Below are 144179 nucleotides of genomic sequence, written 5' to 3'. Positions count from 1 at the left end.
AGTTTAAATGCAAAAGATTTTTTTTTAAAATTAAATTAGTTTGCATTTCTGTCACAGTAAAAAACGTTGAAATTGCAGACATTTTCTTGTCATACCGTTCCTAAGGTATATGTTTTTTATTTGCTTTTTTATGCTTCTTATATATTAAGGTCAAGGTTTTTTTTACAGGAGATTTTGTGAATCTGTCTTTTTCACTCCATGTTATTCAAATTATATTGAATTAAATGTTGTATATAATCAGTCAAATTGTGTGTGAATATATCCATGTAAAAACCTTTAGAAATACAGACATGAATACACCTGAAGTGAAGATTTTACGACTCCGTGCTGAAGAAAATACTCATTTTGATTAAACAGCTTTTTAAAATCTGTAGAACTGAAATGTTCTGACACAAATGGGTGAAATATGATAAAAGACAGACGTGAAAGAGTAGTTTTGAGGTTTTCTTTTCATTAAACTGAAATTAAACACTTTATGAAAGTCAAAAATCAAACAGTTTTTGCCTGCAGTGTCTTTCCTTAACAAGCCTCAGATCTGACAGATCCTCCTTAACTTTACTAGCAGCATGTGTCTTTTGTTGGTTTACTACTTCATGCTTTTGAGTGGTTCTCTATCAGAGGTGGTAATTGATCCTGTTGACTCCTCCTCCAGTTTTTCCAGTCCTGTTTTTTTACCCTCACTAAACCGACTCGCTTGCTTTGCCTTGCTGTCTTTCTGGCTTTGCATCCCATTTGCTTTTTTTGTGGGTTTTACCTTGACTTTTTTTTTTTCTACATCTGTCTCTCTCTGGGTTTGTCTGTCTGTATTTTGGCTGTGTCTCGCTTTCTGGCTCTCGTCTACTTTATTTCTCCTTACTCACCATGCAGCCTCTAAAGTCAAGGTTGCCGTGGCAACCGCAAGAGATCTGCAGCTGCAGAAATGTGGAGGAGCTTGGCTCTCATGCCCTTGTGTGTGCGTATATATAGGTTATTCAACAAGTTTGATTCTGCGACCTCTCAAGCTTACCATACTTAGTGAATACATTTTGATGTAATAATAATAATCCTTGTTTTTTTTATAATACACACACACACACACACACGCACTCACACACATATCTATGTTTATAATTCTGATTATTTATTTTGAAATTATACATTTAACTTGAAATAAATGATTAAAGTTATAATAATTATTTTATTACTACATTAATATATTATTATTAATTAATAATAAATAAATATTTAAATAATAAATCTAAAGTTATTTGATGTTACTTATTATATTTTAGATATCACTGAATGCGTTTGGGGTGGCACGGTGGCTCAGTGGTTAGCACTGTCACTTCACAGCAAAAAGGTCGCTGGTTCGAGCCCCTGCTGGGTCAGTTGGCATTTCTGTGTGGAGTTTGCATGTGCTCTTCGTGTTCGCGTGCAGTGCAGGTGAGTTGGGTAAGCTAAATTGTCCATAGTGTATGTGTGTGACTGTGAGAGTGTATGGGTGTTTCCCAGTGATGGGTTGCAGCTGGAAGGACATCTTCTGTGTAAAACATATGCTGAATAAGTTGGCGGTTCATTCCGCTGTGGCAACCCCTGATGAATAAAGAGATTAAGCCAAAGGAAATTGAATGAATGAATGTATTTGTATGCTTTTTTACAAGTAATAATTTAAGATAAGAGTATACGAGTTGTGTAATGTCTGTTGCAAGTGCTGTTCTCTGGGTAAAGTTATTACATGCCAATATCAAGGAAATCAGTACAATAAAATCAAATATTAAAAACATTTTTAAAGGTATGTATTTATTTATTTAACATTATTTATATGATTATATTACATATGCTATATATGTTTTATTTGTTTATTTTTTAATAATTTTGGGATAAATATTTTAGAGGTGCAAAGTCGATTGTTGATCAACTTTAAAACGTTGGCATATTGAATTTAGTATTAAAAAGATGTCATAAGTTCATTAATGAAGACAAAGTGTCTGTTGCATAATCTGACATTGATCTTAATGTAAAATAATTAAATACATGCCAAGATAAAATCTCTATATTAAATTAAATAAATAAAAATGGTTGCTAGATTAATGTTAAATTGTTGTTAAAATCAATAAGAAAAAACGATTTGATTAACAAATTCAAAACAGTTATCAACAGTTTTTAATGATACACTAGGCCTGTCACAATAATCAATACATCGACTTATCGTGCAATACTTAGACATGACCTCAATAATATTTGGTATTACTTTAAACATTTTCTAATTCACATATATTCATTCATTTATTTTTTATTTTTTGGCTTAGTCCCTTTATTAATCTGAAGTCGCCACAGCGGAATGATCCACCCACTTATCCAGCTTATGTTTTACACAGCAGATTCCCTTCCAGCTGCAACCCATCACCGAGAAACATCCACACACACGCATTCACACGCACACACTACAGACAATTTAGCTTACCTAATTCACCCATACCCATGGACTGTGGGGGAAACCATGAGCACCCAGAGGAAACCCACGCTAACATGAGGAGAACATGCAAACTCCACACAGAAATGCCAACTGACCAAGCCGGGGCTCGAACCAGCGACTTTCTTGCTGTGAAGCGATTGTGCTACCCACTGCGCCACCGTGCTGCCCTTCACAAATATTATTAAAGCCATTTTACAATTACATTTACATTCTACCACATCTGTGTCAAGGTTTCTAATAGGATATTTAATAGTGTATATATAATAGGGCATTTCAACCTTTTAACATGCCTTTAACACTCGCATACATTTTGAAAATCAAATCACAGAATCTAAATTATTTTAATAATAGAAAGTCTTTGTCTCTTGAAAGTGTTTATGGCTATTTACATTACTCTTTTATTATATAATCAGTGGCATGAAATGATCTCAGTAATATCGCTTATCGCAACAATTTCTGTGACAATATATCACACAAAATAAATCCTTCATCATGACAGGCCTATGATACACTTCAAGTTAGTTATTAACAAAAATCAGTACCAGAATACTGCTGTAATTGTTATTCAAGAGGTGTGCGTGTGACCTTATCTTCCCCACGCTTCCATTACGCCTCACCTGTAACTCTCAAAAAAGGCGCAACTTCACAAAAACATGCACAAAGGTGTGAAGTGTGCAGGTCGGAGCATGTTTCATTTCTAATAGGCACATTACAACCACTTGAGTCCCAGTATCCCGTAATGACAGAAGGACGTCATTTTCAATAATCACAGTCAGGAGCTGAAACAAAACATGATCCACTGTAGCTTTCAAATCAGTATGCAAAGCAGGGGAGGATTGTGGGAGAATCTTCTCTGTTCAGACGAATCATTCCACTGAGGAAATTCAGCTGACAGTTCATCTTAATTAAATTCAGCTCCGTGTCCAAGCTCCTGAAATGAGAATGCGCTAGTCAAACTTTGCATTTTGGACCTAGTTCATGCACGCGTTGCCTTATTTGCACGTGAAAGCTGTAACATTGGACGCTGACGTGTTCATTTTGTGCTACTGACTCTTTTCTCATTCCTCTTGGCGATCACGTTTTCTTTAATAGTTACGTATCAATGATTTATGTGCTCCACATTGATATAACCCAGATACATAATCAGCATCATGTCCTCTCAACAGCCAAAATACAGTCCCCAAAAACCTCACCGTCAAAAGATGTGCCCCAGATCCAAACATATTTGACACATTTCTGTTCCTTTTTGCGCACATCACACCGTCTAATTTAATATGCTGTTTTTTCACTGAGCTGTTTTCGGCTGTTGGCTGCTAACGTTCAGACGTCTGTTGTATGTTTGCACTGCAGCCTCTGGGAGTGTCTGTGGTCCAAAATGGGCCAGAAAGCATCATGATTTATTCTACCCACAAACTAACTGTCCTTGAGATGAGTTAGCAGAGGTGAAGGCTGGTGTCATCAGGTTCAACTGTTTCTGGTGGCACGTACTCTTACAGAGAGGCTGTTTGCAACCTGCCGAACAAGAACAGCTGTGACAGAGTCTGCAAGAAAGACAATTTCACAACATTCCTTCTCTTTCATTAGTGCCGGAATTCTCAAGGGCCAGACTCCTGATCATACATGAACACACAAAAACGGTTTAACTGCTTGTTCAAACTACTTATTTAAAATGAGGCGGAAACTTTAAAATGTTGAATTTGTTTTGGGACAACTTAATTGTTTTATGTTCAATCCACTTAAATTTGTTGAAGAGCCCCTATTATGGGTTTTTGAATATGACCTTTCATGCAGTCTGCAACGCCACACTAAGTGAATGAAAACATCCAGCTGAGGGTTAAATCTGAAAGTGCATGGTGATTCAAACTATTGATTCTTTAGTGAAATAGTCGACTCAGAGTCGAATAAATGAATCATGTTGGGTTCGGATGTTTTGCTTGGACGTGTGGATGTCGATACGGTACATCACCAAATATGTAGTACTGGATCTAGTAAAACATCAACATGCCTTTCCCTTTAGACACTTGCGGAGCGTGGGGGATCACAAAACTGATCATGATGCGAATAGATGACCATCACTGACAAATGGAGATTCGGCTGTGAGGAATAAAGGGTTAAAGTAAATTTTCACAACAATACCACAGTATAGCCCAAACTAGTGCCGTCTTTGTTTTTGTCATTTTTTTATTTTTGATACCATAACCTAACGCTGCAGTGCGGGATTCGCTGACCATTTGCTACTAAAGGAAGGAGTATGGGACTTAGACAGGGGCTTTGTCAGTAACTGTTACAGTTCATATGGACCAGTTTCTTCTTCCTCTGAATCATAACATCTAAGTGTAATTGTAGTTGTAGTCGTTCTCTGTAGTTAGCAAAAAGTGTATTTAATTGTGTGTTGTCACTTGTAATCGCTCTACGTAGCTTGTAATCACTTATCTATTATAGATCAGTGCTTGTACTGTATCTGTCAGGTTAAATCTTTATGGGGCTATTCATATATTGCGTCCAAACCACGTTGAAAACTCGACGGGATTTAAATGTGTTTCTGAACTCGCGATCCTCTGCTGTTTGTTTTTGCTATGGCCACTATCAGCTGTTCATCACACGCGTGAGTAGATTGAGTAGAGATGTCAAATACCTCTTCACTATGAAACAAAAAGTTCTGCAGCTGATTGAATACAGAAAGTCCCTTTTCACACATTAGACCGCTGTGTTTTGCACCATGTTACTTTTGACCTACCTTGTTTTTTGTTCATAGAAATGAAGCGACACTTGTCATTTTGCCACTTTTGCACTCGTTACTCATTCATTCACTCATTCATTCACTCATTCATTCATTCATTCATTTTCCTTTGGCTTAGTCCCTTTATTCATCAAGAGTTGCCACAGCGGAATGAAGCGCCAACTTATCCAGCATATGTTTTACACAGCGGATGACCTTCCAGCTGCAACCCAGTACTGGGAAACATCCATACACACTCATTCACACGCATACCTTAAGGCCAATTTAGTTTATTCAATCCACCTAAACTACATGTCTTTGGACTGTGGGGGAACCGGAGTACCCGGAGGAAACCCACGCAAACACGAGGGGAGAACTGTGCAAACTCCCCACAGAAATGCCAGTTGGCCAGCTGGGACCTTCTTGCTTTGAGGCGACAGTGCTAACCATTGAGTCACCGTGTTGCCCACTCTTAAAAAGTTTTGTTACTGTATAACCAATTTATTATTTTTTTGCCAGAGCTTTGACTTTGATGAAAACTGCTTTTAAATTGAGACTTTGAGAGGTCTTTCATCAGTGTGTCCTCTTCGTGTCAATCAGTCATTTTGTTCAGACAAACACGAACATTTCGTTCAGTTGTGACGTCACTAATGAGTGTGTGTTCTTCTCTTTGTGTCTTTGCAGAAATACTCCTGGATGACTTCATGCTAACACACCCAATCTTCTTGGCTCCAGACAAGTTCCAGCAGGTCTTGCTTCAGCAGTATCCTTTCCCCTCGCCAAAAACACAAGCATCAGCCTCTTAACTTCTGGAAATCTTAAATGGACGACCATAAAACTATCTTGAAGTGATTTACCCAAGTAAAACATGTGTAACAGTCTTTATCCTGGGGCAATAGTTATATTAAGCAGTCAGTTTTAGGGCTCAGTCTGGGATTGTTGTCCCATCAACCTATTTTGTTTAACATTAATATTAGGGAGAAAGATTAGTCAAGTGTTTATGATGGAAATGTTGTTTTAGGACCAACTCAGGCCTGCAGAAACCCTCACTTTTGATGCAAGAAATTGTGTAGATTGTGATATTTAATTTAAAATAATACGTAACTTTTATTAAATCATTTAATGCACAATTGTATTAATTTAGGAATGTACTGTTTGTTCTTTGTTTTTGGTTATTTATTAAAGCAGAAGCTAGATTGAAGCCCAGAAGGGACATGATGGTAAGAAAAGAAAATAATTAAGTAGAAAAACTTTGTTCGAAAAACTTTTCAAAAGAGACTTTGAGTATTTGCTAAAATGTTTATTTGAGGCAGAAAAAAGCATGCTTCAATACTTTATAACACTATATGAACATTTTCTGGAAAGAGAATGCAAAATGTGTCATTTTTTTATAGCAGAGCTAGTGTAAACATCCACATCTCTATTATCAGTTGCTTAACTTCTAGTTTCTCACTGCTGTATTTTTTTATTGCTACACGGTAAAACCCAACAGACAACTTTAGTGGAGTAAGTTCATAGTACTCATATAGATTAGTTTTTTTTTCTTTTTAACTCAAATGGTTTGTAGCAACCGGTTTCCTCAAACAGTTTGAGTTGCCTTAACTTATTGGGTTTTTCAGTACTCAGTTGATTTTAGTTCTCTTCATTTACTATGCTCAAATTGCTTTGTGTACTCAAATGGATTAAGTTCACAGTACGCATTAGGATTAGTTTTTGAACTTAAATGGTTTGTTGCAATTGGTTTCCTCAAACGGTTTCAGTTTTGGGTTTCACAGTGTATGTCTGTAGTTGAAAACTTGCTTCAGATTTACATATTTATAAAAATAGCATTCTCACGTTTATGGATGGCTTGAGAATGCATTTGGAAATCATTTTTACCCCAAAAGAAAGAACTGAAAAAGAACTTTGCTGTGATTATTTTGAGATCATAATTGTCTGTCTGCTGAAAATACCTATATACCTAACAATTTAGTTTTTACTTAAACTTTATTTTAAGTTATTGTTGTTGGGTGCTCCAGTCAATTTGTTGGTTTGGAAAGTATGTTATGGATAGCATTGTCAGTAAACAAAACTATTGGGGCTGATGTTTTAAACCTTTACTATATTTTGCTCATACAGTACAGTTGAAGTTAGAATAATTATCTCTGTTTGAATTGTTTTTTCTTTTTTAAATATTTCCCAAATGATGTTGAACAGAGCAAGAAAATTTTCACAGTATGTCTGATAATATTTTTTCTTCTGGAGAAAGTGTTGCTTGTTTTATTTTAGCTAGAATAAAAGCAGTTTTTTATTTTAAAAAAACATTTAAGGTCAAAATTATTAGCCTCTTTAAGCTATATTTTTTCAATTGTCTACAGAACAAACCATCTTTATACAATAACTTGCCTAATTACCCTAACCTGCCTAGTTAACCTAATTAACGTAGTTAAGCCTTTAAATGTCACTTTAAGCTGTATAGAAGTGTCTTGAAAAACATCTAGTCAAATATTATATACTGTCATCATGGCAAAGATAAAATAAATCAGTTTTAAAGATTAGTTATTAATTATGTTTAGAAATGTGTTGAAAAAAATCTTCTCTCTGTTAAACAGAAATTGGGGAAAAAATAAACAGGGGGGCTAATAATTCTGACTTCAACTGTTTTTGAAATTTCATTACTGTTCCCAACATATTCGCCAGTCAGATTTACTCTGTAAGACTTCAGAAAAAGCTCTAAATGATCAAACCAAACACAGTTCAGTCTTCAAAACGCTCCCAAAATGAGTGGAATTATCTCCCAAAAACAGCCAACACACATAGCCGAAGAGTCTAAGAGTCCCAAGGGGAGAGGAGCACTCACACATGCTGTTTAAAATTTGGGTCAAAATGATTTACCAATTAGCTGCAATTCTAACCCACTCCGCGGGCCCATCCCCTCCATCCCTCGGGGGTCTATCGGGGTTGCCGAAATTCAGATAAGAAGTGTGCAATGTGCGGAATGTGTTTGTTTTGCTGGCTTTAGGCATTGTGCCGGAGTGTGTATGAGTGTGTGCAGAGGACACCCCTCTCTCTTTCGGTGACCTACATTCCTTCTGTGAGTGCCATAGCCCCCCCGCCCCTCTATCCAAACCATAATGGCGTCTGAGGGGCTTGTCTGCGGACTTTAAGCACAAAGGTATTCCTGGGGAGGCCCGTCTGCGTGCCTCAGCACTCCTAATGTAGCGTGTCTGCTGCGGATCTCTTACAGAACAGACCCCCCCTCCTAAATGTCTGCGGCAATCAGTGACCCTCGCTAATCTCGCCCAACTGCCGTCACCACCTCGCCTCATGATCCACTTCTCTCTTTCTCTTTCCTGTCCCTCCTCCGGAGCCGTTTATCTTTCCACTTTCCACACCTTTTTTCCTGGTCTTTGACTTGACCTAATCCAGGCCTAATCAGATCTTTTTTTTGTTGTGGCAACATGTCTGCTTCCTACTGGGAAAAGACTCCGTCTCCTACCCTTCCCACTTTGTCAGGGCTCATTTAAGGGGTTTAATAAAAGCATGAATCCTTTTCATTTGGGACTGACAGTGCTTTTAGCTCTTCACATCAAGGTTATTTTAGTAAACGAAAGACTAAAACTATTAGTCACTAAGATTAAAAACATTTTTGCATTCACAATTAAGTAAAAACTAAAACTGAGCTAACAAAACAAATAAAATAAAATAAGAAATAGCGAAAATTATTGTTTTCAAAATGAACTAGAACCTAAAGTTTGTTGATGAACTTTAATGTTGGCTTGAGAAAGCCAACGTGACTACACCAGGACTAGGAATGGCAGTTGGCAGGAAGCACAGTGGTTGCTCAGTTGTTGCTAGGCAGTTGCTAAAATGTTTATGGCATTGCTAGGTGGTTGCTAAGCAGTTGCTAAATGGAAGCACTTGTGTAGATGTTTGATCAAATGCTAATACTTAGTAGGCATTTCTAGCATATGTTATTGCACTTAGATAATCATTAAAAGCATGTATAGCTAATCGTTATTAGCACTTGGCTTATCATTGTTACCATGGATAGTACACAGAAGGTCCCATTTGCTAGCATGAGTCAAACGAGCCAATACCCAGGTCTGTACGATGTTCTAATGTGGAGATATTGCTGTTTTTAAATGGTTGCTAGGTTAGCCTGTTTTATTGCTATGCGGACACTTGACAGCTTAGTGATGATACATCAAAGCTTCTTGCCCATATTAGTGATATAAATCAGACTCGATGTCTCTGAAAGTGAAAACCTGGACTTGGACATTATGTAAAAATGGTTTGTCATATTTATTGAAAATATAATGCTTAATAAGTTGAAAATGATACATATATGGCTTGCCATTTTAATAAAAATAAACTGGACTTTGTTAAAATGGCTTGAGTAAAATATATGCAGTTTAAGTCATGGAATTTATGGCTTGCCATAGCTTGAGAAAAATAATGCTTAAAAATGATTTATTGAAAAACTATAAGTCTGATAAAACTGAAAAGATATGGCAACATAATGTAATGCAGAACACAGCTTTTGGTCAAATTTGGGGCCAAATTTCTGTATAATTTTTTTATATGCCCGGATCATTAAAGTGTAATATTTAAACAATTTTATTCAATAATGATAAGTCTGATTGGCATGAGGAGATATAGCAACAATTTTGAATGCAGAAGGCACATTTTGACTAAATTTGGGCCTTGTAGCATGAACCGCCTAGGAGAAGATATGTTTGGTTTTGAGGACAGAGTGGTATAACAGTATGTTGGCTGTCTCAAGCCAACATAATAAGCACTCATTCTGTTGCAGAAAATCTACCTGCGGATGTTTATAGAAGTAGATGTACATGTACAGATGTACACAGCAGTCCAGTGCGTTATTATGCACAAAAATGTTTCTATATACACAGAAAATGTGTTGATGTACACTACCTGACAAAAGTCTCTTCGCCTATCCAAGTTTTAAGAACAACAAATAATAACTTGACTTCTAGTTGATCATTTGGCATCAGAAGTGGCTTAAATGAGTGGCAAAGGCCCCTAGATTAGGCCTATTGCACCAAAATAAAAAATGATCATGCCTTGATTATTAATTATTTAATTAGGAAAGTAAGGTCTGGCTTTGCTTAGACAGAAGTCTTGTCACTTAACAGAAATAATGTACAGTATAGAATATAAAGTCATGGTGCAGTGGAAAAAGAATTAATATTGTGTATGGCTGAAGAATTCGCCCTCTACTGTGGTTTGTAATGTAATGGGCAGCACAAATGTCTTGATACCTCAGGCTGATGATGGTGTCGACCTTCTGCCACTTTTCCAAATGATCAACTAGAAGTCAAGTTATTATTTGTTGCTCTTACATCTGGCATCATTGACAGGAGTTTTGTCAGGTAGTTTAAGCAGTGTCAACTAAGCTTTGCTTTGGTAAACACTGGATGTGTTCTGTTAACTATACTAAGCTACAATTACTAAAAGTGAAACTAAATATATATAAAAACGAAATAGAAACAAACTAAACTAGAAATAAACAAAACCATTAATGAAACAAACTCAAACTAAACTGAAATGAACTGAATTTTAAAGAATACAAATGTAAAAAATAGTTTCAAAATAAAATCTAATAAAAAAGCACACAAAACTTTAATAACCTCACTTCACCCAGTCCTGATGGAGTCAGTCTGGCCAGACTCCAAACCGCTGCTGAGGCCGTGATCCAGGACTCGTGCAAGGGAACAAAGTTCAGTTTCGCAGCTGCCCAGTGGATCAGACTGCTGCTGTTTTTTTGGCACCCGAGTAGAGGTGACGCTCTGGATATAGATTTACTAGATCTCGCATGCCATTTGCAGAAGCTCCACTTGGGCCTTATTTTGTACAGGAATAGCTGTGTCAATTTTAGATGGGTGTCGGGGACTCTTTAATTATAGAGGCTCAGGGATACTCCACTTTAAATTTAGTCCGCCTTTCAGGTTTCCTGCTCATAGGACTGGCAGGATTGAGGACAGGGAGTCTTTGCAGATTTTAGGTCATTGTATGTGCTGGGAAATGATACGTCTTTCTTAAATGCTTTTGTGTGACTACCAACTTGGCGCATGTGCAAGTACAGAAAAATCCATTGCATGTGTGTGTTTATGTTGTAGCATGTGAGTGTGTGTGTGTGTGTGTGGGTGTGATGGGTGTGTTCCATCGCCCTCAATACTTTTCGAAGGTTGTAATTATTCTGGCTGTCTGGCCACAGAAGCATAGATTTTGTTTTTCCAGTGCGGGATCTGTGTCAGGTGATCGGACAGCGGCTGTCTGAGTATGTGTTTATCCACAGTCACTCATATAAACCCACTCCATACAGTTTATATGCTGAAAAACACCAGCTGTGTGTTGTGTTTTAGGCTACAAAAGGCAGTCTGGTAGTCTATCTATCTATCCGTTTGTTCGTCTGTCTGTCTGTCTGTCTGTCTATCTATCTATCTATCTATCTAACCATCCATCCATCCGTCAGGCCGTCTGCCCTTTCATCTGTCTGCTTATTTATATCCATCTGTCTGTCTGTCTATCCATCTATTCATCTTTCTATGTGTCCGTCCGTCCATTTATATCTATGTCTGTCTGTCTATTTATATCTCTGTCTATCCGTTCGTCTATCCGTTTGTCTGTCTGTCTGTTTATATCTCTATCTATCTATCTATCTATCTATCTATCTATCTATCTATCTATCTATCTATCTATCTATCTATCTGTCTATCCGTCTGTCCGTCTGTCCGTCTGTCCGTCTGTCCGTCTGTCCGTCTGTCCGTCCGTCCGTCCGTCCGTCCCTCCGTCCGTCCGTCCGTCCGTCCGTCCGTCCGTCCGTCCGTCCGTCCCTCCGTCCGTCCCTCCCTCCGTCCGTCCGTTTATATCTCTGTCTATCTGTCTGTCTATCCATCTATCTATCTATATTTCTATCCGTATGTCTGTCTGTCTGCCTGCCTGCCTGCCCACCCGTTCGTCCGTCTAGCTGTCTGTCTTTCTATCTATAATATCTGTCTTTCTGTCTACATATCTGTCTGTCTGTCTGTCTGTCTGTCTGTCTGTCTGTCTGTCTGCCTGTCTGTCTGTCTGTCTGTCTGTTGGTCTGTCGGTCTGTAGGTCTGTGTCTATACAGGTGCAGATGTGTGTATTTATATTCACCTCATATAGCGAGCACAGGTGTGTGTGTTGGCTCGTGAGTGTGTTTTCTTTAACTCCTGGCTCAGATTCAGTTCAGAGGGTAAGCAGGGTGAGGGTTGGCCCGGATGGGATGGAGCAGAGCGGAAACTTGCAGTTCTAACTGTGGCTTTCCGCTATCTGGACACATACAGAGACTTGCTGCAGGAGGAGGGCGATCGCTCCAACACCTTTCCAAAGGTACTGTACACGTGTTTTTTTTTTCAACCTGATAAATAATAAGTAATTATATAAACAATAATAAGAAATATATATATATATATATATATATATATATATATATATATATATATATATATATATATATATATATATATATATATATATATATATATATATATTTAGGATAAGCCGGACGCTTGCTTAGCTCAAACAAGAAAAAAATACATGCATTTTTTTAAATATAATTTATTTATAAATATTTTAGTGATGTTTGCCTGCAAAATTACCTAATACCCCTACACTGTAAACAATGCAGAGTTTCACACAGTTCCTTCATGTTGCATGTTTTTGAGTGTACAGCTGATTTAAATGATTCAAGAAGCAACATGAATCTTATCCAGTTGTCAATTTATTTTCCTTAGCATAAACCTGATTACATTTTTGTGTAAAAAACCTAATAGCATATTTTGTACCATTTGTACAGAATGTGTGTCATGTCTGGTATTTGAACATCATGGTTACTATGGTAACAAAATGTATTGTTGCTGTTTTTGCTTCTTTCAAGTCAGCATTTCTTAATTAAAGACAAACACACCTGCGCTCCTGTCTGTGATATCTTGTTCTGTTTTTTTTGTTCCGTCTGTTTTTTTGTGCAGCTGTTTTAAACTATGTAAGATCATAAACTAGGTCTATAAATCACATCATGTTTCTTCATTTTTTTTTATAATGATCAGTATCTTCTTCTTCTTCATGATGTTCCTCTTAGTCTTAATAATGCATCATGTTGTTTCAGGAGCTGTATTTGTGTGCGGTTGACGAGCTCAACCGCTTTCCTGAACTGGTGGAAGACGTGCTGAAACTGCAGCGCTGGACTGAGATATTACACAGCCCGTAAGCATTAAATCCCTCTTCGTCTGCATAAGCTGCAAATGTTTTTATGGGCTTTAGTGGCTGCAGAAATCATAGAGAAAGAGGAAATCATATAGTGCATGAAGACTCGCAGCCTCTTAGTTTATGAAGTACAGCATGAGTTGTAAAGTATTAAACGAGACACATGTAGTTGCCCATTAAGAGCTTTAGAACCAGATGAAGAATTAATGTAGGGAGATTAACACTTTAATGTGTTGTTCGATTCCGATTGTGCCATTAAAAGCCTCTCAACTGAGCAGCAGTCTTTTTAAAAACTCTCAAACTGTTTTTTCTGTAACCCAGTTTTTTTTGGTTGACATTAAAGGAGGATTGTTTAGTAAAAAATGAAAATAATGTCATCATTTTGGGGTCCTCCTTCTTGTCCATATAATGGCAGTGAACAGTTACGGCATCTTTATTCATCTCTATAGCATTTTTTTTTCAATGTAGATTGTCTCAAAGAAGTTCTAGTAATTTGAAACTGTGTCAGTCCAGTTTTCAGAGTTGAAGTTTCTTCAGAGTTTCCAGTTTATTTCAGTTCAGTGTGGTTTAATTTTCACTGCTGAAAGTCCAAACTCTAAAGAGCAAATCCATCGATGCACAGCTCCACAAGTCCCAAACCATGCTATCCAGTGGCGACAGCGGCAAGTAACAAACTTCACCAATTGATAAAAGTGTAGGGGAAAATCCTTGAGAGAAACCAGGCTCAGTTGGGCATGACCATTTCTCCTCTGGCCAAACTTTTAAGTGCAGAGCTGCATTCTAGGCACTGAAGGCTGAAGAACCCTGGACGTCCATCGTGGAGAAGCTGCAGGTGTGAGAAGGTCACGGTAGCTGTACAGGTTGTACAGAATCATCCGTTGTACAGATTGCCCTGAATCATCTATCACTGGGGTCTTACAAGAATCAGTCTCATGCTCTCCACTCCTCCATTACCACCACAGCAGCTGCTCAGGATACGGTCTGGTCCAGGATTATGGAAACCTCAGGAATAATAAAAACAGACTAACATAAGCGTAGATGCCGTTCAAATTATAATGTCTTTGGGAAGTGTTCCTAGCTCCGGTTGCCCTAAATAATGCAGACTAACAATCCTTTAGAGGGTTTGGATTTCAAAAGCATTTGTGTTTTATGTTTATGCTAATGCGAAGAGATGTGTCTTTAATCTAGTTTTAATCTGACAGAGTGTGTCTGCTTACCGAACTGGGCAAGGAAGGCTGTTCCAGAGTTTAGGTGACAGATATGAGAAAGATCTACCGCCTACAGTTGATTTTGATATTCTGGGAATAATCAATTGTCCAGAATTAATTGAGCACAGTGGACGTGAGGGGCTGTAATACACCAGGAGCTCCCTCCAATACTGGGGAGCTAAGCCTTTCAGGGCTTTGTAGGTTTGTGATGGCAAAAATGTCATAATAGTCCAAGTGATACCCATTTAGAGTGGTCTGATGAATACAATAGGGTTTAGTGGAAACTATATTATATTATTATTAATAAAATGAAGACATTAATCTCTGTGGATGACTACAAATTCATGAGAGACAAACTCCACCATATTTTACTTTAAGATTAATAGAAGTACAGAGCCAAATACTATCCATGTATTTTCTCATAGCAAGTAAATTTGTTTGTGGCAACATGAAGTTTTTGTTTTCACTTGTCAGCTGCCACTTTGACTTTCTTCTGACAATTGTGGAGAGAGATTTCCACTTTTTGGGATCTCTAGGTGTTGGGATTGTTTTAGATGTGTTTATTGATGTTGATTTATAAACAGTGATTGTAGAAATCTGAGTGAACAGTTGTGCTAATACAGTTTGTGCATTTTTTACAGTTTGGGGTCATTTTCACTAGACCTCATCACTTACAGTACCTTTTAGATGTTTTTTTTATATAAATAGCATCAGTCCCTTGAGATCATTCCTTGAAACCTTTTTGCATCACTGCTGTTTCCACTGTCTGGTCATCCTGGACTTTTGCAGTCATAACAAACAATTTAAGGGTCTGCCAATACTGGTCTTCAAATTCCTTGCCCTTGCATAGAGCATTTTTTTCTATCCCTGATGCCATTACTAACTAATTTTAGCTTAATAGTAATCTTCTGGTGACAAATAACTTTAAGCACTCGTATTGCTGCCTGACATATTTTGCCTCCTATCTGGCAGAGCCGAGGAGGACAAGGAAAGTCGTAGGAAGCAAGTTCGCCCACTCTTCCGACACTTCAGACGTATCGACGCCTGCCTGCAGCCCCGAGAGGCTTTCCGTGGCTCAGACGAGAGTACGTATAAACTTGTAATTTAATAGAATGCATAAATACTGTACAGACTGACCGCAGTTTATTACCATTGCATTTGCTTAGCTGTGCAATAATGCCCATGAGGATACCGTTAATGAATCATCTTATTCATCCTTTCCCTTTTTTCCTGTAAAAAGTGCCAGTCTGCTTCTACTTCATTCAGACTAGGATGACAAATCGGGTCACAATGGGAGCGTCTGCCAAGTTTTATAGATGCAATGAGCTCATCTGATGGAATGAGACTCTTTGTCAGGGCAGTGGCTGAAGCCAAGCTAAGTGCGTTCCCAGACCTTAATCAATAGGCAATCTGACAGTACAAAACGCTGCTGACCCCGAAGCTTCCAGTGACCCAGTTTCTGTTTTTGTCTGAGCCGTGACTGGTGAAAGTAGAGGAAGTCAGTACTGTACATGTGCTTTACTATTCAACATTTAATCGAACTTAAAAGGCATTTTGTGAGACCGAAGACTGGAGTAATGACTTCTGGAGTAATTCACAGGAATATTTACATTAAAGCGGGGTAGGCTGGTGGTGCAGTGAGTAGCACGATCGCCTCACAGCAAGAAGGTTGCTGGTTTGAGCCCCAGCTAGGTCAGATGGCATTTCTGTGTGGAGTTTGCATGTTCTCCCAATGTTCGTGTGGGTTTTCTCCAGGTGCATGAGTGTGAATGCAAGAGTGTGTGGGTGTTTCCCAGTGTTGGGTTATGACATGAAGGGCATCCACTGTGTAAAACATATGCTGGATAAGTTGGCGGTTCATTCTGCTGTGGCGACCCCTGATTAATAAAGGGACTAAGCTGAAAAGAAAATGAATGAATGAATTTACATTAAAACATCAAAAAAAGGATGCTCTTCCAGCTGCAACCCAGTACTGGGAAACATCCATACACACACATACACCACTGCCAATTTAGTTTATTCAATTCACCTAAATCGCATGTCTTTAGTCTATGGGGGAAACCAGAGCATTCAGAGGAAACCCACGCAAACACAGAAATGCCAACTGGCCTAGCCGAGTCTCGAACCAGCGACCTTCTTGCTGTGAGGCAACAGTGCTAATGACTGAGCCACTGTGCCGCCCCATAAATATATTGGTTATAAAATGGGAATACAAACAGGTTAAGATCATGTGCACTTCTGCTGTAGCTCATCAAGGTTTAATGTGTGTTCAGACTCAGAGAAGCTTTTCTGCAAAACCTCAGTTGTATCAATTGGTTATTGAGTTACTCAGATGCCTTTCTATGAGCTCAAGCCAGTCTGGGCCTTTTCCTCTGACCTATAGCATCAACAGGGCATACTGCACACAAAACTGACATTCACTGAATATTTTTCTTTTTTGGGCCATTCTCTGTAAGCCAGTGCATGAAAATCTAAGTTTCTGATGTACTCAGACCAGTCCTTCTGGTTCTAGCATCTGCCCCACATTCAAAGCCACTTAAATCACCTTTCATTACCATTTTAATGCTTTGCATTTTAATTGTATTTATCACATCTACATGCCTAATGCTGCGTGCCAGACACAGTCAGAGGTGGGAATTTCAGCAGTGAAATGTCCCACTTTCTACCTCTATGTGTTCCAGTCAATTGCGCAACACAGTCTTACTTTTGCCGTGTGAGATGTGAATATTTCATAACATTTTTTCTTCATAACATGTAATTGTGCCAGTTATGGCTTAAGCAACATGCCAATCTCACTAAAGCAGAACTAGCGAGCACCTGTGAAATGATGTGAAGTGAAGTCAGGATTCTTCAGTCTGCCCGAAGTTCACAGGTTGGATGTCCGACTTTTAAAGCATCGTTCTAAACATTAATTTCATGTAGAAAAATTCCCAATTCTAAGTTGTCTGTAATGTAGCATAAGTGCACTGACATGCGATTAGCAAATTAGAGCTAGCAAGCAGCTGAACTGGTGTGCTAAATCAAGTAGCTTCCTTAAGCTATGTCCAATTCATGTTAAGAATATTCATTCATTCATTTTCTTTTTGGCTTAGTCCCTTTATTAATCAGGGGTCACCACAGCGGAATGAACCGCCAACTTATCCAGCATATGTTTTCTGCAGCAGATGCAGTTCCAGCTGCAACCCAACACTGGGAAACAGCCATACACTCTCATTCACACACATACACTACGGACAATTTAGCTTATTCAATTCACCTACAGTATAGTGCATGTCTTTGGACTGTGGGGGAAACCGGAGGACCCGGAGGAAACCCATGTGAACACATGGAGAAGATGCAAAACTGCACACAGAAATGCCAACTGACCCCACCGAGGCTCGAACCAGCGACCTTCTTGGTGTGAGGCGACAATGCTACCCACTGTTCCACCACGCCACCCATGTTAAGAATATATTTTTTAACATGTGATAGTATTCTCTGAAAGTGTATAGATCACCCGAATCTTAAACATGCAAACTAACTTGTGTTGAATAGAAGCATTAAGTGTTTGGCCCATGTTTAGTCTTCTGCAGGGTTTACACGCCAGATCATTCATACGTGACCATACGAAGCCGTCTTTCATGCCGGGTTGGGGAGATCTTGGCTCTGGTGAAGGAGAAGCTCCAGTACAGCGAGGACCAGCCCACCCAACCTGCCAACCTCATACTGGTTGCTGTCACCTCATCAGGGGGTAAGAGCATTAAAGATCACTCTATGCAACCTACAGGCCAGTTTAACCTGCTATTAAGATGAATTTTGTTGATCTGATCACAAACAGACTGCGCTTAATAATTCACACAAAATAAAAACACTGATAATGTAAAAAAAAAAAATCCAACATTCTTCAAAATATCTTCGTTTTCGGTTCTCTTTAATATAAACTTTAAACAACTTTTTAAACAGTCTAAGGAAACTATTTTTTAGCTTTTACTTTTAACCTCCTAGGGCTTGACAGCACCTTTTAGCTCCTAAGTGGCTATTTAAAATACTTTGAATGTTACATGCAGTATCATCCTGCAACTGTTTTGCAGCATATGAAATGTCCCAAACACTGTTTTTAACTGTCCAAAATGGGAAAAAATGTTGTTTTTTTCTCTCTGATAGTCAAAGCAAGTAAAAAAAAAAATTCTATGTTATATATGCATTAGAAAACATTCAGGAAAAAGTGTTTTATGTAAATTCGGACCACGAGTCCACATACTGTATATGGACATCATTTTTCTCTAAAAGTACATCATATCTAAAGATGATACTTAGGTTTATATTCTAATTAGGTTCCAATGAGCCCAAATAGCAAAGAGAAATAAAAAAATACATGTAAAAAACACCTTGGGCCTTAAGACGTTATTACACTGTAGTTGTGAAATGTTTTGAGCTTTTGACCACTTCCAGAGGCAGTGGAAAACATTTTGATAGGATCGCATGTGTAAAGTAAATGCTCATGTGGCTGAATGCATTTGAACAGCCACTTAAGACCAGCTCTTCTCCATCTACTGACCTAATTCTTAAACATTTCAGGACGTGTTGTTTAAGTATGCTAGCCAAATGGGATTAAACTTTGCTGTTTTGAAACCATAACTTTGGTTTGAAGGTCAAACCGTAAAAGGCCTGATGTTTTCTCACCAGTCCCGATTCTAGCACAAACACAGTGTATTTGTAACAGCTATCAGAGCATAAACAAATGCTGCTCTTTGTATTATTTTCCGTGGTCTTCTTTCATGTTATGTAAAGTCAACAAGCCTATTTCACAATATTGGTTCAGAAAAATCCAACATATACACTCATCCATAGTAAAGAAACTGCTCAAAAGTGGTCACCCGATATAAACGGGAATGTGTCTCTCATTTACATGTGATCCGATCAACCAAAATGCATCTTAATACCAGGTGCAAGCAGAAAATCCTCAAACCCAGCAGACCTTGAGTCAGTGTTTGGGGACACAGTGTTTCCTGCAGCGACAGTAATGTGTGACTGTAATGTAATCTCTGCTGTGTGTTTGTTCAGAGAAGGCTGTGTTCCGTCCGAGCGACGAGGCCGTTTTCACCACTCTCGGTGTGAACACCCACCTGTTCGCCTGTGAGCCGGCGGAGCTCGAGAGCCTGGTGAGAGCTGTGGGCGAGATGCTAGGGTTTGAGGGGAGGAGGGGTGTCGGAGTTGCCATGGAGACCCTCATAAATAGCAACCATAAATGCTTGGTGCTGCACTGCAATTATGACTTATGATTGTTTTATGTGAAACATCAAGAGCTACTGCTGGGTAAATTCAGCAGTGATGCAGATATCTACAAAGTGCAATACTATTCAGCATTAACCTTTTTTAATACACAAAACTTCTTGTGACATTGAAAAATCACAGAAATACTTTTCAAGGTAATTCAAGGCAAGTACAGAATTTACAAATAAAATACAGGAAAATACAGTATTTAAAATATTTTTTATGGTTATTAGACTATTTTTTGTTTTAAGTTAATCTAAGAACCTGTAAGTTTGTTTAATTTGAAATAAATATAATGGAATAATTGACAAGCTGTTGAATTATCAGAAAAATAATACATGCTCAAGATGGTGATGCACCTTCGCTATACATAATTCGTTTATATATCAACAGACCAGATTAACAGAGTTAGATATTCCACTTATACCATGATTTCCACAACTAAAGACACCGTTCAGATGTTGTATTTCAAGACTATTGTTAGATTTCTGTCCTCAAACTACTGCTGTGTGTAGCACACGTGTCTTATGCATGTCATGCAAAGTCTTCTGTGTTTTTGTTTTGTTTAGATTTAAGCATGTTGTAGGATATGAAATGACTGAAACGGTTCAGTGTAGTGATATTGAACTGGAATGCATTCAAAATCTGCCTGAAACTACTTTAAATGTGCATTTATATAAAAATAATTGGACACCTTAAGCCTCGGTCAAGACATGTTTGTATTGTCGGTTATGCAGGTCACTATGTTAGATTATGCGATTTTGTCTTGATTAAATCTTAACTTGTCGTGAGTAATAAATGTGCCAGATTACACGTTCTTTCACTATCAGTCATCCCGTGATGTCTACGATGAGTGTTATTTCCCAAAGCAGTCACAAGTGTTGCTATAACAATATCTTATCTTATTTAATTTCAGTGTTTTTTTTAAACCGTATGTCAATCTCCATAAACACTGACAACTAGGCTACATTATTTAGGGGCGTTTGTTATGACATTGATAGAATCAAACGTATATTTCCTTTTTGATATTAAGATATTTTCTTTGAAATCTAAATGTATATTTTCCAGCCATGGGTTATTAAACACTTCCTCGCTTGAACTTGCTGCGAGTGAGACAGAGAAAATGAAAGCACATCAGCACCAAGGAAAAATTAGATGCTCAAGACAAAAATAATGACATATATAAAAAAAGAGGTTTGTGATACAACAATTACAGTGAAGCAATAATTAAATCCTCATTTTCCACGGAGCAAAACAAATCATCCACCTGCACAGTTTAGTGGACGGGCACAAACAAAAAAATTATTCATATATTTTTATTCGAAAAAATATCTTTTTGACACATTTCATTTGGTATAATCTTAATTTTATTGTAGTTTTTGTTGGTCCGTTATCTACAAGATAAATAAAAATAACATCTGAGCTGAAGTGCTTCAAAATCAGTCCGTTATGTTCAAAAAAGCCAAAGCGCAAACTGCTTTGTTCAATAAAAAAAGCTAGCCTAAATAAAATGAGTGAAATATCAGTTTCAGAGAGACCTGTATTAAATGACAAAATCATTAATTGCTGGTGAGTTTCAATTTAATTAGTTTACTCAAGTAATTTGAATAAGCAAGACAGGCTTTTACAATGTATTCACAGCAATAAACATGTTGCCAGATTACCTCGGAAGAACAAACTCTGTCGGAAGCCTGAGAGAACTCAGAAACTCATTGTGAGAATGAAGACCTCTGCATATTTGTGCCAGTATGTCAGATAAAACTGCTTAAAACACTTTAATATTTTAGAGAAAGTAGTTAAAGTTTACATAACCAATAATTGACCACTCGTGACCCACCCATAAGTATATATGCAGCCTGTTTTTTGATTACCTGACCCGCAGTTTAAAGGCATCACTGTGAATATAGTTGAGAAATTACATGCTCCTATTGCCCAGTGTCACCCACATGACACATTAAAATTGAAGGTGCTAGACTTTCTGAGATGGTGTCGTGAGGCATCGCAGGCATAGTATCGGTTGTCGTGAACTATGCCACATTACAGGAAAAGACACGATTGAATCTTTGTGTCACGACGCCCGTTTGTTGTTTACAAATCCCTACAACACCTAAGGTCAAGAAAATTGTGACAAAATTGTGATCTGACCAGGGCTTTTAGGATGTCCATCAGCCAATCAGATTCAAACAGTTCTTACAGAGTATACGTTTTTCTAAAATGTCTTTTTTTATCATGATAACTGGCTGAATAAAACTATATGTACAAACACACTACTGTTCAAAGCGTTCCTGTGACTCTGAGATTTTGTAGGATTTAGATAATCTTGTTTTATTTAACCACAAACTAAAAGCAGTGTCTCATCACAAGTCAAACAGAGAGAACCAACATTGCTTGACTGAAGAACAGAGTGAGGCTGAACTGCACTCTAAAATTTTACACAAAGCAAATATCGAGGACTTAAGTCTGGAAGTTATTGAAAGGCTTTTATTGTGTGGTGTTGATGGTGCTGTTGGGTTTGTGTGCCAGATCCCTTTGCCTGAGGAGATCCACTGGACACCAGGAGACAGTAAACTGCATGACATGAGCGCGGAGGAAGTGGCCAATCAGCTGGTAGTGTTCGACTGGGAGCTCTTCAGCTGCGTGCATGAGGTCAGCACACACACTTACTGTACTTACATATATATATATATATATACACACTCACAGAGTACAAAACAGCACTGTGCACATAGTAATATCAAAATATTTCATTCATTCATTTTCTTTTTGGCTTAGTTTCTTTATTAATCAGGGGAATGAACTGCCAACTTATCCAGCATATGTTTTACACAGCGGATGCCCTTCCAGCTGCAACCCTTCACTGGGAAACACCCATACACACTCATTTACAATTTAGTTTACACAATTCACCTGCTGTATAGCGCATGTCTTTGGACTGTGGGGGAAACCAGAGCACCAGGAGGAAACCCACACTAACACTGGGAGATCATGCAAACTCCACACAGAAATTCCTACTGACCTATCCGAGGGTCGAATCAGCGACCTTCTTGCTGTGGGGCGACACAGTGCCGCTCCAAAATATTTCAATAATATCAAAATATATTAGGCTATCAGTCTGCTTCTAAATCATATGACAGTAAAAATTCAAGAGATTCCCAGGAGACGTATAATTATTTGTCTCAGCATTAAACTTTATTAGTAGTGTTTATATTTATTGTGCATTCAAGGGGCATTTCATATCATTCTGGGATTAAAACGCATGATATTTTAGTAGCTTGCTACATTTTTGTTAGACTCGAAATAGCTCAAAAATTGGTAACATTTATTTATTTATTCATTTTCTTTACAGCTTAGTAACTTTATTAATCAGGGGTCACCACAGCGGAATGAACCACCAAATTATCCAGCATATGTTTTACACAGAAGATGCCCTTCAAGCTGCAACCCATCTCTGGGAAACACCCATTCACACACATACACTACGGACAATTTACAGTACCTTATTCAATTCATCTATACCATATGTCTTTGGACTGTAGGGGAAACCAGAGCACCTGGAGAAAACCCACAAGAACACGGGGAGAACATTTATATATTTGGTTGGTTTTATTATATATATATATATATATATATATATATATATATATATATATATATATATATATATATATATATATATATATATATATTCAAACATTTTAAATATAGTTATAAATCTATTGAATTAAATGTCATTGACAAGTAAATATGATTTTCAGATTGTAGAGTTTTCTCTATGTACATTTATAAAAATATATTAAATAATGTTGTTGGTACCTGAACTATTAATCAAAAAATAATAAATATGTACATATTGTTTTAACCAAAATGGATTTAGTTTTTAGCTATAATAAACCTAAAGGGAATAATTCTTAGATAACATAAAATATATTATATGATACTGTAAATACCTTGATCAAAATTTTAAAATAGGACAATTATTGATAAGAAAATTCATTGAAATAAAAGAATTTAAAACACAAAAGTTACTAAAAATAAAGTTAATATATATATGTAAATGGATGACATGGTGGCTCAGTGTTTAGCATGGTTACCTCACAGCAGGAAGGTCGCTGGTTCAAGTCCCAGCTGGCATTTTTTGTGTGGAGTTTGCATGTTCTCCCAGTGTTGGCGTGGGTTTCCTCCGGGTACTCCGGTTTCCCTTACAGTTCAAAGACATGCAGTATAGGTGAATTGAATAAACTAAAATGGCCGTAGTGTATGTGTGTGCTTGAGTGTGGGTGTTACCCTCAATCACACACATACAAGGGCATCCGCTGTGTAAAACTTATATTGGATAAGTTGGTGGTTCATTCTGCTGTGGCAACCCCTGATGAATAAAGCGACTAAGTCGAAGGAAAATGAATGAATATATGTAAATATATTATGTAAAATATAGGTATTTCGACTGATATTTTAAGAGACTAAATATTGAAAAGAAGAACAACATTAAATACTTCTCAAATACATTTATTTTAACTTGATGTGCTAAAATGAACAAACAATATGTACATACAATACATACAAATGAATAAACAAATATATTAAAAATAAATAAATACAAACTGCAATAGATTATCAAACCATAAGAAAATAACACATAAAATTACTACAAATGAAAACAAAATCTAGCTCACTATTATACCAACAATAAAAAAAAAAAACACTATCCTAAAAATGATCATCGACATATCTCAAAGACAAACAGATGCTACTGTTCAGCAGTAGTAGTTTTCCATTGCAATCAGTTGTGTGCCTTAGGAAACGGGTTTAAGTTCAAGGCTACTCGCATAGCAAAGTTCATATAAAACAACAGACCTTTACAGGCCGTTATGCAATGTTTCCCTCTGTGCTTTTGTTTGAACAGGTGGAGTTTGTGTGTTACGTGTTTCACGGTGAGCAGGCTCGCTGGCGCCCCCTAAACCTGGAGCTGATCCTGCAGCGCTGCAGTGAAGTCCAGCACTGGGTGGCCACCGAGATCCTGCAGTGCCAGTCACTGCCCAAGAGGATACAACTGCTGCGCAAATTCATCAAGATCGCAGCCTTGTGAGTTTTCTGCACGAGACAGTTATGGGCTTCTCTTTTGGTTTGTGCAACTTACATTCAAATAAACCGAAACAAATCATTTAAGGGATAGTTCACCTAAAAATTTTAATTAGCTCATCATTTACCCGTCCTTCACTTGTTTGAAACATATTTGAGCTGCTTTCTACTGTTGAACACAAAAGAAAATATTTTGAAGAATGCGTGTTGCTGACACCCATTGACTTCCATAGTATTGTTTTTCTTACAATGTAAGTCAATAGGTAACAGCAACCAGCATTCTTCAAAATATCTTCTTTTGTGTTCAGCAGAACAAAGAAACTCACAAAGGTTTAAAACCACATGAGGTTGTTTAAACTCTCCCTTTAAACATGGTTGCACTATAATATCCACACACGTAGTCAGAGGTATATTTGGCTTGTGATTAAAATATATATATATATATATATATATATATATATATATATATATATATATATATATATATATATATATATATATATATATATATATATATATGCTTAGTATTTTATCAAGACATCAGTATCACGAGCCAATTTACTAAAAAATTCAGGATAATTTTAACTTAAATTTGGATTAAATAAGGACAAACCCCAAAATTTGGTTAATTTGGTTAAATCAGTTTAATGAAATAAATGAACTCAGCTGTATGTTTTGTTCATATTTTACCCAAATTTGGATTGGAATTGAAATAACCCAGCATTTATAACCCAGATTATTTTCTTTTTGTATTCCCTATATATTATGTTCAACACGTCAGTAATATTGTTGCAGGATTGTTTCCAGTTTTGGGCTTTATTTAGTCTCCTGAAAGTAATTTGTTAATTCTACTAAATTGCTTTTGTATTCTTGATGGATGAAATGTGTGGAAAGCACCAGTTTGTAAAGGGTACATGTAGAACCAATTCTTGAAGGTGATGAATTATTCAGAAACGGTCCTGGTATTGACGTCAGAAGCGTGAACATGTTAACATATGACCACCCACATACATCAACACCTGTTCAGTATTCAGAAAGCAGGAGTGGGCGGAAATATTCATTTCGCATGACATTAGCCAATCGTCACACAGCTCATTTGCATTTAGTCTTAAAGTACCTCTAGGAAAGAAATGACAGGTGAATTCTAAAGGTCAGAAAGAGAGTGAGAGAGATTCTTTAACTGTTGTTTTTGTTATTTTTAAGGCTCTCCATGCTCATTCACCTTACTTACATTCCATAGTTATTTTAGTGTAATCTTCCATAGTATATATTAAATTAGTGTATAATGTAATATACTATAATAATATTTTTATTAATGCTGTATTTACAATATACAGTGACAAATTAACAATAAGAATCTATTAATGCATCCACCAACATGAACAAACAATGAATACTATATTTACTACACTATGCATTTATCTTGGTTAATGCCAGTTAATGAAAATCAGTGAACTCACAGTGCAGTAACTGATGTTAACAAGCACAACTGTGGATGTTAATGATGATTTAGTAAAGGCTGAACTATGAGTGATAAATGCAAGACTGTTAAGTATTGTTCATTATTAGTTCATATCAGTTAATACATAGCCATATTGTAAAGTGTAACTTAATATACTATTGTTTACTATAGTTTTGCACTGTTATAGCATTTACTGTGTATATATATATATATATGTCTTTTTAACTAGTTTTTATTTGTTTAGTAATAAAATTTTTCTAGTTTAGCTTTTGTTTATTAATTTTAATATTTTATTTTTATTTTACTGTTAAAAGTTTTGTGTTTTGAGCAAGCTGTAATATTTATTAAAGTGTATATGTGTGTGTGTGTGTTTGTGTTTCAGATGTAAGCAGCAGCAGGATCTGCTGTCGTTTCTGGCTCTGGTTCTGGGTCTGGATAACCCTGCCGTGAGCCGCCTGCGTCTGACCTGGGAAGTGAGTGCGTTTGTTTGTCAATCTTTCAGTCTCTCGCACAGCTCTATTCCTGGAAGGAGACTATTAGCAGTCGTCATGGCAACTCAACCAAATTTGCTGGTGCTGTAGGAAATATTTCCACATCCACTTGAAATCAAAGCACCATTTTTTGGGGGTGGGGGGGGGGGGGTGGGAGTGTTCATATGAGCATCAATATGTTAGTCTTAATGCAGTTTTCATTGGGGTGAATTAACTCTGATTTTGCATTGTTGGAGCACATCATGGAGAAGATGAAATGTGGCATGGACCACAAAAGGTTTCGGACCCATCCCATCTGAAAGACACACTGAATGCTGTATTTTAAAGTGGAGAAACAGTTAGACAGACTCAGCATTATAGACGGTGACTGTCATGAGTGAGATGTGCTTTAGCTCAATGAGTCTGAATGGCTAACTAAACTCAACTGGCTGTTTGAATCTAACAAAACTATATTGGCTGTTTTTAAAATAAGGAGGAGCTACGTTGTGTCCACCCTGTATTCTTGTTTCAGTTACATTACATTACATTAAACAAAGCTGCACATTTCAAGGCACTTCAAGGAACCAGAACCTGTTAGATTATACTTTTCTTGTTCCTTTTGATTAAAAACAAACCCTCATTATTTGTGTGCTGTTTTACTTATTCCTTACACAGCTTTATTTGGCATGTGAAGTGTGTCAGTTACTGATTGTGTGTGTGTTTGTGTGTTTTTGTCAGGGTTTGCCAGGAAAGTTCCGGAAGCAGTTTCAGCAGTTTGAGAGCATTGCGGTAAGTGGAAAAAACAAACAGACGAATGCATTGCCTTTTCAGTGATAGTTCACCTAAACATTTAAATGTACTTACCATTTACTCTACCTCAAGGGGTACCTTTTAATAACCCAGTTGTCTAATTAAAGGAAGACATTTTGATTTCTGAGTGATTGTGCTCAGGTTTGCCAAGATCAAATGTTAGAGGTGTCAGTATGGACTATGAAATCCATGATTTATTTTTGTTTGTTTATTTATTATTTTGAAATGTAGTTGCATTTAAAAATCTTATTAATAAATAAAAAAATTATTAATATATTACTTTTAAATGCAATTTTACAATGTTATTACAAATGAAATTTTAACGAACTATATATTCAAATATTTATAAAAATTACGATTTCAATAATATCTTTAACTTTTGAGCGTTACAAATGTGAGCATAGTTTGAGATCTCTTAATCATAACTACTCATACTGTCTACTCAATGCTTATAGAACAAAAGAGATTTATTATTTTCATTTGTCTTTATTTAAAAGTGAATACTTCTGTTTCTTAGTTAAAGATGCAGTATGTAAGCTTGACACTAGGCATGGGCTGGTATAAGATTCTGACGGTATGATAACCTTGGATAAAAATATCACGGTATCATGGTATTGTGATTACTGCTCTAAAATATATTCTTTTTAAATGTCTGGGTAAAAACAAAAAACTTTGAAAACAAAATATTTAATTTTTTGAAAGATTTATAATATTTTGGAATAGTAAACATGTGTCAGGCTAAATAAATCAAATGATTGACTTGTTCTCTCTTCATTAGTTTCAAAAACACAGATTTCTTTACAATTTAAAATGGCATCTTTGGAGATCTTTTTCTGCTGGAGATACTGTTGTCCTAAAAAAAACAACAAAACAATGTAAATAAAAAAACCTTAGGAACAAAACCTTGACTTTTCCAAACCGTGGTATACCTTGAAAACATGCCTACTTGACACCCATTGGTTGAACTAAATATTACATTCCTGGATCAACACAAACACAAGCGCAGTTTGCCAGATTGAGGAGCGAGTCTGATGATCAAGCCTAAAGGCTGATTTAAGCCATGTTCTAAATTAAAATAACGGCACGCGATAGAGGGAATATTTTCCATATTAAGAGGTGTTATGATCCTAGTCAACACCTTAAATTAATATATTAGAAACGGCTTTTATTTCTTACAGCTGAACAACAGGACACACTGACAGTGCTGTTTACCTCAGGTACACCTCATGTGCTTTATTCAGTGTTAAATGCTAAGAATGTGACTTTGTATGTCATTTTACATGCCATACTACTGAAAGCAGCAGCAGATAGTTCACCTCAGATCTTGCAAATAAAATAAACAGTTTATAAACAGAGCTGTGATTCAAAACCAACATATGAGTGATTCAGCTTCTATAATGTTAAAGAGGTTTAATATGTATTAATCAGATAATAAACCTTACCATTTCGTGTGTGCGTGCATATTCTGAGCTTCTGAATGGCTGCATTTAAATTTCTATCATGTTTCGTCTGATCACTGCAAATCTCATAACGTAGTGTGTTGTTAGGATACGGGGTTACAATGTAACCTGCTCACCTAATGTTTACGTTTATAATATTTATATCATTTGCTAATTAATAACCTCATGTGGAACTCTGAATCTGCGTCTCATTTTGGAGTCTGCTACTGTCCACCGGAGGTCGCATTTCAGCCACGGGTGCATGCTTTGAGAGTCTTTCTGAATGAAATGCAGTATGCGGATTTCCAACAAGGCTACCAAGGGTGCTGAAATATAATTGGCTAAACTGGCATTGGGCCGGTTAAAAGAACTAAAACAAGGACAAAAAAGACGCTTTTAAAGCAGAATAACAGACTTCAGCATTGTTTTTCAGATAAACTTGGCAGTTTCTTAAATATCTGCAAACAGATGATGGTGTTTTTCTGCTTTAGAAGAGTCAAAAACTTACATACAGCACTGTTAACACTTGACACTAAGTCTAGTTATGTCAAATGCTGAAAGAAATAACCTCTGAGCAATGAAACGCGTCTTATGGACATATTTCATGATGATGGTGTTGTTTGTGTATTCCTCAGGACCCTTCAAGGAACCACAAATCATACCGAGACCTTCTAGCAAGTCTGAGAGCCCCACTCATACCCTTCACCCCACTACTGCTCAAGGGTGAGTCCTCGACACACACACACACACACACACACACACGCGTTTACACAGTACAGTAGCAGCGGTGTCTCTTCCTCCAGCTGTTGTCCATATGTGTTCATATAAAGCAGCCCCTGCTGCGTCTGCGTCTGTGATCTGAAGTGCTTGTGAAAGACTCCGCCTCATTAATTGACGCCCCTCTGATCCTTTACATGCAGACTCGCAGACCCCTGCAGACAAACACACAGCACAGGTCAACATGCACAAGACACAAAGGCACATGTGCATTCATGTAGGGACAGACGCTGCTGGTTTATTTTAAACTTTCTTAATGGTATTTTCTATCTGTCAAGTTAAAAACGAACCCTTAGAGAAATATTCTGACATTTTCAGATTCTTGTCCAATGCTTTTGGCTCTTTAATGAGTTTGTGGACAAAATTCTGTAATTTATTTGTGCTTTAAGGCAGGGTTTCTCAACCTTTTTTACTTCAGGGCCTCTTTCTTCGATTGATTTTTGAAGGCTTACCTGTCTGACATTTTCTCTAAAATGTTTGAATGAAATGCTCATTTAAACCTTTATTTGTTAACAAAAATACATTTATACATATGCCTTCTATTATAAAAGCATTTAATAAAAAAAGTATGTATATATATATATATATATATATATATATATATATATATATATATAACAGACTAGTTCAGTAAAACTAAAGATGTCCACATGTGTTTAGCATTTTTCCTTATCGCAAACACAACAGTAATCTGGTAGTGTTTGTTTTGCTATGGTTTTTTGGGGTTAACTATTCATTATTGTGATCTCCCAATTACAACAGAGAAATACTGGGAAACGGATCTAGACTTATGGCATTTCATGTCATTCAGCCTTATAATCTTAAAATGTCAGCAAAATGACTTTTTACAGTCATCACTTTAGACATTACCCTAGAGAATCACTCAAATTCTGATGTTGGTGAATTAGCAATGATTTCTGATGTCAGCTGCAGATGTGAATGAATGGCAAAAGAAAGTAGTTCCTCATATACAAAGGATTTTTAGACTCTGTGTTTAATTTTCTTTTTTATATACACGATTATGCCGTCAAACTGTATATATACATATATATAATTGGTCACACAAAAATACACAGAGAGAGACTTTCACTTTCACTTCACACATAGTTTGTGAATGAACAGACTTGCGTGTACTAGTCACAGATGCAATCATGGGCTGTTTTTGCACTAAGAAATTACAGAACAGTAGAAAGTCCATTTCTTTGATAATTTCAATATAGCATATTAATAATCCAAAAATGAAAGTATAATATTGATTAATTTTAAGCGGCCCACCTGCAGGATCACCAGCAGAGAATCACTGCTTAAGGCATATTTGGTTTCTCAATGAATGGAAAAAACCTGACCCACACTTCAAAAGCTTCATTAAATGTACACGCTGTGACTGAAAAACAACAAAAAAAAGCTCAAGGCAATTTTCCCAAATTGTAACACCAAAAGTGCTGGAAATCGACACACTGATGCATATTTTTTGAACATTCTCCCACTAGTGTTTTTTTTTTAAGTTTAAGTGAATACTATTTAATTTCTGAAATGCTTAAAAATAAGTTTCTTATATTCACCATATACAGTATGGTACAGAAAATACAGTATAAATGCACAGGCACAAGTCATCCTAGTCTTAGATCATCAAATCCTACTTGTAATTGTAATTTCTACACTTATCTGTGTATGTTCTGAACTAGTGATTATGGAAACCTTTTAAATAATTTCTCTTTAACATATACATCATCACATTATTTAAAATAACTGTGCATTTGAATGTATTTTCAAAACACAAATTATTCCTGTAATGGTAGGTTTAATTTTCAGACTTGAACATGAAAAATAAATTACAAGAAACATTTATTATATTATTAACTTTAGAAACATTGCTTTATATTTCTAGATATTTAATTATGAAAAAAAATGTGTATAAAAGCACCAAACACAATGTTCAGCTAAAATGACTTTGAAAACCTATACAAATGTAAAACTTGTAGGGGCCTGAAAATGGGTCAGCAAGTTCAAGTTTTTGAAAACAATACCATTACTGTCACTGCATAAACTACTATATATATATGCATATATATATATGTGTGTATATGTGTCTCCACTCTATAGGTATGTGAGTATAAATGTCTTACTCTAAACATTAGATCAGATGTGCTTTTATTGTTTTTCCTTCCAGAATTTAAAATTGTATCTACACAGAGAGAGACACACACACACACCTTTAACTATCTACTCTTGCACATTTTTACACACATCTGTTAAAGTGCTGTCCTATCTGTCCTCTGTGTCTTTTTCCTCTCAGTCTCCTTCCCTGTAGGTTCTCATGACTCAAGCCTGTCAGGATCAGTTCAGCATCAAAGTCTTTGCTTAGCATTGCTCTGTGTTTCAGTCTGACACACACTTTACACGGAACATGAGAAATCTAATGCAAAACAGCGGCTTTACAATCAGGACAATTGGTAAGGGGTGGGAGTCAATTCCAAAAAAGAATCGAGAGTCAATTTGAATAAAATGTATGTGGTGTGTGTGCGTTCTCTTTGTATTTGGTGTGAACCTAGCTTTATAAATTTCCTAATGAATATGAGACAGTTTCTTCTCAAGGAGCTTCTAGTGATTATTGGACAGGAGGTGACAGGAGCTTTATCTGGTGTTTAACTCATATGAACATTGTGGCCTGCGGGAGCCTCTGTCCTGAACCTGTAAATTGTCAAGCGTCTGCTGGAATAAAGATGTTAGAAGTTGACAGACATTGTTATTTGTGTCCAGAAATGTCGACTGGTCTGAAATAATAACATCTTGTACGTGTTTGGATGTGTAATTGGAAAGCATTTGGCACATTTTTCAGTGAATCAGATTATGCTGATGACGCTTTATGCTTGAGGACAGAAGCTGCATTTTCATCATAAATTTAGACGAATACATTAAATATGATTTGGGTGGACTTGTCAGAGCATTGGAGGTAAAAGAGTGACCTTCAAAAGAAGGCTGAAGAGGTCTTCTGGGAGCTTTGTTTGTGATGGCAGGGTGAAATGTGACACACGCTGCATTTTTAATGTTTGGCTTTTTGTAAAACTGCCTCAAGCTTCAGAGAAGCGGGTTAGGAGGTGAAGTGTGATGCATAAATTAAAAGTAATGTGATAATTAATCTGTTTATCAGAAAAATCTCCACCAAAACCAAAGAGTCACATAATTATGAAATGCATTTGTTAATTAATGATTTTGTTTAGATGCTATTATTGTTTTTATTTTTTAGTACATTATAAATATTTAGTATATTGGTTGTTTTTATGCATCTACATTTTTATTTTATTTTTAGTTATGTGTAGTTTATGTAGTTTAGTACAGTTCAATATAAAGTAAATAAATATATATGAGCAATATCACACAAGTAGCAGTGCGATGTGGCTGTATATCGGCACTGGTGGGAGGTGTGCGTTAGCAGAAGGCTGCAGGCCGAGTGCCTTAGTGTCCCACCAGTGCTGATATACAGCCATATCGCACTGCTACTCATGTGATATTGCATCTATACAACAGTTTGATGGCAAAATCGTGTATATAAAAAAGAAAATCAAACACAGAGAGTCTCAAAAATCCTTTTGTATGAGGAACTACTTTCTTCCGCCATTCATTCAAATCTGCAGCTGACGTCAGAACAGCAGAAACCGTTGCTACTTCACCAATGCCACTTTAGAGTTAGTATTTGAATGATTCTCTGGTGTAATGTCGCAAGTGATTACAAAACAGGTTATTTTGCTCACATTTGAAGATTATAACGCTGAACTACATGAAGTGCCATCAGTCTACAGAGACGCTTTCCCAGTATTTCTCTGTTGCAATCGGGAGATCACAATAATTAACCCCGAAAAAGCTAAAGAAACACAATCATTACCTGATTACTGTTGTGTTTGTGATAAGGAAAGACGCCAAATAGATGCAGGCGTTTCTTCTTTGCCATCTTGTGGATGGACAACGTCAACCTTCTTTGCTCTGCTCAGTATGACAGGCTGATAGATGCCGACGCGCTGTCCCTCTGAAATGATAAATATTTAAAATAGGCATCACTCTTATAAATAAACTGCATAGTTGGAATCTAAACAACTACATTCTTGCCTGAAAAAGCCTCAAAAATGTGGTCAACCGCTGCAATATTTATCAAACTGTTGTGAGTTTATTGATCTGCTGTCACTCTGTGGGCGGAGTAATACACAAGGGTGAGGAGGCTCTAAGAGTTCTGATATTTAAGAATATCACAATATCAGATTCGAGAACCAGACAGAATTGTAAACGTTTTATTTATCTGATACTTTTACTTAATTATTTGAATAGATTTAGTTTCTTAGTTTTAATAAGCATGTATACGTATACACACCTCCTTAAATTCAAACTGTTCATTATCTCAAAAAACCTCACTTGGCTGCAAACCTAACAGTAGTGTTGCACGATTGCCTAATGGTGACGTGTGCAGTCAGACTGAGCTCATGCTGAACTGTGCATCTGCAGATCATTACTGCTATTGGCCGATACACTGGCACTGAACCCCTCTCTCTCTCTCTACCTCTCCTTCATCATCTGTATTCAGACACTCATCCCGACAGCATGTAGTGTCTCTAGCATTCTCCCTTCTCACCTTACCTGCCCCTCTCTCCCTCTCCCTCTCTCTCTCTCTCTCTCTCTCTCTCTCTCTCTCTCTCTCTCTCTCTCTCTCTCTCTCTCTTTACCAGACTTGTCCAGGTTCACACAGATCCCCCATCATCACTGTTCACTTCTCTCGCTCGCGTGTGAACGTCAGGCTTCAGCTGAGTGCAGTCAGGAAGAGACGCCTGGCTGAATCAGTGATGGCATGATGACATGTTCTTACATAACTGCTCCCTTTATTATTCCCTCTCTCTCTCTCTTTCTGCAGATCTGACCTTCCTTCATGAGAGCTGTAAGACTTTCCATGGGGAGCTGGTTAATTTTGAGAAGATGGTGAGTTGGCATATATTATTATGTAATGAATAATGATGTGTTTACATAAATAGCAGACACATATTCACCCAGTTACCTAAATGAGGACATGCTTGACAGACTTGATTGTTTTACTAAGCTAATCGGAATCTTAAAGGGATAGTTCACTCAAAAATGCTCAGTTTTAGGCACTCTAAGATCTAGGTGACCCTTTTCTTCAGGACAAAATATAATATGCACCCATCCGTGAAACACTTCACTGTCCGTAAACAAAAATCGGCACACTGCCAATACTGCTCTCCAAAAATAGAGTTTTGCTTATTTTAATCAATTCAATTCACCTTTATTTGTGTAGCGCTTTTACAATGTAGATTGTGTCAAAGCAGCTTCACATAGAAGATCATAGTAAATTGGAACAGTGTAGTTCAGTTTGTAGTGTTTAAGTTCAGTTTAGCTCAGTTCAGTGTGGTTTAAAAATCACTACTGAGAGTCCAAACACTGAAGAGCAAATCTAACGATGCGCAGCTCTATAGATCCCGAACCATGCAAGCTAGAGGCGACAGTGGAGAGGGAAAAAACTTCACTAAATGGCGGAACCAAATACGCAGCTCTACAGATCCCAAACCATGCAAGCTAGAGACAGCGGAGAGGGAAAAAAAAACTTCCCTAATCAATTATGTGGCAGTGTGCCAATTTTTGTTATGATAGCAATTTTGAGAGTACATACAACAACATTAATATCAATCTCTCATCATGCGTGAGGAGTAAAGTACATTGGTAAGACTAATTTGATGGTCCCTATTGCACATTTTGTTGACTAAAAGTTGCATTGCATCACTTCTCATTTGAGTATTAGTAGACTGTCTGCTTAATATCTGTTGATTCTGCTCCTTCAACACATTTAACTGACTAAAAGAAACGTTGCAAGTACATGTCAACTTACACTAACCCTAACCTAACAGTCAGTGGTGTAAAGTAACAAATTACAAATACTCAAATGACTGTTATTGGGTCGTTTTTCTCAGTATTTGTAATTTACTTAGTAGTTTTAAATATGTACACAAAAACAGCAAACATTTGTTTTAGAATGTACATGTTTAATGATCATTTTTTTATAACTAGATGTAACCATGCAACTATTTATAAGTTTGGGGGAGGGGAGTTGAGGGGTGTATATAGGGTGGTTCACCCAGGGTGCCATTTAAGCTAGAACCGCCACTGCTCCCACTGTAGAATTTGATGAATGAACATTATTTTGATACTGTGTGTGTGTGTATACTGTATTCATTCATTCTTTCTTTCTCACCAGCACAAAGTGGCAGAGATGGTGCGCAGCATCAGGCGGTATCGGAGCTCTCAGTTAGGTATGTGTATTCCTAACACACACACACATTCATACACAGACCTGTCAAACAGAATTAGTGCAAAAGAAGAGCATGTCTCCACCCGCCAACATAACAACATACCTGCACAACACACACACACACCTGTCTGAGTGGATTAGTTGTAGGAGCTGCAGCTCCACCCTGCCACTGCCCATCTGTTGAGGACAGCCGAGCCCCAGGGCCACGAGCCACAGGCCAGCACTCCAACACACATAATACACACACACACACACACACACACACAAACACAAACGATAGGTTTTCATGTTTTATGGGGACTTCTCATTGGTGTAAATACTGAATAGTCTGCATATTCTGTCCTCTAACCCCAACTTTACCTCAAGACCCAACCCTCATATATGAATCTGCATTTTTTTTTTACATTTTCAGAATACTTCATTCTGTAAGATTCATGAGACACTTTCAAAAAAAAAAAAAAAAGAGAAAACACACAAAAGGATCCAGGTCAAAAATATTATAATTGATGCTTGTACAAATCTACATTTGTTGACAGACAGTTTGGGCTACTTATCAGAATTATGGGAATTATCGGCCTAACAGTATTTAATCAGATGAACATTTTTCAGTCTTATGCCTTACCCAGAATATAAAATTACATATAAATACGTGTGGATCATTTACTTTAATTATCACTATTGGAATTTGAAGAGACTTTCAACCAGCACAACCAAAAATGTTTCTCAAGACAATCACCTACTGCACCTTTAATATTTTCGCCATTTTTAGCTTTGGTTTTATCATTAGTTCAGAATATGGACCTGTTGCATTTCTGTGCAGATCTTGGACATTTTTCATTTTTTGAGTTATTTTTCATTTGTCAGCTTATGATTTACATTTTATAGTTCCACTGCTTTGGAATCTCAACTCCCTAAATTCTCATGTGTATCAATCACACACACTAAGCATGTTTTGTGTAGTACTGCTGTTGTTTGTTGAGGTTCAGTCTTTAGTTCTGCTTCATCTTGTGTGTTCAAAGACTGTCTGCACAACATAACAACACTTTTCCCTTCATCTTGATTCTGCGGTTTGTTTCAAGATTGCCATGCATAATTTTAGCATTATCGCCATCGTTTTTAACCACCATTTCTGTGATCATCAAGTAGTAAACACAAGTAAATGTGGTTGAGGAACTTGTGGCAATTGGTTAACTATTAAATAAATTGAGCTGAATAAGATTTTTGGATTAAAATTTCTGTGTAAAAGAGATGATAATGTTTTACAACTTAACTGTCATTTGTTGATGACAGCTAGTATATTTATCTGCAGACATTGCTATCAGAGATATTGTCATATTGTCAAATGACATGAAAAAGAGAACAGCATCTTTTTAATCATCTTTTAATGAATGCATTTTTTTCTTCCCCTCAAATGCACATTAGCCATACCTAAAATATATATCTCTGAACGTTAAAACATCTAAATATGTAATACCTTTGTTGTGAAGCATCAGTTAGAGATTTCTGTTCCAGCAAAATCTGGGTTTGTCTTGCTGGAAAGTAATTTTACATTGCGGCACATTAATGGGTTATTCAAATAAATTAGCATATTCATACAAATCAGCCACTAATTTACCAAAATGTAACAATTAGATTAACAGTATAATATAAAAAAAAAAAAATCAGAATAGAATAGGATTTGTTGCCTGATGAATTTGTATATGATCAAAATAGACAGTCTTTATATTTAAATAGCTTTTTTTGTGTGTAGTTTAATATTGACAGGCTTTTATTCATTTCATGATTTAAGCTTTTCTTTGAACCTATTCATTCACCATTTGCTAAATTCTGTGACAATCCATATTATACAGCAAATTAGCACTGGGTAATATGTCAAAAATGCAAACTCAATATTTTTTTTCCATATTGAACAATAACAATAAATATCGATATAAGTTGTTAATGCTTCCAGCTTTAAAAGTTATTATGCCAACAATGACTGATGCAATACTAGACGGTTCATTAAATTACAATTTTACATATTTTTTATTAACAAAAACAGATTACACGTTTGTATTTTTTAAAGTCATTTAAAAAGACTAATCAGTTGAAGGTCTGGCATTACGAGGTAAATTAAATGTGTAAACATAAGCAAAAATAAAAAAAATACACTACAACTTCCAGCAAGTCCAAACAAAGGTGGTAACAAAAATTCAGTTACCGTCACAGTCCTAGTTGTCACATATTGCTGCTGTGTGATTGGCTCTTAGATCAATATCGAGTTAAAATGTCCAGAGCTTATCATCGTTATCGAAATAAACTTTAGTGCAATTCGATATGTTATCGTTTATTGGCCCTGCTCTTTAGCAAATGCTGTTTTAAACATCACTAACAAAATATACTGCTGTGAAATGAAGAGATTTTTTTAAAGCAAAAATTTTGTAAAATTTTTAATAACAAAATGTATTTGTCTTTGCTATGATTATAGTACATTATAGTTTTATGGATATTTTGCAAGATAACAGTATTTAGCGTAAATTGCATTAAATTAGATTTTTCTGCGCCATGTCTTTAAAATATGGAAATTAATTTTACCCCAGTATTTTCAATGGAATTTCTGCACTAGCCTGCTGCTAATGACGCCTGTGTTTAAACAGTCTTTCATCTTTTTTACACTTTAACAACCAAATGGAAACTTAAGTCTATTTAACTGAACGTATTTGAATTACATTTCAACATCAATGCTGTAAAAGGAACCTTATGAAACTAAAAATAGTCACATAAACCTTTCACCGGAAGGTCATCATTGGCTGAAAAATACTAGCTATGCATATAGCCCAGGCAACTCATTGAACAACAGTGTACTGTAGACAATTGGGGGGAAAATCTCAAGGGGCTAATAAGATAATAATATTATATATTATAAAAATATAATATAATAATGCAGCCAAACTCCAAAATTCAAAGTTTTTAAAATATTTCCCAAATTATGTTTAACAGAGCAAAGAATTTTTTACAGTATGTCTGATGATATTTTTTCTTCTGGAGAAAGTCTTATTTGTTTTATTTTGGCTAGAATAAAAGTAGTTTTTTTTAAAAACCATTTTAAGGTCAAAATTATTAGCCCCTTTAAGCTATATATTTTTCGTTAGTCTACAGAACAAACCATCGTTATACAATAACTTGCCTACTTACCCTAACCTGCCTAGTTAACCTAGTTAAGCCTTTAAATGTTACTTTAGGCTGTATAGAAATGTCTTGAAAAATATCTAGTCAAATATTATTTACTGTCATCATGACAAAGATAAAATAAATCAGTTATTAGAGATGAAATAAAACTATTAGGTTTAGAAATGTACTGAAAAAATCTTTGTGTTAAGCATAAATTGAAAGATAAACAGGGGGGCTAATAATTCAGACTTCAATTGTGTGTGTGTGTGTGTGTGTGTGTGTGTGTATATATATATATATATATATATATATATATATATATATATATATATATATATATATATATATATATATATATATATATATATATATATATAATAAATAAGCAGCATAAGAGATTTTAAAAACATTAAGTGTATTTATAACCTATGCATTAAAAATACTTTGTTAATGTTTCGTATGAGCTGTGCGCAGTATCCCAGGGTTTTTTTTTTTTACAACTCTCTCAGAAAATAACCCCTCTCAGCTATTATGCTAGTATGATTCTTTTATCAGTGCTTTGTTCTCGCCTGTCAGTGAGTTGAAGAGCAGCAGCAGGTCTTGTGCGTCAGGACACTTATTTTCTCCTCTGCTTGTGAATGAGGGCTGTAATTATCAGAGCTCATTCTCTCTCCATCTACCTGACTGGACTGCCCTCATCCATTTCCATTAGAGGGATTGATGCCCAGCTGAGCGTATGCTACTTTTCACTCTGATGCATAGAAGAGGGCTGCCTTGTTTTTAAAGAACCCAAAGAAATTCACTCAGATGCAGCAAAATCAGGCATGCATCTTGTAAGCTAATATTTGTGTTTATCAGCCGCCGTCGCCTACATAAGCGAACTCCATTTGCAATGACATTTCCATGGGTGGCAGAGGCTCATCTGGTGACGTAGCGAGGCCAGAGGCCATGCATTTCAATGGACAAATTGCAGCCATTGACATTTGTAAGACCAAGCACAACTCCATTTCCCTGCGAGCGTCTGTGTGAACTTTGGGGAGCCGCTGGGATGTGAGATGTAATGAGTCTGTAATTGTCTCTAATGCGCTCCTGCTGTCAGAGAGTCAAAGGAAAGACGCTGATGATCTGTGACGATAGGCGAGAAAAATCACTTCACACAAGACATTAAGGAGAGGAAGATTCTCATTTCACTTTTAAATTCAATATGAAGAGTAAATGATCTGGGCTCTGTCGTCCGCATATTCTGTTTGGTCTTTTAGGAAATGTCTGAGCAGTTGTTGCATTAGTGAAACATTATTCCATTAATTCTCCTGAGCTGTGAAAGAGTTTACTTGGCTATTGGGAAAGTTATTTTTGTTAGTCAATCATTTTGTAATATTTCTGGAGTCTCACCAGGACTGTGTATATTTAATCCAGGGTTTCAGCAGGTTTCATCCATTCAATTTAAGGCTTCTAAAGGCATTTTTAAGACCATTATGAATGAAATTTTATGCTCGTATAAAGCTAAACACTAAGGAATTTTTTTCAAATGGCCCAGATGGAAAAGAGTTTTATTTGCCTGATATATATATTTAATTGAATAAATCTAATAATAGTAATAATAAATATATTAATAATAAAAAAAATAATATTTAATTTATTACTTAGCTAAATATTGTGTAAAAACAAGCAAGCTCTACTATAATTTTATAAAAACTGTAGTAATCTAAATTTATGCTCAACAGTCTGTGCAGGTTGATGTCCTCAGCAGTAAACACGTGGTACAAATGTTATTGTAAGGCAAATGATTAAACCATTATAATAAATAATTATGGTAAAATTTTGATAAAATTAAAAAAAAAATGTTTTTTGTAGATGAATTGTTGGTGATTGTATGGGTGTTAATGGCCAGATTGGGTAGCTATACATGAACGATAAAAAATTAAGACCTGTTAAAAAAAAAAAGGTTTAAGCTACAACCTACCTACAACACTGTTTCAGTAGATTTAACACTTTTTAAGGCCTAAAATTTTATTTTGAGATTTAAGACATTTTAAGACCCCGCGGAGACCCTGTTAAAGTACAGGACAATAGTAATAGTTTGAAAAGATTAAACACATTTATGTTAAAATGTTATTTGGAAAAGTATCCTGTCATGGCAAAAAATCATTTTTAGCATCACTTGACACTTTACAGATCTGGTACCCAACTGTTACAATATGTCCGCACATGCACGCAATAACACACACACACAATTGTATGTGCATGCATATGAGAACCATATACAGTACAGTTAAAGTCAAAATTATTAGGCCCCCTGTATATTCCACCCCCAATTTCTGTTTAACGGAAAGATTTTTTTATAGGTGAAGTCAGAATTATCAGCCACGCTTTGATTTTTCTTTTTTAAATAATTCCCAGATGATGTTTAACAGAGCAAGGAAATCTTATTATTATTTGGTTTATTTTGGCTAGAATAAAAGCAGTTTTTAAAAAACACTTTAATATTATTATAAAAATATTATTAGCCCCTTTAAGCTATATATTTTTTCGATAGTCTACAGAACAAACCATCATTATACAATAACTTGCCTACTTACCCTAACCTGCCTAGTTAACCTAATTAACCTAGTTAAGCCTTTAATGTCACTTTAATCTGTATAGAAGTGTCTTGAAAAATATCTAGTAAAATATTATTTACTGTCATCATGGCAAAGATAAAATAAATCAGTTATTAGAAATGAGTTATTAAAACTATTATGATTAGAAATGTGTTGAAAAAAATCTGCTCTCTGCTCTCTGACTTCAGCTGTAATAGTTTTAATAACTGATTTCTTTTATCTTTGTCATGATGGAAGGACATAATATTTGACTAGATATTTTTCAACATTCCAGTATTCAGCTTAAAGAGACATTTACAGTTTTTCTCAATTGCTTTGGCTCAATTCTCAATTGAAATATAATTTTTTTTAAAACAAGAAGTTTAGATCTCTGAACTATTCGCTTATTGTTCACTTCAGAGTGGCATTTCTTATTGATTTGTGCAAATAGAAAGTACAATTGTCTGTAGTTTGGACAAAAACTAATTGCTTATGGCTTGTTGATCAAAACTGATCAGTCGATTCTATTTAAACTGTCAAACTCTTCACAAATTCGCAATCACTTTTCATGGTGTAAGCCATCACACTCAAAACAGGTTATTCAATTATCAAACATTTATACACGCACATGTTTACACCATAAATATCTGTTATTGACAAGGCAATTGGAAGAAATGTAATCTCTGACAAGGCCAATAAGAGCAACATGGATGATATCTTGTAGTTTTTTGTGTGCATTTGTGGTAACAAAAGAAATATGAAATATACAATAGAGTAATTGGACAAGAAAGATTGCACTTTGCATGTAATAACAAACAAATTACAAGTACACAAATAAATGTACTGTATAAATACAAATGTTCATTTATTTATTTTTTCTATGTACTATTGACTCTTCTGAACAAGTATCAGATTTTTTTTAAAGCTTAATTTTCATGGTTGGCTGTGATGGTAAAAAAAACAACTAAAGATTTGGAGCAGTGTGGCTCACACTAAGACAAATACACTTTATGTTTTGGTGGCTTTGGCCAAATTACTGACCCAATAACTTGGTTTTGAATCATGAATGAAATGTTTACTACATTTTGCAGATATGCAATAAAGTTCTGAAGTTCCAGCAAACCATTTTGAGATTTGCAATTGCAGTTTAGAGAATGTAAAGTCTGTTTGGAAAAATGTGCCAAATCAACTGAGAAAAACTGTAAAGGCTGTAACTAGGTCAATTAGACCAGTTAGGGTAATTAGGCAAATCATTGTATAACGGTTTGTTCTGTAGACCTTTCAGGAAAAAAAAAATTGCTTAAGGGGGCTTAGAATATTGACCTTAAAACGGTAATCATAGAATCATTTTGACTTCAACTGTATATTTAAAATATAAATATTTTCACAATGTTCTAATATTACTACTGGGAATAATTTGTCAGGTGCTACTAAAATGAACCAATTTAAATGATAGTTAAGAGTAGTTTACATTAAATTAAAATAAATCTAATTTAGAAAAAAAGGCAGATTTTTGGCATCGCATGATCCTCTGCTCAGTTGTTTAGCACAGTTAATTCTGTGAGCGAGTTTAGATGATGAGCAGTTGGTCTTGTGAACCTGCAGTTTTAGTCCTGCCAGAACTTGATTGACAGCTGAAGCTGATGCAGAGGCGGAGTGACAGTTCTTTCTAGAGATCAGGCAGGACAATGTGCAGCTATTCATAGAGCCTGAAAGATATCTCTCTCTCTCTCTCTCTCTCTCTCTCTCTCCCAGTTTTTTTTTTTCAACTCCCTTTCTTTTGGAGAAGTGTGGTTAAGCTGTGTGTGTGTGTGTGTGGTCAGCTGGACATGAGTGTTTGACATCACATGAATGCGAGTCTCTCAGCTCAAACACGCCACCATGTGATCTGACACTGAATCTCACACACACCTACTTTACTGGAGGGTGCTATAATTCCACAGAAGTATAATTCTATCAATTCTATCATTCAACATTATCATTTATGTTGTTTTTCTTTGTTCTTTTTTATGTGACTCTTTAACATAAAAACTGTTAAATTTGATGAATGGTTCATTTAAAAAGAAATGATAAAACTCTTAAAATACAGCTCTACATAAAATAAACATCAATGTGTATAAAATGAATATAAGTGTGTATATACAGTGCTCAGTATATATAAGATCACCCCATACAAATCTCTCTTTTATATTCATATTTTAATAGGAAGCTACACAATTTTACATTTGGGCATAAACATTAGATTAGATCAGTCAGTAATGAAGACAAATCTGGAGCTTATACAACAAAATAATTTGATAACGGTCCAAAAACTAGTACAGCCAAATTCATATGTTACAGAAAAATATTAAATACAAAGTAACAAACAATAAAAAAATCAAGAAAAGCTGAAATTTTGTAGGTTGTAATTTATTTTTGTAATATTTTGCTTGAATTAAATTTTCTCTTTCCATTTCTAAATATGTTTGGTGACTAAAATATTATTTGAATAAATATATCTGATTTTTGATTAAATGCACCAAAATACATTGCCTATACTCACTGAGAAATGGATAAAAATATTCATTTTCAAAATGGAGTGTACTCAATTATGCTGAGCACTGGATATAGACAGAAAACAACTGAATATACTGACTTGCATTTGAATGTTTGGATGTTTTTCAAGCAGCTCCTTTAACCGATGCATTTTTCTTGCCGTCCAACAGCTATGGAGGCCGAGCCGTCCCCTTCGCACCTCCAGACGAAAGCGTACGTCCGGCAGCTGCAGGTCATCGACAATCAGAACCTGCTTTTTGAGATGTCCAGCAAACTGGAGCCAAAAGACATGTGAAGGGACCTACAAGCCATATCTAGAAAACCTCCAAACACAGACACTTCATTCTCCATCGTCACGGATCAAGCCAGCTGGGCTGTCAATCATCTCAGGCTCCGCCTCCGCATCACAGATTGACGAATCGTGTCCATGAATTGTGCTTTGAGTGAGATTCTGTGTCAGTGTTGATTATGAGCATTCATTATTCGCCATATCTGGATTCGTTTTTCAGACTATTTTTCTGCTGAAGGGAAACCTGTCCTGATTGCACTGCCATCAGTCGAACTGAACCAAACTGGAATAAGCTTATTCATATTATGTTCAACCAGTCATCCGGGCCTTCAGAAACACTGCACTTTTCCAATAGTTTTTTTTTATTTTGTCCATTCTTAAATACATGAGACAATCTGACCTGTGGTCTTCCCTCGTCCCCTGCCAACACTGGCACTTACTGCACCCCTGTGCAAACTGGCCTGCAGTCATTCAATGTTTGTGTTCTGAACAATATGGATCCCCAGCCATCAAAAGACGCCCAATCCAAGACCAGCTCCACTAACCTGAAGACAGAGGACATCGGTGAATGTAGCTACTGAGCAAACCACTTCATGTCAGCATTCATCATGAAAACCAAACAGCCCATATACAGTGCTCAGCATAGAGTACAGCCCATTTTGAAAATGAATATTTTTCTCCATTTCTCAGTAAATATAGGTAATGTATTTTGGTGCATTTAAACAAAACAGATTTATTAAACAGATATATTTATTAAAATAATATTTTAGTCACCAAACATATTTCAAAATTGAAAGATAATACAATTAAATTCAAGCAAATATTACAAAAAATGAATTACGACCTACAAAATTTCAACTAAATTTTTCATTTTTTTTTTTATTTGATTTTTAAAAAAATTTTTAGTTAATATTTTTCTATAACATAAAATTTGGGTGTACTAGTATTTGGACTGTTACCATAAGTAATTTTGTTGTATAAGCTCCAGCTTTGGCTTCAGTACTGACTAATCTAATGTATATGCACAAATATAATAGTATAGCTATTATAAGTATAGCTTCCTATTAAAAATATGAATGTAAAAGAGAGATTTGTCAGGGGTGTACTCATGTATGCCGAGCACTGTGTGTGACAATATTATTTATAAATCACAAAGCAAAGGAACTGTTTAAAAAGCGAAGCCAAAAATGATTTAAATGTGAAAACTGAAAGTATAATAATAATTTATTCATTAATCTATCTATCTTCTTATTTAATGTTAGATATTTGTACAAAAAATAGATACACAATGTAATATTTTGATATTTCTAATTTGAATTACTGGGAGGGGGAAAATATACACAAACATATCTAAGGTTATCCTGTTAAACTGAATCTCCTGATATGAATATTTGAAGGTTATGTAATCTGTAGAAACAAAAGTGATGCATTTATATAGACATTTTTTTTAAAAACTCGAAATCCCAATTAGGAATAATAATAAATTTGATTTCTATCTTTTTAAGGATGTTAGATATATGTGTTGGAGTCTAAACAAAATCATATAGTACTTTTATTCCCCATAACAAGTCTTCATATTCCCAATTAATTGTCATACTGGAGTAAAAACAAAATGAAGCATATTTGTATGCATTTGTACTGGAGAGAAAACAATATAAAACGTTAATATAGATGTATTGACTGACAAGTCTTACTATCCTAACATTCCTAATTTTAATTACTTTTTTGTGGATGTTTAAATATTTGTAATAAAAATAGACAAAAATTACTTACTCTTAGGGGGCAGCGGGGACAAAGTAACATGGGACGAATGTAACAAAGCGATTTTCTCAAAGCCCTGACAGCTTTTTTGCGGGGATTTGAAATTACAGGAGTTTTCTGATGAAGTTTTCCGGTGTAGAAGACATTTAACGTTCTCTGCTCTTCTAAAGGTTAGCAACAGACCAAAAAAGCGGTAACACTATTTTGATGGTCCATTTGAGTATTAGTAGACTGTCTGCTTAATATCTGCTGATACTGCTCCTTCAACAGACATTTAACTGACTATAAGAAACTTTGCAAGTATGTGTCAATTTACACTAACCCTAACCTAACAGTCTACTCATAATCTAATGAGAATTAGTTGGCGTGTAAATGCAATGTAACAAGCGGACCATCAAAATAAAGTGACCAAAAAAACTGACCAAATGCAGTATTTGAACTTATTTTCAGACAGAAGCACCCAAATTAGTTAAACATTTTACTTTGCTCTTGTGTCGAATGCTAAAATGAACACTCTGAAGTGTACAAGTGTTGATTTCTCCTAAAAGCTGAAAGTCAAAGTGATCTCTGTACGCGATGCTGGTCTTGGATTGGACTCTCTCAGGATCTCCTCCTGAGGTCACACACGGGACGGCCTGTAAGGCTGCGCTGTACATACCACATGTAAATAGCAAAAATAAATATGAATATGACTCTATTTTATGTAAGAGCTATGAGATGGACTCTCAAGAAGAATATTTGTTTTGTAAATCTGAGACAAACAAAAAAAAGTATGTGTACAGTTTAAAAGGCGACGAGCCCGGACAGAGTCTGCGGTTTGCCATGAAAGAATTGTATAGCATATTCGCTGGTTTCGTTGTTTCGGTTTGATATTATTATTTCTTATCCATTACAGATGACTTGTACATATCCTCTGTTTTGGTCGCATACGTTTCTTTTGCGTTGTCTGTCTGCGATGGATGGATTTGTACAGCATGTCGGTGGTTTAGTTGGATTTTTTGCTGTTTTTATTTGGTCAAAGGTTCTCATTGGTTTTTTTAGTTGATCTTTTTTGAAGCGGGTATTCTCTTGTTGTTTTTGGTTTTGTACAGAAGTCCGTGTTTACAGTGCGATTCTCTGAAACTCAGACGTGTCCAGTGAAAGGCACGGAGGGCGGGGCGTGTAATGCTGCCGCGCCGCCCACTTTTCTTGACGCGAGTCAAAGATGCATCTAAAATAAAGCCTCTTGTGATGAGCACTCGACATGTGTGTTTGTGTACATGGGTTGAATTTAGAATGCTTAAACCGAGAGCAGATATGATACTGGAAGTATGAGTCTCACTCGGTTCCTCATCAATAAAGTATGAATTTGGTCTCAGCTTGTGCTGCAGGTATTTTGGAAATATAAGCAGCAGCCATGGAGATGATAATAATAAATATTTAAAAAAAAAAGTAATAATAATAATAATGGTAACACTTTATTTTGATGGTCCATTTGAGTATTAGTAGACTGTCTGATTAATATCTGTTGATACTGCTCCAACAGACATTTAACTGACTATAAGAAACTTATACTTGCAAGTACATGTCAAATTACACTAACCCCAACCTAACAGTCTATTTATAATCTAATGCGAATTAGTTGGCATGTAGATGCAATGTAACTTAAATTTAACAAACATCAAAATAAAGTGTGACCATAATTCAATTAAATTTTTGTAGTATGCTGTAGATTTTTGTAAAAAGCAGCTTAACATGATGACGTTCTAGTAAATCGAAACAGCCACAGTTAAATTTTTAGTTTTTTCAGTTTCAGAGCAACTCCACCAATGCACAGGTTAAAAAAATTATAATTTAATAATAATAGTTCTTATTATTAATAATGCCACTGATTTATAATAACGTCAATTAATCTAATTTCGGCCAGATATCAAACAGATATCTCATCTTTCGTATGAGACGTTAAACCGAGGTTCTGACTCTCTGTGGTCATTAAAAATCCCATGGCACTTCTCGTAAAGAGTAGGGGTGTAACCCCGGTGTCCTGGCCAAATTCCATCCATTGGGAGGCCATGACGGTTAAGGGCCAATCATCCCCATCAACTGATTTGGCTCTATCACTGTCTCACATGAAGGAATTGGATGGAATCCTGCATTTTTACAGAGTTCACAAATTATGTTCTATTAAAAATAATAATAAATAAGGGGGCAATGCTTTTTTTTTTAACATGCTAATGATATTTGTTTACAAGGCAGGGCTTTGACACCAATCAGTTGTGCACAATTTCAAGATCATGCGTCACATCTGGAAGAGAGAGACATGTTTTTGTGTGGATGTTCATTTTCTACCAATCTCACTTGCACAAAAAGTGATTTGCTTAAAAAAAAACCACCTGCTGACATGTATAAAACTTGAAATGTCAAAATTGATCAAAAATTGAATATAATTCAATTGCACATGCAGATTCTAAAAATGTTGTTCAAAAAAGTTTGTTCAAATGACATCTAAAATGAGCTGAAACAAAACTGTTGATTTTCTTTGGGATTTATATTAAGTCCACTGAAATTTGTAAAAACTAATAAGTTCACAATACAATAGTGTGGAACCCTGCAGTTTCTTACAGTGTAGCATATAGACTAGATATGCTATTCCTAGGAAACATAACATTATCAGTACATAAACAATGCCTGTGTGCACTTACGATTGAGGTAAAAAATGTGCACCTTTTATTTATTTAGACCTTTTATCTTAAATTCATCTTGAGCAAATGTTGAACTTTTATCAGCCATTTAACAATCATTTGAATTGTTCCAGAACATATCGTCAGCTTCTCAGAAAAGCTGTATGCTAAGCTTTAATTTACGATTGGCTTAAAATCTGCATTTCTTGTTCAAATGTAAAGAATTGTTGGATTTATTTAATTGTCTTCATCATCTAGAAAAGAGTTCAACTCTGGTAATGCAGGTTTACCACACTGTTGTTTGAACCAAAAACCACTGCAAAAAGGTGGATCAGTCCAAATACAATTCAAATTCTACTAGGCAAACCAAACCAAGTGTGAAATGACCCTCAGAAACTACTTACTGCACCTTTTAACTACTCAGAAAAAAAAACAAACAGTTGAATTACCAGACGAAGCATTCACTAAAAAAGGATCAGCTCAAACCATCACAATTAATCATATTAATAATAGTGTTTCAGCATTGGCACCTTGAAAAATAACAAACAATACCACGTTTACTTAAAAAAAAAAATGTAAAAAAAATTAGGGGGGGGGGGTGAAAAGGTGTAATTTGTGTGCCAATCACAGCAGCAAACTGAACGACAGAAATAATAGCATTCCAAACATAACATCTCCACAGAGAAAACTCGCTATTATTTTCCTTATTTCTATGCTGCTGACAAAATCGTGACTTCTGTGATGGACAGCAAAATAATAATGCTCATACTCTGTTGCATGTGCGTGTGTAGGGATCAGATGTTATTTCTGCAATGACGCCTAGTGCCATGATGTCAAAGATACAATAAATCTCAACCTCGACACAAAATATCTTACACAAAATATTAATGTAAAGTCCCAGGCTTCAAAAACAGACCATTTCAAGCATTTGCTCAGCACATTTCTGCATTTATTATGACAGTACTTATGCAATTATTGAACATGATGCTTATTTGAAAATGGAGAACATCTTCCTCTGGATCATGTGGTAGCAATTTACATGGCAGGGGTTAAAAAAAAAAGGGGACTAAAATAATACAGAGGAAATGGCGAAGACTTTGTAAAACAACTATAAAATCAATGACATTCCTGCTTTATGTTAGGTGTCAGACAAATGCGTTAATGTAAAACTATGGCAATTACAATCAAATTTCAAGTCCTCGCATTTTGTAGGCTTTTTCTTCAATCCATTTCCATTAAACTACTCGCTTAACGGCAACTTTAGACACCAAAAATAAAGAGGAATCGACTATTACACCAGCAAATGAGGAGAGAAACACAAAGCTCTTTCCTGTACATGGAAGCAAATTCATTTCATTAAAGGCAGCAGCTAAGCTAAGCTAAGCTAAAGTGTGAAATTTAAAAGCGTTTATAGCTAAGATTCAAAGTGTCCGTTTCCTCCGTAACTCATTTCTTTGCTCTCTACAGTGACTCATGAGAAATCCACTTCAGTTTTCTACTGTGCCTGGACATCCATACACATGTTGACTGTGTATTAGTCAGCTCTTTACAAATATATATATTTCAGCAAACAGAGGCTCAAATGCAATGCAATTATGACCATTTTGTTCGTTTAGCTTTGCTAATGTCCTTCTATACCAGTCAACGACATCAAAAACACTTCAAAAATATGCTAATCGGTTTAATGTCAAAAATGTTATCTTTATGTCAAAACAACATCAAATTGACATGACACTAGCATCAAAAACGCATCAAAAATCATTTACAGGACTGTCCTGTCTTTGACGCCAATATTAGATGCCAATTTGATGTTTTGTCATCAAATGTGACCATTTTGTTCATATATCTTTGTGAATGTCCTTCTATACTAGTGCAATATTAACGACATCAAAAACACTTTAAAATATGCTGATCAATTCAACTGACGCTAATTTTAGACGTCAATTTGATGATGTTTACATGCATTGATATCAAAACAACATCAAATTGACATCTAAAATTACATTTTTCAGGTGTGTTTGGCGCTAGTGTAAGATGTCGTTTTGACATCAAATTGACATCTAACACTAGCATCAAAAACACATTAAAAATCATTTACAAGACTGTCCTGATTTGATGCTTATTTTAGACGTCCATTTGATGGTTTACATGCATTGACGTGAAAACAACATCAAATTGACATCTAACACTAGTGTCAAAAACACATAAAAAATCAATTACAAGACTGTCCTTATTTGACGCTAATATTAGATGTCAATTTGATGTAGTTTACATGCATTGATGCAAAAACAACATCAAAATAATATCTAAAATTAGATTTTTAATGCGTTTTTGATGCTAGTGTTAGATGTCGTTTTGACAAAATTGACATCTAACACTAGCATCAAAAACACATTAAAAATTATTTACAAGACTGTCCTGATTTGATGCTAATTTCAGACATCAATTTTGATGTTGTTTTGACGTGCATTGTATGGATATGTCAATTTGACGTAGTTTACATGCTTTGATGAGGTTAGATGTTGTTTTGACATCAAATAGACATCTGACACTAGCATCACGGCTTGGTCCCTTTATTAATCGCCACAGCAGAATGAACCACCAAATTTTCCAGCATATGTTTTACGCAGCGGATGCCCTTCCAGCTGCAACCCATCACTGGGAAACACCCATACACATTCATACACATACAGTACAGACAATTTTTTTGCTTACCCAATTCACCTGTACCGCATGCTTTTGGACTTGTGGGGGAAACCAGAGCACCCAGAGGAACCCACGTAAACACGGGGAAAACATGCAAACTCTACACAGAAATGCCAACTGACCCAGCCGAGGCTCGACCTGGCGAACTTCTTGCTGTGAGGCAACAGTACTACCTACTGCGCCACCGCGCTGCCTCACTAGCATCAATAATACATCAAAAATCATTTACAGCACTGTCCTGATTTCATGCTAATTTCAGATGTAAATGTGATGTATTTAGATGCATTGATGTCAAAACAACCTCAATTTGACATCTAAAATTAGATTTTTGATGTGTTTTTGACGCAAGTGTTAGATGTCAATTTGATGTAAAAACAATATCAAACACTAGCGTCAAAAACACATCAAAAATCCTTTTCACGACTGTCCTGTCTTTGACGCCAATATTAGATGTAATTTTGATGTCGTTTCAAGATAGTTTACATGCATTGTAGGGATAGAAAATCCATTGTAAATTTGAAATTGACACTTTCAGATAAGAAACATTTCTTATGTTATACTTTGTGTGTCATTATTTTTTTGGTCAATAGAGCATCAATGTGTGAATGTCAAATAGACGTCAAGGTTTTGACATCAAATCGATTTGCATTGTTAACGTCAATGTTATGCCATTTTGATGCTACACAAGGTTTCTCTTACATTGTGCAAATAAAAAACAAAAATCCCTCAAAAATGGGTGTTTTTAAGAACTATATACATGAATATATCATTACGGTATCCTTCAGTCAAGTTGTACTGGGTTGCTAGATAAAACTAAGGTGCAGTCAGGGTTAAACAGCCAACGAATTACTAAAATTGAGATAATAGTCCCATAATTATTGCAGCTGAAAAAAAAGAAAGTTTCTCATCTGACAGAAAAATTATTTTAGTATACTAGGACTGCGAAAGTCAGATAAATGCCATATAAATGCAGTTTAAGATGATTGACGTTCAAATTATGCTGCAAATTATGATTTTAGGATTGCTAGAATGTGTTGCTTATGCCTATCGTTCCACAAAACTGCTGTGTTAAGCCATGGTCACTTTTCGCCTCATAAACTTCCATTCATACGCATGCGAATGCAGCAGACCCGGAAACGCAAGCTCGTCCGACAAGTTTTGCAGTTCGCTGCATTGCAAAGTTCAAGCTTGGTAAACTCTGACCAGTGAAACTGCATCATGTGACTGCATGAGACCAATAAAAACATGACCCATCTGGACAGAAATGTAAAATATGGAGCAATCGATCGCGCCGTACAGCAGAATTTCACAAGCTCAAATTCTAGTGTGACCGCGGGATTACCCTGTTGCTTTACATTATTGACCAATGTAAATTAACAAAAAATGTATAGAAATGAACAATTACACCAAGTAAAAGCTGAAAAAGTAAATACTTTCAGAGGAAATATGGAAGAATTGTCAATACTGTGCTGCGAATGAGAGTTTTCCAGCATCTGAAAAACAAATAATTCTCTTTTTGGTTAATTTACGGCATGTCTATGTAAGCAATTTGTTAAACCATTTCTAAAGGCTGTTCACATGGTTTCTCCATTTGAAACAAGAGACAAAGCACCTAAAAAAGCCAAAGGTAATGGTTTAAAACAATACTTTTCTGACATGGGAACATGTTGTGTGGAACAAGCCCTTAAATACTTAACGCATAAACTTTTTTGGGACATTTTTACTTCTCATTTCTGTGGATTTGATTTGACAAATCGGATTATAATTAAAGCCTCAAACTCATTCAACTGCTGTTAAGACTCCAGTTTTCCCAGGAATACAAATTTTTTAAATGTAAAAACATTCAAGACAAAAAACAAACAAACTAACAAACACAAAAACAACTCTATTTCACAAGAAAGCCTAACTATCTTAAAGATGGCAATTTCATATTAACTTAAAATCTAGAAGTTCATACGAAAACATACAAATGAGATTGTATGAATTCATATAAATGAATGGCCAAAAAAAATGCCAACAGTTAAGATTTTCCCATGAGACCGTGTTGCTTTCCAACACCACAACACAACTAGAAGGAGATTCCACATCCTTGTATATAACAAATAATACTGATCAATCCACGTCCAGCAGGACTGAGGACAAAGAAAATCATAAAACGTTAGCATTCTCCAGGCCTCTCTGTAGTGCAGTCCAAGTGCACTTAGCGTGGTCCCCGGAGAGCAATGCATTGGAGTAAACCCACTGCTTAAACAGAGAGGGCTGGCGAAAGGATTTGGGTAGCAATAAACAAGGCCATATTTCTGATTGATGCACAAGTCTTACTCTGTCACCTTACAGAGTAACAGGGTTGACCGAGGCACACGAGCATCGACTAACCACAAGCACTGGACTGGTGATGTTTCTTTACCCATAAGCCCCTATTCATCCTATGTTTCCATTACCATACACAGAACACAAACATGAGAAGCCCCTGAATGCTAACTCTAAACGTCGAGATTCCACTTTCCTCACCCTGTTTTCCAATGCTGTCCTTAAGCTAAGAAAAAATCCCCTCTCCTTCACCATGCACAAAATGGACAATTTTCACTGTATTATTTGCCTGAATGTGAAAAGGAAAGCCCTTTACCCCTGCACCCCCCACCCCAGCACATTGCTTAAGCGGTTTTAATATTTAAATATATGCCAGAATATATACAAACAGTCCTCTTGTCAGTCACTGCCTCACCATCTCATCCGTTCCTTCTTCTCCTGCAAGCGTGTAATGAATGAAGAGGTTTGTACATTCCTGCAGAGAGGTTTAGAATACCTGTAAGGGCGCTTATAAAGAAACAAGGAGAAAATGACTAAATGACTATAAAAAAGGGCCTCCTGATGGCTAGACGTCCCTCGGGCGTCTGGTACAGTGTTTGTTTTGTCCCGTCTCTGTCCCCGGGAACATCCCCTCATGTGTCCTGGAAATCTTCAGGTCATGGAGGGGGAATGTGGCTGGAGGGAAGAGTGGGTGAAGTTCAAGGCGTTTCTGTCGTCAGATCTCCATCATTTCGCACAGCGGAAGGCTTACGAAGGCTCCAGACTCTTCAGAGCGCCAACCTTCGACTCCAAGTCAGTAATCTGAGATGGAAACAGACAGGGGTTCAAGCAGTTACACTTAAAGGAACATTAAACAGTTCAGTTTTACCATTTTTAATCCATTCTGTTAATCTAAAGCCCCGGATAGATCACACAATTTTGGTCACGATTTCGGCGTGATTTCCTTGGCGTTGGGTGTTGTGGGGATTCGTAAACGACAAATGGGCGTCATGACACAAGATTCAATCGTTTCTTCACGTGTAATGTGGCATAGTTCACGACAACCGATACCATGCCTCACGTGTCAAACGACACCATCTCAGAAAGTCTAGAATCTTTAATTTTCTTTCCCGTTCTTCACGATGAGTTCTGTCACGTGGGTGACACTGGGCAATCAGAGCACATAATTTCTCAGTTATATCTGTGGGTGCTTCCGTTAATGTGCCGGTCAGGTAATCAAAAACAGGCTGCATATTTACTTATGTTTGGGTATCGGGTGGTCTTGGTATTGGTTATGTAAACTTTAACTACCTTTTCTAAAGTATTAAAGTGTTTTAAGCTATTTTATCTGACAGACTGGCACAAATATGCAGACATCTTCATCTCACAACAAGTTTCTAAGTTCTCTCAGCCTTCCAAAAGAGTTTATTCCTCTGAGGTAATCTGGCAACATGTTCAGTTCTGCGAATACATTGTAAAAGCATTTCCTGCTAATTTAAATTGGTCATAGTGAAAACTGTTTAATATAGGCTCCTCTGAAACTGTGAATACTTCACTTTAATTGTATTTAGGCTGGATTATTATTTTATTTAACAAACCAACACAATCTCACGGCAATTTGTGTGGCGCATATTGCGGACTTGTTTTGAAGCGCTTCACCTCAAATGTTATTCGTTATTCTTGTTTACAGACAACTGACTAACAAAAGATACATTAAAATTAAGATACAAATTATAAAAATCGTTTCAAAAAGATATTTTGTTCCAAGAAAAATATATGAATTAAATTTTTGTTTGTACCCCTCCACTATTCAACTGTTGATGGGGAATTCATTGTGTCTTGATGAATTTCTGATGAATTTATCACTCTCATTTATATGCTTATTTAAGTGATTTCAGTATTATTATTATTATCTATTGTATTATTACCCATACCTGTGGAATTATTATCATGTACTGTATGTGTGCTTTGGTAAATAAATAAAAAGTCACTCTGTGCAAATGCAGTCAGATGAGAAGAGAAATTAGAAGAGCAACATTAATGTCACAATGAGGGTAGATTTATGCAAGCAAGGCCATAAGGGCACCTTCGTTCTGTTCTGTAACTCATGATAAGGCACACCTGCACGTGTGCCCACACTCATTTGTAATGACTTCCAAAAAATATGAGTACCCCTGAACTTCAGCTGAACTTACAGTTGACAGCTCAGTGAACAGTGAACAAGATATATTGTTGAGCATTGTTTTTTGGCTGAGTCATCACATTTGAAACAGGAAGGAAATACCTTAACTGGACATGGGTAGGACCCTGAAAGAACCTGAGATTCTATTGGTGGTGGACACCTGAGAAATTTGAGATACTATTAGTGGAGAAGCTAAGGGAGGTGTGTAATGTGTAAATTTGAGTGGAGTGTTAAGACAAAGAAGTGTATTTAAACTGTGTGTTAGCCTATACTCATCAGACACTTGAACGACCTGTGTCTGTTGTTACTGATGCTTTAACAATAAACTGCTTTGCTTAAAGACTTCGGAGATCTCAGACTTTGTCATTTTTTGAAAACTTTGACTTAGAGACTTCGAATATTTTGCAGACCAGAATCTTTTTTCCACAACACTATCCGGGTGGATGATTTGTTTCGCTATGAAGATTATTTTAGCGATTATGTCTTGAGCATCCGATTTGTCCTTGGTGCTGATGTGCTTTCATTAGGGATGCACCGATATGGATTTTTGGCCGATATCGATAACCGATAACTCTTTAGACTTGGAGGCCGATAGCAGATATATATAGGCCGAAAAAAATTTAATATTTAAAAATGTTATATTTTTATACAGCAAACTTCATAAAAGATTGAACTGCTCTCATGAACTGAATAGTCTATACTCAAAGCAAAAAAAGCTATAATTTCTAAATTGCAAGATGATTTTATAGACCTATATTCATGATTTCACATAAATCAGCATGTCAAAAATAAAGTTCCTTTTCTTCATAGCAAATTAATATGCAACTTGACTGTTGCATAAAAATTATAGGTTAAATAACTAAATGGGATTTAATCAACAAGAAAGTTAAATATATTTTAAATAAAATGAAAATGAAAGAGCTAAGGACTGAAACCAGCTCAAATGTTCTTAAATAAAACGTGTTACAGTTATGTACATATGTAAAAATATGTCATGTCCGAAAAAGCCTTTTTTAGAGGTGTTTTGACAGTTCAGAGCCACCGTTCAAGCCAAAAGCTAAATACAGATTGTATTACTTTAGAAAATACGGCATAGATTCATCCTATTTGGCATTTGAGATTCTTTTGAACACATGTAGCTGCTGCTTGTCAATCAGACAACGCTTCTACAGTATGTTCGTTCTTGCTGTCAATTGCGGGAAAAATGATCGATGAAAAGTTTCCGATAAACCAATGTGAGCTTCACTCAACTGCGGGCGCAGACTTGATGACAAACACAGAGCATAATATAAAAGACAGACTGTGGTGGTGAGTTGAGAGCCCCTATGCTGGATTCAGTGACTGGAGCACCCAGGGGAGTAGCGGACATTTTAAAAGTGGGGGGGATGGCTGTATGAGATCATACGTTCATATAATTATTAATCACCTGTTTCTAAATGGTCTGTCTCTAAAAGTGAGAGGGACAATTACTTTATAATAAGTTTACTATTACCTATTTCTCGCACAAAAAACTAGCAAAATTACAAGGTCACACTTTACAATAAGGTTTCATCGGTTAGCTAATGCATTTATATGAACTTAAAAACAACACGTGTACAGCATTAATAAATCATAATTCAACATTTACTAATGCGTTATTAAAACCAAAATTCACACTGTGAGTTAACATGAACTAACACTGAACAAATGTATGTTCAATCACTAACATTAACATGAACAAATACTGCAATAAATGTATTGTTCATTGTTTATTCATGCTAGAAAATGCAATGATTAACATTAACTAATACAACCTTAAAGTGTTACCAAATACAAAACTAGCACAAATAAAATACACTATTGGTTTCAGAAGAAAGCACAGGACTGTTTTTAATTTACACACATACATTAGATACCGCTTTACTCTGAACCCAGTAGCACATCTTTCTAAATTGCAGCCTATATTATTTGTCAATTGCACTAGACAATATTACAATATAATTTCTTTTTATTCATCCTTATTGTAGAGCATAAGTATAGTGATGGGATGTGTGTAAGACGGAAGGGTTTCTGATGTCCAAACGCACCTTCTCCTGGAGGTTTTTTGTCTCCACCTTGTGGCTGGCCTCAGTCTCCTCTTGTGCTCTGCGCTGTGCTGTCTCCTTCTTTAAATACTCAATCTCTCTGCAATAACACACACACACAACACAGTTTAATCCTTTTGTTCGTTTTCCACCTGAAACACTATACTCATTTGTTTTGTTAACCTGACTGAAGTAATCATTTTAAGCATTTTAAACATCCTTTAGCACAATAATGTTTCTGTTTAAGTATGAAAAGGATTTACAAAGTTACAAAGCACACACTCCACTTCTAAGTAGGGATGTGAGATATACAGTTGAAGAATTATTAGCCCTCCTTTGAATTTTGTTTTCCAAATGATGTTTAACAGAGCAAGAAAATTTTCATAATATAGTCTGATAATATTTTTTCATTTGGAGAAAGTCTTATTTGTTTTATTTCGGCTAGAATAAAAGCAGTTTTTAATTTTGTAAAAAACATTTTAAGGTCAAAATTATTAGCCCCTTTAAGCTATAATTTGTTTTATATTCTACGGAACAAACCATCGTTATACAATAACATTCCTAATTACCCTAACCTTAACCTAATTAACATAGTTAATATTATTATTATACTTGTATATATATTATATTATACTTATATTTACTGCCATCATGGCAAAGAGAAAATAAATCAGTTACTAGAAATGTGTTGAAAAAAAAAAAAAATCTCTCTGTTAAACAAATTGGGGAAAAAAATAAACGGGGGCTAATAATTCTGACTTCAATTGTATATACTATCCAGTAGACAGTAATTATTATTTAAAATATGTATGTTTTATATACATATTATATAGAGTGTTCCAAAAATTTCGCAATTTCACACAACATGGAACTGCACCTCTTTCTGTAAATCTTTTTTTCCAAAAACTTACAAAACACAGTTTTAAATTTTAACAATTTTGATATTATTGTGCTCGCTTTGACTGGCCATTGGGCAAGTTTTTGCTGTGAAAACCTGGCAACCCTGGAGGGGGAGCAGCAGCTCATTTGCATTTAAAAAACAGATATAACTTAACTGACAACTTATACCCAAAAAGTGGCCATTTACATCATGGTGTAATAATAAATGATATTATTGTAAATGACACATCAATATTTTGATGTGAAACTTCGCAGACACATTCTGGGGAAACCTGACTTCTGAAATTCCTTCACTCACTTCTGCTGGTACTCTTTGATGAGGCGTTTGGCTTTGCTGTACTTGCGCTCCAGTGCCTGGTATTGGGTCTGCGTCTCCTTCAGGTGCTCGTCCACTGCCTGGCACAAGCTCTGAGCCTCCATCCAATAACCCTCCAACTTCTCCATGCGCTCCTTATTCTCCCTCACCGTCTGCTCCAGCTGAGCCCTCTCCATTCTCCAGCGCAGCTTATCCTGCTCGGCGTGAGCCAGCTATGGAGACACACACACAATCACAAGGGTAAACAAAGGTCGCATAACAATCTCTTATAAAAGTTTACCACTCTGAAAGCTGAAAACCAAGACGAGCACGTTGACTTGTGGATGATCATGGTGTGTGAGTGTGCTGGTCATACCTTCCTCTTGAGCTGCTGGATCTCAGCCTGAGTCACAGCATGTTTGATCTGGAGCTGGAGACACAGAGATGGAGAGGATTACTCAATTGCTCAGTGGAGGCAATGTTAATGTGCATACTTCTTAAGATTATTGATTCAGATATGCGTCTAAAAACAATTCAAATGAGATTTAAATTCTGCAATAACTTCATCTGACACTTCTAAAGAGGTGCTTTACTTTTTGTTTCTATCAAACTTGGCTGCATATGCAGTAAGTACATTTTTAACATCAGTGCCAAAAATTGTCTATAGCCTGTAGCCATCCAAGGTCACCACATCTACCAATTAATTTTTCGCAATTTCTAAAAATACAGCCATCAAATATCATCAAAAAATATGGATGCTATTATTTATATGTGAAATGGTGATAAAAAAATAAAGAATTTCTTCTATTAATCTGGAAGAAACAAAATGCAGTCACATGTAAGAGGGCTATTAACATAGTTTTACATATTTTACCATAACCACAATTTCAACAACTATGTTACAGGACGATTTCCGATCCTTGCAGTAGCTTCATATATACAGACATGGACAAAAATGTTGGTAGATTTTGACTGAAGAAAGAAAAACTGAAATAACCCAAAACTGAAAAAAGTATTAATCAAAAATGTCAGAAAATAAACTAATGAAACTAGATATTGCTTTAAAATTTTGGTTCAACCATAGACTATAAAAGATAGACAAAGAGGCGGAGCGTGAGCAGAGCTACAGACACTTGCTTGCATTTTGCTTAGATGGGCTTTTCTTTGGGAGAAATGCTTAATACCTCATTACCTGTGACTCGATTTTGTTCTGACCACATGGGCTTGGTTGTGTACTATTTCAATAAAGTGTTTAATCTTTTAAAAACACTATTGTAATACGCTGAGGCACAAAAAAATGTTAAGATGTTTTGCTACAGGAGGAAAATGCAGATTACTTCCAAACACTTCAAATATAGTCTGTGTTAGTAAATGCAAGGCTATTTATGAAATCCAGACATAACACTGTATGACAACGTTTCAGATGACTGTATTATAGCTACAGCCAATGAAGCTGTTAGATTCTGGTGCTCTAAAGCGTTCTGGCAAGTTCTAAAGAAAAATATAAATCATAAATTATCTTAAAACAAATATTGTTTTATATTGAGATATGAGATAATTAGATAAACTGAGCTAGACAGACAAGCAGATGATAAAAACAAATGTAAATAAAAGTTTTGAAAATCTATTTCTGATCATACAATTAAAATAATGTTCAGCTGTTGGCACCAACAGGGCATCAATTCCCAGATAATTTATAGGGCAAATCAAAGTCTGTAAAACCAGCGTGAGCCGGTCTGAACACTTTTTTTTGGTCCGCTTTAAAATTGTCCTCATGTTCCACTGACCTCCTTAAACTTGTGAGCCAGTTTCTCCGGGTCCATCTCCACAGGAGAGAGCATATCTTCATTCTCTGCCAGATCAAACACCTCGATGGCATTAGGAAACATGGGGCTCATCTCTTCCTCTTCATCTGTGGCACATTCACCCGTCTGAAAAGAACAGACAGAGAAAAACTAAGACTGAGACATTCTTTTTAAATGTTTTAATGCAAAACACCCTCATGTTTGAAACCTAAACCCGTCTGGAGTCTTATCAGTGTGATAAAACCATCAACCACTAGATGTCAGAGTTAAGCAAGCTTGAAGCCAATAGGATCAGGAGGAAAATGCATGCCAGGACACTATAAAAACACTCCTGTGACTGGCCAACCACCATTTTGAATTGACTGTGCAGCTGCAGGAAGATGAAGTAAAGCAAACTGAAGCCACCTGATTCATTCATGTGCTAGATTTGTACTTATTTGGAACCTTGGAGAACATCTAGAACCTTCAACAAGCATCCACACACTCGTCACTTGTGTATTTCTGAGAAAACTGAGCACCATAGTGAAAGCATGTACCAACACATCTGAAATAAAACAACCAGCCTTTTCGCCACATCCAAAAACTGCAATTACTCTGACCCCAAATGCCTGCTATACACCAAACGGCCTAAAGAGTGCATCGCAAATACACACCACTATCACAAACATCCTTTTAAGGGGACTTCCACGGCAAGCTGAGACACGGGCAGGCAAAACTCCCGCACAATGACTTCCTGTCTGGAAACTTGTATCAGGGTTCATGACATGCATAATGACACATACATCTCAGTTCCTCTGATGCAACATGTTGTGCTTGTTAATAATGACTTTTAAAATAAATTCTTTAGAATATTTACACCAATCTTTTGTAGATCTGTAAAAAGAAAAGTCCACTAGTACTCTAGATTTAATTTAATTTAAAAACACAGATAAAGAGAGAGAGAGTAGTTATTAGGAGGACAAAGAGCAATAGAGGGAATCTGCACAGGCTGCCAGGGTTACAGCTCTACTATTTACGAGCAGTGGCACACAGTTACAGAGAATCAGGGGTCAGGACCTCAGTTTAATGCTGGATGTCATCTGCTCCTTATACTATGGTGTCCCTGTCACTATCCTGGGGCATTGGCACCCACACAGATTTCAACGAACGCATCTCCTCACAAACACCTAGATGGTGATCCATCCGGGTCCTGACAAGACTCAACACTGCTTAGCTTCAGTGGACAACCAAAATATGGCTGTGGCAAATTATGAACATACATCGCCAAACTGAACCGCTACTTAAATGAAATAGTGACATCTACATTTTTTACAAAATTTGACAACCTAAAATTACCAAAGTCTGGAGCTTTTGGAATAAATATTTTTCAGTCAAATCAGAGATTAATAAAACATTTCTAACATGTCTTAATTGTATTTAATTTCATTATACAAGTTTCAAATTTATTATACACAAATGATTTAATAAACGTAATAATATCAATTGTATTATCTTTTTAAAATGAACAATCATATTTTAATAAAACTTGACCATTAACCTATAATATTAATTAAAATAACAAAATAATAATAATTCATTCATTCATTAATTCTCCTTCGGCTTAGTCCCTTTATTAATCTGAGGTCGTCACAGTAGAATGAACCAGCAACTTATCCAGCATATGTTTTACACAGCGGACGCCTTTCCAGCTGCAACTCTGTACTGGGAAACACCCATACACACTCATTCACACACATACACTATAGCCAATTTAGCTTTAGCTTTCACTTCACATACAGCGCATGTCTTTGGACTGTGGGGAGAAACCAGAGCACCCGGAGGAAACCCATGCCAGCACGGGGAGAACATGCAAACTCCACACAGAAATGCCAAGTGACCCAGCTGAGACTCATACTAGCGACCTTCATGCTGTGAGGCGACATTGCTAACCACTAAGCCAATTACATCGCAAAACTAAACTGTTACTTAAATGAAAAAGTTACATCTACATTTCATACAAAAATGACAAAAGCTATAATTAACTACATATTTTGCAGCCAAATGAGAGATTAATAAAAAGATTAATACATGTCTAACATGTCTTAATTCTATTTAACTTCATTATATACAAATTATTTAATACATGTAATAATATCAATTGTATTATCTTTTTAAAGTAAAGAATCATGGAGACAACGTCGGACAGCAGATGAAGTAGACGTGTCTACGTGCATCTCCTGCTATTGCTGTGATTTTGGAGCCACTTTGTACATTCAACACGACCTCAAAATAAGGTAAACAAAGTAAAAAAGACACCAAAACGGACTCTGCTGACAATAACTCCAGCCCGCTCAAAATGGCAGAGATTATAAAGCTGTTAGAGGAACACTGCTAGGCCTGATCAGACGAATGTAAAGCAACCTTGAGTCTAAGATCGACTGTTGTGGTAGCAGACCATTCTTCTAAGATTGCTTCTCTTGAATCTAATGCAAAATAAAGAATCATATTTTAATAACACATCATCATTAACCCATATTATACTGATTAAAATAACAAAATAATAAATGTAATAATAATTATAATAATAATAAAACATTATCAACACACACAAATTAATTATATTATTTAAAATGTAATTTATGTTTATTATTATTATTATTATTATTATATGAATATAAAATTATATTATTTATATTAAATGAGGTCTTTGTCTTTACAAGATGTTTTTTTTCAAGTCACTACATTTAATATTGCTAAATATTATGACAATTAAATCATTAAATTTCTATTTATATACTAGAAAAAGTACTTTTTGATCATTTTTTCTTAATCATTAAACAAGTCTTGAGATGGCGCGGTGGCGCAGTAGGTAGCACTGTCACCTCACAACGAGAAGGTTGCTGGGTCAGTTGGCATTTCTTTGTGGAGTTTGCCTGTTCTCCCCGTGTTTGTGTGGGTTTCCTCCAGGTGCTCCGGTTTCCCCCACATTCCATGTAAAGACACGCGCTACAGGTGAATTGAGTAAGCTAAATTGTCCATAGTGCATAGGTGTTTCCCAGTGATGGGTTGTGGCTGGAAGGCCATCCGCTGTGTAAAACATATGCTGGAAAAGTTGGTGGTTCATTCTGCTGTGGCAAACTCAGATTAATAAAGGGACTAAGCCGAAGAGAAAATGAATGAATGAATGAATGAATGAATGAATGAACAAGTAAGTCTTTAGCATCACATTATCCTTTAGAAATCACTTTAATCTGCTTAAATTACATCTCCATTATATGAAATATACTGTGTACAATTATAAATATATATTATTATTATTATATATTATAATTATTTATATTTAGATCAATGTCAGTAAAACATTTAAATGTTTAGAAAGTATCCTAGCTGCATTGAATTGAATAAATTGATGGTCTCTGCCAGTATATATATATATATATATATATATATATATATATATATATATATACTTTAGTATATATATACTAAATATATATATACAAAAAATTAAAGCATTTACTGAAAATTTAAAAAGCTACATTAGATTTGATCAATTTACAGAGTTTGTTCAAAATATCAGTTTAGATTTTGTCTGAGAGAGATACTGTATAAAATATACTGTACAAGGAGAGCTTCTCCTGTGTGTACAAATGTGTTTTTCTGTCTGAGTGAGCTCAGTTTGTCATTCTGTCGGCCTGAACTCGGGCATGTGGATGAAGCAGCAGACAAACTGTCTGTTCAGGCAGCTCTCACCCGTTCCGACCATATCAGACTGACGTGAGTTCAGTGTTGCGGAGGAGAGTGCGCTGAGAGCTTGGCCACTGAGCTGGCAAATCCAGCCGCCAGACGCACTGCCATTCAATCCTTCCCTTACTTTCACACCCGCCATCTCCAAGAATACTGTGAATCTTTCACCTCTCAATTATTAATCAATTCCCTTCACGCCACGCTAATGTGGGCAGGTGTGGAGGACGTTATGAGATGCGTACAGGAAAGTACAGCTTGAATGTGTTAAAGCAATGCAGTGCTTTAAATCAAGACTTCATTATGGTGATTGCACCATTTCCTATTTCAATGTTAAATGTTTTCCACTGCACACAGCCAAATGCCCATAATTTACAAGCATGACACTGCACACATTTCTTCAGACTGAACACAGCCTTTTGAATACGAGTAATTTTGTCAATTTCTCAGTAAATATAGGCAATATTTTGTGCATTTAAACAAGAAATGTCTAAAGTAAGACCAGCTGGCCAAAATTTGTCTGTGGTAACCTTTGATTTGACCCACCATCCCATCTGAAAATATAAGGAGAATGATGGAGAGGTAATTAGGGCGAATGCAGAGATTGTTATTTAGATTTTAACGTAACCCTTCGTTTATTTGTTTTATTGCTGAGCTACAAAAAAAGCCAAATAAAATGAAATGTTTTAATTAAACGTTGTAAATGAATCAGACTTTTAAAAATGTAAAAACTGTCACTTGACAAAAGCAATGCACAAAATGTTTTCAATAGCGTTATTTCCATTGTGTTATAAATGAGATCATTTGTTTTTAATTTAATAAATTTGTTATAAAAATATATATAATTACACTGCATTAGTTAATATGATTTAAAGCAACTATTTCTAGTTATTTTTAAATATTAGCAAATCAATTAGGAAATTACACATGGCAAGTTTAATGTAATACAGTATGATATATTCGATTTCGCCCTTTATAAAAAACAGTTTGGGCCCCCCTGATTTAAACAAACAGTTTTATTAAATAGTTGTATCCATTAAATTAAGAGTTCTAACATCTTTAGAAATTGAAATATAATACAATTCAAATGAGGTATTGCAAATAATAATAATAATAAAATGACAACCTAAAATTTCAACTACATTTTGTTTCTCTTGAGTTTTTCTTGTTTATTAAAACTTTATTCAATATTTTCCCCAACATATTAATTTGGGACTAAATTTGTTGTTAGATTAGTTCCAGTTTTGGCTTTACATTAAAGGCTAATTTGTTAATTTATTTAATAATATTACAAAATAAATAGAAAACATTACTTTAAATCGTATTAACTAATGTAGTATAACATTTTAAATGATAACTCATTGCAATAAAACAAACAATCGCATTTATAACAGTGGAGTTCAATGCTAATTACACTAGTCGAGCAGAATCCTTTGACTTGATTTGCTAGGCAAAGTCTCTGGATTGTCAGATGACAGTGTGTATATTTAAAGAAAATATGATTCATTTATACCATTTAATAAAACATTTCATTTCAGCCAGCTTTTAACAATAAAACAAAGAAACAATCAAAGGGTAACATTAAATTTAAACTCGCTCTCTTCTCAGATGGGATGGCAGGCCAAATCAAAAGTTACCATCGACCAATTTTGGCCTGTGGGCCCTAGTTTGGTGAGCTCTGCTATAGACAATATTAATTTAAAAGAAAGATCTGGGAAGATTGTACTCGTTTATGTTGAGCACTGTAACTTGATTCATGAGCACTTTAAACATCAGAAATATGACGCATTTATGCACTGACAGATTTATAAAGGGATGATGTTTTATCTTGTTCTTGGCAAACAGTCAAGTGAAAATAATAATTTAGAGAGGGAAAAACAAGCTGCTGCAGGTAAAGTGGATGGATATGATTAAAATCTCAGGAAAACAACAAATTAGGCACTTCAACTCACACTCACTTTCAATGCCTCACAAATCCTCCTGCTCAGTTTGTGTTATTTGTTTTTTCCTCTCCACTGTCGATTAGTCTGGGAACGTGACGTTTGAATGAATTTACTTCAACCAAAATCAAAATGGTGCAACATCCTCCTAACAGACCATAAGCCTTCAGTAGTTCAATCCGAATATTAAGCTACAAGAATAATTTTGTGCATGCATAAAACACAAATAAGCACAGCAGTTTTCAGATCACCAGCTTGTTTTCCATATACATGCTTGAACTGTTATGATTGACACGTCCCTACACAGTGTGCAGTCTTCCCTAATCTCTTCTCATTCATTGCTCATGAGCATGAGAAACCTTTATTTCACTTCACAACATTCATTTTTTAACCCATCATTGTATCCGTTTATTTGCCTTTTTAAATGTGTGCAAACATATATTTATTTAGGTTGTGAATTAGTTTCAGTATATTATCAATTAATATGCAAATATTTAGATGATTTAAGTACTATACAGTTTGTTAAACAATATTTTCAGTCTTTTTGTAGATATATTATATGAATGACTTGCTTTGTTTACCAAACAAGTGGCTCTAATTCGATTTTCGTTGTAAAACTTAAAGAAAAGTTAAGAAGTTATTATTATTTCATGTTTTAAGTTTTTAAACAAAAGCTCTCAAATCTAAAATGCCTTAAAGTGCGTTTGAGGATGAACAAATGTCTCAAACAAAAGGGGTTTGCAACAACATGAGGGTGAGTAACTAATAACATTATTTTTTGGTAAACATTAACCCTTTACAGGACACTCATTGAAATACCCATTTAAAAAAAAAATGCTTGAGTGCTACTGGCGGTTATTACGAGATTTTTGACGCTCCCTTAAGCGACCCAAGTCAAGATGTTACTGATGAAATGACTCTACAAGTAATCCTGCTGACCCAGCTTTTTATCTTCTGTGTGACAGGACCAAATGTTACATAAAAGTATGACACTCATACTGATTGGGATTTTCAGTCTGTCTTAAGAAATTTTGTGGCTGGTGGTGCAAAAAGCAGTATGTAAGGTGGTAGTAATATTTAAGAAAAAACAACAACATGTAAAACATAAATCAATACATTAATAATCATAATAATAAAAAAAATAATAATGATAGACAGTCATATAAAACAGTACTTTATTATAATAATATAACATTGTTGTTGTAATTAGTAGAAAAAATAAATACGAAATAAACTGTATTGTAATTGCTATATTTACAGTTATATTTCACTGTAATATATCAAAAAACAAATATAAAAAAAACTACAACTAAAACTAAGCAAATGAACAAAAAGCCATAATGACAATTATATTTATTTATTTTATTACTGCAACTAGGGGTGTTCGGTTCCGGGTTTTTTGGAGTCAACTCCATTTCTCGACTGCTAATTTTGGAGTCGGTGGAATTGACTCCGGAATCGAGTCCATTTACATTCACTTAAAATAGCGCAAAGATTAAACATGCTGTCTTATATCGCGCTTTACACAATGCTACTGCATCAGTTGCAACATTGTGCAGTTCTCTGGTCAGACAAAACCAGTAGAAAATCATTTCCAGCCAAAATAAAATAGTTATCAACCTACACTTTTTTACAGCATATTTTTATTGTCTAGTTTGGATAACTTAGAAAATTACATTGCAAACTTGGAGACATAAAGTTTATTATCGAAATGTTTAATGGAAAGACGAGTAGCAGTTCATTAACAAATAATAAAAAAAAAACATCCCAATTGAGCCCAAACAACGTTTAAAAAGTTATATAGAATAGTCTAAATATCTTCTTAATATAAATGTTTGATACCTGAATACTTTACAGACAAAACGAAATAATCAGCGGTTGTTTATTTCTTTATATTTTGACACTCCACCCATTAAAAACAAAATAGCTAGCCTTTTCATTTAATTTAATGACCATTTAAATATTAAACCCCAAACAAGAAATATTTAACTTAAATAATTCATACATTAACAAAACTAAATCAAATATAAATAAATAAAAGCAGCGTGACAGATTTTATTGCTCTCTCTCTCTCTCGTAAATATGATTTTCTTTAAAGTGAACTTTTAAATAGCTCATTACTTTACTTTAAATATCACAGTTTTGTGCAATTTGTTCATTATTGTAATTTAATAAGTGTGTGGTAATGGAACGGCATAGTCTACGTCGAAAGAGAAGGAGTGAGTCACACCTAGTTTTTGAACATTAAACCTCGGCTATATTTTTATTTAAACCTCCTCTTTTGGAAACGAATTTCATTTGGTATAATTCTGATGTATTTTTGTAGTTATTAAAATAAACAGAAGAAAGAATTAGAGGTGAAATTAAGTGTGTTTAGGGCCAAAACAACACCACAACCACATGTATTGTCAGATTTTCTGACAATAAATTAATCTTGGCTACTTTTGTCAGTGATTAATTAGTGTTTTTTTTTTATTTATTTGTAAATTTGCATAGGTTAAATAAATATTTTGAATGAGCATATAGCAGCAGCCAATAGCCTGACATAACATCATCATTTTACCTGCAGTGCTAATTGAAGACGTCGACTCGCCAATAGAATCTGATCTGCTCCAAATTCACACACATATACATATACAACTATATTCCATTTATAACACAGCAAGCCTGACATATTAGGCAGATCCAAACCAAAATGCAAAAGGTGTACGTGCTTTATAGTAATTTAAAAATGAAAGCAAACTTCATCCTGTAACACTATTTAATAGCCTAGAATGCTCGTGGACGCGAAATTCAAAAGCAAAAGCGTAAATAGTGTGATCATGCAGTCAAATCGGGCGCCTTCGATGTTCATCGTCAAGAATGAGCATCATAACTGAAGCACGTAACTGCTTCATTCAGGAGGACTTCAAACAAACAGACTCGACTCCAGGACAGGAATAGACTCTGGTACTTGGTCCATTGAGAGTCATTGAATCGACTCTTTTGGAGTCGACTCCCCATCCCTAACTGCAACTAATAATTAAAAATATTCTATTTCTAAATTAAATGAAATAAGACATTTTGCTTTTATAATTTTCCTCTGTAAAGCCCGACTATATAGATAAAGAAAGAAATGGCCAAAATGTTGCTCTTACTGAATGTAATTAATCAGAAACTTAAGTTGACGGTTAAAGACTGTGTGGTAGTGATGAAGATTTACCTCTTCATCCTCCTCCGTGTAGGGGTTGTAGCGCTGCTCCATCATCTCTCTCTGCCACCTCTCCTGCTCCAGAGTCTGCTGGATCAGCTGGGCCACTTCACTCTGTTCCCCTGGCTTTTCCCGGCCAATCACAAACCTGCAACACACAAACACCAGCCAATCAGGAGAGCACAAACCATATGCACTTTATTCAGTTTTGAATGATGATGCTTCATGAAAATTTACACACAATTACAGTAGCAAAAACATATATTTCGCTAAACAAGACAAAAATGAATGATGGTCATTTTTTACTCAGGAAAAAAATAAACAGGAAGGTTTTTTAAAATTAGGAAAATACTCAAGTTTACGTGTTTGGGCAAAATGTTAATATATGCTTCAGTCAACAAAATTCAAATAAAATAGTCATTTACAATGTTTTAATTTTTTTATAAAATGAAAAAATACAATAATAAATGTTATTCAGAAATCAGGGATGTTGAATCCAACATCAATTTCTTTACATTTCTTAGATATTACGTCTAAAGATTAGTATAATCATGTCTGAGACATTGTACCTTATTTTATACAAATCATCTGGATAAAGTGTTATGAGTAGTTTACAGAATGAAACAAAAATGATGTTTTACGCATACATTTCACCATAAATTTTAAATCCAGAAGAACCGTGTGTCATATATACATACACACACACACACACACACACACACACACACACACACACATAAATATTGGGACATCGACAAATTTCTTACACTTTTGGCTCATTACATCAACACAATGGATTTGAGATGAAAATAAGATGTGCATCCAAATCAATATTTACATCCAAATCAGGTGAACGGGGTAGGAATTACAGCAGCTAGAATATATGCCTCGCACTTGTTAAGGGACCAAAACTAATGGGACAGAATAATAATCATAAATAAAACTTTCACTTTTTCCAGTGATGTTTAAAGTCATACATTTCAGTTTGTCTGGAGAAAATTAAACACTGAATATATAATTTTATATATAAGTTAATTAATATACAGTATATTTATTTATTAATTTATTCAAAACTGCTTAGGTCAATATTATTACCACCCTTACAAATTTTTTTTTTCCGACTGGCTACAGAACAAACCACTTGACTTGTAAAATTGACCACTGATGACTTGCCTAGTTAACCTAGTTAAACCTTTAAATAGAACTTTGAACTGAAAACTAGTATGTTACAAAATAACTCATAACATTATGTACTGTCATTATGTTAAAGACAAAATAATTCAGTTATTAGTCATATGTTTAAAATGGTGTTGAAAAATATTGGGAAATATTTGAAAAATAATAACATTTTCTGTATATGACTTGACCAAACATTGGGCAGTGTATATGAAATTACGTGTATATGCAAATGCTTTCATTTGCCTTACTTGACGGTGCCGCTGGTGTTCCTGAGGACTGATGCAGCGAAATTCTGCGTCACACCCACCAGACTGGTCCCGTCCACCTCAACGATCAAATCATTCACCTGGATCCTGTACCACAATGAAAAGAAAACACCTCAGTATGGGAAAGCGCATCAGCAAAACATCTTGGGCTGATCAATCTCCTCACTGTATGTGTAAAAGACACTGACACTGCCAGAGGAATCATTCATTCAGTCTACAGCAGACCTGAAAACAGCAGCAGTGAATCACTGCCCCACTTTACTAAATCTCTTCTTGTACTTCAGGCTGTTAAAATGACTGATTGACTCTTGTGGCCATAAAACATGTCAAACCATCCAGACTCGTCCAAAACACCCCCAGCAGCCCCTTTGTCTGTTTGATTGACAGCAGGAGAGCCAATCAGATGCCAGAGAGCGTGAATGAGGTAATTTCAGAGTGTCCTTTTTGACTGTTGGATGGGCTTGTGACTTCTGTGGAGTCTCTAACTCTCTCGTCAAAATAAGGAAGAAGCCACTGCAAGGCACCATGAACCTACTGACTCAAGACCAGAGAGAAATAACTAGATATACTGAGAAATAATCATAGCACATTCGTAATCTCCTGCGCTCTTAAGGTACGTTGTGAACAAAAGTGGGCTTCTTTTGGCTGAATTGCTGTTATTTTTCAAGCTTCTTGAGCGTGATGGGTAAAAGTAGCTTCTCTATGACTCACTTCAGGATTTTGAAGAGCTCAGATGCCAATACCAGATCAGACTCCATAAGGTACTGCACTCCTCCATCATGCAGTAAATATTGCAGGGTTCCCAATACAAGCCAAATATCAAATTCCCTGATGTTTCATTGACTTTTTACTGAGTAAATGTTAAATATTCATAACATTTTTTAATTTCATATCGATACTGTAAAATTCAAATAATAGGATAAAATCTCAACATAATATCAAAGTGATTTTAGCATGAATATCATTTAGCATGCACTACAATGTATATTACTACATACTGTTTGTGTGGTATTTCTCAATTCTACCCCTTAGCTCTTCCCCGTACCCCTCGGTTTGCATGTTCACGTGAACGGGTAGGAGTGTCCTAATTCTCTTTAGCCTGAAAGTGTAGGGGAATGGATAGATAGCCCTTGAAACAAAGATTTTTCAGGACCACACTCGAAACCAAAGGGTACAAAAATGTCACAGATTACACCATCTACAAGGGCAGCATGGCTGCACACGGAAGTAAGAAGATGCACAAATCAGTATTTTTTATTATCATTACAAATTTTTACAATAAAGAATCACATGTTTTAATACACACCTAACTGTCACGGTTAAAAAGAAAACTGCTAAATTACGCTATCCATAATCCATAATAATAACTCCTGCATTGCAGTCCCACAACATACTTCCACATCTGACACTTGAATACCCTGTCAGAAAAGTCTAGTGGCTGGGAATGACCTTTTTACAGTGTCTGGTATATTGTTAATGTTGTTTTCGTGTGTTTACATAAATGATTATGGCCACGGTGTGAATGCAATCTCATAGCCACATTATATTCCGATCTTATTGACACAGTATATCTTTATGATAACATGATATTGTAGCCTTTAGTGATTTCCTGAAAATAAATACCAAAAAATAACGCAACTGGAATAACTAAAGCAGTCGCCATCGTCAATCTCATATGACACAAGAGATTGTGATGATGGGATGACGGGATAATGTGTGCAGGTGTTGTAGTGCTGTCCCATTTCTTAAGGGTAAACTTTGAAGCCCTTCTCCTTCACACTCTGTTTCAAGGGCCAAGTGGAAGGGGTAAAAAAAGGGGATTAAAGAGATTGTTCACCCAAAAAAAATTAAATACTGTCATTATTTACTCACCCTTTACTTATTTCAAAACTTTATGAGTTTCTTTCGTCTCTTAAACACAAAAGAAGATATTTTGAAGAATGCTGGAAACCTAAACATTGACCTCCATAGTATTTGTTTTTCCTATGGAAGTCAACAGTTAGAGGATTTCAGCTTTCTTAAAACCATTTTTAGGTGAACTACAGTATCCAGTTAATAGATTGATATTAGTTTTACAAACTTTACTTTTAGCTTTTCTATTGTCTACGTTTAAACAATACTTTTTGAAACATAAGCTTTTATTATCCTGGCATGCGAGTCTTTGTTAACAGGAACAGTCGCCAGTTGATGAGTGGGAAAGAAATAAAATGGAGCTGAAAATAGCCTAACCATAAGAACAGGCATAGATCAGCACCAAATAAACAATATGGTGTAGAAGAATTACTACATTTTGATTGAAAAGCAAACATCCCTGATACTTCATCACTTACACGATACATTAAAAAGTTCCTGACTTTAACGTCTTTAACCTTTTAAAATTCTATTAAATTCCAGAAATTCCTTGATTTGTAAGAACCCTGATATTGACTTTCATTTAATAAACTAACAAAGTCATGGACAGTATCCGCTTGTTAAGTCGTGACTTATGAAATACTGTTTCCTGGTCCAAGCGCTACTCATTTGAATTGAGAAAATATTAGTTGATGATCACTTTTTAGTCAATTCACACATTAAAGTGAATTGTATATAAATTCATAGTGTACACAACAATCTCTGGACTTGCTGCATCACAAATATCAATATTTTAACAATTTATAAAAAAAAATGTACCACTTTCTGGCCATCGGATATTAGACATGGATATATATAATGCGATCGTGATACTGGAAATAATTAAAGTGCTTTGTAAATGTTTATTATTACCATTTGTTGAGTCTCACCATACAGTTTGATATAGCGCTTGGACCCGGAAGCTGCTTCACATGACGTCACACTTTAACAAGGAGATAAATGTGGTCTCATATTAGTTCAAAAGCGTCAACATCTAAGCTTTTATAATTCCTCTGGTTTTGTTAAATTCATTTTGCAGACTGAACTGACGGAAACATGAACTAGTGGTACAGATACACAGGAGGTTTTATTTCTCTTTTCAGTCTTCTTTTTCAGTCTAATCCCTACAATTCCCACTCATCTCCTGGAATTCTCCAACTGACCTTCCATCTCGGTGAGCAGCTCCTCCCTCCGTCACAGTCTTTACGAAGATTCCCAGTTTTTCCAGCCCCATGTCTGCGCCAGCACCCATCCCGATGATGCTGATTCCCAATCCGTCTTTATCTGAGTGCAAAGAATCAGAGTTAATCACAGATCACAGGACTAATCTCATTAACAAATACCATCACAAACACCAGATTTTACAGTAGTGTATTATACTTCTTTGTAAATTTCAACCTGTTCTTCAATCAAGATAGTTTAAGGTCTTCTGATTTTTCTGATCCAGAAAATGTGGATAGAATTTGGTCATATAAAAAATAAATTAATTAATTAAATAAATGAATCCCAGTATTATTCAAGAATAAATTATTCGAAATCAGTGCAGTGAAACTATTCAAAACATGATGTGGAATGTCAAAATTAAACAGCATAGTTGGAGTTTGCAGTGTTTTCTGCTTCTCTTCACTATATGAGAACATCTCTATATGCTCCAGCTGCTCTAAAAATTATGTTATTTGAGAAGAAACCACCATCATATCATGTACACACAAAGTCAAGCATCTTCATGTCATGACAAAGTGTCAAAATAAAGATTTCAGTTTGAAAAGAAATATTGCCTATTACTAATGTATTAGAATATACTTAACAATAATTAGACATGAGACGATAACTGTTTTTAAGTTATACTGTAGTTTGGAAAAGTCATTTTATGCTATGCTGTTAAATTTTTTAAACTTTCTTTTCTTTTTTTATGACAACAGTATCTCCATCAGAAAAGATACATTTGTTTTCTTTTAAATTGTAAAGAAATCTGTGTTTTTAAAAGTAATGAAGACAGCAGAAGTCAATGATTCATTTGAATTATTTGGCCTGACATGTTTACTGCTTTAAAATATTTAAATGTTCGAATATACAAAATAAAATATATTTTAAATATCAAAATAAAACATTTTGTGTTCAAAGGGGAAAAAGATTTAGTTTTTTACCCAGACATTTAAAAAGAATATATTTTATAGCAGTAATCACAATACCGTAAAACCATGTTATTTTTATCTAAGTTATCATAATGTTAGAATCGTATACCGGCCCATGCCTAATAATAATAATACACATTTTAAAACTTATACAAGAAATATTCTTTTTGACCATTTGAAACTTTTCACCAGAGGGAAAACTAATCAAGCAAAAAAAAAATATAAAAAATAAAATACAAATAATAAAAAAATATTGCAATATTAAATAAATTTTAATTTTAATTTATTAAAGGATTTTAGTTTTCAAATCGCATTGCTGTTGTCAAATAATTTTTAATTAACTTTAGGTTTAACTTTAATTTTGACAATATATACATACATACATACATACAAGTAAAACATTATTTTATTAAAATAAATTTGTAAAAATATTATTATATAAATATAGATAAAATATTAGTAAAAATATAAAGTCAAATATAAATATCAGCTGAAAAACTTAAGTGTAAGCCGAAGTGCTAAAAGTGCTAAAACTATATATATATATATATATATATATATATATATATATATATATATATATATATATATATATATATATATATATATATATATATATATATATATATATATATATATATATACAGTGCTCAGCTTAATAGAGTACACCCCATTTTGAAAATTAATATTTTGTAACCATTTCTCAGAGAATATAAGCAATGTATTTTGGTGCATTTAAACAAAACAGATTTATTAAACAGATATATTTATTAAACTAACATTTTAGTCAAACATATTTGGAAGTTGAGAGATAATACAATTAAATTCAAGCTAAATATTGCAAAAAAAAGTACAACCTATTGACAAAATTCTCTTTTTTTTGCTTCTCTTGATTTTTCCTCTTTTTTAAAATTAGTATTTAATATTTTTCTATAACATATTAATTTGCCTGCACTAGTTTTTGGACTGTTATTGTAAGTTATTTTGTTAGATAAGCTCCAGATTTTGCTTCAGTACTGACTAAACTAATGTATATGCAGAGATTTGTGAGGGGTGTACTTCTATATGCCGAGCACTGTATTTCTATATAGAAATATGAAAAAATAAACTAAACAGAAAATGGTCAAATTATTAGGAATAAATTGAAAACAAAAATAAAAGCTAAATCAACGAATTAACACTGAATACACTAAAATGAAATGCACAGAAACCATATATAATGCCAAAACATTAAATTATGAATGGCCATTTTAGCAAGATTAATTCTTTTAAACAGCAATAAATAAGTATCCGGAATTAGTATGTCTCTAATCCTGTAACAGTAAATCATTTGAGCAGATTTTGAGATTATAATTATGTAGCAATTAAAAACACATCTGATTTCAAATAATCCTCTCAAAATGACTCTTAATCACTCCGTTTATTTAAAGTCCACATTGGTTTTACCTTCATTTTACCACAAAATAAACACAGATCACAGTAGCTTTTTAATAATCACCAGACTGCTTTAGGAGAGACAACTCGACCCCTCAGACTTTCTAATCGGCAAAAGCTGCTTACTTTACAGACCACAACAAGCCGCTTCAGTCGGTTTGTTTAGAAACAGGACATTAAGGACCCTTAAGTCAACATGGCACACAGGCTCTAAAAACACACGTGGCCCAGTAAAGCGGGTCAAGTACCTTTCTCCAGTTCCACTGGGAACAGATCCAGTCTCTCCACCCTCTTCTCCAGCTCATACTCAGCTGAAGCAGCCATGGGGTCCACCTCATCATTGCGTCTGTCATAGTCCTCATTGGAGTATGTGGTAAAAACCTGCGAGAACAAAACACAAAAAGCTTGATTATAGTGTCATAACCAAAAAGACAATTATCAAAATTGTCTCCTCGATGTTTGAAATTATTGCATTGCTTTGCTAAATTGTGCAATCTATGCAGGGCTCCATTTGATTTTTAGATGAAAAAGTTACATTTTTTATGTTTGCTTCAGGCATCTATTTACATCTATTCATCTATTTGACTCAGACGAGACATTTATAATTGATTGAAGATATCAAAATTATTGAGATGTCAAATCAGAGTAATCTAGGCAAGGTAATTGCTAAAACAGCAGAGATGATAGTGGCTGAAATGTTATAGGGACTGTACACCACGAGTACAGTTGTATTTTTGTTTAACTTTTATTCTACTTAACATACAATCCACATTTAAGTGTTTTCAAACCTTCTATTTTCTGTTGAACACAAATTAATATTTTAAACGATCTTAGAAACTAGTAGCCATTGACTTTCATTGTAATACTAGAAAAAAGTAAATAAATAAATAAACCAGATACAAATATTAGTTAAAATAACTTGTTTAACAGAATGTGTTTGGAACTAGTGGATGTCGAGTAAATGATGACTGAATGTTCATTTTTGGATGAACTGTCCCTGTAAATGACCAACAATAATATCCAGTAATGCAAATTACTCAAAATTGTTCTTCAAAAATCTCTCTTGAATAGGGAACATAACTAAATATTCTGAGCTGCTTGAAAAACGCTGAAAACGTGACGATTTAAGTCAGTTGAGATGTTAAATAAATCAAAGTACATGTTTTTAAACCACCCCTTTATTTCATTCATTCATTTTCTTTTCGGCTTAGTCCCTTTGTTAATCTGGGGTCGCCACAGCAGAATAAACCGCCAACTTATCCAGCATATGTTTTATGCAGTGTATGCCCTTCCGGCTGCAACCCATCACTGGGAAACACCCATACATTGGCGTTCACACACATACACTAAGAACAATTTAGCTTACCTAATTCATCTATAGCTAATGTCTTTAGACTTGTGGGGAAAACCGGAGCACCTGGAGGAAACCCACTCTAACATGGGGGAAACATGCAAACTCCACACAGAAATGCCAACTGACCCAACCGGGGCTCGAACAAGCGACCTTCTTGTTGTGAGGTGACAGCGCTACCCACAGTGCCACCCCCTTTGTTTATTGAAGCTGTATTTATAAACATGCTGTATAGGCACAACAGATACATAAATACATTAAGAAACAAGTAGTAAGTGTAGACAGAGCATGCCCAATCTTTATTCGAACTGTAGCATAATGATATCGAATATATATTACGTATAATATTTGCATGAGGCAGACACTATTAATACTTGAGGAAGAAATGGCTTTTGAATTAAGGCTGCACAATATATCGTTTCAGCATCGATACTGCAATGTGATCATTCGCAATAGTCACATCACAGGATCTGCAATGTTGAGTCTGGATTATAATTTATCATTTACATGTGTTTTTGAGGTCTGTGACTGTATAAGGATTTTAAAGAAGAAATTGTACCGTTTGTAACTTTAACAAAGATTTTTATTGAATTATTTATAAAACGAAGTCTATGCAGAATTATTTTACATTTGCTTGCTCAATTACTGTGTACCTGAACAGATTTAGTCTCCTCACAGAACCATAAACACTGTTTATTTTAATATATTTTGTGCAATATATTTTGAATCCATGTTCGCTTTTTGCTTTTTTTTTTAATTCATGATACCATGTCCATGTGACTGTACTGAGCACATATTTCACAACAAATGATATGTCAATGATGAACTCAGAGTCTCTTTTATCGTGGTCTTGTGTCAGTAATCTCTTCATGTGATCAGTGAAAACACAGCATTAACAAAAATAGAGCAAAGAAGACACGTTCAGTTTAGAATGATAGCATCCTTTGAACAACTTAAACTCTAAACAGTCTTTGTTTCCATAAAAGCGAACAGACAAGCCTAAAAAGTGTGATAGAGGTAAAGTTGGTTTTATATTTGCACATTTGTTTATTTTAACGGTCCCTATATTGTTTACCACGCTAATTTAAATATTGGGTCTGAAATCTCAAGCACTGCAAATATGACTTCAAAACAACATTAGCACTATTTAATTGACTGAACAATGTTGCACTTTGATAGCCATCGGCTTTTAATGTGATTTACCTTTTAAGAATTTGCAAAGAATAAGTTTCTGAAATTATATTATTAAGGAGAAAGTCCAAATGTGTGAATATAAAACTAACTTTACCTCAATACAACTGTCCAACACTCACTACTGTTGAAGCCTACTGTGAATGCACAGGTTTTTACTGTAGCTTCTGGCAGCTAGGATGCTTATATATTTCTTGCAAATGTGAATCTGTGAATATTTAAAAATGTTATTTGCACACATTTAAAACTGACTACTTCCCAATTACAATCAGATCGAGAATGTCTGTCACAGTGTAGGTCTGTGACATACACATTTTGCACCCATACACAAAATGCATACACTGTACACAAAACTCAAAAAGTCAAGGTAACTCACACCGTATGAGGAAACCGATTACAACAAACCATTTAAGTTCAAAAACCAATGCTAATGAGTACTGTGAACTTAATCCATTTGAGTAAATGAAGCAATTTGAGCGCAGTAAACCCAAAAAAATGAAGAGAACTCAAACCAACTGAGTACTGTAAAACCCAATAAGTTAAGCCAACTCAAACCATTTGAGGAAACCGATTGCTTCAAACCCATTTGAGTTAAAAAAAACTAATTTATACGAGTACTGTGAACTTACTGCATTTAAGTGGAAGTAATGAGGTATTAAATTTCTCATTACCTTCAACACAGAGTTCAAAACTCTTTTCAAATGAGTCGAATTAACTTTCAGTAAATTGTGAGTTAACTACACTCATTTCATTTGATAAAGTTGACTTTTGGGTTTTACAGTGTATGCTTTCAAACATGGTCCAACTGCTGGCAAACAAATATGTATACACGGATCTCAGTACTTCTGTCAGTGTATTTGTGCATGTGTGGTTGTTTAATGTGAATACGTTTTTCTTTTTTTTGGTCTACTGTCTAAGGTTATCACTGCGTTTATGTACCACTTCATTTCAAAACCAAACAACATCTCATATCATCTTTCCATACAGATTAAAATAACCACAGACACACGTTGCTTCAAAACCATTCATCAAAAAAACAACCCATAGAAAGATTACATACACTCACTGGCATCCACTCCTCAGAACCAAACCTGCTTAGACTGCAGCCTAGGACATTTATACTGTGTTTTCCCACCATCTATTCAGAGAGGCCATTTTGGAGTGACATCACAGGGTCACAACCTCACGGCCGGTGATAAAAACCCATTGCTCTACTGTTTATATTCGTTTTGGTTGTTTGTTGTGTTGTTTGTTGAGTTTTGTTTGCATACTTATTTACTTCCATTACCTTATATTTTGTTTAATGTCTTTTATATGTATATTTGTCTCCATGTTAGCATACCAAACTCTAAAATGGTATAATCCATGGGCGTGGCCAATAATATAAAATTGCCCCCAAACCTTCACTCTCGGTGGGTAGTTGAAGGAATAATGTTCATTGTGTGGAGAGATTCCGTTATTGGCAGATTTTGTTCAGATCTTTTGTATTTAGCTGAAAAAGCCTGTAAATATTGTATAGTTTATTTTTCTTTATTGTTATTTTGTCACTTTCACCTTTTTGCTGGATTTTTTTTTCACTCTTTACCTTCATCAGCGGCTTCTGTGTCACTTTTGCCTACCATCCGCCAGTTCAATCCCAAAAATGTCCTTCACTGTTCTACTTATGAGTCCTTTATAAAACAAATTATTTGTCACATTCTCAACAAAGAGTATAGTGAAGGAAAATGGCAAATAATGTGTATTTCTGCTTTTGATCTGCAAGAGTAGCCAGAGTTCACACTGAAGAAAGGTGGAAATTACTGTAAGAATTGCAAATTAATTAACACTGTCTGTCAGGAGACTTGGGTTCAGAGGCTGGTCACACACACAGACATGTATCGCTCAGTCAGATCGTCAAAAGACCAAACACAACCTTCAGTTGATTTTAGAAATAGAAAAACTCAAGGAGATAAAGATTTTATAACTTCAGGACTACAGATTGCAACCTATATTATTCTGTATGCGCCATTAATGTTTGTTAGGGGTTGCACTGGTGGCACTATACCAAACTGATAGATATTGCCATTTCTGTTGAATATGAGAAATATTACACATCAAAAGCAGACTCAAATAGTTGTATTCATTTGAACCACAACCATTTATCAGCTCATTGCAAAAACAGCACAGTGCATAGAGTGACTGTGTTTATTTACAGATAAATCGCAATCAAATGAGCATTATTAAACAGCGCTGCGATCCTAAAACTCATTCTTGATCACATTTGATGATGATTGATGATCGCAGCAAGCTGAACAGATCTTTTAATCCCAGTTGCTTTGCGCACGTCCTGTCTTGTTGATATGATTATACACAGTACTACGGAGACATGTTAATACGCAGCTGTCAATGAATTCGGTGGGCGGAGAAACTGCATTCCCTCGTCACGTTGGGCCTCAAAATGGGATGAATTTGGATCCTATTTTAACGCCAGGAAATTTTAAAAAGAAACTTATTGTATTTATATTACTCCAATATTGCTGTGGACACACTATACCTATACACACAGTTCTGTCCAAACAGCTTACAAAAAATGATTTTCATCATAGTTGCCCTTTAAATAAAAAGACCCTGCCAAAACATTCTCTAACACTTTAGTTTAGCTCACAATTCATGTTTTTAACTGGCTTAATACCTGCCAGCATCCCTCATCCTACTCAAAACCTAAACCCAACTTTATCTTACTAACTTATAACTATTTAGTAGTTTATTAAGCTAGCAGTGTTAGTTAATGGTTTGTAAATAAAGTGAATGTACCTTAAAATGTACCTTTTTTTATTTGAAGTAATCTTTAAAAAGCAAAACTGTCTGATATCATCAGAACATTTAAAATAAATGATCATGATCACCTTTTTTGAAAATAATGCATGCAAAGTATTTATTTCATGCTTCTAAAAGTCTTAAAATAAATTTAAAGTACATTAAATAAACCGACCTTGCCAAAACATCCTTTAACACAACCAAAATCCTATGCTTAAATGTGTTGCTAAATGCACAACTAATATAATAATTTGAAATGTTTGTCAATGGAGTAGGACGCTCTCTGCATCCAGATGGTGTAGTTATGAAATGTTACCGGCAGGCGCTGACTGAGCCGCTACTGCAACCCACCGACCACTGTCAGACAGATGGAGTGTAAGCGAGACGATCAGTATTTTACACTTTCCTTTAGTACTGCTAATGGAAATCACACACCTTTAGGAAACCAATCCAGAGCTGAAGTCATCTTCCTCAGAAAAGATTGTTTTTTTTCCGTCTAGCTCTGGGCGTCACTAAACGTGCAGCTAAAGCAGCAGTTTATACAGTCATGCATCATATTCTCCGTCATATAGAGCGACCAGAACCCTGAAACCACACCAGCAGAAGGGTGTATCACTGTGGCTTCATTTATAATAGCTGGGAACTACAACAGAAAGTAACAGTTATAAAAAAAAAGAGCGCCATTCTATATAAAGCACCACAGTTTACCCATGAGCCTTTGTGTAATGCTTGTGTACATCAACTGAACATCTAGTGGTAACAGCTTCCTGTTTATGGTTGTCTTTGAATTGTGCTTTTTTTAAGCCTCTTGTGAGAAAAGAAGAGATGTAGGGCAGAAGAACACGGCAATAACAAGATGACAGTTTTTCCATTTGAACCACAGTGTTGACCAGTGTGTTATTTACAGTATATCATTCATTCAACATAATCATTCATTTAACAGATTTATGCAAAAACACATAGAAATCAAGAACTAAGAGCTGTCCTGTTAACTTCAAAAATGCCGATTCATTTCAAAGGAAATAGTTTGTAGTGACTAATTCTTAATTCAACAGATTTGTTCAAAATGCTGAGTCATTCAGTGCTCTCAACTGTGCGTTACATCAACAAAAGTGCAATACAGATTTCGTTTTGACCATCCTTCACTTTTTTCAGTTATTACAAGCTGATTATAAACGAAAAATTATTCTAGATGATGAAATATTTAGTTGATGATTATATGATAACATTTTTAAAAGACTCCATTTAAAGATCACAGTGCAGCACCAAATTACTGCATCAAATTAGTGTTTAACCATTTATACTGGCAAGTAGGGCTGCACAATATATGGCTTCAGCATCGTTATCGGAATGTATTACCGCATCTGCAATAGTCACATCAAAGACCTGCAATGCTGAATTATAGCTGATCGGGAGCAATTTGAGAGTCACTGCTAAGTTAACCAGAGTGAAAGTTTGTCATTTGCATGTTTTTAAGGCCTGTGACTGAGCATTTCAAGAAAATGTAAAACATTTGGTCTCAAAAAATTATAATGTGACAATGTAAAGGTGTAACAAATATTAATTAATTATATGGGGGGAAAAAATTCTTACTTAGAATTATCTTCTTTTTTGTCCAAATATCTACATTTCAGAGACAAAATAAGATTATTTGACTTACCCCACTGGCTGATAATTTAGCTTGTTTTAAGAAAAAACTTATTTGACTAAAATAATGACTTATTTTTTTTCTGAAGGTCAAAACAAAATAATATTTACTTGACCTATGAATTTGATTTAGATATTCTGACTGGAAACAAAACAAAGTAAGAAAACCATTGTTTACATTGTGATTTATTCAACTTCCGTACCAGAATACTGTTGGTCTTCCCAGAAAACGATTAAATAGAGCCATTTAAACCATCTCGTGCAACTGTTATCATATCACAATATTTAAATCGCAGAAAAATAGAATATTGCAATTTGCATTTTTTTTCAAATATCTTGCAGCCCTACTAGCAAGAGTGTAGCTTTTACTTGAAAAGTGTAGGGGGTGGGGGGTTTGTTTATTTAAATCCCATTTACTGCATTTACCTCCATTTAGGGACTATGCTAATACAAAATTCTGGAGAGAAAAAAAATTAGGCTGCTTAAATTTAATTTCAAACTAAAAAGAAGAAGAAAAAAAAACTTTATGAGCCGTGTGTGCTGTTTGTAATAAGACAGACATCAGCAAAATTAATTTGTAAGCAAATTATATGACAATTTTCATTATTATTAATTAATCGTATTAAACAACAACCACCTTTAGTTAGGCTAAAAATGAATCTTTACATTGCTTTTGCTAATTTTCTGTTTTGTACAAATATCTAAAAAATTTGACTAATATCAAGAGTCTAAACATATTCCGTCAGACACAAAAAATTATTATTCTGACCTGAGCTATACTGAATCAACCCACTTTTTTTTTTCATCTATGTAGACATTAAAGTCACCTGATGCTGCTTGGTGTTTCACCAGTGTTTGAAACGATTGCGACTATAATACCTGCTCACTAGATACGTGCACAAAGTTATTGGAAGTTGATTTTAATGTTTTTATGTCTTAAATAATCAGTATATTAGGGTTTTACTTCAAATATTTATGAATTAAAAATAGTTTCAATCACAATGGCAGTAATTATACAGTAAATTTAAAATGACATGTTGACAAAAAACAAACAAAAAAAAAAAGCTCAATATGGCACATAAAACACAACAGTCAATGGTTGACGCTTTACAGGGCACTCATAGAAATACTCATTTGGAAAAACCATATAGTGTTACTGGGGGTTATTACTAGAACTTTGATGATTTAAAAGATATATAGTATAAGATATACAGTAATCAATGACAATGAAGCTATCACATATGACTATTCCCTCGATAAAGGGTTAAAAGTCTTAAATCATGATTTTAAGACTAAGACTTGTTTTAGCCAGTGACTTAAATCATGTACAGAAGTGTCAGCCCTAATATAGCATGTTAAATGGTTCCAAAGTGTATGCCTCGCTTCAGTAGAAGCGTGAGTTTCAGAACACAGCCTACGTTTAGAAATGTACCTCTCAAAGTTTTTCCATCATCAAATACTGTTTCTTGATATAGATAAAGTCAAGAGCTCTGATCAAAGTTATACGGTGTCAAACAAGCCAAAGTCACAGATAAATTTCTTCTATTTTTCTCTCTCCTCATGCCCCGCTGCAGAGGAAAATCATACTGATATTAAAAACTGCTGATGAAGGAAATCTCTGATCCATCCGTCTCTACACATCTGTCAGCTTCTGCTTCATCTAGGAAAAGCTGCTGAAGATTGTGCACATCAGGACATATTGCAGCAAAAACTGCATATGCAGACCTTTCCCCTTGCTTCTCTTTTCTTTTTATTTTTGTTTAGTCATTGTCAACTTCCTCAGCCCACATCATCCCACTAAACCAGAGTCTTTCACAACCACTTACTTCCTCTCATTTCATCTCCCTCTTTTCATCTGTACATCGTCATTTCAAGGAACAGTGCACCCGAAGACTGAAAATGTTTTGTTTTTCTTTGTGGAACAACCAACTCTTTTAATATACTGACAGTTCATATAGTGTAAAAATAAGTACAAATAAAAAAGTAAAAGTCTATGCAGGTCTATTAAGTATAAATCATTGAAATTACATAAATCCTTAATGCAAACATCCAAGCTAAACTTTAAATGAATCATTTAAAAGAGCTACATCAAATGAAGTCATCCGCATTTAGGTTCAGAACTATCTCTCTGAGTGATTCAGCCGCAGTGGTTAACTAGCCGCTGCAGGCGGAGATTAGCACTGAATAACTTTTATATGAGACACATGTTTTGCACACAAAACATGGCTTGAACAGACATGGAATATAGCGGATGAGTCATATGGACTATTTTTATGGTGCTTTTTTGGATCATAATGGCTATAATCAAATCAATATAAAAGCGAGGGCTGAAGACCTGAAAAGATTCTCTTTTTCCACCCCACAGAAAGTCACATGTATTGAAATGACAAGGTATTATTAATGAAGCTTACATGTAAACTAAACCGATGTTTTATTATTATTAATATTATATATTCTTATTTTATTATATTTCTATTGTGTTTTCTTTTATTTGTTAAGTTTTTACTTTTTTTAATACATGAATTGGGCTTCCAAATTTCATTACGTTTTTTATTTTAATTTTATAACTCTTTATTTTGATTTTCATTGCTAAAAACCTTCATTCATACAGTACCGCCTTAATCCTTACAAGAAAGAGATGGACTGTATATGAACATTCTCTTGGAAGTACTCTATCACAGTGAATTTAGCTTACTACTAAACGGAAGTCAAAACCTTACTCACCACCCCACTCATCTAACATTGATATAAATATTTGTGGAAGGTTCATAAAAAATAAAATAAGGCTGCATGAATAATATTTACAATCATAATATGGAACTGACTGGGACAAAACAAAATTAAGCAAGGTGTACATGGGCTATGAAACCAAAAGAGACATTATAAAATAATTAAATAAAATAAATAAATAAATTAGCATACAATAGTCTTGTAAAAATCTATCAGTTCAGTCTATCTGCAAAAATAATAAGAATGGTTCTTAAATCTTGTTAAAAATGGACAATTTATCACTTAGTGTGAATCTCAGTTCTTCTAAATGCAACATATTTCCAAGTTTCATTACGTTTTTAAATGATTAAAAGCCAATACAAACCAAGTGGTTTAAAATATAGTTTGAGAAATTTGATGTCTTTAAATATTGTATGTCATCAGATGATTCTTCTAAAGTCATCTGGCAGGATTTTTTAATACAGTATTTAAATTATTGTTACACTGAATGGAAATGTAGAGGGTATCTTATTAGATTAGATTAAATAAGAATAGATTCAACTTCATCATTACACATGTACAAGTGTAAGGCAAAGAAATCCACATGTAAATCATTGTAAAAATGTATGATGATGGTGAGGGGTGTAATGTACACATATTTGTACAGGTCATTGGGTTTGGTATGAATGTTTTGACCATAATGTGTGTGGAATTTTGTTCAAAACCTCGTGTTATTCATCTTTAACCAATTCTTAAATTCCAAGATTGATCTTTTTCAAGCCAATTCAAGTGATGCATGAAAAAAAGTAACCAGAATATCCCAGTATAAATCATTTATACATTGTCTAAATCATGCATCCCCAATGTACTGTCATTTACTGAGCTTTTTTTGAAGGTGTTTAGGTTGAATGCTGACTGTATGTGTGTGCAATTGATGATCTATATTGGTGAAGGTGAGAAAATGCTATTGTTGACTTTGTCATTCTTTTGGAACACACTAGCTTATAGATAACATTCAGACTAAAGCTGCCAGATCAGAAATGCAAGTTCAAGTTAAAGCTTGGTGAACTCCTGCAAATTTTCAAGTTTTCAAATTTTCTGCAAGTTCACAACAAGATCTTTCAGTACAGAAATGTAAATTTGGAGCAATCGCACCATACACCCAGCACAATATCATACACCCAGCGCAATAAGATGCAAGACGTGTTTGGCGTGATTTGTTGCAATTTTCTGACCAGCGCAACCCAAATTTACGTTTTGCGGCACGTTGTTTAAATAGCAAATCCATTTGCGCCACTTTGTGGACTCATTGGTGTTCTGGTCTAAAAAGGAGGTGTGTTAAGGCGCACTGTTGGCGTGTTGCTATTTTGCAGAACTAAAATAGACTGCGCCATTGACCAACTAAAACCTGGTTTAAAGTCTAGCTTAGAGCGTGTTAGTCAAGCACCTATGTGGGTTCAAATGCTTAATACACACAGGATGTACAGCAATACACAAATATCTTTACATATGAAAAAAAAAAAGATTAAAATGTTATTATTTTCTACATGGATATAAAAACCACTACCTGCATGCTTTCTTCATCTTGAGGGTTTTTTTTCAGTTTATTCATGACAATTTGCATTTGTATAATGTTATTATTATTAGCAGTATTATTTATTGTATGGATATTTATATTTGTTTTAATAAAAACTAGTTTAGATTTGTCCACCTGTTGGGTTTTGGACCATATGGGGCATAGGACGTGTGTTTGATTTTCAGATTTTCCACTTAGAAAGTCCACCATGTAAATAGCAAATGACTCTTAAAGTGATTGGTAAATTAGATTGGTTAGACCATACGCTGTGGCGCAAACCGTATTTTTCTGTCCTTCAAATAGCAAAAGTGGATTGGGACACGCCCTTAATGCTCTTGCGACATGCACTTTAGACATTACGCCTAGATCGTTAAAATTGAGCCCTTTATCAATGTAACATTTTCTATTTTTTCAGTTTTTCCCTCCTTTTCATAAGCACCATACACTGAAAAAAGTGTTGCATGCAAAACTGTTGCAAACAATTTATTTGTGTTGAATTTAAACAAACAAATTAAATTGAGCAATGTTTAACTTAATTTGTTTGTTTAAGTTCAGCCCAAATAAATTGTTTACAATCACTTAACGTAAAAAAATAGAGTAAATCCAAGGAATCATCTTTGAATTTTTTTTTCAGTGTACAACAGAATTTTGCACGCTCAAACTCTAGTGTGACCATGACTTAACATACTGATTTACATATTACAGAAATGTGCATGTAATTGAGTTTCCCAAATGTTAACAACATCATATCAACAAGATGGATTTTTTTTAGTAAACAGCCGTTTAAAAAAAATTCTATTTTTTAACAAAATGTACAATTTCACACCTACTAGCCATCTAGATCTCCTAGAAAGCCTGTAAAACCATCCCAATTTTCCAGCACAGCTAGATATAATGTAGCACATCAAGGTTTTATGGCTCTCTCAGTCTCACACCTCCGTCTCTTCTCTGGGTCACTCCTCCCTCAGATCGCTCCATCTCTTATCTAAAAATACTCCCTCTATCTCAGTGCTGAAGTGAACAGCAGGTCGGAGCACTCTCACTGTGAATGCCATCGGCCTGCTCACATGGCTCTGTCTCCATGGCAACGGCCCAGCTTGGCGATTGTGATTATGACATTGTTGTGCCATTTTTTACCCCTTTTCTCCCTCCCCCTCCTCTCCTTACTCCTATCTGCTTTGACTGCTGTGCAGAGAGGCAAATGCAAATGTATATATATAATACTAAAACCATATTTATATTGACTGCGTTACTGTATATGTGATATTTTGGCTAAAAAAGATTGTAATGAAATGCCACAGATTTTAATTCTACTACCATTAGATTCCAGAACACGTTACATCATTCATTCATTCATTTACCTTCAGCTTAGTCCCTTTATTCATCAGGGCTCACCACAGTGTAATGAACTGGCAACTATTCCAGCACATTTTTTATGTAGTGGATGCCCTTTACAGCTGCAACCTAGTACTGGGAAACACCCATACACTCTCACATTCACACATACGCTTTGGCCAATTTAGTTTACCCAATTCACCTATAGCACATGTCTTTTATGGGAAAACTATGGGGAAACCGGAGTACCTGGAGGAAACCCACGCGAACACGTAGAAAACATGCAAACTCCACACAGAAATGCCAACTGACCCAGCCTTCACTTGAACCTATAACCTTCGTGTTGTGAGGCGACAATGCTAACCACTGAGCCACCGTGCCACCCACGTTACATCACAATCGACCCATTTATACTATGCCCTAAAAGTAGTTACTTTTTCTTTGAAGAATAAGTATATACTTTTGAGTGTGTTCAAGAAGATTAGGCAAGCTCTGAGACAAACTACTTTGTCATTAATGGACTTTTCTGATGCTTAGTTCCATGTACTGTCAATCAACATCACATTTCTTTTATATTAATTTCTTAGCATATGAAATGTTTGTTTGCACATTAATCAGCAAGTGTTTCATGCTGAAATTTATTAATGCATTCAAAAATTAACGACGCACTAACTAACTTCACTGTGATGTTGCAGATGAAGTATTATGCAAAGAACATGTTCACAATTCCATGTTTGTAGTTCACTAATCGAATTCATGTCATGTCCTGTCATGTTAATAACTAACATTAGCCATCAGATTTTGCAGGGATATGCACTTCTACCAATTTCTAGACCATCCAGGTAACTTTTGAGTACTTATTTCATAGTTTCTGCAGGTTCCATCAAGTCAAATTTAAGACTTTTTAAGACCATAATGAATGAAACTGTAGACGTGTACAGGGCTAAACACAAAAGATTTAGAGTATAATTGGAGCAATGGAAAAGATTTTTACTTCATCAAAAAAAAATGTAAAAAAAATCTTTAGTTATTTCTTAGCCACATATTTGATGAGTCAAAACAAGCAAACTCTAGTTGCATACATGCGCTTTTTCAAACAATAATGTTTCTTTTAAAAACAAACTGACAAGTTTAAAAACTATAATAACTAAATGTATGCACAACAGTCTATCCAGGTAGGTCATTGTTCCCCACCAGGTACAGTAGCTATTAGGGATGTCCCGATCATTTTTTTTGACCCCGAGTCAGAGTCATTTGATTTTGAGTATCTACTCTAATAAAGAAGAGCGAAGAAACGGATCTAGAATGTTCCTTATTTTTTTATTTAATTCACCTTAATTTAACATTTAACAACTCTGTCAACAAACAGAGCACTTCTGTGAGGTAGCTTAACAATCAAGCAATAAATAACAGAAGTTCTTCCCTTTTAGACTTTAGTGCAACAGTAAATATAAAAAAAACATCTCATTTAAAAACAAACAGCATCGCAACTTAAAATACCCGGCAGGCAATCCCAAGTTTCCCAAGATCACGTGATAGGATCTGGACATCCCTAGTAGCTATAAAAATTGAGAACTTTTAAACAAATGTTATTGTAAGGAATATAATTAAATCATACTGGTAAATAAGAGTTAAAAATGAACTTTTATTAAAAGTTCTATCAAGATAGATTGCTGTTAATTGGATTTGTGTTGGCCCAATTGAGTATTTATGTGAAATACTGTGAAATTTATGAATGCATTTCCCAGTATTTATATGAAATATTGTGTTGTAGGTCTTAAATAATATTAAACAGGTATTCATTTTCCTTCGTCCGTGTAATTCATATGGACATAGGAAAATTAATACATGTTTTAAAAAAATTAAGACCTACAACACAATATTTCAGTAAATTTAAGACCTAAAATGTAGTTTTTGAAAATTAAAGCCTTTTTTAAGACACCACAGACACCCTGTATTTAGACATACTACATGTTGAGACTAATATTTTTAAATACTATTTAGGACAAATACTATGTTAATTGGATGCAGCAACAATTTTCTATCTTATTGCCCAATCCAAAGAGTACAGTGCCAAGTGGCATCTGTGAGTCATCTGTGATTGGCCTAAAGTCTGTTCCATCACTTTTTCTGTCTCTTCTAGCATCTGTATTTCTGTACCTCTCTCTCTCAGATGGAATGTTGGAATGGATGACAGAAACTCACAGGCCAGATGAGTCTGAAACACATCTGTGAACTGCTTCCACAGAGCAGCAGAGACTTCATAGTCTTTGCAGACCTCAGCCAGAGCTGATACCACATTAAATGAAATGTTTGGAAAGTGATAAACTGAATATAATTGGAGGATTGTGTCGTCTAAATGAGAGATTTTAAAAACTAATGTAGAGAGGGAGAGACAGACAAACGAAATGATAAGAAAAATCTTATACAATTACATTAGAAAAAAAATGATTTCACTAATAGAATACAATTTACATAATACAATGTAATAATTTTTCCATTGTTTATTAATATTTTTCTGTATTTTTCAGTTTAAAATGTTCTGGACTTTTGAACATGTGGTGGTGAGCCAACTCCATCTTCATGCAAACACTCAATTTCAGTCTGGTTTCAGAGCAGGTCACAGTACCAAAACTGCTCTAGTTAGGGTCGTAAATGACCTTCTTCTAACTGCGGATAGTGGGGCCTGTAGCATTCTCGTCTTGTTAGATCTCACCGCTGCTTTTGACACTTTATGTCACAGTATACTGCTGGACAGGCTCAGGAAGTTGAAAGGGTTGTCTGGTACAGTGATTAACTGGTTTGTCTCTTATCTTGCTGACCGCTCTCAGGCCCCATGTACACTAATGCATTTTCGTTTTAAAACGGCGTTTTAGAATGAAAACGATCCGCGTCCACACTACCATTTACCCAGCATTTCTGAACAACTCTCTGTCTACACCAAACCACTGAAAACGCACATCACGTGACCCCACACACACACTCTGGCATGCGCTCCATCATATCTAGCCAGACGAGAGCTGTGCTTGTCGGACTGTTCATCAAGGATCTACCGCTGGATCTAATCTCACTATATTTGTTCAACATATTTAATTCAGCTTGTTGTCTCTATCTAACAACATAATCTCAGACTTTGGTCTTTTGAATCTATTACTTGTTGTCAGGTAACGTGCTTTGGCTGTGCGCAAAGAAAGATAAGTTAATAATTAATGTAACCATGTACATTCTATATATTGACTGATTGTTTGCCTTTATTTCCTATATTATATAAACTTATTGTACGTTATACTTTTATAATGGCCATTATTGATTATTAAAACTGTTATTCAGCAAAAATTAACAATTATCCCAGGCGCAGCATTGTATTAAATGAGCAAATATGAACAAAACATGTAGAAAACACCTCCACCTTCCATGGAGAAACAGCCACCCGCGGCATCGAGTCCACCTTTAGAACTGGTCACTACTGAGAATAAAGCTTGGCTGCCCCCTAACGGTAATGTATTTCCTAGGTCAGAGAATTTCCCTGAATACTGCGGCTAACAGCGGTTATTCATGGGATTCTGTTCTCTGAGAAGTGCATTTCTAAAGGCCCCATCTATACAGTTCAATTTTTATGACTGAATTCTGTGATTCTTGTCACAAAACAAATCTAATTTTGTTCAAGTTATTTTCAAAACCGCTTAAAATGAGTAGACTGACCCACCCTTTTGAAACCAATGGTACATCTATCCTCAACAGCCTCATTTTCATTTGTGTCGTGTCGTCAACCCTAACTGAAGTTCATTTCATGGCCTTTAAATTCCTGTGGCTCACTTCCTGTCATTATTCTCAATATCAATGACAACAAACATCAGCCTGCTTCAAAGATCTCCTAAACTATCAGAAAGCGTCAAGAGCAAAACAATAAAATTACAGATCAATTAAAGTAAAAGTGCTAATATGAGCTCTAAACCTGACGTGCATGTGGAATGCAGCTGGTCTGACTGGGTGTTTTTGGCTTAGACATTGGTATGCAGTAGGACAGTGCAGTGTGTTGGTGTTACAGCTTGCACACACACACAAACAAACCCTCATTTCACTACATGCCACATCCCTAAAGCTAAATACAGGAAGACATGGAGGGTCCTGGAATGTGAGCAGCCACACACATTCACTCTCAATAGTCTTTCCATCAGTGGTTACAGTATATACAGTCAAGCTGTGTGTGCTTACTTTGAGTACATGTGTGAATGAAGGAGGGGATTATAAGAAAGATAGAGTTGTGGTTGACCAAAGAGTGATAATGAAATAAAGTGGTGGCCAAAAGTGATGTCCGTCTTGGGTAAAATGACATGTTTCGGCTTTTATTGAAACGTATATGGATATTACATTGAGGTAGATTTTTGAAGTATATTATTTTGTATTGCTTGAAGAGCATAAAACTTCTGGGCTTTGTGTTTCAGCTGCTTCATTTGTGATATTGCAAAGAAATGTGCTGATTGAGAAGTAAAGGGGAATGGATAATTATCTGAAACAAGGGAGGAATGATACAACTTTAATAACTGATTATGTAGTCAAAGTAAAGTCAATATTGACCTTATTCTTCTATGGAAGAGCAGGTAACAAAAAATATGATCATATTACTCAAGTTCTTTCATCATTGCATTGGCTCCCTTTTAAATATCATATAAATTTTATAATTTTAATGACTATCTACAAAGCCCTAAACAGCTTAGCTCCCCACTATTTGAGGGAGCTTCTGGTGTATTACGGCCCCTCACGTCCACTGCGCTCAATTAATTCTGGACAATTGATTATTCCCAGAATATCATAATCAACTGTAGGCGGTAGATCTTTCTCATATCTGGCACCTAAACTCTGGAACAGCCTGTACACCAGCCAGTGACCTTCTCACACCTGCAGCTTCTTCATATTGGACGTCCAGGGTTCTTCAGCCTCCAGTGCCTAGACAGCAGCTTTGAACAGGAAGTTTGGCCAGAGGAGAAATTGTCATGCCCAACTGAGCCTGGATTCTGTCAAGGGTTTTTTTCCCTTCACTTTCGTCAATTGGAGAAGTTTGATCCTCGCCACTGGCTTGCATGGTTCAGCGCTTGTGGAGCTGTGCATCGATTTGCTCTTTAGTGTTTGGACTTTCAGCAGTGAAAATTAAACCACACTGAACTGAACTAAACTGAACTTCAACTCTGAAAACCGGACTGACACAGTTTCAATCTACTAGACCTTCGATGTTATGCTGCTTTGACACAATCTACATTGTAAAAGTGCTGTAGAAATAAAGATGAATTGAACTGAAAAGTCAGACGTCCGTTTTTTAATTTACTTCATTGATTTTTAACAGAACAAAACAGCTCGTTTTGAGGCTTGATGTTTCAAACTTCTACATTCTTATTATTTTTTGTAGACATTGTTATAAACGCAATTGTTTGTAGAGCAAGTAGTTTGATCATTTACTGCTGTTTATCATTTCCCCAAAGACAAATTAATCGGAAGTTCTAAAACAATTACAGCTAACAATTACTTCCACATTACAGAATAACGTCAATACTGTGAGCTGTGTATATATTTTTTTCATTGAATTTGAAAACACATTTTCTGCAATGAGCTGTAGCTTGCCAAATAATTTTGTCAATTAAATACCTCACCCAAGATTAACATTATCACCATATAACCCGTTCCTAATGTTGATAAGTTTAATTAAACTTGTAGGATAATACTGTGCGAATGACATCATTTTTGACCACTAATGAATGAAAGGAAAATGCTTTTAATATTAGCAAATGATTCATACACAAGCAGAATGCTTTGCTATTAATACTTACCAATTATAATGATTACAAAGGTAACACTTTAAAATAATGGTCTATTAGTTCATGTATTTACTAACATTAAGTATGACTAATCTTGTAAAGCCTTTATTAATTATAGTTCAGCATTAACTAATGCATTATTAGAATCCAAAGTTGCTTGTTAACATTAGTCAATGCACTGTGAGTTACATTATTTAACGTATAACAACAATGACATAAATCAATAATAAATACCATAATGTATTACTAATTGTTTTTTCATTTTAGTAAATACATTAACTGATTATTTTAGTATTACCATTATAAAATATGGATAATTAAAATACTTATAATAATTGTCTATTTTGAATGTACATTTCTCGTTTATGATTTAGTCATTTAATTTAATGCTAATTTAAAATAAAACACAACAAATATATAAGATCAAATTATGTCTCAAAACAAGCTACTCAAGAATAGATTATTTAATGTTTTTTTTTGCTCTCGAGGCTGTGCACATAAAACTAATGACAGCTTAGAAAACAAAAGCAAAACCAAATCCCAAGACATTTTAGATGTAGAAACCCCGTCCAGATGACACAAAAAGGTACAGGTCTCTGTCAAGTCTGTCAGAGTGTTGACAGTCTGTTGAGCAGTATAAAACAGGTAAAGGAGAGATTTTCCACTACCTAATTGATCGCGGATGTTTGATTGTATTGGGCGGACACAAAAAAAAAAAAAAAGTGTAAAAGAATGATAATAATAGTAAAAAAATAAAAATATATATCACTAAATATACTTGGGCGGCTGTTGATATACATGGACAGCCCGCCCAAGTAATGTGTATGTGTGGGAAGCACAATATTTCAAAAATCAGTCCACCAGTTTCTATCAACTACACAAAAATCCTAACCAACCAAATAAGAATCGCCAAAAAAGGGACCAATCATGTGAGTGAGTGTGTTTTGCTGGTAATTTTTAAGAAAGCCTAGCTTTGAACATTTTGACACCCCAGATCACCCCTCATCCGAACCCTAAATCTGGATTTTATCAGTCCAGGTCTTAAATTTGACTCTAACGAAAAAACAACTATGAGTGCAATATTAAACAGAAAAACAAATACATTTGTATGCACTTTTTGCACTCGACTAGTTTATTTCTGCCTCTTTTCTTCGTAATAAAATTTGCTAACTCAATTTCAGGTTAAATTTTTCCATTAAACATACATACCCATATATGACCCAAAATTGGGTTGAAATAGCGGAGTGATTTTTGTTTTTTAGTGTGTGCAAACACATTTCTCTCTAGGCTGTGGTGAGAACCAGCCTCTAGGCACTGTTTTGACACTTTTCACGCGGTTGGCATGGAGATTGTCTTTACATGCAGACGATACAAACTACACACTCGCAAACACTAACACAAAGTGACACTGGTGCACACAAGAGAAAGCCTGGGGTGCTCTGAAAGGTTGTGACAAATATTCCAGCAACCTGTGTTTGCCTAATAATTAAAGGACTGAAAAAAAGAAAAACACGTGGTTGAGCTGCAGGGTGGTCGACAGGATCCCCACAGATGTGTCAGGAAGACAGCTTCACATTTAAAATTAATCGGATGCAAATTAACTCATCTGCACATAACAAAAGCAACGTTTCATTAGAATTGACACCTTAATATTTAATCTAAACATCAATTATTATTGTTATTATTGTTTTTATAACACTTCAATTTTATTATTGTTATTATTATTATCATCATACATAATTTTACATAAATTAAAGTTGATGTACAAGGCAACACCTTTTCAGCCTTTCAAAAATGTACACAATAATGTTTACCCCCACATATCATTTTTTGGGATGTAAAAATGGAGAATGAGCACATTTTCATTTTTTTAATCCTACATTTATTTTATTATTTTTTATGAATGAATGAAATGAATGAAATCCTGATTGCAGGATAATCCAAGCACAGCCAAATCTGTGGCCAAAACTAACCCCCCAGTCTGTCTTCCTGTGTTTCCTTTAATAAACATGTATCAGTGGGTGGTGGATTCTCTTTTGAAACAGCTGTGGCTGTGAGGTGAACAGAGGAAGTTGAACCCGATCTAGTTTAAAAGTCACTAAGAGTAATTCACAATCAGATTGCACACATCCTTTTTTTTAAACCCTAAATCAGCTTCCCCTTACTGAGATGAGTAACATTCTGCCATCTAGAGATTGTAAACGCACTCCAGTCACTGGAAAACGAGTTAAAATCCTTCACACCACAATCTATTTCTAAATGATCTACCCGTATTAAAAATATTGTTGACCCAAAAATGAAAATGCACAAATCATTTACTCACAGTCCACTTTTTTCAAAACTGTTTGAATTCATTTTCCCCTCTCTTTTATTTATTTATTTATACACTTAAGAAGACATTTTGAAAGATGTGAAATCTGGTACCCATTGATATCCATAGTAGTTTCTTCTTTTTACTATGGACGTGAAGTGCTTTCAGTTTCTGACATTTTTAAAAAATATTTTAAAAATATATAAAAATATTGTGTGTGTGTGTGTGTGTGTGTGTGTGTGTGTGTGTGTGTGTGTGTGTGCATCAGAAGAATCTCCTCATTAGAGATACTAGAAAGAATCTGCAAAGAATCTCCAGAAAGATTCTAGATATTCTAAAGAGATTCTAAGAGATCACTAACTGTAGCTCATTTTTAAGAAAAAAAAACCCCTAAAACAGGAAGCCAACTTTGACAGCAGGAAGTTGTTGATTAAGAACCCTGCCATCCGAAGCATGGTAAAACTCTGCAATGCACTTCAAAACTGGCACCGTTTGCTGACACAGGATGTACAGTAAACACAGCAGTTGTTGGAATTAACACTTTAAACACTTCAGCTTGAGTCATCTGAATTCCCTTTGGTTGAAATAACAGTTTACACCTATATTAGGAAATAATGACAGAGGTTTCATTTTCTACATCTAACAGAAATCAAAGCTAAAGGGATAGTTCACTCTAATATTTTTAATTCAGTCATTATTATTATTAACAGTCATTAATTACTCACTCTAGTGTTGATCTAATGCCAATGCTTTATTTAAAAACAGTTCTGATTGTGTTCATTTGTGTAACAGTTATAAAAAGCATAAAGCAGTTCTGCATCAGATATGTTTTAATGCAGATTTTGTTTTACCTATTACTCGACTATTACTGTTTTTATTATAATTTACCTTTCTGCTGGGTGGCTCTCAAGCATTGTTGTACATAGTTCTAAATTTCTACAAATCCACATTTTCACACATGTATTCATAGTTGAATTGAAGCTCTCAAAATGGAAATTTACCCACCATTTACTTACACTGTTAACAATTTTCTGCAGCAGTTCACCCTAAGTTAATCTTTACTGTAAAATATATAGTACTTTTCACAATGCAACTTTAAATTACAGCAACATACTGCATAGCTTTACAATTAGGTTCATATTACAGTTCAGGTAATGTAATGCACCATTTACTTTGCTGAGTATGTATTTACAGTATTGTACATATTTACTGTAAAACAGTAATTTTTTACAATGAAACTTTAAAAAACAATAACATACAGAATAATAGCACTTAATACCCACTTTTTACCTACAGTGTACAGTTTTTACAGCAGTTCAACAGTAAGTTCATACTGTAAAAAGTACAGTAATTTTCACATTAATTAACTAATTCATTCATTCATTCATTTTCTTTTCAGCTTAGTCCCTTTAACTTTAAATTACAGTAACATACTGCTTAACTGTACAATTCAGTTCATACTACAGTTCAGTTACTGAACTGTAACTAACTTATACAAATGACACCAAAAATACTGTATTTACATTTACAGCACCATTTACCTTGCTGAGTATGTATTTACAGTATAGTATATATTTACTGTAAAACAGTTATTTTTACAATAATTAAAATACAATAACATATTGAATAATAGCACTACAGTGAAATTCAGTTAATATCACATTTAAATACCATTTACAAATACCATTTACAAAAATGGAGATTTACCCACTATTTGCTTATACCATTAAAAATTTTCTGCAACAGTTCGCCAGTAAGTTCATCTTTACTGTAAAATACACAGTGATTTTCACAATGTAACTAAATTACAGTAACATACTGCATAACTGTAAAATTCAGTTCATATTACAGTTCAGTTACTGTAATATGAACTGAACTGTAAATTCAGTTAATATCACAGTTAAATACTATGTAATTTACACAATTAACAATTTTCTGCAGCATTTTGCCAGTAATTTCATTTTTGCTGTAAAATATGCTGTACTTTTCACAATGCAACTTTAAATTACAGCAACATACTGCACAACTGTAAAATTCAGTTTGGCAGTAACTTACTGTAAATAAATTACACCAAAAATACTGTATTTACATTTACAGCAACGTTTACCTTGCTGTGTATTTATTTGCAGTATTGTATAAATTTACTGTAAAACGATACAATAACATACTGATTAACTGTCCTACAGTAAAATTCAGTTAATATTACAATTAAATACTGTGTAATAGGGCTGTGCGATTAATCAAAATCATATCGAAATTGCGTTTTGAACATGTATGATTTCTAAATTGCCTGATACTTCTCCCACATTCAACAACGACATTCAACATTTTTTCTGAGAATGACAAACTAACAAAACACTGCTGCAGCTCTGATACAAGTTTTATTTACAAAGGAAGCACTGCAGTGTTACGGTGTTCTTTGTCTGAGGTAATTAGTAGGGCCAAACAGAATCTGCAGACATTTAGCTATTTTTGCAAAGAATTATGTAAAAAATCTGCAATAAATGCGGAATGATTTTGGGAGTATTGTAACAAAAAACTTAATATATTAAATTAAAAATAATACCTTTAATTTTTTTTAATGTTTACAATGCAAATCCAATTAGATCCACTTAACGGGTAAATAACTACCTACTATTTTATTTACTAAAAGACAGAAAATATTACTTCACAAACTGCATTGTAAATAAATCATATGGACATTTTCATATTTGTTAATAATATTGAAATTTAAATTAATTAAAAAAACTTAATAAATATAATTTTACACATTTACACAAGTAAATAAATGAACTCAATGATGGGCTAAAAATCTGTGAATTTCTGCCAGCGCAGCTTTTGTGTGGGCCTACTAAGAAATGTGTATCTTTCATACAAAGTATAAAGCTGATCAGTCAGTTCTTGTTAAATTACGTCTCACAGTGAGGCTTTCTAAAAAGTTTAGATGTTTTAAACTGGGTGCACCTGATATGCTTGCTGCATTCCTCCATTGGAAATAACGCAATGACGCGATATGTGAACGGCCTATTTCACGGCAGTGTCACAAAGAGGTCTATGATCTATGCATGGCAAAAAAATCTGTGAACTCATAGAAAACTACTTCTGATATGTGGGAAAGCAGAACATCTGAGCCTTACTTGAGTTTAACGGTGCACTAAAACACAGCCTGTTTGATTTGCCATAGGTCTGTTCTAAAGACAATTTGTTACAGCTTTAATAGGCGAGTTTTTGTTTATTTTATGTCTGTTTTTGAGACATGTTACAGGTTTTTGATTAACATCTAATTGTTTTTCTTTGGATATACATTTCAGATTCACACTGTAAAATGTCTGTATATGTCAAAATCAAAATCACAATATTGTTCAAATGATTCTTTTGCCTTTATATCACAGCCCTACAGTGTAATTTACAAATATTGTTAACAGTGGGCACTCAGGTGGTTCCAAACATTTTAAGAGTTTCTATTTTCTGATGAGCACAAAAGATATTTTGAAGAATGTTAGAAACTGGTAACCACTGACTTTAACAGTCAACATCTTGTGTTCAACAGGAAAAAAACTCAGGTTTGTGACAAGTGAACAGAGTAAAATACAAGACTTTCAGTTTTGAGTGAACTATCCCTTTAAAAACTCACTTGGCACTTCAAAACCTTGAATGGGAAAGTCACATCTGTACATAACTAAAACCCATTAATGTGCTATTGATACAGAAAGACATCAAAAGAAAGCCAGTCAACCCGATCAATTAACCAATCACATACATCACTGCATTATGATCTGCATGTCATTAGTTTGCCTTTATCTGCAGATAAGCCAGTTATCTAGCATTTAAAGAGAGTTTGGCTTTAAATGCAGAAGCTCAAACCAAAACAAGATCAGAATTCCTTCTTGATGTGATGTAAATCTTTATTTAATATAAATAAATCTCATCATTCTCATCCTCTTCATTTTCCTACAGCATACATGTCACAAGAAATCCAACTAATATAAGAAGAATTAAAGATTTAATTAACATCAAATACAGACATCCGTTCTTCCGTCGACTCAGAGCCGGACTACAGCTGTCGCCCCTTCAGAGTTCACAGGTCACACATTTATTTGAGGGGAAATGTGATCTTATCAGTGCCTCTGCAGCTATTTTAATTAGATGTTTCCATTTAGAGGTCATGTGTGAACAGAACTGAGTTTTGGCTTCGTCGGACTAACAGTTCTTTTCAATGTGTGAAAAATCCAAATGCAAAAATAAAACATGGAAGTGTGCGGAAAAGGATGGAAAGCCAAAAAAGTTAGCCCAGCAATTATGCAGCAATTTAACAGTTTCCATGAGATAAAGTGGGCTTTTTCATGCTTGAGGAGTTTCATTCACTACACAAGCTATGAGATGTGCAGTCAGGTTAACAAAGGTTAACTGCCGCAGGGTCAAATTTACCCGTCACTGTTTTTCAAATGTACATAACAGACCTTCAATAAAACATTCAAGCCTCAGAGTCATTGACTTCTACTAAAGTGGTCTCGTTTAAGATTCACAAATGTTACAAATTATTTAGATATAACAAGATCAAAGAAAGGGACATTTATACCTATAAGCGCATACAGCGTGGGTCAAATTTACCCATTATATAGCCTGTATTTATGTGCTGCATATGTTTCAACTCTCTCGCCAATGACTTTTACTTTCACTGAACTAGTGATTATAATACATTAATATAGTCATAATCAGTGTTGGGGAAAGTTACTTTTTTCAAAGTAATGCATTACAATATTGAGTTACTTCCCAAAAAAGTAACTAGTTGTGTTACTTAGTTATTTTTATGGTAAGAATTGCTTTACTTTAGTGTTATTTTTCTTAACGGGTTGGGGTTTGATCTCTTTCAGAACTTGCAATTTTTTTATAGAAGAGCGCTGCGTTTAACAATGCACTGTATAACCTGTATTTACCTTTAAAAAAAACACATAAAATAATAATAATTTAGAAAAATGCTATCTTCTGAGAACATCCTGATGGCTATACATACAGTATATGCATATTGATGAAAGTTTAAAACCATGTGTTTGCTACTTTTTGTTATTAGTTTTTACAAATTTCAGTGTGTTGAACATAAAACAATTAAGTTGTGCCTAAAAAACTCAATAATTTTGTTGTTTCAGCTCATTTTAAATAAGTAGTTTGAATAAACAGCAAACAGTTTTTTTTGAGTATAGGTAAAACCACTGTGCATTGAAACAATCCAGTTTTCCTTTTCTTTGATGCATTTAAATATGAACAAATTTAAAAAAATTTTTTAAAGCTATTTAATTCAAATAAAAAAGTAATTTGCATGAATTTTTTTATAAAGTAACCCAAATATTACTTATATTAAAGTAATGAATTATTTTACTGGATACCAGTGTTGGGCAATAACTTATTACTAGTAATGCATTACTGTAAAGGCATTACTTTTGACAGTAACCAAGACTAATTACTTTTTAAATATAGTAACTCCGTTACCATTACAGTATGATGCGTTTGTTTGTTACTTGGTAAGGTAATTAATTTTGGCCGCAGTCTAGCTCACATCTTCCTGTTTACAGTGGCGATACATAGTGGGATTGGTGGATGCCAACCAACCACCGCAGGGAAGCGCCGTGTATGAGGCACCAGACTGAAAGTCAAGTAAAAGCAGAGACATAATGTGTGCAAGGTACACCAAATGTGCACACAAGAGAACCCGAATGCGCATAAGGTAGACAGAGTACGCGGAAGAGAGACCGAGAGACTATTACTATTTAGTCTCTTTAGTAACTACGTTACTATTATTAATTATTATTATTATTACTAACACTACTATGTTTGTTGTTTCAAATAAATAAGCACACATTTGCCATCTGTATAACAAAATTGATTAGTTTAGAAGGCACAGTGACAAATTTCTGTTGTATTTCAGAACACATTATTTAAAATGTATAGTGTTGTATTGCTCAGAAAAACACTGTGATTTATTTTGTATTGTTTTACATATTTTTATAGCTGTTCTACAACAGCAGATTTTGCACTTTGAATATATACAGCGTACTTCACATAAGCTGCTGACACATCACGTTAATTTGTGGTTAGTTTGAAAATTGCTCAGATTTCTTTTTTTGAGCAGCTGTTACTTTTCTATTTAGTTTAAAGTGCATAAAATGCAAGGTTGTCTATAGTTTTTTAGCGCTGAGTTTCACCAAATTGATTCTGAATGATAATTCAGATTACCATCATTTATTTATTTCATAAAGGTTTTGTGTTTGTTGTATATTATTATTCAAGCTGTGAAGGAACATGTTTAAGGTTTAAATACAAACGTTTATGATAGTGAAGAATCTTTAGATTTTGCTTTTTTATGGATATATTATTCAGCTGCTTTATCACCTTGTGAATTTTTTATTACTTTTGTGCTGTTGGTCTGACTTAAATAGCATTTAAAAATGACTTTTTGTTCAAGTCTGTCTTGTGTTTTAGTTGTGAGAATGCAAATTAATTAAAAAAGCGGATCACTGAAGTGGCGTTATAAGGGAATAATGGCAGCATTAGAAATGTTCCTTAAGGCATTACTTTTTGGTATAAGTAATCGATAAAGTAATTGAGTTACTCTTTGAAGTAACTAGTAACTGTAGCAAGTTTAATTTTTCAGTAACTATAGCACTCGTAATGCATTACTCCCAACACTGATCATAATGAGTAAAAGCATGCGCATCAGTACATGAAGACTTATCTAATCCAGAGCCACACCACACACACATTCAAATTTATGCTAGCTACTCATAAATGTTCAAACGTTATTGGTGTTGTTCTCTTGCTTAAACTATAAATTATAAGACTAACAAATTAATAATTAATGAGGTAAGCTGTGTGCTTGGATTTGTCATTGCATCTTACACGTATGCAGTGTGATAAATTACTATTGTTAATAAATGTATATAAGCTAAAGGTTATGGTAGGTTGCAGGCTGCAGCACTCCTGTAATCTCACAAGACTCGCTGCTAATCCTTAAGAATCAACCTGTTGGTTTAATCCCACGAGTGGCTGTGAGATCTGAGGAAGTTTGACCTCTTTCGTGCTTTCTGCAGCCCGTGACTGAGGCATTATGGGCAATTTGACATGATGAAGAGCTACATGGAAGTTTGTTTACAAGGACTAAACATGTTCCGTTGGATTAAAGTGTTCACATGGCATCTTGAAAACACAAACTAGTAACTACTGTTCAGATTAATCTCAAAGTTTTAAAATGTAAACATATTCTTATGTTGCTTAAACTTGAAACCTGATTAACTTATTAAAATAAGTTAAAGTTATGGAAAGTTTATATTCTTATAGTCAAATATTCTAAGTCAGTCTGATTGATGTAAATTGAGACGACTAGAAAAGTTAATTTGATTCAACTAAAAATGTTAAGTCAGCAAGAATATTTTACTGTGTGATTGGGCTACAATAATCTAGAGCAGGGGTGCCCAAACTTTTTCCTATAAAAGGCCAAAAACCAAACTCAAATACATACCAAACCGTACTACAACCAATGTCTGCCAAGGGGAATTTCCTAATTTATTAGGTAATATTTAAAAAAATAAATAAATAAAAAAAATAAAAAATAAATAAATATATATATATATATATATATATATAAAATGTGGCTTTAAATCCTACTAACGTAGTATCGATTAAAAAATATAATAAACTTATTACAGTAAAAACATAAACAGTTAATTTTATAACACAATAATGGAGTTCAATGCTGAATACCCTAGTCTAGCTGCTCCTGCCTTTACCTTGATTTATTCACGGATGACTTGTGCATTGTCCTCTATCTGTCAAGGGACAGTTTTTACACTTTAAAATCTGATTCATTTACAACATTTAAATGATTTTTTAAATTTTAGTAGGCTTTTTTGTAGCTCAAGAGACAAGAAACAAAAAGGTTGCGTTAATTTTGAAATCATGATTTGTGTCAAAGTCATTCGCCCCAACCACGTATCCATCATTCTTCCTTTCTAATCAAAGGTTACCATGGGCCAACTTTGGCCCGCGGGCCCTACTTTTGGCATCTCAAATCTAGAAGAAATCTAAATTAATCTACTATGGACACCTGAAATCTGAAAATAAATATAGATTGACCATTTATTCACCCTCATGTTGCGTTCAAACCTGCATGTACTTGCTCTTCAAAATATATAGGGTATATGCACAGCAAATGTTTCTTCCCATACCAATAAATTTCAAGTGAACTGTAATGTGACTTTTTTCAATTTTATATGGTTCCTTTTACAGCATCAATGTTGTAATGTGATTAAAATATAATCAGTTAAAAGACTTCAGCATTCATTTAGTTGTTCAAGTGCAAAATGGAATGAAAGACTGGATCAGCAGGCTAGCAGCAGAAACTCCATAAAATGTATATATTTTAAAGACATGGCGTGGAAAAAAACTTAAGTGCTTCTTGCACATTCTGAGTCCCACTTCGTATCATTTATCAATCAGGCAGTGAAGATTGTTGATTTTTAAAGAAAACAGACCTTAAATGCTGCAATTTTGTAACGTCATACAGTTCAACCAAAGCGTTTGACCCAGGTTACTGAAAAAGTCCTTCTGCATATACCCTATTTTGGAGGGGTGCAGCCAAAACAATGCTGAATCCCATTTCCTTTAAATGAAGGGCAAGGATGAAAAGGGTTAGGGTTAGTTTTTATAAGCAACAAAATTGAGCTAAAAATAATGGCTTACATGCTTTTTACCATGATTTCTTTTACCAAGAAATCTTGTCAGTCATATCTACAACAGGTAATGTTTGATGACATATTAAAAGTCTTCATTTAAGGGCAACAGTTCAAGCCTAAAATACATATTAATTACAATGCATCTATCTTTTTACTTGGTCACTATCCTCTCATTTGCCAGCAATTGAATCACTTAAAATATAAATTATACAATAATGATCACTTATTCTTTTCTACTTTTAAAACACTGATCAAAACTTGTGTTTTTTTTCTTCAAGATAAATATATCTGGTCTTCTGAATGATGACAGAACATTATTTCACGCATATGTTACTTGCACAAAAGCTATTAAAGCAGACATTTTGCTGGTATTTAATTTAATTTTATTCAATTTTCTATGAAATCCCTTTTGCACATTTAATTTTCACACGGAAACCAAAATCTGGTCTGACACAACAGGATAAAACAAAAGATTTAGAACAACATGAGTTTTTTTTTCAGTTTTTTTTGTATTTGTAATTGATACTAAGCCAACAGCATCAAACTTTCTGAGGTACAGTTTAAATGTGAGGTTTCTTTGAGCAATTAAAGTTGGTACCAAATTCACTTGTTATTCTGTTGACCACTGAAGCTCAGGGAGTCTGTAAAACAGGACAGTGTGTGTTACAAGTGTAATCTGGATGAAATAAATTGGTTTACCAGATGAAGGAAAAACAATCATGGTCACACACACATACACACACATGCCTTCAGGGCTTCCTGTCCAGGCCACAATGCCTGGTCCTGCTTCCACTAATGCTACCTTAATATTGATCTATGGACAGACCAGCTGTTCCAGCATTTTCCAGCACAAACACACAAATGTAACTAATTGTATTACAGTCTCTCGACATCAGGACTTGCTATTCAGAGCGCAGGAATGCAGTCTCTCGGGACCAAATGACTAAAGCCTTTGTGATTAACTCGATGACATGTTTTAATGGCTTGTGCTTCAGTAACTCTAGCCAATCTGCTTTGGGAACATTACAGCACATGCAGACAAGAGTGTCAAAAAAAAAACTAAAGAAAAAAAAGATCCTAATCCTGAAATTAGCATGGTATTTAGTTTCCCTTACGTCGTTCCATACTTAATTACATTACAGTTTAAAAGAATTTTTAGCCTCTTTAAGGCTTCATTTGGGTGATCAAAAAACATAGCAAAAACAGCAAAGTTTTGAAATATTAATTTAAAATAGCTGTTTTGTGATTTAATATATCTTAAAAGGCAATTCATTACTGTGATTAAAAGCTAAAAATGTCATGTAATCCTTAAAAAGTACACTACCTGACAAAAGTCTTGTCGCCTATCCAAGTTTTAGGAACAACAAATAATAACTTGACGTCTAGTTGATCATTTAGTATCAGAAGTGGCTTATATGAAAGGCAAAGGCCTCTAGATTCAGCAGGATAGCGCTCCTCCTCATTCAGCCTCCACATCAAGGTTTCTGAAAGCAAAGAAGGTCAAGGTGTTGCAGGATTGGTCAGCCCAGTCACCAGACATGAACATTATTGAGCATGTCTGGGGTAAGAGGAAGGAGGAGGTATTCTTGCTGGAAGTGTTCTTGCAGGACTCATCAAGTTTATTTGAATTCATCATCAATGCCTCCATCTTACCCCAGACATGCTCAATAATGTTCATATCTAGTGACTGGGCTGGCCAATCCTGGATAACCTTGACCTTCTTTGCTTTTAGGAACTTTAATGGAGGCTGAAGTATAAGAAAGAGCTATCCTGCCGAAGAATTTGTCTTCTCCTGTGTTTTGTAATGTAATTGGCAGCACAAATGTCTTGATACCTGATGTAACCCCAAACCATGATTCTTCCTTCACCAAACTTGACTAATTTCTTTTAGAATCTTCAATGCAGGTTCCAATAGGTCTTCTGCAGTATTTGTGATTGGGATGCAGTTTAACAGATGATTCATCAGAAAAATCTACCTTCTGTCACTTTTCCAAATGATTAACTAGAAGTCAAGTTATTATTTGTTGCTCTTGCAACTGGGATGGACGACAAAACTTTTGTCAGGTAGTTTATATTTGGTGATCAAGAAACATTTACTATTATTGTCAATATTTAAAAAAGCAGTGCTGCTTAGTATTGTGAAAATCATGCTAAAAACATACATACAAGCATTTAAATCTTTGGAAGCCTGATACAAATGTTTAATCACTTTTGGTCAAATTAAAGCATCTTTGTTCAGAGTATATACAGGAATCAGAGAGTGAAATTCAATACCCTTTTTAAGACGCTTTCCATACATTTTAAAAACTTATAACCACTTTAGGTTTCAACTGGAAACACTGACGATATTTTGACTTACAGTACTAAATATTAATGGAAGAAACTAATCCAAAACTAAAACATTATTCATATACAGAATACTAATCTATTAAATCTAGCTAATTCAGCAGGTTGGCGCTGCTATAGAGCTGCAGAAATAATGAGGTTGCCTCGGTGAATGATCTCTTTAAGTAATGACAGCTTTTGACTGAATCTGCAGTGGCGCTGTCAAGATGTGCGCACAACAAATGGGTTTAATAAGAAAACAGAGATGGAAAAGCAAATCTGGCTGTGTGCCTGTCTCCAGGTCCCTTCACTGCGGCGTTCTGGGAAATCCGTTATATGAACAAACACGGTGGAAGAGAGGGAGGTGTTCAAGGTCTGATCAGTATTGCTGAAACATTTAGAGAAACACGACCAGTAGATTCAAGATCATGCATTAATAATGTGTACGCCAAACCTAGCCCTGCAACCACCAATTAGGAGTGTTAATCGTGGGGCAACGAGAGAAAACGATAGGGCAGAGAAGTCAACAGAGAAGTCAACAAGATATAGTGTTTCTTAAAGGGGATGCACAAATTTTTTATTTGTGCTGAGGTCCATGTATAAAGCCAGCAAACTTTTTTTGTGTACATGTGAGCAGTCATTAGTTTAAATTATCAATATATACTAATGTATTATAATGGATTGACTATCAACCTCTTGAACACAGTCGCTCTTTCCGTATGCACCAGACACTTTCTTTTTGACATTCCATGTTTCTGGAGATATTGTGTAATTCTTAGTGTGCTTCACGCAGGTGAGTGGGCTTGACAAACCACCTGCAGGTGACACACTCTCTCCTACCTGTATGCTCAGAGGGGAAAACGTAATCTAACTTGGGCTGCTCTCTGATGATTTGAAGTGCTTTTTTATTCTCACTTGTAAGTAGGGATGCAACTATTAACTGATTTCACTATTAACCTGCACATTAATTCGTCATGGTTAATTTATCGTAAAGGCTTCTTAACACTGTGTTTCAAACAGAACAAATCAACTGCAACTAAAAGTTATGCCAACTGTACCGTAGTATAAAGTTCCGAGCTTAAACACAGAGGCTAATACGCATGCACAACGGATTAACAATGGCTGAGGCTGTCAACTTACACCTCTTCTACTCTGGTCCAAAAAAAATAAGAATACAAAAATTAAAATACCAAACAATTTTGTAATATAGTTGATCAAAAGACAGGTTCAGCAGCCTTTGACTACATTAGTTCTCTTTAAAAAGGAAATACTTAGCTAATATGTAGCTTAGATTTACATTGGAATTGTAACATTGTGTATTCTTATTTTTATTTATTTATTTACTCATTGTGTTGTAAAACTTTTACTTATGTTTACATGTCAAAACTTTTTTCAATTACTTTTACGTCAAAAGAGAAATGGACTATTGTTGGTTTTATTATTATTTTGTGCTGTATTATTTAGTTACTGAGCAGCAATAAATAACACTTTAAAATATAGGAGTTTTCATGTGATTTTTCTAAACTAGTGGTGTTTTGAAATTAATGAATGCATAATAATCGTGTTAACTGTGAAACCATGATTATTCCTCAGACTATAATCGTACAACCAAAATCTATAATCGTTGCATTCCTACTTGTAAGTCACTTTCCAAAAAAGCTTTGCTAAATATAAATTTAAAATATATGATCTGTAAAAAAATATATAGTCACACAAGATACTTCATATAGGCGTTTAGTTTAACAAAAATTAAAATTTCTGTGTTTACTAAAGTTCAAAGTGAGTTCTTTTTGCAGCCTGGTGCTTTCATTAAATGATTATCTTACTGGGGAGGAAGTTTTGAGTTCCAGTATGATTTTAAGCACACTGAGCTCTTTTATGACCCTTTAAAATGGAGGAGGGCAAAGTTTGGCAGGTTAGCCTGGTCTCGTTAGGCCCAGATTTTTTTTGTTTGTTTTGTTTTGTTTTTTTACAGCTCAACTAATTTTTATGAGCTGCAGATTTTAAATTCTCTTCTAAAAGAAGTTACATGCAGAAACAGTTGTTATTAGTGATTTTATTAAGTGAACTCCAGTCAGAAACATATTAGAATGTTGCTAAAGACATAAAAGCTGCATTTGAATCCCCCTATTCAAAAGTAACTTAGTGTTCATACAGAAAAACGTACATAAGAGACTAAAGAGTAGCTGAAATGCTACTGGCCTGTTATAAAAGAGGAGGGGCTATTCAATATGTGCTGGCTGAAATGATTTTATGCAGTGCTCAAAAATAGTCCTTGTCTATTACAATGAAATGAGAGCAGAGTTCCTCAACATTTCAGCTAGAAAATAGCAACTTTTCATACCTTGCCTTAAAGTTTATTTTATTGTATTAGAAGTGTATTATTTTCTTAATCAGTCTTAATACATGATGAAAATATAGAAGTCAATCTTTAAAGCAAAACTATCAAAACTCTGAGTCACACTGTGACATTTTGTTTTGCTGCGATATACATTGCGAAATGAATATAATTTCACCAGATGAATCGAATAACTATTTGGAAATCTTTCATTCATTTAGATCAAGAATTTTACTATGCAGTGTGTTTACTATGCTTGTTCAATTACAAGCATATATACATTAATAGAACACAGCAAAGATAAGTTAAATATAAAGCGTTTTATGGTTTTCTGGAGAGTCGAACAGTATTCAGATTAAGAAATCGAACAATTAAACATAAAATAAGAAGTTCATCATTGTATAAGTTACTTAGAAATAATAATATCTTTGTCTTTTACTAGGGCTGGACAACAATTCGATATCTATATATCGCGATAGATTTTTTTTCAATAACGGTGATATGATTTTATATATATATATATATATATATATATATATATATATATATATATATATATATATATATATATATATATATATATATATATATATATATATATATATAAAATCTTATACATCATCACTTGTCACTAAATGACGGTCAGTGCTCAGCTGTCAGAAAAAAAAATTAATAAAAAAAAAAGTTGTAAGAGCCTGGAGGTATTATAGACTTGGCAAATTCAGTTTGCAGACATTTGTGGGTACAGACATCCATTGTGTGCGTTCTTGGCAGTTTTTCCTGGCTTTTTAATAGTGTCCATATCGATATCGTATCGACAGAAATTAAGAAATATATCGTGATATAAATTTTTGCCATATCGTCGAGCCCTATCTTTTACTCTTTAATAAATAATCGAATCCTGTGATGTGACTATTGCGGATACACGCATTGCGATATCCATGCTCAAATGACATTTTGTGCAGACCTATGCTGAAATTGCCCACTCCAGACACAGAGATTGGCTGAACGGATTCATAAATAGTAAAACGGTTTAACTTTTATGGAGTATTCCTTTAAAAAAATTACACCAACTCAAACAAAGCAGAGCGTTTCAAGCGATTTAAGCGAAGCAATTGCATTCAATCTATTTTATTTAATCATAACACACTGGTTATGAAAAAGTACCCCAAAAAAAATCCTTACATTATTCCATTTTTTACATAGAGTGTGACAATCAGCATCTATTATATATATATGGGAAGACTAACAGACTTTTCCTATGCACTACGAACGTCTTTAGATGAACCATATCCGAATAATAATGTGAAAAGGCCAAGCAAGATGAAGACGTGGAGAACAGAGTGTTCGTTGTGCCCGTTTCTCTCTCTCTCCAGACAGCCAGCGCTCGAAGAAGACGACCGCTAAAGAGGAACGGCAGCGGCAAGAAAGAGCGAAAGAAATAAACAAGGGTGCTGGGCATTCCAGCATGACCCTAGCAACCTTTCTACAACGGGCTCCCTGTGAGTTACCCAAAGCCTGACGTTCTGCTCTCCCACACAGAAGAGGAAAAAAAATCAGCTTGAATTGGCTAGTATTTCTTACACTGGAGAAGTGGCTTTAAGGTACATTATAGACCAAGAGAGATCAACATTTTGACACACAACTAAAACCAAATAACTCTCACTTCCCTTCAGTCAAAACAACATCAAAGGAAGACTGCTTCTATCTAGTTAACGTTCCCTGCAACTATAAAAAGATCCGCTTGTTTTGCTGCTTTGTAACAAAGAGAGCTTAGAGAGGGACACATTCCACACTGAAAACATCTGGGATAATTATGAGGAAATTACAACTCAGAGATGTGTCAAACCACGACATTTTGTTCCAGAGCTTCAGAGACTAAGCGCTCAACTACAAACACTAATGGTTTAGAAAGCATGAGGCCATTATATTTATTGTGGAGGCGTTACCTGGTGTTTAAAAATCTAAGCTGAAAAACCAAAGGGTTAAAGGTTCAAGAGGGGACCAATGTGATGTTGCCAAACACTTATTATTTTAATAATAACAATAATTACAAAAAATAAGTAATAAATAGCAGAAATAATGTTACATTCAAATAAAAAGCTTAATATAAATAAAAATAGCCCTATAATTACTAAAACAAGTCTAAAAATATAACTAATTGAAAATATTTTCATAATAACATTCATTGATTAATTTTCCTTCAGGTTAGTCTCTATTTCAGAGGTCGCCACAGCGGAATGAACCACCAACCATTCTAGCCAATGTTTTACGCAACGGCTTCCAGCCGCAACCCAGTACTGGGAAACACCCATACGCACTCATTCACACACACACACACACTACGGGCAATTTAGTTTATTCAGTTCACCTATAGCAATGTCTTTGGACTATAGGGGAAACCGGAGCACCTGGAGAAAACCCACACCAAAAAGGGGAGAACTCCGCACAGAAATGCCAACTTGCCCAGCTGGGACTTCTTGCTATGAGACGACAGTGCTAACCACTAAGCCACCGTGCCGCCTCTCAGAATAACACTTTAAATGCATTTATAATATGTGACCCTGGTTTACAAATACATCTTAAACATCATCCGATAGCTGAAAAAATACACTTTCCATTTATGCATACTATTTTTAAGATACAACAATATTTAGCAGAGAGATTATTTAAAAAACTGGAATCTGAGGATTAAAAAAGATATATATAAATATTGAGAAAATCACCTTTAAAGATGTTGGGCAATAAAATCTGTATTGATATTTATTGACCGCACAGCATTGTCAATAACGATCAAAAAAAGATTTGTTATGACGTTTTGGTATGAAGCGATATAGTTTTATTCAAATGTGGCAGCTGAGCTGTGCACCTTGGAAGGAATGCCAATAAGCTTAGGGTGCAAGTTTGTCATTTCCAATGAAGGCGCCTGACTTGCATGATCCGCACATGGTGTGCAAGTGGCGCACGCATGACGCAAAAGCATTTTCAAGCTACACCTAGTTAAAAAGCATAAAAACTTTTCTGAATGACGCGAGCGTGCGAGCGAATGCATGCAAGTAGAACTAACCAATCTGCTTCACACTTTGTATGGAATATACACATTTCAGGACTAATTGCCTCAGACAAGCACAGCACACCCAAACACTGCAGCGCTTTTTACTTTTCTCCATAAACTTTGGAGCTGGTTCATCCACTTATCCTCTAAGAAAATGGTCGACTAGTTACAAAAGACGCCATGGAAAATGGTGAAAGAAAACCACACGCTCACACTTGTCACTTCAGTTCAGAATAACAACAAATGCGAAAACGAGTGCCATATAGCAGCAGTGAGGAGATTGTAAATAATGGATGCAAGGATGTCACCAGAGTGGCTTTTTGGTTTCTTTTCTTGTGCATCCCAGCCACTAGCTCCCCATCTGAAAGAGTTTTAATCATGGAGTTAATGTAGTCATCCAACTTCACAATTTGTAATGTTGCAATATGTATATGAAAAGATGGCTGGTGCCTTTACTTGAAAGCTCAGATTTGATTATCAAAATTTGTTTTGTGGACAGAGTTTGAGGTTTACTGTATCATTATTATTGACACCTTACAGATGCTGATCTCCCTTTACCATTGCACACATTTTGTAACATTTTATCAAGTTTTATCGAGTCTCTTTAACACTTATTAAAGAGGTTTATTTTATAATGAAGGGATCAGATATTTTGTTTAAATATATTTATTTTTGACTATAAAACAATAAGTAATGCTGGTAAATGAAAATAAAGTGATTAAATAACAAAAAAATCCTAATATTCCTAAATGGATTGTTAAAAATATTCAATAATTATTGATATAGAATGATATGAGCCCTAGTTCTAATGCACATTACATTTATGAGTTTTCATACATTTACAGAAGGAAATTTACAAAATATATTGTTTACTTAAAATTCTAACATAATTCCACATAATGTGTGTTTGGCTATTGCTAACATGAGACTATTATGGTTCTTATGGTTCAGAGTCATACATTACCTTTTTACATTTTACCTTTGTAAGCTCTTTAAATGCCTAATCCATTTTAGAACAGGGGTCTCTCACACAATTATGGTCATGAAATAAAATCTTGATTTCTTTTTTGCTTTTCACTTCTGCTTTGGCTTGTGTGTGTGAATCTGGTACATGCAGTAATTACAGCTTGGCATTGTATCCAGCAAATATTACTCTTTTTGATAAATTGCTTGTAACACACCTCATTTGTAAGTCTCTCTGGATAAAAGCAATGAGCTAATTTGCTAAATTAATGAAGCTAATTAACACAGTATTGTTTCTAAAATAAACAATTAGACTTGAAAGTCACTAAATCAGTACAATTTTAAAAGATTACACTTCATTTTTACAACAAACAGATAATGCTAGAGGAAGAGACATTTTGTGGGCCATTACTATAACTATTATGCAACCTGATACAGACTGGGCAATATACAGCCATGTCATTATTTGTCATGCATTAAAGCAATTTCTTAGCATACTAAAGTACATCTCAGAATAAGACTAGTTTCGCTAGCCTGCATTGTGTTTAAGGTAGCAAAGCTGACGCAGAATGCAGACTCGGAGCTGCTGCATCATAAAAAGATAAGCATCACTTAAAGGCTTGCAGCATGTGATGGGGCAGCTGAACAATGGCTTTGAGCAAGAGATACTTTTAAAAGACATCTGACCCGACAGAAGTACCTCTGACCTGCTTTTCTAGCTCTTCTGTCTCTGCACAGAAAAAACAACAACAGACTACAGGATACCGATGAAACGCCAGAAAGAATAAATCAGGCTGGAAATAGAAAAATCAATGGAGGAAATGACAGCTTTTCTTTAAGCTGACACCACTCTTCATTGCTTTTAGGTTTTGTTTTACCAATGCTTTGTACTTAAGTATCAGAAAATAAACCATGCCTGACTGTAGGGTTGTCGCGATACTATTAATTCATCTTATGATACCATAGCAGCTGAAGTATCATGATACCAAGTAGTATTGCGATACTGTAAACTCAAATCATAAAGAAAATTGTCAGAAACACTTTATTTTACATTAATACACATACACTACAGACAATTTAGCTTACCCAATTCATCTATACCACATGTCTTTAGACTGTGGGGGGAAACCGGAGTACCCAGAGGAAACCCACATGAACACCGGGAGAACATGCAAACTCTAGAAATGCCAACTGACCTCAAACCAGCGACCTTCTTGCTGTGAGGCAACAGCGCTACCCACTGCGCCACCATGCCGCCCCACTACTACTCTCTGATTGGTTAATTATATGATGTAAATTCATTTTCTGATGTAATCACATTTCATTTAGCTCAACAAATGGATTTACTGTAACTAAAGGCTACAACTGATTAACAACCTCAAAGGTCACAAACAATCTGTCTACAGAGGTTCATCAGACAAAAATGCTAAAAATCCCTATGGTTTCCCAGCATCTGACAGTTGTACGTTATAAACAGAATTTATCATAAATGTCAAGCATTAAAAAATATTACTCAATGTATTAGTGTATGGGAAATGCGCCTCACGAATACATTTCTCTTATTCGATGAATCCAAAGGAGTGCATTAGGACAAATCCATTCATCCACTTTCTTTTTGTCTTAGTCCCTTTATAAATCAGGGATCGTCACAGTGGAATGAACCGCCAACTTATCCACCATATGTTTTACACAGCGGATGCCCTTACTTTTAGACCTATGATTAATTTTATTGAATTATTTTTATCAGTTAGTTACTGTACTTAAATGCGGTTATACTTGTGAAATTAAATCGTATCTTTCTTGACTGTATTTATAGATTGTTATGCATGAAAATACTCACAACATGTGCAAATAGAGAAATGCACTGCAAATAGCATAGACCACAGCGAAAATGGACCCCAAAAATAGTAAAGATTGTTTACTGCAGAATCATCCCAACTGATCCAACGTTATAAATTCTTTCCAAATAGAGATATTATGTCATCTGGTGAAATTGTTTTCATATCACAATATATATCGCAATTCGCAAAATAAAAAAACAGCGCAGTTAGATTTTTCCAATACCGTGCAGCCATAGATGTATTTATACAGGCTTTTATTTTGGATGTGATTAATCTCAATGAATCTTTTCAACACAGTTTTAATATCTCAGTGCATCATGTATAATCTTTATAGCTGCTACAGTAGTAAAACCCTAATAAATGTTATCCCAAATCCTTTACATGAACATGCATTGATTCTACCTGTACCAACATGCCAAAAACCTAAAATCTCTGAGAGAAAAATGTGTTTGTCACATCCAGTAAGGTGCAAATCTAGATTCTGGATAGGCTAACCTTTAGTCCCGTAATTAAAGTCAGACTTTAATATTGGCCATCAAGTTATATTTGTTAAACAAACATTAGATGCAGCAGTTTAACCTTGTTAGTCTTTTAACACTGTGAAGCTTGTAAATAAGCTGTCTGGGTTTGGCCTGGAGGTGTTAAACATCAATACAATTGTCCACAATGCAACTCTCAAATTCAAAAGCAATTCCTTTTTGAATAGAATACTACCATCCAAGCTTCAAAATGAGCGGTAGTAAAAATCCTGTGATCCACATCAGATTTCATGCATTCTCCCAGCTTCAGGAAATGATGTTAAATCATGTTGTGTGTCACTCAAAATAGCTGACCTCGTCTGCTTGGCAGTTAAGCCCTTATTTTGTCCCCAACAAATCAATAAACTGTTACACATGAAAAAATAAAATAAAATACTAAATAAAACAGCTTCCTCTGCAAAAAGAGAAATACCCTAAAAAAAAGTGTTCTGTTTCATGGATCAAGTGACCCAGTTCTGATTTTTTTTCCTCGAATGTGACACAGATCTGATACAAACCAAGAATGTGGAAGATTTAAAAAGCACACAAAAAAATCTGATATTATCAAGGACTTGCTATTCTGAAGAAGAAAAAAAACTGATATGAATTGGACACATGCATTTGTGTCTAACATGTAAGTGGACAGATTGGATATTCTCCTGTGAATACGAGTTGGATTGCCTTAAGAGATCAATGATTTGCTGACCTTTTAAGCTTGGATTATCATTTCATCTATGTCCTTCATAAATCACGCTACTTTATAATTCCCTCCCAGCCTAAGCTCCTGTGTGGTATTTCGTCTGTTTCACCAAGTGTTTTCTACTACAAATGCAGAAATAGATATATAATAATTCGGATATGGGTCACTTTTAATACAATAACTTGCAATCAAAAATAACAACAATCTCATATAGACCATTTTGAGGGACATAAACAAAAACAGTGGTCCGAATGTATTTCCTGTTTTACATTTGTAATTTCTATAGCTTCCGAGAATGCAAAAAGAGCCACATGTTGGTAAATAATGTTATAATAGCTGTTTTACCATGAAGTTATGATTGAATTGCCTCTTGTTACAGTTATGAAATAGTTTGATAAGCAAGAAATGTTCATGGGCTAATGGCATGACCATATTGAATCGGTCTAGAGTCAACAATTGGGAATTAAAGGGGTAGTTCACCCAAAAATGAAAATTCTGTTATTATTTACTTGACCGTTATAAGTTTCTTTCTTCTGTTGAACACAAAAGAAGATTTTGCTGGTTGACACCCATTGACTTCCATAGTATTTTATTTTTTCAACTATGAAGAATACTGATTGCTGGCATTCATCGATTTCCATTTTTCCATCATCTTTTGTGTTCAACAGAAGAAAGAAAGTCATAAAGGGTTAAACACACATGGGGAAGAGTAAATAATGAGGTAATTTTCAATTTTAGGTGAACTGTCCCTTTAAAAACCGCACCATAAATGCAGCCTTAGTGATAACTCACCAAAGCTACAAACAAACCTTCATTAATGTTCTGCAGAAATCAATAAAACAACCAGATCATAGTTTGAACATAAAGCAATTCTTAATCTTCAGGCAATTAACATTTCATAGAGTCTTTAATCCATTACTGCATCTATTTTACTGGCCTGTGCGCACTGATTGTGTACCGTTCTCTAGTCAGCCATTGACTGTGGGGATGGGCAGCGAGAACTGTTTAACAAAATGAGGCCATACATCAATCAATATCCACACCAAAAGCCAGTCCAAGGCCCTCTATAGGATTGAAACTGTCCACCTCCTGCTTATCAGTATATTATTCGGCCAGCCTAACAACATCTCTGTCTTTCCCAATCAATGTATAAAAGCAGATCGCGATATATGAGTGTTTTAATTGGAGGGTTTGAGGTTAAAGCTCCGGCAAACTAACAGGCTTGTTTGGCAACCTCAAAAGGCAAAAATGAGGTTATATAAAATTAGGTTAAATCTAAAAATATTATATAAAAAATATAAATAACTAATAATCTGAAAATTTGATTATATAAAAATTATACAGAACTAAGTGTTTAGATTAGGTATACAGTTTGCGGTAATACTGAGAATTTGACATTATTTGGCAACTCTTCCTCTCACAATTAAATAAATAAATACAAAATAAATTAAGTAATTAATTAATTTTTTAAAACTATAGCTGGCCTATTTTCCCTGCCACTGCCTTAAATAAAAATTTGTTTAACTAATTTATTTTTAACTGCTTTACCTTTTGCATATTTGTATTTATATATTTTTCTGTATTGCTGTATCACCTAAGATGTGTTACTTTTAGCTATAAAGTTATTTTAATCTATCTTATATATATATATATATATATATATATATATATATATATATATATATATATATATATATATATATATATATATATATATATATATATATATATATATATATATATATATATATGTATGCATGTATATAGTCACACACACACACACGCGCACACACACACGCGTGCGCACACACGCACGCACACACACACGCACGCACGCACACACACAGTTGAAGTCAGAATTATTAGCCCCCCTTTTGAATTTTTTTTTTTTCTTTCAAATATTTTCCAAATAATGTTTAACAGAGCAAGGAAATTTTCAGAGTATGTCTGATAATATGTTTTTCTTCTGGAGAAAGTCTTATTTGTTTAATTTCGGCCAGAATAAAGGCAATTTTTTTTAAGCTATATTAAAAGCTATATATTTTTTCCCGATAGTCTACAGAACAAACCATCGTTATACAACAACTTGCCTAATTACCCTAGCCTCCATAGTTAACCTAATTAAGCCTTTAAATGTCACTTTAAGCTGTATAGAAGTGTCTTGAAAAATATCTAGTCAAATATTATGTACTGTCATCATGGCAAAGATAAAATAAATCATAAATATAAATCCTAAAAATAAAAATAAATCAATAAATACTATATTTAGGAACGCGTTGAAAAAAATCTTCTCTCCGTTAATCAGAAATTGGGAAAAAAATAAACAGGGGGGCTAATAATTCAGGGGGGCTAATAATTCTGACTTCAACTGTATATATTATAATGGTGTAATGTCTCGGCTGTGTATTTGAAAATGTTGCTTCCTTTGTTTTGATTCTCCTGCTTGCCCACGAGTGAGTGACGTATCTCTGTAAACCAATAGCGTTCAGCTGCGAGTCTAGCTCCGCTAGCACCCTTTTGTCATGCTAGGTACCCTTCGCAAAGTGTACGCAAAAAGTAATACGGTACGGTACGCTTTTTGGTACATTTTGACAGTGGAAACCGAATTAGTGGAAACACATAAAAGTGTACCGAATTGTACCGTACCACTCAATGGAAACAGGCAAATTAACATGAGTAGTGTTTTCTTTCTCTATAAAAAGCAATTGTGAATATGTAAAAGAAAGTTTTTTATTTGCGCATCAAACCTTATAAAAAAACTTGAAAGAAAGAAAAACAACAACGCCTTAAGTAACATTTCAAATATTACAACATAAATACATCAAAATTTCTTGCTGTTGGTTGACCTGAAGCATAAATGCTGACTCGAGCTCAGGAAACGACTCTTTAGCAACTCTATAAAGCAACTTCATAGACCAGCTAGTAAACCATTCGGTCTCTAGTCAGGCGAAAAAGATCAGTGCATCATGTAACTAAAAATGTATCAAATTAAAAATCCAAAAGTGTAAAATTCAAGTGTAACCAACATATATAATGTAAACATCAGACAAACAGCCAAGCCCTAATGAAAACCAAGCAGCCTGTCACAGCGTTCCGTAGATAGCATGAAATCTCAAGAATGATGCATCATTTCTGTCACTGGAGAACAAAAGTGGGCTGTTAAACTATGATGCCATGCTAGATTAGCTTTCGTTTGACGCACAGAAAACAAAAGCAACAACACGTCACTCTATGCTGAAGGCAACCAAACAGATCAAACAAATCTGCACTGGCCCTTTAAGGCAGCATTTCCTTTTTTTCCGGCAGTTTCCTGCCCGATAACTGGCCTCATTCAGCACAACAACCACACCACACAGGACTATTATTACAGCCTGCAATCAGACCCGGCGTAATCCAGAGACAGCTCCATCTCCACCTGTGAGACTTTCTGGATTACATGAAAGTGAAGAGAACACGGCTCTATCTATAGCAGCAGGAATAGACACAATCTGTTGAGGTTGAGAGCACACATATGCCAGCTCAGACGAAACAAGTGCTTATCCCTGCTGGTAAACAGAAATAACATAAGTGTAATGTCTTAGCTCATAGCTAGCTTTTTTCCTGTATATCTTATAAGGCAATTTCTCAGTGCGTCACATTATTAGTCAGAGACACAAACTGCTTCCTCTCTGATTTCCCCCCCAGTAACACTTTCAATCTCTACACTGTTTTAGGATCTGATCACATCTACACCCAGCATTTCTCACTTCTGAAATGAAGTGCAATGCTGGTCTGAGGTCAGCTGTAAAAGTTAGTCCCTCTCTGGGCTTCTCTTCCTGTCTTTGAGTGGATAAGAGAGCCTGCCCACGCCTGTCTGGAATCACAAAAGCACTTAATAATAATGTCGCTTCATAAACCCCACACCATCAACAAGAACACAGATGGTACAAAGAACAATGAATATGCATGCAAGCAAACATGCAAGCAAATAAGCATGTAAATAACAGTAGACAGATTGTTTAGGAAAGATAAGAGGGATCATTTCCCTCATAAAAAAGCACAAAGATACAGTTGGTCCAAATTAGGACATTTTAATATGCTTACTGGATAGTGTAAATGCCTTGTAAAGGACTTCAACTTGTCAAGATGATCCCAAAAGTGCTAATCTGTAGTGCAAAATCAATGTGTCATGTAAAGAAAATGACTATAGTTTTAAATGGCCAGATTATTTAGTCTCAAATGTCCAGTTTAATAATACTATTATGACAACGTCTTTTTTAATAACATCATCTAAGGGCTGGGTGATATTGCAAAAAAATTATCATTATATCATGTTTCATATTATTCGATATCGATAATTATTGAATATTTTTTAACAATCCATTTAGGTATATTAGGATTTTTTTGTTATTTAACCACTTTATTTTATTTTACCAGCATTACTAAGGCAAATAGCTTTAATAGTCAAAAACAAAAATATTTACACAAAATATCTGATCTCTTTATAATAAAACAAACAGAAGTGTTAAAGAGACTCTTAAACTTGATAAATAAAATGTTACAAAGTGTGTGCAATGGTAAAGGAAGATCAACGTCTGTAAGGTGTCAATAATAATGATACAGTGAACCTCAATCTCTGTAAACAAAAACTATGATAATCAAACCTGAGCTTTCAAGTAAAGGCACCAGCCATCATTATTCCTTAACATTTCAACATAAATTGTTAAGTTGAATGACTATATTTCCCCCTATATGCTAAAAAAATCAGATGGGGTGCTAGTGGCTGGGATGCATGAGAAAAGAAACCAAAAAGCCACTTTACATCCTTTTTTATTTACAAATCTAAAATATCTTCACTCAGGCTATATGGCACTTATTTTAGCATGTGTTGTTATTCTGAACTGAAATGGCAAGCATGAGCGTGTGGTATCCTTCAAAATTACAATGGGCTTTGCGCTCGCGCTCCCCTGGCTTCTCATGTAACTAAGCGACTATCAAGCGTTTTCTCAGGGGATGACAAGTTTATGGAGAGAAGTAAAAACTACTGCAGTGTATAGATGCGCTGAGTTTGTCTGAGGTAATTAGTCTGCCGTTATTACTGAAATGTGTATATTCCATACAAAGTAAGAAGCAGATTGGTTAGTTCTACTTTGCACTTGAGGCATTCTGAAAAATTGTGACGTTTTCAAGTAGGGGCGCCTGGAAAACGTGCATAAGTCACATGTGCACACTTGCACAACATGTGCGCGTCGCTCCCATTCAAATTTACACCCTAAGCTTATTGTAATTGCTTCCAAGGCGCGCGCTCAGCTTAATAAAACTATAGCCTTCATACTGAAACCACATACCGAATCTTTTTTTTTTTTTTTTTAAATCGATGTGGACAATGGTGTGCGGTCAATAAATATCGATATTGATATTGAGATACTGCATTCACACGTCATTGTTATCAGATGCTTAAATAAATGAATGAATGAATGAATGAATGAATAAAAACTTTGTTGTTTTGGTGTCGTTTATTTTGTAAATTTGTGTCTAATAATGAACATTTGGGGCTTTGAATGACATTCAGGTATAGGCTTGGGCAGTATGACAGAATATATCGTTACCGAAGAATGAAATGTGTAAAATATTTTTTTATTCTGTGTATACTGGGAAAAGAAAAATAATTACAATTTTAAAAAAAAAATCAAATAAGATCAAGTCCTTTTCTTTTCTTAAATATTTAAGCTTATTTATTTTTTTTAAGCTTTTTGTACACTTTCCGGAAAAAGTACCTTTATAAAAAATTTGTTTTAGCTTAATTTCTGAATCATTTAAAAACACATCTGGATGTTCACACTTCTTAGATGTTGGTTAGTAAATTGCATGACAGGTAAACAATAAAAATGCAATAGTTTTAGCATTTGTTTTATTTTAATTATTTATACTTTTAAATTTGGCTTGTACTTTTAATTATTTAATTATTATTACTCAGACAGTACATTTTTAGTGTGGCATAAGGAGCCTTTTTATTTTTATAGGCCTGTGTCTACCTTGAGCAGTGATTGAGGATCAGTGGACATCTGCTGATGGCAAAACATAAAAGACTAATGAGGCTGTGATCAAGAGATACAAGAGCTTTTAGTCCATCTCAGAGAAAAAAAAAGAGGTGAGGAGAAAGAGAAAAATGGAGAGAGGGAGGGAAAATTATCAAGAATGAGAAAGGAGGGAGAGACACTGAATGATTCTATAGGGTAAACAAGGCTTTCTGATGATGACCTGGTTTTTGCTTTGTTTGTCTACAATGATAATGTCAAAATCCAGTAAACGAAGGTTTTAAAAAGTTGTATTCTTTGCATGTATTATTTACAGCCTTTGCAACTAGCATTTTGCTGGCATCACTTTTCCTTGTTGCGATGATTTGCTGAAGTTTTAATCATGATAATCCCGGTTTGTGGACGTTAAATCAGGATTTTGTACATCAACATAACGGATGTTCATACAGCAGTAAATATTTATACAGCAGTAAATATACAAGTAATTAGATCTAGATGGAATTGCATTGTAAACATTAAATAAAAGTTAAAAAGCTATTATTTTGTATTTATTATATTAAGTTTTTAGTGATGATACTCCCAAAATAATTCCACAGATTTTTTTTTTTTTCACACAAAATTCTCTACAGAAATAGCAAAAAAAAGTCCAAAGATTCTGTCTGGCCCTAGTTATTAGGTAATAAAATCTCTTAAAATGAATAAATGCTTTTGTAGTGACTATAAATAAATTAACTGATATTAACATTCGAAAATGCATTGCAACTTCTCTCAATACAATGATATGAACATTCAGTCACATTCAGTCACAATTTATTTGTTTTAATGTGCAATTCACACTATTAACAAACCATTAGAGACTTTTAGCTCAAACTACTAGTTAGCTGCCTATTAATAGTTATAATAGTTATAGATGTAAAATAAGTTCATACTTTATTAGTGCTAATATTAATAATAGGCAGACAATAAGCAGATAATATTCTTAAAAGGTAATCTAAAAGTTTAAATAATAAATAATTTTTGAAGCGTTCACAATATATCAATATTGAGCATGTTCGATAGCATGACAAATTGAATTTTGGCATATGTCTATTTGCTACTATATTTATCCATGTTGTACTTTAAATATGCCATCTCTATACTGGGAACAAAAATTTGTGTCAGACACAATTGTGCACCACAGGGCAAACACCCCTAGTATCAAATCCCCTTGACGTCAGTAAAACTACATGGCGTTCACTTCAGATACAACATGCCTTCATTACGCCTCCAATTCCCATGCTGTGAATCCAGCACCTGCAGAGCAAAAGCACCTTGCAGTTTTGGCTGCAGTGCATTTGAAACGACTTTGCTCTTTGTGGACCACATGAACAGTATGAAACGATGCCACTCTGTTAGTGTGGGTTAATTATACAAATGTCCCATTGTCTCAAGAACACAAAATCAGATGAGAAGGCCGCCAAAAACAGAGAGAAACACGACCATGTGACTCTCATACAAAGGACACTGTCCACCACCTGACTGACCATGCAGTCTCTTAGTGCGAACTGAAAACGGTCAGCAGGAGAGAGCTCTTGAAGCTGCAGAAGTGGGCCGTCAGCAGCTGGAGAGGGCTAGTGGTTGGAGTGTGCTGTAGCAAAGTGCTGACGGTGCCCAGATGTGTCTCTGCTAGCAGTGAAGCAGTGTTCCTTTTATACAGTACCCATGTCTGAACGTTTGCGGAGAGGGAGGCATCTACTACTACAGCGTCACACAAATAACCAATATTTCTCAAAAAAAGGCAACATTTAGAGACTGGCTTCTTTTCTCTTATTCTCACATTTGACATCCTGCCCATCCATCCTTTAATCTAAAAGAGTAGCTACAATAGGCCCGGGCGATATGCCCAAAAATGTCATATGATGATAATAATATACATCACGATATAGCACCATTTATTTAAATTCCAATTAATAGTATATATATATATATATATATATATATATATATATATATATATATATATATATATATATATATATATATATATATATATATATATATCTGCTACATGTAAGGGATAAATATTTAGAAATGTACTCCGTCATATATGATCATATTTCGATGATCAATGATTACAGCTACAGCATAAAAATTAATATAAACACAAATAAAACACAAAATGTAAGTAAGCAAGCAAGCAAGTAATGTGTATTTATATAGCACATTTATCGTGTATTTCCATACACTCAAAGTGTTTCACAATCATGAGGGGGGTCTCTCTACACCAAAACCAGTGTGCAGCATCCACTTGGATGATACGATGGCAGCCAGAGGACAACGGCGCCAGTGCGCTTACCACATACCAGCTATTGGGGGAGTGGAGAGACAGTGATAAAGCCAATTCGGTGGAGCGGATGATTGGGAGCCGATGATGGGTAAGGCACACTGAAGGGAAATTGGCCAGGACACCGGGGTTACACCCCTACTCTTTACGAGAACTGCCATGAGATTTTTAATGACTACCAGAGAGACAGGACCTCGGTTTAACGTCTCATCCTAAAGACGGCACTCACAGACAGTATGGTGTCCCCCTCACTTTACTAGGGCATTAGGACTCAAACAGACCACAGGTTGAGCACCCCCTGTTGGCCTCACTAATACCACTTCCAACAGCAACCTAGTTTCCCCAAGTGTTCTCCCATCCATATCCCGGCCAGGCTCAGCCCTGCTTAGCTTCAGTGAGTAACCGGTCTTGAGCTGCAGGGTAATATGGCTGTACTTTCACTATTGCATCTTTCTCACATGCTGAGAAAGGTGCTCTTCATGTTTCTGTCTGCACCTCCATAATGATATATAATATTGCATTCATATAAATTATAAAAAAGTATTACCATAAATACTACAAAATGTGTCCTTATGATATACAGTCAAAGTCAGAACAATTAGCCCTCCTGAATTATTAACCATTTGTATATTTTCCCCCAATTTCTGTTTAAGGGCTATCACATTTCTAAATATAATAGTTTTAATAACTCATTTCTAATAACTGATTTATTTTATCTTTGCCAGGATGACAGTAAATAATATTTTATTTACATGTTACTTATTATGATACAATACTCAGCTTACAGTAACATTTAAAGGCTTAACTTGGTTCATTGTATAACAGTGGTTTGGTCCGTAGACCTTTGGGAAAAAAATATATCGCTTAAGGGAGCTGATAATATTGACCCTAAAATGACTTCTAAAAATTAAAACTGCTTTCATTGTAGCCAAAATAAAACAATAAAAGACTTTCTCTAGAAGTAAAAATATTATAGGAAATACTGTGAAAATTTTCTTTGTTAGACATCATTCAGGAAATATTTTAAAGAAGAGAGGAAAAAAAAACACAGGAGGGCTAATAATGTTTACTTTAACTGTATATCGTCATATTGCACAGCATTAAGCTAAAATGTATCCTAATTATTCCAGAAGGCCTCAAATATCTGGAATATACATATACATTTCTCAAATTAAAACAACTTTTAAGTCTCTCTCAAGATAACGCATTTCATTTTGCAAAGTTTCTTTCCTTCCTAGCTTCATAAGTTTCAGCCACTTACCTTGATGGGGTTTACACTGAAGCGAATCTTCCTGCTGGGTGGAGGTTCATCCTCTGCAGGCAGTCCTGGGATTTCTGAACTGCTGGATTCAGGCTCGTAAGCATCATCATCCTCAGCCTCCTCATCGTCATCCAGCTGACTGCCTCCGGAGTCCTCCCCGATCCCGCTGTATGCACTGATATCCACCAGGTCTGCCTCTGAGATATCCTCTCGGTGGGATTCCTCCTCAGCACAGGCCTGTTCAGTTTCCTCCCTTTGTTCTGAGGGATCATGGCTGCTCGTGGCCTCCCCGTTTTCCAGAGAGGCGTGGACATCCGCTTGTACCAGCCTGCTCCCTAGATCTGGAGAGCCTGGTTCTGAATTCTCCCCTAGCCTGGAATCATGGCCAGATGAATTTGGGATCTCCTCTGCCCTGGATATATTATCCGTATTGCCAGAAGCCGTATCCTCGGATGGTTTGCTATTGGATGCATCAGGTTGGCTGCTTGTTCTGCTTTTCGGACTTCCAGGTGCACCGTCTTGGTCTTTCGCCTCGTTATTCTCTGTCGGAGGGATGCTTCGTGCCTTTTTGGTGGCAGTCTTGGAACTGTTACCTTCCACCTTGGTTGAGGTAGAGCTTGCCCCATGAGAAGGCAATGGCGAGGTTGAGGACGGACGAGGAAGGCTGTTGCGCTGATCTGCTCGCTCAAACACTGCACTCAGCTGGCTGACCGTAGGGGACACTGCATCTGCGGGACAGTCGCCTGCATCCAGCCTGTCCAATGACTCTGTGCTTCCATTGAAGCGAACTACCACGTCCAGACGGCTGTCCTGGAACCCTGATGCGCGCTCTTTCTTTAACAGGATTCGATTAGTGGCCGCCTGTTTCTCCTGCAGGTGGCGCTGTTCAAATATCTTCCGCGTCTCCTGCAGCTTGGAGTATCCAGCGGCTGATCTGGAGCTGCTACCTTCGGTCTTCCCATCAAATCGGCTGACCCGTTCTGACACAGTCCCGCCGAGTTTAAGCAGCGCACTGTGATCCACATTCTCATTCAGACTGCTTGCTCTGGGGAGGGACAGTCGGACCCCCTGGTCTAAGTCTTTGGGCTTTGACGGATCATCTTCATCCCCTGGAGAACCCATCTGCATGAACATATTTTTGATGCGGTGCACATTGGAGCCGTACCTGCGGCCCCGGTCCAGTGCTCGGGATTTCCCATCCTCTCCATTAGCAGCGACTGGCTTGAGAGATTGGATCCCAGCCTCATACGCGTTCCTGTGCGGAGATGCGCTTCTTGCTACGAGAGTGGTGTTGGTGCTGCCGCTGGCTGCAGATGGGGGTTCAGTCTTCATCATGGTTAATCAAACAGCAGTAAAGACAAGCAGAAACAGCATAGCCTTCTGCTTTTCCTCTTCCTTATGGCACGAACCAGAGAAGGCAGCCATCGGGATCAGTCCATAATAGCATCCGCAAAACCGAGAAAAGAAGAAAGTATAAATAAGACATGAAAATAGCTGATGGATTTTAAAGGAATATAAATCTGTAAAAGATGGCCCCTTTGACCACTTAAGCTGCACTTTTAAATGTATGAACATCTTTGCATTAAATTAAAAAAATGATGGGATGAATTAATTAGGAGGAATCACTTAGTACAGGGTATATGCAGGAATCCTAAAGATAATTTCAATACCTTTTTAAAAACTTTTTAAAAGACATTCTCAGAATATTTTAAGACCTCATCGTTCTTTCAAGTTCTAATCAGTATCGAACCTTTAACTTAATAAACAGTTGTAGTTAAATAAATCAACGGAGCACAACCATGCAACAGAACTCAGATAAGCTCGAAGAAACTAAGCTTGAAAGAATAAATTACGCGGTTGTTTTCAGCAACAGGCTTCAGCCACTGTTTAAACTCTTAATTCTCCAACCAGGAGTACACAAATGTACATTTTCCCATTTTGCTGTCTGTTTTGCTCTTTGGTTTCGCTATATGTGGAGTGAGTCACATCACCTTCCCGAGTTTGTCACAAATTACGTGATTTCAGCCAGGCGGAGGAGCTTGGCCGGACACACATCAGCCTGAACAAGTCACGTGGATTGAGCACACCAATGTCAATATTAGGAGGAAAATGTATACATTTATGCTTTTTTGGAGTCAAACAGTACAGCGTTTGAACAAAAAGACCTCGTAAAAACACGATTAAGACTTTAATAACTTTTAAGGGCCTTAATTTTCTCATAATTGACTTCTCAATGGGCGATGCAGTGGCGCAGTAGATAGTGCTGTCGCCTCACAGCAAAAAGGTCGCTGGTTCGAGCCTCGGCTGGGTCAGTTGGCATTTCTTGTGGAGTTTGCATGTTCTCCCTGCATTTGCGTGGGTTTCCTCCAGGTGCTCCGATTTCCCCCACAGTCTAAACACATGCGGTACAGGTGAATTGGGTAGGCTGAATTGTCCGTAGTGTATGAGTGTGAATGAGTGTGTGTGGAAGTTTCCCAGATATGGGTTGCAGCTGGAAGGCTATCCGCTGCGTAAAAGGTGCTGGATAAGTTGCCGGTTCTTTCTGCTGTGGCGACCCCGGATTAATAAAGGGACTAAGCCGAAAGCGAAAACGAATGAATGAATTATCAACTTTTAATACTTTTTAAGACCCCAAGGACCCCCTGTAGTAAGTCATACGATTCTTCTTTTCTAAGTTGATCTGGATGAAAGGGTATAAATCTAAAATATTAAACCAAATGACATGCAGACAGATTATGTTGGATTTGGTCTTAGAAGTAAGGTTCATACATTAAAACAGCTAAGTAAAAAAAAAAGTAAATGAGATTTTATGAATTAAAAAAAGAGAATAAAATGCTTTGATGTTGTTTGAATTATAATAAATTATTTATAGAATTTATATAAACCATAAACTGCAAATCCACAGTACAAAAGCCTAAATTTTTAGTGTGTTTTTTTTGAGCATTCATTGACAGCTCTGCTATGGTCTCTCAGATGTCCCAGAGTCATAAAACCAGAAAAGTTACAATATCACACAATGCCTTCTTTAACTTAAGTCAACTTAAAACTGCATCATAAAAAAACAAAAACTAAACAAAATAAGAAAAGATTTCAATAATCAACCACTAAATGAAAAAATATAAACAGGTTTAAATACATGTACAGGTTTAAGACTGAAAAGGAAATGTTAACGCATCAATGCTAAACATTTCCGCAATTACTTAACTTGAATTTCTTCAATACATACTTTTATACTTACCCATATCACATAAAACTGCATTCAAGGCATTTCAGAAACACAAACTATACATTTTGGCAGAAACAATCGTTTAAATGGGGCTGACAGCTGTGCTAAGGAACATGGTAACGTGCTAGCTGGTCTAAAAAAGGTCATTAGTTGGCAGAACATCTTAGACCAGCAAGAAACAATTACCTTAAGGTGGCCAAGCAGATTTTAACTATATGATATCTGATTAAAGAATCAGCTTGAACTGAAAAATAAACAACCAGACGCCAGCTCTCATGTTGCAATACGCAGCTCCCAGCCTAAGCTGGATTTTCCAACAGGGCTGGATCTCTCAAATTGATCTTTCTGTCAGATAAAGGAAGTCAGATAATGAACGAAACTGTAAATAGAGGCACGGGAACATGAAAGAATTAAGAGTTATTTCATGTGTATATAAAAAACGGTGCACAATTCCATGGGAAATGCCATGCATACTGGCATGGACAGACAGGCTTTGTTGTGATCCCATGCTGCTGCTGCTGATGCCAGTAGATTACTTATCTTGGCAGCATGAATCCACCAGCCTTTAGGAACCGAAACATCGGCTGTCGTTTTAATTTCGCTGTATTTTAAGAGCGTCCTAATGTGCAGTACATATCAAATCCCTGGTTGAAATCAGAAAGTGTAAGTGTTTACTGCGCCGCTGATACCGCTGAAGGAGTGTCAACAGATTGAAGCTACAGCCTGTCAAAACATCACATTAGGACCCTGCGGAGCAAGCGGCCCGCGCTCTCTGCAATGATGCCTCGACTCGGCGACGTCGCTTCCTGCATCCTCTACCGTCCAAATAACGGTTCTGCCGTTACAATCAAAGATAACGAGGAAAAGCGCGACATGAATGGTGTGGCGCTCGCCTCAGAAACATGCACGTACCTTGTGCCTCGTGTTCATCGAAGACTCCGTCCTTTAATCAACGCAAAGCCCTTTCCTTCGCAAATCCATTGTGTCCACGAGCCGCTTTCGCCCTCTTGATTTCCCCCCACGAGCGTGTGACGCGCCAGCCCCCTCCTCTTTCTCTCTCTCTCTCGCTCTCTCTCCCTCACACACACACAGCTTCGCAGGTTATTTTATTGCTATAAGCAATAATCAATACGACATATAAAATCGTGAAGATAAAATAGATAAATAAAAAATACAAAACTTAATAAATTAATATATAATGTATATAATATATACACTATATATGAGAAATAAATATATAATGAATAATACATACATATTATATTTTTATTTATTACTTTTATTTATACCTATCATATATTATACCTTTTGTTTCATTTATACTTTTTAATTTCCTGTCATTTATAGGCTAGTTATATATATATATATATATATATATATATATATGTGTGTCTATATATATATATATATATATATATGTGTATCTATATATATATATATATATATATATATATATATATATATATATATATATATATATATATATATATATATATATATATATATATATATATATATATATATGTGTGTGGTCTATATATATATATATATATATGTGTATCTATATATATATATATATATATATATATATATATATATATATATATAGATATAGAGAGAGAGAGAGAGAGAGAGAGAGAGAGAGAGAGAGAGAGAGAGAGAGAGAGAGAGAGAGAGAAATATAATATACTAATAATATTACTAAAATATTACTATATAACACATACTTTTTTATGACACCACATGCATTGTCTCTGTTCTTTATTTTAATGAGCTTATGGCAATGCTGTCGTGCCAGTGGTTATTTGAAAATTACTAAAGATCGTTGTATAGTAGCTATATGTTGATTATATTGCATGGTTTATGCTCATATATTTTTTATGGCGAACAAAAAGAATGTAAATTTTCATTTGCTTATCCAAACTTCACCTTTCCATTTCTCAAAATTCTTTATTCACAACGTGCTGACTGCCAATAAAGATTGATAGAAAGATTGATGGATAGATGAATATATAGATATGGAAAGAGATAGATAGACAGACCAATCGGTAGATATAGACAGACAGACAGACAGACAGATAGACCGACAGCTAGACCGATAAATAGACAGCAAGATAGACAGACAGACAGACAGACAGACAGACAGACAGACAGACAGATAGACAGATAGATAGATAGATAGATAGATAGATAGATAGATAGATAGATAGATAGATAGATAGATAGATAGATAGATAGATAGATAGATAGATATCCTCTGAATCAAACCACTGCAATGCGCGAAGGCCTACAAGACACACTGACCCATTTTGGGAACATTTGTTCACCTTTACAGTCGTAGGCAAATGCTAGTGTGTAGATGGCGACACCGCGTGGTGAGTTTAAAAGTTCAGATCATTACTAACCACTGGACAGAGACTGTAGCCAAGACGCCAGTATGGCATCCCACACCCTGGGGAGTCTTTGTTACACTTTCAATCTGTGATTGTAAAAACCGTGTCTGTGGGCAGTGGATATGGACTAAAGATGAAGTGGGACAACCTTTTCAGCTCCATTTGCATTGCAATTTGACATGCTGCTGCAAAGGATTTTGAATTAAGGGATAAAGGAGATTCTTCCTCTGCACATGATGTTAGCACACTGTAAGCACAAAAGACAGGCAGAAAATCTGTGACAATCTTGTTTGTAGGTTTGTTGGAAGTCTTGTTCAAGAGCTATGAGTTGCCCAACTAACTAAATTAGTTTTTGAATACATATGAATTGCTGTAAAGTAGAATATAAATTATTGTTTGGTTTATTGATTTGTACCTGAAATAGTTGCACTAAAATATCCTGTACTGAGCAGATTTAAAATGTATGTACATTAGCTGATACAATAAAAAGAGTAAAAAGTAAGAATCCAGATTATACATTTTAGCAAATGAAATCTAGTTATTTAAAACAATAGTTTTACATTATATTTAGCCTAACTTGTTTGACGTAATCACATGCCAGAACAAATGTCAAATGTCAAAAGAGATGACATAGCTGGAAAAAGGATACTTTATTTTTATTAAAGCTTGCATTAATGCAAGCATTATACATTTCATTAGACTGATTAGGCATGGGAATATAACCGGTTTCAAGGTTTACCGCGATTTGAAAAAGCCAAGGTTTTAAAACCACTACAATTTTCTGTTCTATAATTTCTAAGTGTGTATGATTTTAGTTTTTTTTTGTTTGTTTTTTATATATATATTTTTTTACGAATATTTTATTTAGTTTTTAAGGGCAACAGTCTCCACATCAAAAGCTACTGGTCAGCCCACAATACAGAAAACATTTGAAAAACAAATCACTTAAGCACCATCATCCAAGCATGCTATAGACCCGGGGTGCGTTTCCGAAAACCATGGTTAGCCAACTAAAGTCGTAAGTTCCGTCATTACAAACATAGTTAATTGATTTGGTGTTTGCCAAATTCATCGTTCCAACTAACATACGCAAACTGCATTGCAAACTTGAATGATGAATGAATGAATGCAGCCGTGGCTCGTGACGAAAGCTTTAACTTAGATCGCCTATTATTTAAAAGTGAAATTTATGGTATTTGTCTTCAAAGCTTGTGAAAACAAAAATATATAGCATACGTTAATGCTTTTAATGTACAGTATTTTAGTATAGTATAGGTTACTTAATATGTATCTGTACTGTATATGACATGGGCCTATTGCGGTTAGAACATTTCTGCAGTGGTTTAAATAAATCAAATTGTAAAAGTAGACCTTTACATTAAATAAAAAATATCCTACTTAATATTAATAATAAAAATAATATATATATATATATATATATATATACATATTTTTTTTTTTTACGTTTTTTTTTTCTTAATAAATGGCCTAACAATTAAACATTAGCCTAACAATTTATATAAGAGATTAGAGTGTTAGCTAAGTTTTTTATTTACGTTATAGAAGAATAGAATGTGGCATATTCTTAATAATATTTGTAAAGGAAACATATATAGGCCCTATATGTGACGTTTATTGTTATATATATATATATATATATATATATATATATATATATATATATATATATATATATATATATATATATATATATATATATATATATATATATATATATATATATATATATATATATATATATATATATATATATATATAGATATCTCAATTAACATGAAAAACGAGTCCATGTTTTAACCAAAACTAACTAGTTTAACCCTAACTAATATTGAATTTTTTTTAAATGCGTGTGTGTGTGTGTGTAAAACAATTTAATTTGCGCAAAAAAAAGTATGGGGTTTTTCTCTAAAGAAGTTGTTACTCAACCCCATTCAGAGCATCATTATGGACGTTCTACTATAATTAACATGGTTCAAAGATGGATCTGCGACAAAGCAGCTACGGTTTTGGGAAACATTCATCACTAGATCGTTCTTTTCCCAAACGATGCATCGTACTATGATAGTTATGCCACAAGTTATGTCGTTGTTTGGGAAACACACCCCAGAACAATATTACTTTATATCCAAAGAAAAGAAAAATATATGCCCTTTAAAGTTGTAAAACATCCGTGTTTATGAAACTAATGAAGATAGCAGAAGTCAATGATTTATTTTAATTATTAACATGACATGTTTCCTGTTCCAAAATGATTCTTAAAGAAATATATTGTGTTCAATGTAAAAAAAGGTTTTTACCCAAAACTTTAAAAAGAACATATTTTAGAGCATTATTCTATATCGTGAAACTGTGATATTTTATCTAGGATTTTCATACAGTCACAATCTTATACCGGCCCATGCCTAACCCCGATAGAAAGAATTTGACATGAAAGCTCGCCAACACTTCACTCAAAAAATGACGTTTGCTGTTTGTTCAAATTATTTATATAAAACCATGAACTCAATTCTTGAGATTTTTTGCAACAACTCATATTAGGGCTGCACGATATTGGAAAAATCTGACATTGTGATATTTTGTGTCTCTGCAATATACTGTATATTGCGATATGAATACAATTTCAACAGATGGTTCGAAAAGCTCTATTTGGAATGAAATCATTCATTTTGATTGATTAGGGTGATTTTGTAAGGGTATGAATTATGCACAAAAATACTAAAACAAATTGGAAGCAAATATTATTATAATAAAGCAACGAAAAAAGTTAAATAAACAGTCCTTTATGGTTTTCCATAGAGTCAAACAGTATTCAGTTACAGAAATTGAATAATGAAATGTAAAGTAACACTTTATAGTCTTCATTGTTTTAATTCAGCAAAATTCTTCTTCACTAAAGTAACAAATGCACTTTTTTGTGCCTGAATGCTTTGAACTCTCTTGAAATGCCTTTAAAACACATGCAAATGATTAAGTTTCACTCTGTTATTGGTTTTACTTTGCTACGACTCCACAAATATCATGTAGTCTCAACTGTTCTGCTGATCAACTATAATCTCAACTCATTATTGCATATCCTGCGATGTGACTTGCAGTCACATACATTGCGATATCAATGCTGAAACAATATATTATGCAGCCCTAACTCAAATGTTTTATGTTCAATCCACAAAAACAAATAAGTTAACTTAATTGCTATCATGTGTTGATAGTCTTAACGGATTTTTAAAAAAAGATTATTTTTGTACAACTATAATCAGAGATGGGCAACTTCAAAGTACGGTGGCTGAAGGAGCTCAAACATGCTGCAAATCGAAAAAAAAAAAAAAAAACACTCAAATTGACAACACAAATTCTCATAACTCATGCAATACAGAAACGCTCTGCAAATAAGAAATCCCATGCATAAAGAAATACACAAACAAACTAAGAAAACATTAACATAATAAAAAACACATAATAAAAAATAGGCTATACGAAAAACAGGACCACCTTTCAAATCTTCAACAGAATCACTGAATTAATAGAAAGAAAGAAAGAAAGAAAGAAAGAAAGAAAGAAAGAAAGAAAGATGCAGACAGACAGACAGACAGACAGACAGACAGACAGACAGACAGACAGACAGACAGACAGACAGACAGACAGACAGACAGACAGACAGACAGACAGACAGACAGACAGACAGACAGACAGACAGACAGACAGACAGACAGACAGACAGACAGATAGATAGATAGATAGATAGATAGATAGATAGATAGATAGATAGATAGATAGATAGATAGATAGATAGATAGATAGATAGATAAAAACAATATACTACTCAAAAATCTGGAATAAGTACTTGGTTGCAGAAATTCACAAATTAAAAAAAAAAAAACTACTGAACTACAGTACGTCAAGTCAGTAAAACAGAACTGTTCCGGTGTTCAGATTGTTCTACGTCCCACTCAAAAAGTAGGTAGCATGTTTTGATGCAGCATGCTACTCATTAGATTTTGCTACCAGTTTTAATGTGGAGTAGTGTGATATGAAGCTGTAATATTGCCTTAACCTACCTAATCCCTAAGCCCAACCCCAGTACCCTTCAGATGTAGTATTGGTAGCATAGTCTGATTGGGTAGGATAAAATGTCAGGACACCGGCAGTATACAAATGAAGTGATTAATTTGTGTAATGCTGTGGCTGCCATCTTGTGGTCAAACATGGAAATTAATTTGGTCTGCCAACACTCCTTGTTTGCATTACGGGTATTCTCTAGCAGTTGAGTGTACATTGGTTGTACACTCTCTATTCTGGTGAATTGTGGGACTGAACCTGGACTATGGTTTCAGACACTTACTACAAACGGCAGCACTGTCAAATAGTTGATTACCATTTAATGGTAGAGGAGGCCATGTTGCCATATTTCCATCCACCTATTTTTATGCAAATCTTAAAAAAAATAAAAACACATAAAACAATGCTTAATGGAAATCTCAAGATGTGCTTACATTTTGAAAATGTGCATAAAAATGTTACGCCCAAAACTGAGTAGGATTAACATTTTACCTGATAAGAAAAATGTGCATGAACTTCAGTGTGATGGAAACACATTTGCTGAAAAAAAGTCATGTGATATTGATTTAACAGATCATGTGATAACAAAAATAGGCACAATAAGACAGCATAATGAACAAACCAGCGGACCGACCACATTGTAAAACATCTGAAATGTTGTTTTGAAAATCCCCAAAATCCCTTATCAAAAGTCTGTCATCAAAGTGGTTTGTTATTATTACTTCCCAGAACTGTCTTGAGCGGCTGTGCTCCCTAAAAAAAGGCTAAAATAGGTTTATTCACAAATGCTTGCAGTTTGGCACATAAATAGCATCTTTGGATGGAAACACAGCTATCGATTGATCAGCAAAACTATAGGATAATGGCCCCGCAGGATGGAAGTTGAATATCCCTAATAGGCATGGGACGAGAACAGTTTAAGGTATACTGCGGTTTGGAAAAGTCAGGGTTTTAAAACGCCAAACTTTTCTGCTATACCGTTCCTGAGGCATGTGTAGCCTAAGAGTTTTTTTATTTACTTTTTTTTTAAACAGCATCTCCAGGAGAAAAGGTGTCCAAGATGCTGTTTTAAATTGTAATGAAATCAGTTTTTTAAACTAATGAAGACAGCAGAAGTCAATGATTCACTTGAATTATTTAGCCTGACATGTTTACTGCTCCAAAATGTTTTAAATGTTTCTCAAAACAAAATATATTGTGTTCAAAGGGGGGAAAAGTTTTTTTTTTTTTTTACCCAGACATTTAAAAAGAAAATTTTAGTGCAGTAATCCCAATACCGTGGTATTTTTATCCAAGGTTATCCTACCGTCAGAATCATATACCGGCACATGCCTAATCACTAATCAGTATTAAATGTAGTTATATATGATGCTGTTAATTTAAACAGTTTCGCGTGCCTGGTGACTGGAGGACAGCAAAAGCAGATTGAGATGATTGAGTCATCCTCAGGGACTCAGAACAGCTGAACACTGCAGTTTCAGACTCTCTGCTAACATCTGTGTGACTGCAGCAGAAACACCTCCACTGCGTGCGGTCTGTCATCTCCTCTGCTAATAATTTCACCTTTTCAAATAGCACAATAGGCTGTTGTTTGTGTGTTTGACATTGATCAGATTTAAACAGATCACAGGGTCCCACCTGTTGGCATCTGCTGTATAGCGCATGTCTTTGGAATTGTGGGGGAAATCAGAGCACCCAAAGAAAACCCACGCCAACACGGGGAAAACATGCAAACTCCACACAGAAATGCCAATTAGCCGGGACTCGAACCAGCGACCTTCTTGCTGTGAGGTGCTACCCAGTGCGCCATCATGCCACCCCATTTAATGTTCAATTTAATGCAAATGTGACAGGACTGACAGAAACATTGGGGACAATGGTAAATTTATTTGTATTATATATTTGTAGTATTTATTTATAGAATTTATGTATAATTTCATGCTTTGAATCAATTAATGCAAATGATAACAAATTAAATTAGCTATTAGCAAATTAAATTAAAAAGTATTTTAGCAATAACAGTTTTAAGCATATAAAAACTATAAAAGCTTTAGGATATGCAATATTGAGTCATAATCATAGCTGATCCAAGTTTAACCATAATAGATTGAAATTTTATTATTTTCATGTGTTTTTAAGGCCTGTGACTGTGCATTTAAAGAGAGTTTAACACTTGGGCATTTTTTTTGCATTGCGATTATTCAATTTCTGTTCCTAAATACTGTTAGACTCCCCCCAAAAACATCAAATAGAGCTATTCAAATCATCATGTAAAACTGTAATCATATCGCAATACTAATCGCAGAAAAAATAAAATATCGCAATATCATATTTTTCCAATATTGTGCAGCCCTAGCTGCCATCATGTTAACTTTTTTGTAATGCTCTATTATCCTGCATCTTCCTTACCCAACAGTCAATCCTGAATTTACCCAATGGAGTTTCCCCAGAGTTTTGAAAATATGATCACATCACCCATCTTTTATCTTCTGTACACTCATTCTCAATGTTTACCTACAAAGCGTTTTAACTCGTACAAGTCTTCTATCATACGTATCGCCTTAAAATATAAAATGATTATTATGGCGAGCGGTAAATAACGACCAAAACAAACTTTCTAACAATTCAAGAAATTGAATAATATTCTCTTTATTCCAGACACTAGACGCTATAGTACAAAAGACATACAAAACAATACAACCTACACTGTATACATAAAAAAAGACAGTTATGTCAAAATTTCATCAAAGGTGACAGATAACTAGGCCCACACGGAATCTGCGCGCCTAGAAATCTGCAGATTTCCAGCCCATTATTGAGTCCATTTATTTAGTTGTGAGCAAATGTGTGTAAATTTATATTTATTCAGTTTTTAATTAATTTCAGTAAAAATACTGACTAATATGAAACCGTTCATATGATTTACATACAAGACAGTTTGTTAAGTAATAATTTCTGTATTTTAGCAGATATTTATTATATGAGGGACTTGCTTTGTTTATCAAATCAATTTATCTAATTGGATTTGCATTGTAAAAATTAAATAAGTTAAAAATGTTTTATTTTTTATTTAACATATTGAGTTTTTAGTTTTGATACTCCCAAAATCATTCGGCATATTTCCGCAGATTTTTTACAATATTATGTGCAGAAATAGCAGATTGTTCGCAGATTCTGTTTGGCCCTACTGATAACGCACCTCAGTAAGCCTGGGATTTTTCAACAACATTAAAATGCTATTCTGAGAATTCTCCAAACAACAGATAAACTTACAGATCAAATTTCTCATCAAAGCAAAAAAAAAAAAGATCAAACTCTTACCTTACAAAATAAGTCACTTGCACTACACCATAGATGTTTTTAAGAAGAATCCTCGTGCAATCACTGTATGTAACCTGCAGCTTATAGAGCTCTTTTTTTAAATTATACCATTGTGTATAAAGAACTGCATTAAGTTCTAAAGAGGTTTACCTTAACCTGCTCCAAACCCAAATAAAACTTTCTCAGCAGAATATTTGCATGAGCATATAGTTTTTGACGTTGCCTGCACATATCATTATTATGACTCATACAGTGGGTGACACTTTAAAAGGAGCATTACCACCACGAGTAGCACCGCCATCGCACTAAATAATTAAGAACTTGTTTTTAGGTGCAACCGCAGTTTGCGACAAAGGGAGGGAATGTGAACAGACTTTTCTAAGCTTTTTCATTTACATTTTAATTTACATTTTTGTTGTTGATTATATTTTACTGTCTCATTCTATGTCTTAATTATTGTACATAAAAATAATGAATAATTAAATAGGCCTAAATAATTATTTATTTAAAGACATTACCAGCGAAAGACGGAGAAACGGTCCGGTGCATGGTCTAGGTCTCTTAAGTTAAATGCTGTTCCTTGGTTCTACACATCATGTAAACTCTCTTTTAAAATAATTTTGCACATCATATCTATGCCCATAATGGTTAAAATAGCTAAACACAAAAATACTGAATGATTGTTTTGGCCAGCTGTTATTAATACATTTAAAAGGTCTTACATTTTCTTTCATCATTCTAAATATAAACAATCTGATAAACTTTCAGTGTATCAATTCTTTCTGAAACAAACAAACAAAAAATACAAAAGGTGTTACTGGGACAAAAGCTAGACATTTGTATCATGTACTTCAACGATAAATATAGTACCTAAAGTGTCAAGAGGTATACTATGTACATTTAAGGTATCATTATTGTTCCTTTAGGTACAAATGTGTAGTGCCCCAGTGACAGCTTTACCTTTGGTAACACTTTATTTTGATGATCCATTTGAGTATTAGTAGACTGTCTGCTTAATATCTGTTGATACTGGTCCTTCAACAGACATTTAACTGACTATAAGAAACTTTGCATGTACATGCCAACTTACACCAACCCTAACAGTCTACTTATAATCTAATGAGAATTAATTGGCATATAGATGCAATGTAACTTAAATTCAACCAACGGACCATCAAAATAAAGTATGAGCTTATCTATAGAGTAAACATTTGGTAGGACACCTGCCTCTTACCATAGTGATTTCTGGGTGTAAAATAATACAAATTTTAAGGATTTACATCAAAATATGTCTTATAGTCCTTACGTTTGTTGGTCTGGTCGCCAGATTTCTTCAGTAGTATCTCGCTGTGCTTCTGTTTTCTCCCCATTTTGCACAGCACGAACATCCAAACGATTGTTTGCTGAGCTCCGCCTTAAAACGCTACCTCAGCAACTCTTCCCATCCTTTTGCGCTAAAAATTGTAATTCTAAACGCAGTTTAACGTGCAGTATATCGTCCTAAAGAGAAACCAACTCCTTAATTAATAGAAAAATAAAACAACAAAACTCTTGTATCCGGGGACCCAGACAGCAGGAGGTAGTATTTAGCTTTCTTCCCAGTTCGGAAATGGACCGGATGTCACTAGCTACAGGTATGCACACGGACTTTTAATTACAGCTAGCCAGCCTCCGCGCTTCCGCTGGTCTGATTTATCCACTGCCTGATAGATATAAGATTTAAAGTGGGTTTCAGACCAGACAAGGAGCACTGCATTAAATTCCATTAGCTACCCTTGAAATGTCTTTAAAACATGACAGTTTATTTTACCCCAGTTTTTCAAAGGATCAGTGCCTGCTGATCCTGACAGCGCTAGCGGGCTTTTGCTTTAAATGTCTATTAAACTGAATGTAGTGTAACTTATGAAATTGAAAATAGCCACATAAGCTTACACAGAAAGTTATTGGCTGAAAAACACCAAAACACTCGCTGCATGAACCCCATTAAAACTACTCTGATTCCATTATTTATTTATTTTTTTGCTTAGACCTGTGTTTATGGTAGGCTACCAATTGAAACATTAGGAGTCATGCTTATACATATTTAAATACCTGTGTGTAGTTTCAATAGTCTGCGGTACCAATTTAAATGCTAGGAATCCTGCTTAATTAAATATATATACATATTTAATCAAGGATAATTTCTCGGTTTAAACACTTGGTTGTAATATCAAAATTGTCGTTGTTGTGTGAGCCAGTAGAGGGCGTGACTGTTATGTACAGCAGTCCAGAACATATCCTAGTCGTCCTCATTGAATTAAAGGGCTTTTTTTTTTTTTTTTTATTAATAAATAAATAGATACTCACTATTTACTTGCCCCCATGTGGTTTCAGATCTTTATTTTCTTCTGTTGAACACAAAAGAAGACATGCTGAAGAAAGATGAAATTTGAGTAGGCTTAAATGATGACAAAGTTTTCTTTTGGGGGAGAACTATCCCTTTAATTTGAATTAGACAAAGTCAAAATCAAATTCTCTTTTGCAGTGAATTACTAAATTTTTGCTCTATAGTGGCATGTGATGAGGCCCTAATTTGTTACCATAATTTAACTACAAAAAAAATTTGTTAGTCGTTGTTATTTCTTTTATTTAGAAAAACAATTTTTAATTTTCACAAGGGTGTCAATTCATTTTTTATATTTCATGAAGTTAATTTAGTTTTTATTGTCTTCAAATTGATTAAAATATATTTTCATGGCCATCCAATTCTAAAATTCCAATGCAATATGTATCCTACATGGTTTATATGGTTGAACTTAGATCTAAAAAGAATTTCATGTACAAATTAAAGAAACATTTCGATAACTAGATGCAAAGTCACTGCCAGATGTGCAAATACGCTACTGATTGCAACAAAGTAGTATCATAGTCTTCAGTTACACTTATAATAAAGCCATATTTAGTTAAGTCTACAAAGGTTTCCCTGTAGCCCCAAAACGTCAATGTTTTTAAATGAAAGAGAGTACACGGATCCAGTTAGCAGTTTAGATATTCAAGCCCCCCACTTCGGAAGCCTCTGCATACCTTGCAATACAATGGGCCTGTTGTGTCCTACAGGACTACCACCTTCTCCACCTACCACCTTTAGCATTTGAGTGCACACTGCAGCTAAAGAGCGGTTCTCCTTGCTTTAAGCTCCACAGAAAAG

General features: G+C 35.0%; 2 protein-coding genes across 3 annotated transcripts in view; one reads left to right on the top strand and one right to left on the bottom strand.

Annotated features, from left to right (window-relative positions):
• The window catches only part of rapgefl1 (Rap guanine nucleotide exchange factor (GEF)-like 1), a 78251-nt gene extending 30484 nt beyond the window's left edge, over nucleotides 1–47767 (top strand). The window contains exons 3-16 of the mRNA XM_056453376.1: nucleotides 5859–5937; nucleotides 12386–12536; nucleotides 13312–13409; nucleotides 15590–15702; nucleotides 18180–18347; nucleotides 19661–19758; nucleotides 22394–22516; nucleotides 24774–24952; nucleotides 26794–26884; nucleotides 27620–27670; nucleotides 29766–29853; nucleotides 34805–34869; nucleotides 36158–36212; nucleotides 44646–47767. Of these exons, the coding sequence (XP_056309351.1) occupies nucleotides 5859–5937; nucleotides 12386–12536; nucleotides 13312–13409; nucleotides 15590–15702; nucleotides 18180–18347; nucleotides 19661–19758; nucleotides 22394–22516; nucleotides 24774–24952; nucleotides 26794–26884; nucleotides 27620–27670; nucleotides 29766–29853; nucleotides 34805–34869; nucleotides 36158–36212; nucleotides 44646–44770 (1484 nt within the window). The 3' untranslated portion in view covers nucleotides 44771–47767. The remainder of the gene's footprint in view (nucleotides 1–5858; nucleotides 5938–12385; nucleotides 12537–13311; nucleotides 13410–15589; nucleotides 15703–18179; nucleotides 18348–19660; nucleotides 19759–22393; nucleotides 22517–24773; nucleotides 24953–26793; nucleotides 26885–27619; nucleotides 27671–29765; nucleotides 29854–34804; nucleotides 34870–36157; nucleotides 36213–44645) is intronic.
• Nucleotides 47768–53292: 5525 nt separating this feature from the next.
• On the bottom strand, nucleotides 53293–142503 carry ppp1r9ba (protein phosphatase 1, regulatory subunit 9Ba). Of its 2 annotated transcripts, none has more exons than XM_056453375.1 (11): nucleotides 142299–142503; nucleotides 127976–129370; nucleotides 77431–77563; nucleotides 74777–74897; nucleotides 71706–71810; nucleotides 70291–70426; nucleotides 61408–61551; nucleotides 59997–60050; nucleotides 59624–59853; nucleotides 58429–58525; nucleotides 53293–55002 (listed from the first exon to the last, which is right to left on the bottom strand). In XM_056453375.1, exons 2-11 carry the CDS (start codon nucleotides 129308–129310, stop codon nucleotides 54949–54951), a joined length of 2409 nt encoding a protein of 802 aa, XP_056309350.1. In that variant the 5' UTR covers nucleotides 129311–129370; nucleotides 142299–142503; the 3' UTR covers nucleotides 53293–54948. The 2 variants fall into 2 exon arrangements, with proteins under 2 accessions (XP_056309350.1, XP_056309349.1); XM_056453374.1 differs by lacking the exon at nucleotides 142299–142503 and adding an exon at nucleotides 132114–132228.
• Nucleotides 142504–144179: the final 1676 nt, after the last annotated feature.

Source organism: Danio aesculapii, chromosome 3 (assembly GCF_903798145.1).
Source record: "Danio aesculapii chromosome 3, fDanAes4.1, whole genome shotgun sequence".
Lineage (NCBI taxonomy): Eukaryota > Metazoa > Chordata > Actinopteri > Cypriniformes > Danionidae > Danio > Danio aesculapii.
Note: the sequence above shows the minus strand (reverse complement) of the source record. Positions and strands in the feature narration are given on the sequence as shown.

Bases quoted from the DNA above. Each gene is read 5' to 3' on its own strand.
- ppp1r9ba (XM_056453375.1), bottom strand. From the start codon at position 129,310: ATGATGAAGACTGAACCCCCATCTGCAGCCAGCGGCAGCACCAACACC. The intron at 61,552-70,290 runs GTAAATCTTCAT...TGTTCTTTTCAG, and splicing joins ACACGGAGGAGGATGAAGAG to ACGGGTGAATGTGCCACAGA. The intron at 55,003-58,428 runs GTGCGTTTGGAC...TTTCCATCTCAG, and splicing joins CAAAAAACCTCCAGGAGAAG to ATTACTGACTTGGAGTCGAA.